The sequence below is a fragment of the Oncorhynchus clarkii genome, chromosome 4, assembly GCF_045791955.1.
Source record: "Oncorhynchus clarkii lewisi isolate Uvic-CL-2024 chromosome 4, UVic_Ocla_1.0, whole genome shotgun sequence".
Lineage (NCBI taxonomy): Eukaryota > Metazoa > Chordata > Actinopteri > Salmoniformes > Salmonidae > Oncorhynchus > Oncorhynchus clarkii.
This window is the reverse complement of record NC_092150.1, coordinates 19,310,623-19,428,674: the sequence shown is the minus strand read 5'-3', so window position 1 is coordinate 19,428,674 and position 118,052 is coordinate 19,310,623. Positions and strand designations below refer to the sequence as shown.

General features: G+C 41.7%; 2 protein-coding genes across 7 annotated transcripts; both read left to right on the top strand.

Annotated features, from left to right (window-relative positions):
- The first annotated feature begins 587 nt into the window (after positions 1-587).
- On the top strand, positions 588-79,483 carry LOC139406548 (guanine nucleotide-binding protein subunit alpha-11-like). 3 transcript variants are annotated; one of them, XM_071149247.1, is made up of 9 exons: positions 602-1,151; positions 1,409-1,506; positions 1,673-1,798; positions 64,798-64,982; positions 66,127-66,281; positions 68,546-68,674; positions 71,782-71,911; positions 73,833-73,986; positions 74,384-79,483. In XM_071149247.1, the coding sequence occupies exons 1-9, from the start codon at positions 1,108-1,110 to the stop codon at positions 74,572-74,574; spliced, it is 1,212 nt and encodes a 403-aa protein (XP_071005348.1). In that variant the 5' UTR covers positions 602-1,107; the 3' UTR covers positions 74,575-79,483. The 3 variants fall into 3 exon arrangements, with proteins under 3 accessions (XP_071005350.1, XP_071005348.1, XP_071005349.1); XM_071149249.1 differs by lacking the exons at positions 1,409-1,506; positions 68,546-68,674 and adding an exon at positions 69,156-69,284 and having other exon boundaries at positions 588-670; XM_071149248.1 differs by lacking the exon at positions 68,546-68,674 and adding an exon at positions 69,156-69,284 and having other exon boundaries at positions 602-1,510.
- A 244-nt stretch (positions 79,484-79,727) lies between these two features.
- On the top strand, positions 79,728-117,672 carry LOC139406547 (TLE family member 5-like). 4 transcript variants are annotated; one of them, XM_071149244.1, is made up of 7 exons: positions 79,728-80,761; positions 104,625-104,713; positions 107,425-107,488; positions 111,220-111,264; positions 112,687-112,749; positions 113,088-113,162; positions 114,226-117,672. In XM_071149244.1, the coding sequence occupies exons 1-7, from the start codon at positions 80,735-80,737 to the stop codon at positions 114,448-114,450; spliced, it is 588 nt and encodes a 195-aa protein (XP_071005345.1). In that variant the 5' UTR covers positions 79,728-80,734; the 3' UTR covers positions 114,451-117,672. The 4 variants fall into 4 exon arrangements, with proteins under 4 accessions (XP_071005345.1, XP_071005344.1, XP_071005346.1 ...); XM_071149243.1 differs by having other exon boundaries at positions 79,754-80,761; positions 114,223-117,672; XM_071149245.1 differs by lacking the exon at positions 111,220-111,264 and having other exon boundaries at positions 79,947-80,761; positions 114,223-117,672.
- The last annotated feature ends 380 nt before the right edge of the window (positions 117,673-118,052 follow it).

Sequence of the window (118,052 nt, the reverse complement as noted above, 5' to 3'; positions counted from 1 at the left end):
TAATATTGACTTGGTATTTGACCAAATAGGCATATCTTCTGTATATCAAATCCCTGAGCTGAGAAGGTCGTTCTGCCCCTGAACAATGCCGCTAACCCACTCTTTCCCGGTAGGCCGTTATTGTAAATAAGAATTTGTTCTCAACTAACTTACCTGGTTAAAAAAAACGCGCCAGTGACTAACGACGTTTGACGGGCGGATGGGCGTTGTCCATCCAGTCATATCAGGAACGGTGGTTGACGTTCCTCGAAAGAATATAGTTATTCACTAGTTGTCATAATGATATCTAAACCACGCCAATTTCTACAAATTACCGTCGTAAACTGTGATTTCAAACCTAACTATAACCACTGCTAACCTTATATAATGACCAAAAAGTAAATGTCTGATTTCATGAATTTGTACGAGCCAATGTCGACGTTGTGGCTGGGGTAACTAGTGACAACCAAAGGAAAGAGTTTGTAGGTTTCTCTAGAAACTTTTAAAACCTGCCCGTAGACAGCGTAAACCCCACCCTTTCACTTATGATTAACCACCTCAATTCTCCGTTTTGATTTGCTTTCGCTCTGTCAGTCACTTTTTCCCGAAGTGTCGCCAGCAACAAAGTAGTGTGTACACCACACCGAGGGATGAAGGAAAACATTTCAAAGGGAGGCGAAAAACAGATAAGGTCACTTTTGCTGTCAGTTAGGTTTTTGATAGCTAGTTTGAGTCTACCTAGCTAGCTACGTTTTTGGAAAATGTTACCACAATGAAGAACGTTAGCTAGCCATATTTGGCGTTTTAGCTAGCTAAATGTAATATAAATGGCTAGCTATCCATTTTAGCCAGCTAGCTAACGTTACCGCTGGCGAGTAAGCCATATTTAGCTAGCTAGCAAAAGCAACACACGAGATTAGCTTGCTATCCTAGCTAAATAAATAAAACGATTTAAGGATTATTTTTCGGCTTTTATTATTTTGTTAAATCCCCGTTGTGGTTTGCCGTTTGACAACTAGTTACTCCTTTAGTTAGCTGATGGACAGTTTCACAGACGTTCTTTGTCACTTCTCGGGCGTTTTAAGGTATTGGTTCTGGGGCGGCTAGGCGAAGCAGGAGACTGTACAGATGTGGCAGCCAAGTTTGTCCCCTTGTCTCCGGGACCTGGGTTGGTAAGCACACGTCAATTTAGATGCGTTGGAGGAGTTGATGCTAGAGCTAACTACAACATTTGGCAAGAAATAGATTGTTCGTTTTTGGAGAGAAACGATAAATATCTAGCTAAGTTAGTTATCCAGATGACTGTCAAGTGTTAGCTAGCAAATTCGGCTGTCGTCGCTGGCTAGTTGCTGTCGAGTTTAGCAGAGCTAACTGGGCCTCATTATCTATATTTATGTCTGCTTCAACTATATTAACCCAAATTTGACAGTTGCACGAGACCTGCAGGCTGTGAAATATTCCGTGTAGCTGCTGATAATGCTACAGTAGCTCGCACACAGGCGTCTTCGAAGGAGGGCAAACTTAATCGTAGGTAACTGACTACATTTGTTGCATCCACAACACTCATTTGTTTTTACCACTGGACTGTCCATTCTGATTTACAAAAGGGATCAGAACAATTATTTGCTACTAAGTGTGAGGCGTGGGCGCCCCATTCAAGTCGGGCTTTTAAATACTGCGGTGATGACTTTAGAATCCATGATGGCTTGTTGCCTGAGCGAGGAGGCGAAGGAGTCCAAACGAATCAACGCCGAGATCGATAAGCAGCTTCGCCGAGACAAGCGGGACGCGAGGAGGGAACTCAAACTGCTTTTATTGGGTACAGTAACAAACCATTCTTCCTCCATACACACCCCTAACCCATAATTGAATTATGCAGAAAGATGCCTGAATTATTACATTGCTGGAATTCGTATGTGATTGCTCTAAATGTCGGAGTCAATAAAGCATCATTGCTGAAGTGATACCATTCATCAGGGCATAAATTATGCTGTTGCTATGTCTAATGATATGACAGTGTATTTGCTGTATAAAGATTTATAGTATGCAAAGCAAGTTTCCCCCAATTACATAACGACTGCTGAAGTAAACCACAGTTTCCATATGTTGATAACGTTATCTGATTTATATAAAGCCGATTTCACTTTATGATTTGAATGGCATTGAGAAAAACACTGTACTCGAAATCCTGCTACTATATAGGCCCAACACCTATGATTCTACACAAATTATGGTAACATTGAAATGGCCCATCTGTCAAAGCTGTACATTTAACAATACCAGTGGTGGAGTGGTGCCTGGATAAGTGTCTATACTGTAATTTTGCCAAAATCATTTCCTATAGTTTCTTTTTTCTGATAGATGTTTCAGGTTTTCACTCTCTCACATGTTTGTTGTATAGAAAAAGCACATGTGATGTAAGTCCTCAACAATGCTTATTATCAGAAGACCATTTTTGAGGTCTGGGAAAAATAGGATTTTTTTGTTTTTTTTGTTGTTGGGTGTAGTTGCAGTTTAATACAATTGCTCACCTATCAAGAGACCCTTTGGCTAGCAGTGTTTTTGTGCTGTATTGTTGTCCCATTTTTATTTTGAAATGTAACCTTTATTTAACTAGGCAAGTCAGTTAAGAACTTATTCTTATTTACAATGAGGGCCTACCGGTGAACAGTGGGTTAACTGCATTTTTCAGGGGCAGAATGACAGATTTTTACCTTGTCAGCTCAGGGATTCAATTCAGAAACCTTTCGGTTACTGGTCTAACCACTAGGCTACCTGCCGCCGTATGTGATGGCAGAGTTTGCAAATCTAATGCCACCCCGATTGATACAAATCATATCATTCTACCAAGTAGGCCTACTTTGCAGTCAACATTTTAATTGGGAAGGTTATTTTGGGGAAGCCTTAAGACATTTTTATTCAAACAGAGGATGATGACTGAATTACGCATGGCAAAGATTCAACCAAGGCTTCGGACCAAACTTATTCAATACCTGGTTAGCATATCCTTAGTTACCATTTACTGGTAGATATCATAAGTTCAAATTACTTTCCTACCAACCCTACCGGCTACCGATGTCGTTCTTCTGCGAGCTGCTCCATGCAATGAGAGCTGTGCACTCTTGCTGCCTAGATGCTAGTCTATTCCACTGAAACGGTGCGCATGTGAATGTATATTTCACGTGGTTTGTGTAGGCTACTTTGTGCATGATTTCTCTCTTGTACTACATTTTTAATACGGCGTATACCTCCACTACACTACTTTGGGATTAAGAAGTGAAGAAGTGCCCACTGGAAGAAAAAGTGGGTATACAGCGTATACTAGATTTCTCCTCTGTTTTTATCAAAGATTAATTATGTTATCATAGATTAATTATGTTATCATAGATGTCTATAGTTTGAATGGCAAACTGAAATCAATGTTGCATGCATTACTAGAGCATAGGCTAGTTTACGCTGTTCAGTAAGTAAGCTACAGTGGGTTAAGTCTCATGGGTTCTGTAGTCAGAGCTAATGTCTCTTCAGATCGTTCTTGTGTTTTTATAGTTGGGGGGAAAGGAGCAGCAATTAAGAAAATAATTAGATCAGAGACATAATCTGGAGCTTGGGTCACAAAATCAGACATCCTCGTGGTGGGCCTTTTGTGCCGCTGTGCCTCCAGGGCTGACATAACTAAGCTCTATCACAGTGACTGACTGTCAGGTTGATGACATGGTTGTAAAATAATACAACATAGTGGCTTCTTGGACAACAGATGCATCACACAACTGACTTCACCTTGTTCATACTTTTCTCTTACACGCAGAGGAGTGTAGTATGGAGCGAAGTTGCATAATTTAACCCATTGGTGATGGTAAGTAGGGCCATAAGTTTTACCTGACCTGATAACTTCTAACTAGAACCCAGAGTTTCTTGGTGGGTTAGGAAAACTAATGGCCCTAGTAATGGCTGGTTTAATCCTGATGGTTGCTGTAATAGTAGCAACTGATTTCTATAAGGAGTGACCAATGTACAGTATGAATACCAGCATGGACATAGTTTACTCTTACACAGCACTAAAGCTTGGATCAGCACAAAAGCTGGTGGAGTGGACATTATTGTTGCGCTTATACCGAAACTGGTACTTTTTCAGTAAATGGTTTGGTAGTAGAATTTGTTACGTTCGGCACTTCAGTCAAATGTGTCTCACGTGAAAGACAGACTTGATCCTCTCAATCTGTGCAGCCCCTTTTATAGTGCAAAGTGTCTACTCTACTTACTAATTCATTGCTAGAGCTGTCTGGGCTGCATTGTTAGCTCCCCACTCATGCTGCACAGAAGTTAACACACTTCAATAAATGCAACACGGCATGTAGAGATGTTGAAACTGTTCATTACTGTTTTCGAAACAATGTCCATACAGGATAGAACACTTTTTAAAAACATTTAATTTTTATACAATTCAAGACGATACCAGTAGCTTCCAACTTTAATTGTAGGCTAACTTTCCATGCTAGTTTAGAGATGAATTCACTACCCTAGTACTTTGTTTGTGATAATATTTCAACTGTAATGCAAAATGTTCTGATTTCTAAGATTGTCACCAAAAAATGATTAATTCTCAACAAACTCATTCATGTCTTTGTCTCAGTCTCCCTCTCCTTCTGTCTGGTTTCCACCAGATTCCATAGCCACATTCGGCCTTGGAAATTACATCATTACTTTCTTAAAGAGACAGCGCACACTTTTATAAAAGAGAGCTTTTTTATGCAAATGTTGTTGATCAGTACAATAAAAAATTTCTATCAGTTGCATATAAAATAAGTCCTAAATGGAAGGGATTGTCATCTCTAGTCCAATGAAATCATCTAATACAAGCTCAATAACTCTGCAGGCACACACTCCTATTGAATAAGCAGCATTCACCTGTATTGCTACATCTTGATTTACCCAGTTTATGAATAGAGATTTACCATTGTTATGTAGTTAGATTTGTAAAAAACAAAGTCAAATTGATTCATTAATGCATACATGGCTGTCTCAAAAAAATGGACATACAATTTTTAAAGTGTAGTGATGTGGAACTCAAGATGCCCAACGATTGAACAGAGCAGTTGCTGTCTGGATCAAGTGCCATTCTATGACTTTGGCTAATAAACTTTTTTTTTTCTTGTGGTATCGCAAAGGTCTTCCGTTAGAGTTCAGATATCAGCATTTTCAAAACGCGGACATCAAATAAACTTTTAAAACTATTTCACCTGCATTTGAAAGTATTTTTTTGGTTCAATATAGGTATCAGTATGCAAATATAGTTTTCTTTTACAGAAAATACATTAGTGCAACACATTAGGCAGAAAATAGCTTAATTGTCATCAGATGATGACAGAAATGCAACCCTGTTTGGCTAGCAGCCACAAATTAATTGATAGTTAAATAGCAAGGTAGTTTGTGCAAAATTGATGCGTGGCCATCATATTTAATGTTTATCATAATATGATAGTATGATATATATTTGTAACAATGCAAATTACAAGAATACTGACTGAACAATTATTTTAACTTAATACATCAATAAAAATCCATTTAGTCTCAAATAAATAATGAAACATGTTCAATTTGGTTTAAATAATCCAAAGTCACTGAAGAAAGTAAAAGTGTGATATGTGCCATGTAAAAAAGCTAACGTTTAAGTTCCTTGCTCAGAACATATGAAAGCTGGTGGTTCCTTTTAACATGAGTCTTCAATATTCCCAGGTAAGAAGTTTTAGTTTGTAGTTATAAGAATGAAAGGACTATTTCTCTATACCATTTGTATTTCATATACCTTTGGCTATTGGATGTTCTTATAGGCACTATAGTATTGCCAGCCTAATCTCGGGAGTTGATAGGCTAGAAGTCATAAACATCTCTGTATTCAAGCATTGCGAAGAGCTGCTGGCAAACGCAGTAAAGTGTTTGAATGAATGCTTACGAGCCTGCTGCTGCCTACTGCTCTATAAAATATCAAATCATAGACTTAATTATAATATAATAAACACACAGAAATAAGAGCCTTAGGTCATTAATAATTTCCGGATTTGACCATATCATTTCGAAAACAAAACGTTTATTCTTTCAGTGAAATATGGAACCGTTACGTATTTTATCGAATGGGTGGCATCCATAAGTCTAAATGTTTCTATTACATTGCACAACCTTCAATGTTATGTCATAACTATGTAGAATTCTGGAAAATTAATTACGGTCTTTGTTAGGAAGAAATGGTCTTTACACAGTTCGCAACGAGCCAGGCTACCTAAACTGCTGCATATACCCTGACTCTGCTTTCGCTGAACACAAGAGAAGTGACACAATTACCCTAGTTAATATTGCCTGCTAACATGAATGTCTTAACTAAATATGCAGGTTTAAAACATATACTTGTGTATTGATTTTAAGGCATTGATGTTTATGGTTAGGTACATTGGTGCAACGACAGTGCTTTTTTTCACGAATGCGCTTGTTAAATCATCACCCGTTTGGCGAAGAAGGCTGTGATTTGATGATAAATTGATTATTTGCAAGGCACAACAAGCTAGTTAAACTAGTAATATCTTTTTTTTTTCTTAAAGTTTTACCCCTTTCCCCCCCCCCCAATTTCGTGGTATCCATTTGTTTTAGTAGCTACTATCTTGTCTCATCGCTACAGGCTCGGGAGAGACGAAGGTTGAAAGTCATGCGTCCTCCGATACACAACCCAACCAAGCTGGCGCTGTACTTAACCAAGCTGGCGCTGCGCCCTTAACCACTGCACCACCCGGGAGGCTAAACTAGTAATATCATCAGCCATGTGTAGTTAACTAGTGATTATGTTAAGATTGTTTTTTTATAAGATAAGTTTAATGCTAGCTAGCAACTTACCTTGGCTCCTTGCTGCACTCGCGTAACAGGTGGTCAGCCTGCCACGCAGTCTCCTCGTGGAGTGCAATGTAATCGGCCATAATGGGCGTCCAAAAATGCGGATTACCGATTGTTATGAAAACTTGAAATCGTCCCTAATTAATCGGTCATGTCTCAAGTCCACAGTGCTCATTTGCATTTGTGAATAAAAAATATTCAATTATTTATAGTAAAATAAATGTTGCAGTAGATGTTTTCTCAGTATTTCTGCCATTTTCTTCATAGCTGGTAAATTAATCACACAGAGTCTAAGAACTGTGAATTCTATATAGCCTATTCCACCTCGCGCTGCAACACTGCCTGGCTGGGGCTGTGTGCACGTGAAGAACTGCCCACTGGTGTAAAAGTTGGTCTAATTTACTTGAAACGGAAGTCTACTTATGTGAAACTTTGTCCTTGTGTTTCTTGCCCATTCACATTTTGTTCATAAGCTAGGTAGTTTTTCTATGTTTGAGTTTCAACTGCTAGGGAAAAGAAGACGGCGCTTGTACTAGTCAAGTTTCAAATCTCGCAGGCACAAACATGACTGAGTCGTGTTACCATAGTAACCTCCCGCCCTTAAAGGGGAAAGTGAACATTCTTGTCTCATCTGTGATATCTTGGTTAAAAGAATCACATCACAAAAAATGAAATTAAACAATATACCACGTTACTTCTTACTACTAATACATTTGTTTTAGAAACATTACAAAGCATGCTCATGTTTTTTTGTGTTTTGTTGGTGTATTTTACCTGCAAGAAAAAATGTACCTAGTAAAAAAGTCTTAGTGGTAGGTTTTTAACCTCTAGCGTCGAGGAATTCCGTATCCGGGAGCGTAATCATAGCCTCAAGCTCATTACCATAACGCAACGTTTCCTATTCATGAAAATCGCAAATGAAATTAAATAAATATATTCAAACACAAGCTTAGCCTTTTGTTAACAACACTGTCATCTCAGATTTTCAAAATATGCTTTTCAACCAAAGCTACACAAGCATTTGTGTAAGAGTATTGATAGCCTAGCATAGCATTAAGCCTAGCATTCAGCAGGCAACATTTTCACAAAAACAAGAAAAGCATTCCAAAAAAATTATTTACCTTTGAAGAACTTCGGATGTTTTCAATGACGAGACTCTTAGTTAGACAGCAAATGTTAATTTTTTCCAAAAAGATTATTTGTGTAGACGAAATAGCTCCGTTTTGTTCATCATGTTTAGCTAAGAAAAAGACCGGAAAATGCAGTCACTTACAACGCCAAACTTTTTTCCAAATTAGCTCCATAATATCGACAGAAACATGGCAAACGTTGTTTAGAATCAATCCTCAATGTGTTTTTCACATATCTATTCGATAATCTATCAGTGGCGGGCGGCAGTTGGCTTCTCATCAGAAGCAAACGGAAAAATACTGCAGCTGGAGATTACGCAATAATTGCAACGGAGGACACCAAGCGACCACCTGGTAGATGTAGTCTCTTATGGTCAATCTTCCAATGATATGCCTACAAATACGTCACAATGCTGTAGACACCTTGGGGAAAACGTGGAAAACGTAAGCTGACTCCTAGCTCCTTCACAGCCATATAAGGAGTCATTGGCATGAGGCGGTTTCAAAAAATGCGGCACTTCCTGATTGGATTTTTATCTGTGTTTTGCCTGTAACATCAGTTCTGTGGCACTCACAGACAATATCTTTGCAGTTTTGGAAACGTCAGTGTTTTCTTTCCAAAGCTGTCAATTATATGCATAGTCAAGGATCTTTTCGTGACAAAATATCTTGTTTAAAACGGGAACGTTTTTCATCCAAAAATTAAAAGAGCGCCCCCTATATCGAAGAGGTTAAATCTACCTGCCGCAGTGGCTGGTAGACCAAAAACTTAATTTTATGCCCTGGTGATGATATCAGGTATCGTGATTAGGGTTGCAAAAGGTCGGAAACATTCCGAAATGTTCCATGAAAGTTAAGCCCGGGTATTTTGCTTAAATTCATCAAAAAAGTTAGCTTACAACAGTGACCGAGAGACTGAAAAACAGCTTCTATCTCAAGGCCGTCAGACTGTTAAACAGCCACCACTAACATTGAGTGGCTGCTGCCAAAATACTGACTCAACTCCAGCCACTTTAATATTTGAAAAATTGATGTAAAAATTTATCACTAGCCACTTTAAACAATGCCACTTAATATAATACCCTACATTACTCCTCTCATATGTATAAACTGTACTCTATACTAGAGGTCGACCGATATATGATTTTTCAACGCCGGTACCGATTATTGGAGGACCAAAAAAGCAGATACCGATTTACTTGGCCGATTTTAAATAAAAAATAATAAATACAAAAATAAAAAATAATAATGATAATAAAATAATAAAAAATAAAGTTATTTTTATTTGTAATAATGACAATTACAACAATAATGTATGAACACTTATTTTAACTTAATATAATACATCAATAAAATCTATTTTGCCTTAAGTAAATAATGAAACATGTTCAATTTGGTTTAAATAATGCAAAAACAAAGTGTTGGAGAAGAAAGTAAAAGTGCAATATGTGCTTTGTAAGAAAGCTAACGTTTCAGTTCCTTGCTCAGAACATGAGAACATATGAAAGCTGGTGGTTCCTTTTAACACGAGTCTTCAATATTCCCAGGTAAGAAGTTTTAGGTTCTAGTTATTATAGGAATTATAGGACTATTTCCCTCTTTCATTTGTATTTCTGTATACTTCTGGCCCCTCCTTGGACACTGTGTTAACTAACCTCCAGACGAGCTTCAATGCCATACAACTCTCCTTCCGTGGCCTCCAACTGCTCTTAAATGCAAGTAAAACTAAATGCATGCTTTTCAATCAATCGCTGCCTGCACCTGCTCGCCCGTCCAGCATCACTACTCTGGACGGCTCTGACTTAGAATACGTGGACAACTACAAATACCTGGGTGTCTGGTTAGACTGTAAACTCTCTTTCCAGACTCACATTAAGCATCTCCAATCCAAAATTAAATCTAGAATCGGCTTCCTATATCGCAACAAAGCATCCTTCACTCATTCTGCCAAACATACCCTTGTAAAACTGACCATCCTACCGATCCTCGACTTCGGTGATGTCATCTATAAAATAGCCTCCAACACTCTACTCAACAAACTGGATGCAGTCTATCACAGTGCCATCGGTTTTGTCACCAAAGCCCCATACACTACCCACCATTGCGACCTGTACGCTCTTGTTGGTTGGCCCTCGCTTCATACTTGTCGCCAAACCCACTGACTACAGGTTATCTACAAGTCTCTGCTAGGTAAAGCCCCGCCTTATCTCAGCTCACTGGTCACCATAGCAGCACGCACTCGTAGCACGCGCTCCAGCAGGTATATCTCACTGGTCACCCCCAAAGCCAATTCCTCCTTTGGTCGTCTTTCCTTCCAATTCTCTGCTGCCCATGACTGGAACGAATTGCAAAAATCTCTGAAGCTGGAGACTCACATTTCCTTCACTAGCTTTAAGCACCAGCTGTCAGAGCAGTTTAGTCAGAGCAGTTTACAGATCACTGCACCTGTACTTAGCCTATCTGTAAACAGCCCATCTATCTACCTACCTCATCCCCATACTGGTATTTATTTATTTTGCTCCTTTGCACCCCAGTATCTCTACCTGCACATTCATCTTCTGCCAATCTACCATTCCAGTGTTTAATTGCTATATTGTAATTACTTCGCCACCAATGGCCTATTTATTTTCTTAACTTACCTCATTTGCACTCAGTGTATATAGACTTTTTGTTTTCTTTTGTTCTACTGTTTGTTTTGTATATTCCATGTGTAACTAACTCTATGTTGTTGTATGTGTCGAATTGCTACGCTTTATCTTGGCCAGGTCGCAGTTGCAAATGAGAACTTGTTCTCAACTAGCCTACCTGGTTAAATAAAGGTGAAATAAAATAAAAACATTTCATTAACCTTTGACTATTGGATGTTCTTATAGGCACTTTAGTATTGTCAGTGTAACAGTATAGCTTCCATCCCTCTCCTCGCTCCTCCCTGGGCTCGAACCAGCAACACAATGACAACAGCCACCATCGAAGCAGCGTTACCCATGCAGAGCAAGGGAAACAACCACCCCAAGGCTCAGAGCGAGTGACGTTTGAAATGCTATTAGCGCGCGATAACTAGCTAGCCATTTCACTTCGGTTACACCAGCCTCATCTCGGGAGTTGATAGGCTTGAAGTCATAAACAGTGCAATGCTTGATGCACAACGAAGAGCTGCTGACAAAACGCACGAAAGTGCTGTTTGAATGAATGTTTACGCACCTGCTTCTGCCTACCACCGCTCAGTCAGATACTTAGATGCTTGTATGCTGAGTCAGATTATATGCAACGCAGGACACGTTAGATAATATCTAGTAATATCAACCATGTGTAGTTAACTAGTGGTTATGATTGGTTGTTTTTATAGGATTAATGCTAGCTAGCAACTTACCTTGGCTTACTGCATTCGCGTAACAGGCAGTCAGTCTCCTTGTGTGCAACGAGAGAGAGGAAAGTCGTTATTGCGTTGCACTAGTTAACTGTAAGGTTAACTAGTTGCCACCAATTGTGCAAATTCATCTACTTTGTGCATGACACAAGTAATTTTAACAACAAGTGTTTACAGACAGATTATTTCACTTAACTCACTGTATCACAATTCCAGTGGATCAGAATTGTGATTTTTCTGGATATTTTTTTTCTGTCATAGTTGAAGTGTACCTGTGATAAATTACAGGCCTCTCATCATTTTAAGTGGGAGGACTTGCACAATTGGTGGCTGACTAAATACTTTTTTGCCCCACTGTACAGTGAGGAGAACAAGTATTTGATACACTGACGATTTTGCAGGTTTTCCTACTTACAAAGCATGTAGAGGTCTGTAGTTATCATAGGTACACTCAACTGTGAGAGATGGAACCTAAAACAAAAATCCAGAAAATCACATTGTTTGATTTTTAAGTAATTAATTTGCATTTTATTGCATGCCGTAAGTATTTGATCACCTACCAACCAGTAAGATTTCCGGCTCTCACAGTCCTGTTAGTTTTTCTTCAAGAAGTCCTCCTGTTCTCCACTCATTACTTGTATTAACTGCACCTGTTTGAACTCGTTCCCTGTATAAAAGACACCTGTCCACACACTCAATCAAACAGACTCCAACGTCTCCACAATGGCCGAGACCAGAGAGCTGTGTAAGGACATCAGGGATAAAATTGTAGACCTGCACAAGGTTGGGATAGGCTACAGGACAATAGGCAAGCAGCTTTGTGAGAAGGCAACAACTGTTGGCGCAATTATTAGAAAATGGAAGAAGTTCAAGATGACGGTCAATCACCCTTGGTCTGGGGCTCCATGCAATATCTCACCTCATGGGGCATCAATGATCGACGTGGAGGAGGCCGTAGGAGGGCAACAACCCAGCAGCAGGACCGCTACCTCCGCATTTGTGCAAGAAGGAGCAGGAGGAGCAGTGCCAGAGCCCTGCAAAATTACCTCCAGCAGGCCACAAATGTGCATGTGTCTGCTCAAACGTTCAGAAACAGACTCCATGAGGGTGGTATGAGGGCCTGACGTCCACAGGTGGGGGTTGTGCTTACAGCCCAACAGCGTGCAGGACGTTTGGCTTTTGCCAGAGAACACCAAGATTGGCATTCGCCACTGGCGCCCTGTGCTCTTCACAGATGAAAGCAGGTTCACACTGAGCACATGTGACAGACGTGACAGTCTGGAGACGCCGTGGAGAACGTTCTGCTGCCTGCAACATCCTCCAGCATGACCGGTTTGGCGGCGGGTCAGTCATGGTGTGGGGTGGCATTTCTTTGGGGGCCGCACAGCCCTCCATGTGCTCGCCAGAGGTAGCCTGACTGCCATTAGGTACTGAGATGAGATCCTCAGACCCCTTGTGAGACCATATGCTGGTGCGGTTGGCCCTGGGTTCCTCCTAATGCAAGACAATGCTAGACCTCATGTGGCTGGAGTGTGTCAGCAGTTCCTGCAAGAGGAAGGCATTGATGCTATGGACTGGCCCGCCCGTTCCCCAGACCTGAATCCAATTGAGCACATCTGGGACATCATGTCTCGCTCCATCCACCAACGCCACGTTGCACCACAGACTGTCCAGGAGTTGGCGGATGTTTTAGTCCAGGTCTGGGAGGAGATCCCTCAGGAGACCATCCGCCACCTCATCAGGAGCATGCCTAGGCATTGTAAGGAGGTCATACAGGAACGTGGAGGCCACACGCACTACTGAGCCTCATTTTGACTTGTTTTAAGGACATTACATCAAAGTTGGATCAGCCTGTAGTGTGGTTTTCCACTTTAATTTTGAGTGTGACTCCAAATCCAGACCTCCATGGGTTGATAAATTTGATTTCCATTAATAATTTGTGTGTTATTTTGTTGTCAGCACATTCAACTATGTAAAGAAAAAAGTATTTAATAATCTTTCATTCATTCAGATCTAGGATGTGTTATTTTAGTGTTCCCTTTATTTATTTTTAGCAGTGTATTTATCTGTAAATGGAATTGTATTTTATTTGTTTTTTTTACAATTTTTTTCCTAATCTTTACAGGTAAATGCAACTGGCACTATCTGATGGGTAGACGTTTCACTGCAGCTAATGTAGAAGGAAAATCTGTGTAACGTTTAGCAAATACTGTGCCAAATCATATGTGAAGAATGCAGCAAAGATGTAGAATCATCTGGCCAAGTGCATAAAGTTCCCTCAGCGCTCACAACAAGCAACCTCTGACAAAAGTCCCTCTACTTCTATTCGAGGTGAAAATGATGAATCAGACACCTTATCGATAGCAACAGCTCATGTTCTTCCTGGAATCAAAAGTTGTTTTTGACTCAATGGAGGAATGTAGTCAGAGAAATGCTGACGAATGTCTTGCTCAAGCTTTGTATGCCACTGGTTCACCCCTGATGCTCACAGGCAATGTGTATTGGAAGAGATTTCTGAATGTTCTTCGCCCAGCATACATTTCCCCCCAACCAGATTTACTGGATACAGAGTTCAAGTGAAGTTCAAGCAAATCATAGAGAAAGGAGAATGTATTGCAATAACTCTGATGGGTGGTCGAATGTTCATGGGCAAGGAATAATTAACTAAATCATCTCCACCCCTATTCTACAAGAGCACCGACACAAGGGACAACCGACACACCAGTCTCTACATTGCAGATGAGCTGAAGGCAGTAGTCAGTGACCTTGGACCGTAGAAGGTATTTGCACTGGTGACAGACAATGCTTCGAACATGAAGGCTGCTTGGTCCAAAGTGGAGGAGTCCTACCCTCACTTCACACCCATTGGCTGTGCTGCTCATGCATTGAATCTGCTCCTCAGGGACATCATGGCACTGAAAACAATGGATACATTCTACAAGAGAGACAAAGAAATGGTTAGGTATGTGAAGGGTCACCAAGTTATTGCAGCAATCTACCTCACCAAGCAAAGTGAGAAGAATAAGAGCACCACATTGAAGCTGTGTTGTCGTCATGTTTGACAGTCTCCTGGAAGAGAAGGAGTCTCTCCAGGAAATGGCCATATCGCAGTCTGCTGATATGGACAGCCCCATCAAGAGGATCCTCCTGGATTATGTATTTTGGGAGAGAGTGGTAAGCAGCCTGAAACTCCTGAAACCTATTGCAGTTGCCATTGCATGGATTGAGGGAGACAATGCCATCCTGTCTGATGTTCAGACTCTGCTTCCCGATGTAAGATAAGAAATCCGTACCGCTCTGCCCAATTCACTGTTGCCCCAGGCAGGGGAAACTGAAGTTCTGAAATACATCAAAGTGTGAAGATTTCTGCCTGAAGCCCAAACACGCTACAGCGTACATGTTGGACCCCAAGTATGCTGGCAAGAGCATCCTGTCTGGTGCAGAGATCGACAAGGCCTATGGTGTCATCACTACCGTGTCTTACCACCGTGGCCTGGATGAGGCCAAATTTTCCACCGTGCCAAATTTGAGGCTTTTTGAGCCTAACGACGAGCCATCCTCAACAAGGTTGGAAAGTGACGGTGAAGATGAGGCCTCACTGATGTTCAAGAGGTGGACATTGAGGAGGTCAAGGGAGAAGACATGGAAGCCTGAGAGGAAGACAACCAAAGCTTTTGTTTCTTGACTATCATTTTACAGATGTATGTTGAAAATGTTTGTGGGAGATCATTCAGTATTCCCTTTTGTTGTTCAGTGAAATCATCCATTTTATTTATTTTTCTAATGGAAGGATTTAATCATTTAAATTATGTCGACTTATGTTACATGGTAAATATATCCAATACAAAAAACATCTCAATTTTAAATGATATTAATATTAATTTGCAAATATTTCCGTTAATTCCCATATTCCTTTTAATTCCCACGGATAGTTTCCACCTGAATTTTCCCACAAAATGTGCAAACCTAATCGTGATACTGAACCTGGTATCGAAGTCAAAATTCTGATATTTCGACACCACTTGTGTACGTAATGTGAATTTGAAAATCAGTCTTTTGTTCTTTACCAGGTCATATTTTTGGTGCTCAAGAATGAAGTATTAGACTTATTGTAGATTACTATTTTATACTGGGAAATGTACAGTATTTTGAAGGTGTTACTGAAATGTTAGACAAATAGGCTATGTTTTGCTACATTATCAGGTAGATTTCCCCTGATCCAAAATGTGTTAAACTTGTTCAGAAACTCTGTCCATGTCTCTACACACACTTGGAACTGCCAGTTTCCCTCTGTTTGCTGCTCATAATTGCATATCTTAATTGGTTCTTCTCAGTGTTAATGAGATTTGTTTGGAAGCCTATTTCTTAGTCTGTTTAAACCATAGGCTTTAATCCGGAAAATCTGGATCATCAAGGTCTTTGTACAAGCTGATTTCTGTCAAGGGGCATTGGTTAAGCATACTAATAGTTTAATATAGCCAACCGTGCTTTCTTTTTTGACCACTGCCTTATTAATTCTGCAACAGTTATTGCCAATTCATAAGCCAACTAAGGCATGACAGCCTTTTATGAAAGGAAATGCGAAGAACAAGGCCTAGCTGCTACACTAGCAGTGTGTGAACGGAGTCCAGGCAACCTGGGCATTCTGGGAGATTCTAGCGACTCAAATATTTTCTGTGTTTTTATGTTTCAGGTTAATTTAGGAGAGAATATAGTGTTTGGCCTATATCTGGATTAAGGGTGGCTTTTGGGAACATGGGTTTCCAGGGATTTGGACAAAGTTGGGCAAATTGTGCATATTTTAATGAATGGCCTTAGGCTGAGTCTACACCTGACATTAAAAATAACTTCTGCAATCCAATTACATTAACGATTCAGATGACAATCCATTCATGGGCTTTGTTCTGCAAATGTATCCCATCTCAAATATACACAGACCTGCCAACATGCACTCATTTTGCGTACCAACTACCCAATTCTCTGTCCATGTACGCATGTATGAGATCTGAGTTAAAAGTACGCAGAAATGAATAGGACCTGATTTTTTTTGTTGTTGCTTCTTTGTACAAATAAATCCACTGAGTAAATCGAACATCCCGATTCTCGAGCTGCAACACACAGACATGTATGGAGTTTGTGTCAACGGAAATGGAGGTTAATACATTATTATTCGACATAACTACCCAGTGTCTCCCCTCCTACTGTTTGTTGTGAAGCTGAGTTTGCCGACTGTCAGCTATACATAAACACATAGACAAATCCTTTTTCCACGCCGTGGAAAGGTAAACCACAATTTGGTGCGTGCTACATCTCCAATTTTCCTCGTGTGTCTGGTACTCTAAAAAATTGGACAGGGTTGGCAGATCTCTATACAAAGACATCTATGTTGTGATCGGCTCACACACCTAAATCTATACAAATACATCTATGTTGTGATCGGCTCACACACCTAAAAATTGCTACAAAGCAGATTTAAAACATCCATGTCCATCAGTGGAGGTGGTTAATCACTATTAGATCCCAAGTAAGTCTGACGATTATAGCATTTTGGGTAACGATTAGGGCTAGGTTTAATTGTCATGAATATGCCCACAGTTACTGTCATAATTATAATTTTTGCTGAAACATGTTTTGAGCTTGTAATATATCATAATGCACCTTTTCAAAATTAGCTATGACATACCTAATGAATACAACATTGTTTTGGTGACACCCCTGTCTCAAAAACAAATCGTTTTTACCGCTTGGAACTTTTGGAAATGTAGCTTCTCCTCCTGACTGTGCCATACTGCTGGTAAAATTATTTTACCAACTTTACACTCTTCATGTAAAAATGGAAAACTGCTATTGGGTAAACTACACTGAATGTACAAAACATTAGGAACACCTTTCTAATATTGAGTTGCACCCCCTTTTAATTTTTTTTATTTTTACCTCCGAACAGCCTCAATCTGTCGGGGCATGGACTACAACGTGTCGAAAGCGCTCCACGGGAATGCTGGTCCATGTTGACTCCAATGCTTCCCACATTTGTGTCAAGTTGGCTGGATGTCCTTTGGGTGGTGGACCGTTCTTGATACACACCGGAAACTGTTGATTGTGAAAATCCCAGCAGCTTTTCCCTGTGGGACTCCCGGTCATGGCTGTTTGTGACACAGCCTGGGATCGAACCCGGGTCTGTCGTGACTCTTCAAGCACTGCGATGTAGTGCCTTAGACCTAGCCAGAAACATCCGATCTCATTGAATTTGGCAACTCTCCAATCATATGGTGCAGTTTCATACAAGGGTAACTTTAAATAAGGCTTTAGACTGGCAAGCAGTGGACTGATTGTCTTGTCAGATAAGGTTTTGAGACACAGGTTGAAATATACTCAACAAAAATATAAAAGCAACATTCTACAATTTAAACTATTTTACTGAGTTAGTTCAAATAAGGAAATCGGTGAATTTACAAATTCATTAGGCCCTAATATATGAATTTCACATGACTGGGAATTCAGATATGCATCTGTTGGTCACAAGATACCTTGTGGATCAGAAAAACAGTCAGTCAGTATCTGGTGTGACCACCATTTGCCTCCATGCAGCAATGACACCTCCTTCGCGTAGAGTTGATCAGGCTGTTGATTGTCGCCTGTGGAATGTTGTCCCACTCTTCAATGGCTGTGCAAAGTTGCTGGATATTTTGGCGGGAACTGGAACAAGCTGTCGCACACGTTGATCCAGAGCATCCCAAACATGCTCAATTGGTGAGTATGCAGGCCACTGGAACATTTTCAGCTTCCAGGAATTGTGTACAGATCCTTGCGACATGGGGTTGTGCATTATCCTGCTGAAACATAATGTGATGGGTCGGATGAATGGCATGACAATGGGCCTCCAGAATCTCAGCACAGTATCTCTGTGCATTAAAATTGCCATCGGTAAAATGCAAGTGTGTTCATTGTCCACACCTGTCATAGTATCTTGGCAAAGGAGAAATGCTCGCTAACGGATGTAAATTTAAATATACACTACCATTCAAAAGTTTGGTCACTTAGAAATGTCCTTGTTTTTGAAAGAAAAGCAAAAAAAAACGTTGTCTGTTAAAATAACATCATTGATCAGAAATACAGTGTAGACATTGACGTCATAAATTATTATTGTAGGTGGAAACGGCAGATTTTTTTTATTTTTTATGGAATATCTACATAGGCGTACAGGGGCCCATTATCAGCAACCACCACTCCTGTGTTCCAATAGAATGTTTATAATTTTAACAGGCTAATTGATCATTTAGAAAACCCTTTTGCAATTATGTTAGCACAGCTGAAAATTGTTGTGCTGATTATAAGCAATAAAACTGGCCTTTAGACTAGTTGAGTATCTGGAGCATCAGCATTTGTGGGCTCGTTTACAGGCTCAAAATGGCCATCTGAAAACCGTCAGTCTATTCCAGTTCTGAGAAATGAAGGCTATTCCATGTGAGAAATTGCCAAGAAACTGAAGATCTCGTACAAAGCTGTGGACTACTCCCTTCACAGAGTAGCGCAAACTGACTAATCAGAATAGAAAGAGTGGGAGGCCCTGGTGCACAACTGCGCAAGAGGACAAGTACATTAGTGTCTAGATTGAGAAACAGACAAGTCCTCAACTGACAGCTTCATTAAATAGTACCCGCAAAACACCAGTCTCAACGTCAACAGTGAAGAGGCAACTCTGGGATGCTGGCCTGCTAGGCAGAGTTCCTCTGTCCAGTGTCTGTGTTCTTTTGCCCATCTTAATCTTTCATTTTTATTGGACAGTCTAAGATATGTCTTTTTATTTGCAACTCTGCTTAGAAGGCCAGCATCCCGGAGTCACCTCTTCACTGTTGAGATTGAGACGGGTGTTTTGCGGGTACTTTTTAATGAAGCTGCCACAAAAAATATGGTTATTTCAAAAACAAGGACATTTTTAAGTGACCCCAAACTTTTGAAAGGTAGTGTGTTTTTATTTAACCTTTATTTACCTAGGCAAGTTAGTTAATACCAAATTCTTATTTACAATGACAACCTGCTGTTCCCCGGTAGGCCAACTGCCTTGTTCAGGGGCAGAATGACAGATTTTTAGCGTGTCAGCTCAGGGATTAGATCTAGCAACCTTTTGGTTACTGACCCAATGCTCTAGCCGCTAGGCTAACTGCCGCCCCATGTAAACAAATTTGTGCACAATATTGAGAGAAATAAGCTTTTTGTGTGTTGAACATTTTGGGAATATTTTATTTCAGCTCATGAAACATGGGACCAACACTTAACATGGTGTGTTTTTTTTGTTCAATGTATATTGTTTCTGAACGTTTACCTTATGGCTTCTTGGAAGAAATGACCTCCCTACCACCATGTCACAGTTCTTCTGTCTGTAGTTCACATAAGTTCTTGTCATGACTAGATTAATCAGTCATGCTAGTTAGCAGCTGGCTTTAAGTGTATGGTCCCAGTCATGAACACTGCTTCATACAATATCTCTCCTCAGAGATAACAAGCCTGGCCTTCCTCACCACAGTTGGCCTTGGTGAGGTCTATGCAGAAAAGGAGGAAATTAATCAGGATTAGACTTCACTGGCCCTTCTATAAGACCATGAAGTCAGGTTTCTAGTCGGTTGAAATGTGATGGGGAATTTCAAAAACCTCATTGGAGTTTTTCCTGATCATGTGACTCGTTTAGGAAAGCTCCAGGCTGCATAGCTGATTCCTGGCCCTTCCCACTGGTTAATACAGATGGAGAAGGAGTAAGGAAGACATAAGGTAGGCCAAGGTAGTCTTGCCAGAAGTGTGAAAGGTTTTAGCAGCTCTGTTAAGAGTAAGGCTTCAACAACTCCCCAGTTCAGTGGCAGTGCTCAAGCAGGCATCTGAATTGGCAAGGATATTGAAAAACATTGACTAAAAATATCAGGAGAAGGGAAAAATATTGCCCTGCTTTTCCTCCTAAATAAATGAGATGGTAAAATGAAAATGTTGAAAGAAACTCTAAATTGCTGTAATCTTTCAGTTAGGGGATGGAGAAGGATGTCAAATGATGTTATTAGTATTCAAAGAATGACAGTGTGAAGCAATATGGCATCAAATGTAGTTTACGGAAGTTCAATCTTTTAAGAATGGTCTGAATGCTCATTTAACTTCATCCAGTAAGCATAACACAATTCACGTTGTTTCTTATTCTACGGGCATAGTGGGAATGAATACAAACAGATCAGCAGAGCTTCTTGTTTTTTTTTCTCTTTCCTGTTATCCATGTGCACATTATTATTTTTGAGATTTTAGCATTTTACTTTTGAATGCTAGAAATGAAAGGTATTTTATATATTGTATAGATCAATAAAAACAAACGCTATTAAAATACGTGTCCCTAAGTTGTATGTCATTCAGGGCTCAACATTCGGCTAGAGGAAATGTCTGAATTCAAAGTAGGCTGTTCCATGATGACTGAGTTGCGCATTGCTAATGTTCCAAGACTTTTACATTTTTAAATACCTGGTTTGCATACCCTTTCTGTCCCTAACATTTACTGGTAGATGTAACTTGCAACAGTTTCCCTACCCCTACCACTGTCTGTCTTTAGTGAGCTGCTCCACTCAACAACCAGTTTTTTGAGCGCTGCGCTCTCTCTGACCTACCGATTATCGAGGTATATGTGTGGCGCACGTGTAATAAACAGTCGACATAATGAACTAACCGCTTCGGAAATCCATATTTTTAAAATTTATATACAGTGCATTGCGAAAGTATTCGGCCCCCTTGAACTTTGCGACCTTTTGCCACATTTCAGGCTTCAAACATAAAGATATAAAACTGTATTTTTTTGTGAAGAATCAACAACAGTGCACCTGCACTGTGATAGTCTCAGAGGTCCGTTAAAAGCGCAGAGAGCATCGTGAAGAACAAGGAACACACCAGGCAGGTCCGAGATACTGTTGTGAAGAAGTTTAAAGCCGGATTTGGATACAAAAAGATTTCCCAAGCTTTAAACATGCCAAGGAGCACTGTGCAAGCGATAATATTGAAATGGAAGGAGTATCAGACCACTGCAAATCTACCAAGACCTGGCCGTCCCTCTAAACTTTCAGCTCATACAAGGAGAAGACTGATCAGAGATGCAGCCAAGAGGCCCATGATCACTCTGGATGAACTGCAGAGATCTACAGCTGAGGTGGGAGACTCTGTCCATAGAACAACAATCAGTCGTATATTGCACAAATCTGGCCTTTATGGAAGAGTGGCAAGAAGAAAGCCATTTCTTAAAGATATCCATAAAAAGTGTTGTTTAAAGTTTGCCACAAGCCACCTGGGAGACACACCAAACATGTGGAAGAAGGTGCTCTGGTCAGATGAAACCAAAATTGAACTTTTTGGCAACAATGCAAGACGTTATGTTTGGCGTAAAAGCAACACAGCTCATCACCCTGAACACACCATCCCCACTGTCAAACATGGTGGTGGCAGCATCATGGTTTGGGCCTGCTTTTCTTCAGCAGGGACAGGGAAGATGGTTAAAATTGATGGGAAGATGGATGGAGCCAAATACAGGACCATTCTGGAAGAAAACCTGATGGAGTCTGCAAAAGACCTGAGACTGGGACGGAGATTTGTCTTCCAACAAGACAATGATCCAAAACATAAAGCAAAATCTACAATGGAATGGTTCAAAAATAAACATATCCAGGTGTTAGAATGGCCAAGTCAAATTCCAGACCTGAATCCAATCGAGAATCTGTGGAAATAACTGAAAACTGCTGTTCACAAATGCTCTCCATCCAACCTCACTGAGCTCGAGCTGTTTTGCAAGGAGGAATGGGAAAAAATTTCAGTCTCTCGATGTGCAAAACTGATAGACATACCCCAAGCAACTTACAGCTGTAATCGCAGCAAAAAGTGGCGCTACAAAGTATTAACTTAAGGGGGCTGAATAATTTTGCACGCCCAATTTTTCAGTTTTTGATTTGTTAAAAAAGTTTGAAATATCCAATAAATGTTGTTCCACTTCATGATTGTGTCCCACTTGTTGTTGATTCTTCACAAAAAATACAGTTTTATATCTTTATGTTTGAAGCCTGAAATGTGGCAAAAGGTCGCAAAGTTCAAGGGGGCCGAATACTTTTACTTTATGCACTGTAGCCTAGATAAAAAATTCCTAATATATATATATATATTTTTACTGACTGGGATAATTGACTGGCCCGAAACATTTCTAAATCTTCCACGGGCCAGCGGGCAGCCCTGAATGTCGATCCCTTTTCATTGGTGTTACTGCCTTCACTAATTGCGAAGATGAAAAAGGACCTTGAGGTTTCCCTCCAGTGGCAGGGGAGGGGTCTATATTACTATATATTTGTTTTTAGCTAATCAGTCACATTTGAGAATTACATTGATAATTTGTCTGAATAGTGTTCACTACACACAGGTTGACAGTCTTTGTTACTCAATTTTAATGAGGGAAATTACATTGTAAGCAAAATGATTAATCATTTAACTTTCATAAATTGTTTTTAAAGGGTTAATGACCTTGGATTTGAGCATCTGTGGCCTCCATTTAAGAACGCTGTTGTAGTGGTGGTTTTTGTCGTGTTTCAGAACTAAATAAATGTGCTGTTCCTTTGTGATTTGTGCTCTTCTCAGGGGTGTGGCTGATTGTGTTAGCTGTTTAGAGGAGCTGGCAGGCCGGCTTAGGAGGTGCACTCCTCGTTGTAGCAAATGAAAGTCACAAGTGAATAAATGTGCACAGAACTGACCTGGAGAACAGCAGCAGCAACAGCCACTTTCATTCATGCCAGACTGTGTGTGTGTGTGTGTCGGAGTGCATGTAATGTTCTTGTACACATGCCTTTTAGTTAGGTAGCTGTAATTATAGGTCAAGACAGATGGTCACCTAGCCACCTAACCCCCCCTGGTCCTAATTTTTTGGTGTTTTGAAAGACCCTGCTCTCTGGAACAGAAGGAAGTGTATTTAGGCTGCTGAGCTCCAGACTCAGATCCCAGGCAGCTCAACTTGTTGATGTCCACCTCTACGCAGACGACACCATTCTATATACTTCCGGCCCGTCCTTGGACACTGTGCTATCTAACCTCCAAACGAGCTTCAATGCCATACAGCACTCCTTCCGTGGCCTCCAACTGCTCTTAAACGCTAGTAAAACCAAATGCATGCTTTTCAACCGTTCGCTGCCTGCACCCGCACGCCTGACCAGCATCACCACCCTGGATGGTTCCGACCTTGAATATGTGGACATCTATAAGTACCTAGGTGTCTGGCTAGACTCTAAACTCTCCTTCCAGACCCATATCAAACATCTCCAATCGAAAATCAAATCAAGAGTCGGCTTTCTATTCCGCAACAAAGCCTCCTTCACTCACGCCGCTAAACTTACCCTAGTAAAACTGACTATCCTACCGATCCTCGACTTCGGCGATGTCATCTACAAAATTGCTTCCGACACTCTACTCAGCAAACTGGATGCAGTTTATCACAGTGCCATCCGTTTTGTCACTAAAGCACCTTATACCACCCACCACTGCGACTTGTATGCTCTAGTCGGCTGGCCCTCGCTACATATTCGTCGCCAGACCCACTGGCTCCAGGTCATCTACAAGTCCATGCTAGGTAAAGCTCCGCCTTATCTCAGTTCACTGGTTACGATGGCAACACCCATCTGTAGCACGCGCTCCAGCAGGTGTATCTCACTGATCATCCCTAAAGCCAACACCTCATTTGGCCGCCTTTCGTTCCAGTTCTCTGCTGCCTGTGACTGGAACGAATTGCAAAAATCGCTGAAGTTGGAGACTTTTATCTCCCTCACCAACTTCAAACATCTGCTATCTGAGCAGCTAACCGATCGCTGCAGCTGTACATAGTCTATTGGTAAATAGCCCACCCATTTTCACCTACCTCATCCCCATACTGTTTTTATTTATTTATTTTTCTGCTCTTTTGCACACCAATATCTCTACCTGTACATAACCATCTGATCATTTATCACTCCAGTGTTAATCTGCATAATTGTAATTATTTGCCTACCTTCTCATGCCTTTTGCACACAATGTATATATAGACTCCCCTTTTTTCTACTGTGTTATTGACTTGTTAATTGTTTACTCCATGTGTAACTCTGTGTTGTCTGTTCACACTGCTATGCCTTATCTTGGCCAGGTCGCAGTTGCAAATGAGAACTTGTTCTCAACTAGCCTACCTGGTTAAATAAAGGTGAAATAAAAAAAAATAAAAAAATGTCCAGGACGAGCTCTCCTCTGGCTAATGAGAGGCTGCTCTGCTGTGAGTGGATTTGTGTCTCCAGCCCCCTCTGCCTCCCACTGGGTGGCCCACCTCTACCTCCCTCCACCGCCACTGTGCCAGGCAGCACATCCACTGACACACTCAGTCCCTGTGCTGAAATCCTCCAAGATGTGTGTGTGTGTGTGTGTTAGAGAGCTGAGTGCCAGGACTCAGAAGTGTGCGTGTTCTCATCTCTCTGCTCTGTGTTCCAGCTGACACATCGACTGCAGAATAGGGATGTAGAGATTTGCCGATATGTATTGGTCCCCGATTTAGAAATTTAAGATGCAGTGCATCAGTCTGCAGACCCCAAACCAATCCAAATGTAGAATGCATCTGTCAGAAAAGCGATTTTCATTGTACCTTCCCAAATACCTAATATTTTGTGACAACTGATGCGTCCTCTCCGTTCTCCTTCAGTGTCAAACTGCGTGTAATTGTGTTGAGTCATTGATCCACAAGTCATTTTGTATGTCGAACAGCCCCAGGCAATATCAGTAGGCTAGTCAAACTGTGCTCAGCTTCAGGAGCTGACCAATGTGAGGTAGGTTGCCTGTTCCTGATCTGCGTGGTACTTTCAGCTAAAATGGCTTATGTGATATTGGGCTATATTAGTTGAGAAATATGTGTAATTTGCTAGGTTATCTACAATGGCATGAAAAAGTATGTGAACCCTTTGGAATTATCTGTATTTCTGCATAAATTGGTCATACAATTTGATCTGATCTTCATCTAAATTACAGCAATAGACAAACACAGTCTGCTTAATCTAATAAAACACAATTATATGTTTTCATGTCTTTATTGAACACACTGTAAGCATTCACAGTCCAGGGTGGGGAAATTATGTGAACCCTTGTATTTAATAATTTATTGACCCTCCTTTGGCAGCAATAAGCTCAACCAAACGTTGTATGTAGTTGCGGGTCAGACCTGCACAACGGTCAGGAGGAATTTTAGACCATTCTTCTTTACAAAACTGTTTCAGTTCAGCAATATTCTTGGAATGTCTGGTGTGAACTGCTCTCTTGAGGTCAGGCCACAGCATCTCAATCGGGATGAGGTCATGGCTCTGATTTGGCCACTCCAGAAGGTGTATTTTCTTCTGTTGAAGCCGTTCTGTTGATTTTACTTCTGTGTTTTGGGTCATTGTCCTGTTGCATCACACAACTTCTGTTGAGCTTCAATTGGCTGACAGATAGCCTTACATTCTCCTGCAAAATTATAAACGCATGAATTAATTTCTATCGATGATTGTAAGTTGCCCAAGGTAGCAAAGCAGCCCTAATCATGATGCTCCCTTCACCATACTTAACAGTTGGGAGGAGGTTTTGATGTTGGTGTGCTGTGCCATTTTTTTTCTCCACACATAGTGTTGTGTGTTCCTTCCATACGACTCAACTTTAGTTTCATCTGTCCACAGAATATTTTGCCAGTAGCGCTGTGGAACATCCAGGTGCTCTTTTGCGAACTTCAGACGTGCCGCAATGTTTTTTTTTGACAGCAGTTGTTTCTTCCATGGTGTCCTCCCATGAACACCATTCTTCATTGGTGTTTTGCGTATCGTAGACTCGTCAACAGAGATGTTAGCATGTTCCAGAGATTTCTGTAAGTCTTTAGCTGACACACTAGGATTCTTCTTAACCTCATTGGCCATTCTGCGCTGTGCTCTTGCAGTAATCTTTGCAGGACGGCCACTCCTAGGGAGAGTAGCAACAGTGCTGAACTTTCTCAATTTATAGACAGTTTGACTCACTGTAGACTGATGAACATCAAGGCTTTTAGAGATCCTTTTGTAACCCTTTCCAGCTTTATGCAAGTCAACAATTCTTAATAGTGATGCAACAACGACATTTTTGCCGATACTGATAGCCGATATTTTCCTTGCCCCCAAAAACACGATACCGATATAGAACATTTGAGGCCTTTTTTAGCATTCTATTACAGTTAAATAGTTAATACACACGGATGCAGCGGTCTAAGGCACTGCATCTCAGTGCAAGAGGCATCACTACAGTCCCTGGTTCGAATCCAGGCTCTATCACAGCCGGCTGTGATTGGGAGTCCAATAAGGAGGCGCAAAATTGTCCCAGCGTCGTCCGGGGTAGGCCGTCATTGTAAACAAGAATTTATTCTTAACTGACTTGCCTAGTTAAATAAAGGTTACGCACCACACTGACCAAAAAGGTATTTTGTTGGCATTTACGCATGTCCCCATTACCAGTAAAACATAATCAAAACTCATTTCTTTCACTTAGTTGCTGTTCTGTTTCTTTGTTCAGTCATTTCATATTCAACCTGGATTTCTATGGAATGTCATTTGGGTCTTTGCATGTAAAAGAAAAACACGTCAAATAGCACTTTGTCATGTCAGATAAGCTTGTTGACCAATCAGGACTTGAAAATGACTGCACGTCACATAATAATTTAACGCGTTCATCATTTTTTACGTAATTGCACATTGATTACACTCGTATTTCATATGCCACAACGATTCATCGATACGTATGCTATGAACCTGGTAAAGTTTTCCCGCGCACCTACAGTGCTGGTCATTTAAAAAAAAAAAGCTAGCTAGTTCATGGATGCAAACAATGTTCTTCCCCAAAAACATAGCAAAATGACATTGTTTCAGTAGCTATATAGTTGGCTAGCTAACTATATAGCTAGGTGTCATGTAAAATAACCTTAATTTATAAGACGTTCTTATTTGATTAATGGCGGTCGGCCACGTCTATGGGAAGCTAGCCACAATAGTGGACAAAAATCTGGATGTATTATACTTTAGAATTAATTGTGTTGGGGACATACTTTGTTCAGTGAAATGTCTTACCTATGGATTGTGGCTCAATGACATGGGGTTTCGGTCTACTCCGTGACACCCAGAGAACATTAGCATTGTAGCAGGACTGTGAATTGACACATTTATTGTCGACCTATGTGTATTGATAACACTATTCCAGAGGAAAAATAATACTGCATGGTTGTTTGAGTCTGACTCTGAGGACGTTAGGAAAAAATATATTGGGTATTGAGTAGACTGATACCGCATTTCATTGTTCCCCAATCCTTAGGCAAAGCTGTACAGTGCAATATGAATGTCAATTGTACCTTCTGCATCACTTTCAAAGAGGTAGTTTTATTTTGAATGCAAACCACAAATTCCACTATTGTGCCTAATCCGTATTATGGCTAGCTTCACAACACATAACCCGGTCAGGTCGAGCCTCACTATCCAGGTGAAGCTAGCTGGCTGCTTATAACGTTAGCTTTGGGCAACATGGTTAGGTATCTGGCTAGCCATTTATTTTCATGAACTGAAGTTAAATTTCAATAGGCGAACAACAAGTGGCTACCTAGCTAATACTTAGTCACAAGGATTCTTAAATCATTGCTAAGAATAGTGAAAATGACTGCAGCTTCTACTGGTCATTGTTTTCAGGCTGGTTGTATTGGTGCTAGCTAGGAAATCAAATCAAATTTATTTATATAGCCCTTTGTACATCAGCTGATATCTCAAAGTGCTGTACAGAAACCCAGCCTAAAACCCCAAACAGCAAGCAATGCAGGTGTAGAAGCACGGTGGCTAGGAAAAACTCCCTAGAAAGGCCAAAACCTAGGAAGAAACCTAGAGAGGAACCAGGCTATGTGGGGTGGCCAGTCCTCTTCTGGCTATGCCGGGTGGAGATTATAACAGAACATGGCCAAGATGTTCATAAATGACCAGCATGGTCGAATAATAATAATAATAAGGCAGAACAGTTGAAACTGGAGCAGCAGCACGGCCAGGTGGACTGGGGACAACAAGGAGTCATCATGGTAGGTAGTCCTGAGGCATGGTCCTAGGGCTCAGGTCCTCCGAAAGAGAGAAAGAGAGAATTAGAGAGAGCACACTTAAATTCACACAGGACACAGAATAGGACAGGAGAAGTACTCCAGATATAACAAACTGACCCTAGCCCCCCGACACAAACTACTGCAGCATAAATACTGGAGGCTGAGACAGGAGGGGTCAGGAGACACTGTGGCCCCATCCGAGGACACCCCCGGACAGGGCCAAACAGGAAGGATATAACCCCACCCACTTTGCCAAAGCACAGCCCCCACACCACTAGAGGGATATCTTCAACCACCAACTTACCATCCTGAGACAAGGCTGAGTATAGCCCACAAAGATCTCCCCCACGGCACAACCCAAGGGGGGTGCCAACCCAGACAGGATGACCACATCAGTGAATCAACCCACTCAGGTGACGCACCCCCTCCAGGGACGGTATGAGAGAGCCCCAGTGAGCCAGTGACTCAGCCCCTGTAATATGGTTAGTCAGAGAATCCCAGTGGAAAGAGGGGAACCGGCCAGGCAGAGACAGCAAGGGCGGTTCGTTGCTCCAGAGCCTTTCCGTTCACCTTCCCACTCCTGGGCCAGACTACACTCAATCATATGACCCACTGAAGAGATGAGTCTTCAGTAAGGACTTAAAGGTTGAGACCGAGTTTGCGTCTCTGACATGGGTAGGTAGACCGTTCCATAAAAATGGAGCTCTATAGGAGAAAGCCCTGCCTCCAGCTGTTTGCTTAGAAATTCTAGGGACAATTAGGAGTCCTGCGTCTTGTGACCGTAGCGTACGTGTAGGTATGTACGGCAGGACCAAATCAGAGAGATAGGTAGGAGCAAGCCCATGTAATGCTTTGTAGGTTAGCAGTAAAACCTTGAAATCAGCCCTTGCTTTGACAGGAAGCCAGTGTAGGGAGGCTAGCACTGGAGTAATATGATCAATTCTTTTTGTTCTAGTCAGGATTCTAGCAGCCGTATTTAGCACTAACTGAAGTTTATTTAGTGCTTTATCCGGGTAGCCGGAAAGTAGAGCATTGCAGTAGTCTAACCTAGAAGTGACAAAAGCATGGATACATTTTTCTGCATCATTTTTGGACAGAAAGTTTCTGATTTTTGCAATGTTACGTAGATGGAAAAAAGCTGTCCTTGAAATGGTCTTGATATGTTCTTCAAAGAGCGATCAAGGTCCAGAGTAACGCCGAGGTCCTTCACAGTTTTATTTGAGACGACTGTACAACCATTAAGATTAATTGTCAGATTCAACAGAAGATCTCTTTGTTTCTTGGGACCTAGAACAAGCATCTCTGTTTTGTCCGAGTTAAAAAGTAGAAAGTTTGCAGCCATCCACTTCCTTATGTCTGAAACACTTGCTTCTAGCGAGGGCAATTTTGGGGCTTCACCATGTTTCATTGAAATGTACAGCTGTGTGTCATCCGCATAGCAGTGAAAGTTAACATTATGTTTTCGAATGACATCCCCAAGAGGTAAAATATATAGTGAAAACAATAGTGGTCCTAAAACAGAACCTTGAGGAACACCGAAATTTACAGTTGATTTGTCAGAGGACAAACCATTCACAGAGACAAACTGATATCTTTCCGACAGATAAGATCTAAACCAGGCCAGAACTTGTCCGTGTAGACCAATTTGGGTTTCCAATCTCTCCAAAAGAATGTGGTGATCGATGGTATCAAAAGCAGCACTAAGGTCTAGGAGCACGAGGACAGATGCAGAGCCTCGGTCTGATGCCATTAAAAGGTAATTTACCACCTTCACAAGTGCAGTCTCAGTGCTATGATGGGGTCTAAAACCAGACTGAATAATTTCGTATACATTGTTTGTCTTCAGGAAGGCAGTGAGTTGCTGCGCAACAGCCTTTTCTAAAATATTTGAGAGGAATGGAAGATTCGATATAGGCCGATAGTTTTTTATATTTTCTGGGTCAAGGTTTGGCTTTTTCAAGAGAGGCTTTACTGCCACTTTTAGTGAGTTTGGTACACATCCGGTGGATAGAGAGCCATTTATTATGTTCAACATAGGAGGGCCAAGCACAGGAAGCAGCTCTTTCAGTAGTTTAGTTGGAATAGGGTCCAGTATGCAGCTTGAAGGTTTAGAGGCCATGATTATTTTCATCATTGTGTCAAGAGATATAGTACTAAAACACTTGAGCGTCTCTCTTGATCCTAGGTCCTGGCAGAGTTGTGCAGACTCAGGACAACTGAGCTTTGAAGGAATATGCAGATTTAAAGAGGAGTCCGTAATTTGCTTTCTAATAATCATGATCGATCATCCTATTTTTCTAACTTCATTGAGGAAAATAAGAACAATCCGAAATTCCTTTTTGATACTGTCGCAAAGTTAACTAAAAAGCAGCATTCCCCAAGAGAGGATGGCTTTCACTTTAGCAGTGATAAATTCATGAGCAGCAGTAAGGGCTCTTCGGTACTGCACGGTACTGTCTTTCCAAGCTAGTTGGAAGACTTCCAGTTTGGTGTGGCGCCATTTCCGTTCCAATTTTCTGGAAGCTTGCTTCAGAGCTCAGGTATTTTCTGTGTACCAGGGAGCTAGTTTCTTATGATAAATGTTTTTAGTTTTTAGGGGTGCAACTGCATCTAGGGTATTGCGCAAGGTTAAATTTAGTTCCTCAGTTAGGTAGGTACCAAGCTAAAGCTAGCTAGCTACCCCAGAAGTTGCGGTCGAACAAACAATGCTTTATTGCCAACGCGGTATTGTAAACCCATCGTTCGTGGCCGGTGTTTGCTTGTTTGCAGACTTTTTTTGATGGTGCTTGGCTTGCACTTGCAAATTCAGAACACACAACATTCTATAATAGAACGGTGTTGTTTGACGTGTCAAATTTTTCAATAGCTTGACGCGTCAAATGATGTTATTTGACATATCTTTTTTGACACGCAAAGACCCAAACGGCGTTCCATAGTATGTTGTGAAGCTAATAGCAGTGACACTATTACTGTCTAACTCTGGTAGGGCAACATCGGAACAATCGCGCACTTGGTAATGTTATTGTGTATCGGTGCTCGACCAGTCGCGAAAGCCAACATCACCCATGACAGAGAACGGTTGATTATCAAGGGCAATGAATTCCGTTATCTTGGCATTTAATGGATTTTGCCTTTGTCTCGCTGTAATTATTTTACAAATTACATCTTGACTTGTTGACTGCTCGATCCACACAGCAGACATTGTGGGTTAGGTTAGGAATGCTGTGTTTCACGTGTAGTGCAACATTTTACGTCATGTACCTATGTTAACCTATGTTATGTAGGTGTGTACGTCAGCTTTGACATAGGGTTTTCACATTGGCGTTAAACTAGACATCGGGCCGATACCGATGTTGGCATTTTTAGCTAATATTGGCCGATTTCCGATATGTTCACCGATATATCATGCATCCCTAATTCTTAGTCTTAGGTCTTCTGAGATTTTGTTCGGGGCATGGTTCACGTCAGGCAATGCTTCATGTGAATAGCAAACTTTTTATATTACAGGGCAGCTCTAACCAACAGGGGGGGTAAATCCAAAGTTGTGCTATAAGTCAAATTAAATGTGATTGGTCATGTACACATTTTGTACCAGGTCAGACCCCCCTTAGCCTCCAGAACAGCCTGAATTCTTCAGGGTATGGAAAAGTTTCACAGGGATGTTGGTCCAGTGGTACACTACCACCACCAGCCTGTACCATTGACACCAGGCAGGATGGGTCCATGGACTCATGATTCTTATGCCAAATCCTGACTCTGCCATCAGCATGACACAACAAGAACCTTGATTTGTCGGACCGGGCAACGTTTTCCACTCCTCAATTGTCCAGTGCTGGTGATTGCGTGCCCACTGGAGCCGCTTGTTGTTTTTAGCTGATACGAGAGGAACCTGGTGTGGTCGTCTGCTGCAATAGCCCTTATGTGACAAGGATCGACGGGTTCCGTTTTGCACACCACTGGTGTACTGCCGTGTTATTTGTCTGTGGCCACTGATAGCTTGCACAATTCTTGCCATTCAATTCAAGGGGCTTTATTGGCATGGGAAACGTGTTAACATTGCTAAAGCAAGTGAGGGAGATAATATACAAAAGTGAAATAAACAAAAATTCACCGTAAACATTACACAGAAGTTTCAAAACAATAAAGACATTACAAATGTCATTTGTATTGTAACAATGTACAAATGGTTAAAGTACACAAGGGAAAATAAATAAGCATAAATATGGGTTGTATTTACAAGGGTGTTTTTTTATTTACCTTTATTTAACCAGGTAGGCAAGTTGAGAACAAGTTCTCATTTACAATTGCGACCTGACCAAGATAAAGCAAAGCAGTTCGACAGATACAACGACACAGAGTTACACATGGAGTAAAACAAACATACAGTCAATAATACAGTATAAACAAGTCTATATACAATGTGAGCAAATGAGGTGAGAAGGGAGGTAAAGTCAAAAAAGGCCATGGTGGCAAGGTAAATACAATATAGCAGGTAAAACACTGGAATGGTAGTTTTGCAATGGAAGAATGTGCAAAGTAGAAATAAAAATAATGGGGTGCAAAGGAGCAAAATAAATAAATTAATTAAATACAGTTGGGAAAGAGGTAGTTGTTTGGGCTAAATTATAGGTGGGCTATGTACAGGTGCAGTAATCTGTGAGCTGCTCTGACAGTTGGTGCTTAAAGCTAGTGAGGGAGATAAATGTTTCCAGTTTCAGAGATTTTTGTAGTTCGTTCCAGTCATTGGCAGCAGAGAACTGGAAAGAGAGGCGGCCAAAGAAAGAATTGGTTTTGGGGGTGACTAGAGAGATATACCTGCTGGAGCGTGTGCTACAGGTGGGAGATGCTATGGTGACCAGCGAGCTGAGATAAGGGGGGACTTTACCTAGCAGGCAGGGTCTTGTAGATGACATGGAGCCAGTGGGTTTGGCGACGAGTATGAAGCGAGGGCCAGCCAACGAGAGCGTACAGGTCGCAATGGTGGGTAGTATATGGGGCTTTGGTGACAAAACGGATTGCACTGTGATAGACTGCATCCAATTTGTTGAGTAGGGTATTGGAGGCTATTTTGTAAATGACATCGCCAAAGTCGAGAATTGGTAGGATGGTCAGTTTTACAAGGGTATGTTTGACAGCATGAGTGAAGGATGCTTTGTTGCGAAATAGGAAGCCAATTCTAGATTTGACTTTGGATTGGAGATGTTTGATATGGGTCTGGAAGGAGAGTTTACAGTCTAACCAGACACCTAAGTATTTGTAGTTGTCCACGTAATTCCAAGTCAGAGCCGTCCAGAGTAGTGATGTTGGACATGCGGGTAGGTGCAGGTAGCGATCGGTTGAAGAGCATGCATTTAGTTTTACTTGTATTTAAGAGCAATTGGAGGCCACGGAAGGAGAGTTGTATGGCATTGAAGCTTGCCTGGAGGGTTGTTAACAGTGTCCAAAGAAGGGCCGGAAGTATACAGAATGGTGTCGTCTGCGTAGAGGTGGATCAGAGACTCACCAGCAGCAAGAGCGACCTCATTGATGTATACAGAGAAGAGAGTCGGTCCAAGAATTGAACCCTGTGGCACCCCCATAGAGACTGCCAGAGGTCCGGACAACAGACCCTCCGATTTGACACACTGAACTCTATCAGAGAAGTAGTTGGTGAACCAGGCGAGGCAATCATTTGAGAAACCAAGGCTGTTGAGTCTGCCGATGAGGATGTGGTGATTGACAGAGTCGAAAGCCTTGGCCAGATCAATGAATACGGCTGCACAGTAATGTTTCTTATCGATGGCGGTTAAGATATCGTTTAGGACCTTGAGCGTGGCTGAGGTGCACCCATGACCAGCTCTGAAACCAGATTGCATAGCAGAGAAGGAATGGTGAGATTCGAAATGGTCGGTAATCTGTTTGTTGACTTGGCTTTCGTTCGAAGACCTTAGAAAGGCATGGTAGGATAGATATAGGTCTGTAGCAGTTTGGGTCAAGAGTGTCCCCCCCTTTGAAGAGGGGGATGACCGCAGCTGCTTTCCAATCTTTGGGAATCTCAGACGACACGAAAGAGAGGTTGAACAGGCTAGTAATAGGGGTGGCAACAATTTCGCCAGATAATTTTAGAAATAAAGGGTCCAGATTGTCTAGCCCGGCTGATTTGTAGGGGTCCAGATTTTGCAGCTCTTTCAGAACATCAGCTGAATGGATTTGGGAGAAGGAGAAATGGGGAAGGCTTGGGCGAGTTGCTGTTGGGGGTGCAGTGCTGTTGACAGGGGTAGGAGTAGCCAGGTGGAAAGCATGGCCAGCAGTAGAAAAATGCTTATTGAAATGTTCAATTATGGTGGATTTATCAGTGGTGACAGTGTTTCCTATCTTCAGTGCAGTGGGCAGCTGGGAGGAGGTGTTCTTATTCTCCATGGACTTTACAGTGTCCCAGAACTTTTTTGAGTTAGTGTTGCAAGAAGCAAATTTCTGCTTGAAAAAGCTAGCCTTGGCTTTTCTAACTGCCTGTGTATAATGGTTTCTAGCTTCCCTGAACAGCTGCATATCACGGGGGCTGTTCGATGCTAATACAGAACGCCATAGGATGTCTTTGTGTTGGTTAAGGGCAGTCAGGTCTGGTGAGAACCAAGGGCTATATCTGTTCCTGGTTCTAAATTTCTTGAATGGGGCATGTTTATTTAAGATGGTTAGGAAGGCATTTTAAAAAAATATCCAGGCATCCTCTACTGACGGGATGAGGTCAATATCCTTCCAGGATACCCTGGCCAGGTCGATTAGAAAGGCCTGCTCGCTGAAGTGTTTCAGGGAGCGTTTTACAGTGATGAGAGGAGGTCGTTTGACCGCTGACCCATTACGGATGCAGGCAATGAGGCAGTGATCGCTGAGATCTTGGTTGAAGACAGCAGAGGTGTATTTAGAGGGGAAGTTGGTTAGGATGATATCTATGAGGGTGCCCGTGTTTAAGGCTTTGGGGAGGTACCTGGTAGGTTCATTGATAATTTGTGTGAGATTGAGGGCATCAAGTTTAGATTGTAGGATGGCTGGGGTGTTAAGCATGTTCCAGTTTAGGTCGCCTAGCAGCACGAGCTCTGAAGATAGATGGGGGGCAATCAGTTCACATATGGTGTCCAGAGCACAGCTGGGGGCAGAGGGTGGTCTATAGCAGGCGGCAACGGTGAGAGACTTGTTTTTAGAGAGGTGGATTTTTAAAAGTAGAAGTTCAAATTGTTTGGGTACAGACCTGGATAGTAGGACAGAACTCTGCAGGCTATCTTTGCAGTAGATTGCAACACCGCCCCCTTTGGCAGTTCTATCTTGTCTGAAAATGTTGTAGTTTGGAATTAAAATGTCAGAATTTTTGGTGGTCTTCCTAAGCCAGGATTCAGACACAGCTAGAACATCCGTGTTGGCAGAGTGTGCTAAAGCAGTGAATAGAACAAACTTACGGAGGAGGCTTCTAATGTTAACATGCATGAAACCAAGGCTATTACGGTTACAGAAGTCGTCAAAAGAGAGCACCTGGGGAATAGGAGTGGAGCTAGGCACTGCAGGGCCTGGATTCACCTCTACATCGCCAGAGGAACATAGGAGGAGTAAAATAAGGGTGCGGCTAAAAGCAATAAGAATTGGTCGTCTAGAACGTCTGGAACAGAGAGTAAAAGGAGGTTTCTGGGGGCGATAAAATAGCATCAAGGTATAATGTACAGACAAAGGTAAGGTAGGATGTGAATACAGTGGAGGTAAACCTAGGTATTGAGTGATGAAGAGAGAGGTATTGTCTCTAGAAACATCATTGAAACCAGGAGATCATTGCATGTGTGGGTGGTGGAACTAATAGGTTGGATAAGGTATAGTGAGCAGGACTAGAGGCTCTACAGTGAAATAAGCCAATAAACACTAACCAGAACAGCAATGGACAAGACATATTGACATTGAGGAGAGGCATGCTTAGTCGAGTGATCAAAAGGGTCCAGTGAGTGGAGAGGTTGGTTGAGGGTCACGGCGATTTAGACAGCTAGCCAGGCCATCGGTAGCAAGCTAGCATAGGATGGAGGTATGTTGTTAGCCACCTCTTGCGTTCGGTCAGTAGATTAGTGGGGTTCCGTGTGGTAGAGGGGATGAATCCAAATCACACAACAACAACAAAAATAAGAACAATAGATATAGTTATAGAGGCCCGAGAAGAAAACATAATAATAATAATAAAAATAAATAAATTGTCAGATTGTCTATTCAGATAGCAGCCGGTAAGACAGCTAACGGTTAGCGGGCCGAAGATGGGCGTTCAGGTGACGTCGCGACGGAGGAGCCAGCCGGATCTCCTTCAGGTAGATAACGTTGGCAGTCCAGTTGTGAAGGCCCGGTGGGGCTCCGCGTAGGCAGTAAAACGGGTCCGGATAGATGACTGCAGCCCTGGAGTGAATGATGGAACTCAGGAGTGATTGACGGAGCTGGCTAGCACCGGAATAATTGATGTTTGCTCCGGAATCGACGAAGGCCAATTGTCACACGGATAGCAGCTAGCTAGCTGTGAGATCTGGGTATGAATGTCCAGAGAGCAGTTGAAATCCAGGGACATGGAGAGAAAAATTGGTCCGGTATGTTCCGTTCCGAGCCGCGCTGCGCCGTACAAAACTGGCGATAGATCTTCGATAGATTTTCGAGCTAAAGGATAGCTGATGACCACAAACCGTGGTTAGCTGAATACTAACGATTTGCCAGTAAAGAAGCTAACTAGCTTCTGATTAGCTTCTGGATTAGCTTCTGGATTAGCTTCTGGGCTAGCTCCTGGCTAGCTTCTGGCTAGTTTCTGGCTAGCTTCTTGGAGGATTACAGATCTGAGGTAAATAATACTTTTTTATAAATATAAATTGGTGAGGCGGGTTGCAGGAGAGTGTTTTGAAGATGAGTTGATGGAAAATAAAAATAAAATGTACGTGAAAAAAGTTGTAAATATATATATATATATATACAGGACACGACAAGACGAGGACAAAAGACGTCTGAACTGCTATGCGATCTTGGAGTTTGTTCTTCACTGGTTGACCTTTTCGTGTGTGTGTGTGTATATGTGTATATATATATATGTGTGTGATATATATATATTTATTATTATTATTATTTTTTTTTTTTACACCTTTTATTTAACTAGGCAAGTCAGTTAAGAACACATTCTTATTTTCAATGACGGCCTAGGAATGGTGGGTTAACTATCTCGTTCATGGGCAGAACGACAGATTTTGTCAGCTCGGGGATTCAATCTTGCAACCTTACAGTTAACTAATCCAACACTCTAACCACCTGCTTTACATTGCACTCCACGAGGAGCCTGCCTGTTACGCGAATGCAGTAAGATGCCAAGGTAAGTTGATTGCTAGCATTAAACTTATCTTATAAAAAACAATCAATCATAAACACTAGTTAACTACACATGGTTGATGATATTACTAGTTTATCTAGCATGTTGCATGTTGCATATAATCGATGCGGTGCGCATTCGCGGAAAAAGGACTGTCTTTACTTTAACTTATACCTAACCATAAACATCAATGGCTTTCTTAAAATCAATACACAGAAGTATATATTTTTAAACCTGCATATTTAGCTAAAAGAAATCCAGGTTAGCAGGCAATATTAACCAGGTGAAATTGTGTCACTTCTCTTGCGTTCATTGTACGCAGTCTATGATTTGATATTTGATAGACCAGTCTGACTGAGCGATGGTAGGCAGCAGCAGGCTCGTAAGCATCAATTCAAACAGCACTTTCATGCGTTTTGCCAGCAGCTCTTCGCTGTGCTTCAAGCATTGCGCTGTTTATGATGTCAAGCCTATCAACTCCCGAGATTAGGCTGGTGTAACCGATGTGAAATGGCTAGCTAGTGCGCGCGGCGTGCGCGCTAATAGCGTTTCAAACGCCACTCGCTCTGAGACTTGGAGTGGTTGTTCCACTTGCTCTGCAAGGGCTGCAGATTTTGTGGAGCGATGGGTAACGCTGTTGTCGATGTGTTCCTGGTTCGAGCCCAAGTAGGAGCGAGGAGAGGGACGTAAAGCTATACTGTTACACTGGCAATACACTAAAGTGCCTATAAGAACATCTAATAGCCAAAGGTATATGGAATACAAATGGTATAGAGAGAAATAGTCCTATAATTCCTATAATAACTACAACCTAAAACCTCTTACCTTGGAATATTGAAGTCTCTTGTTAAAAGGAACCACCAGCTTTCATATGTTCTCATGTTCTGAGCAAGGAACTTAAAGGTTAGCTTTTTTACATGGCACATATTGCACTATTACTTTCTTCTCCAACACTTTGTTTTTGCATTATTTAAACCAAATTGAACAGGTTTCATTATTTATTTGAGGAAGTTAAAATAAGTGTTCATTCAGTATTGTTGTAATTGTCATTATTACAAATAAATAAATAAAATCGGCCAATTTAATCGGTATCGGCTTTTTTTTTTTGGTCCTCCAATAATCGGTTTCGATATCGGCGTTGAAAAATCATAATCGGTCGACATCTAGAATTCCCTTCTTGCCTTGTCTCTCAGATCATTCACAGCTTTGTGGAAGTTACCTCTGGCGCTGATGTTTAGGCCAAGGTATGTATTGTTTTTTGTGTGCTCTAGGGCAATGGTGTCTAGATGGAATTTGTATTTGTGGTCCTGGCGACTGGACCTTTTTTGGAACACCATTATTTTGGTCTTACTGAGATTTACTGTCAGGGCCCAGGTCTGGCACAATCTGTGCAGAATATCTAGGTGCTGCTGTAGACCCTCCTTTGTTGGTGACAGAAGCACCAGATCATCAGCAAACAGTAGACATTTGACTTGAGATTCAAGGAAGGGTAAGGCCGGGTGCTGCAGACTTTTATAGTGCCCGCGCCAATTCGTTGATATATATGTTGAAGAAGTTGGGTCTTAAGCTGCATCCCTGTCTCACCCCATGGCCCCGTGGGAAGAAATGTGTGTTTTTTTTGCCAATTTTAACCACACATTTGTTGTTTGTATACATGGATTTTATAATATCGTATGTTTTACCCCCAACACCACTTTCCATCAATTTGTATAGCAGACCCTCATGGCAAATTGAGTCGAAGGCTTTTTTGAAATCAACAAAGCATGAGAAGACTTTGCCTTTGTTTTGGTTTGTTTGGTTGTCAATTAGGGTGTGCAGGGTGAATACATGGTCTGTTGTACGGTAATTTGGTAAAAAGCCAATTTGACATTTGCTCAGTACATTGTTTTCATTGAGGAAATGTAAGAGTGCTGTTAATGATAATGCAGAGGATTTTCCCAAGGTTGCATATCCCACGGTAGTTATTGGGGTCAAATTTGTCTCCACTTTTGTGGATTGGGGTGATCAGTCCTTGGTTCCAAATATTGGGGAAGATGCCAGAGCTAAGGATGATGTTAAAGAGTTTTAGTATAGCCAATTGGAATTTGTTGTCTGTATATTTGATCATTTCATTAAGGATACCATCAACACCACTTGCTTTTTTGGGTTGGAGGGTTTTTATTTAGTCCTGTAGCTCATTCAAGGTAATTGGAGAATGCAGTGGCTTTTGGTTGTCTTTAATTGTTGATTCTAAGATTTGTATTTGATCCTGTATATGTTTTGCTCTTTATTCTTTGTTTAGAGCCAAAAAGATTGGAGAAGTGGTTTACCCATACATCTCCATTTTGGATAGATAATTCTTTGTTTGTTTAGTATTTTCCCAGAAGTGGTTAGTCTATGGATTCTTCAATTACATTGAGCTGATTTCTGACGTGCTGTTCCTTCTTTTTCCGTAGTGTATTTCTGTATTGTTTTAGTGATTCACCATAGTGAAGGTGTAGACTCATGTTTTCCGGGTCTCTATGTTTTTGGTTGGACAGGTTTCTCAATTTCGTTCTTAGATTTTTTGCATTCTTCATCAAACCATTTGTCATTGTTTATTTTCTTCGGTTTTCTATTTGAGATTTTTTAGATTTGAAGCTGAGAGGTCAAATATACTGTTAAGATATTCTACTGCCAAGTTTACACCTTCACTATTACATTAGAAAGTTTTACCCAGGAAATTGTCTAAAAGGGATTGAATTTGTTGTTGCCTAATTGTTTTTTGGTAGGTTTCCAAACTGCATTCCTTCCATCTATAGCATGTCTTAATGTTACTCAGTTCTTTTGACTTTGATGCCTCATGATTGAGTATTGCTCTGTTCAAGTAGACTGTGATAGGGGTGTCAGTGGGCTGACTGTGAATGCTCTGAGAGACTCTGGGTTGAGGTCAGTGATAAAGTAGTCTACAGTACTACTGCCAAGAGATGAGCTATAGGTGTACCTACCATAGGAGTCCCCTCAAAGCCTACCATTGACTATGTACATACCCAGCGTGCTGCAGGAGTTGTGACCCGTTTTTGTTGGTTATGTTGTCATAGTTGTGCCTAGGGGGACATATGGGGGAGGGAATGCTGTCACCTGCAGGCAGGTGTTTGTCCCCCTGTGTGCTGAGGGTGTCAGGTTCTTGTCCGGTTCTGGCATTTAGGTTGCCACAGACTAGTATATGTCCCTGGACCTGGAATAGATAGCTTATCCATCCTGGAGGGGGAAATCAGTCTTCATTAAAGTATGGGGATTCTAGTGGGAGGATATAGGTAGCACACAGGAGGACATGTTTCTCTCTTAAGATAATAGTGGGCCATTCTCTTTCAACCACTCTCATCAAAGAGCTGTTTTTGCCCACAGGACTACCACTGACGGGATGTTTTTTAATTTGTCGCGTCATTCTCTGTAATCTATATACACTGCTGTGCGTGAGAAGTCCAGCAGGGCGGCCGTTTCTGAGATACGTATCCGGTGCGCCTGGCACCAACAATCATACTCCACACAAAGTTGAAGGTGCAGAGCAGTGTACTGGGTGGAGGCAAGCTAGTGGTGACAATTTTAAGTCTGATGGCCTGGAGATCGAAACTGTTTTTCAGTCTCTCAGTCCCAGCTTTGATGCACTTGTACTGTCTCCGCCTTCTAGATGGTAGTGGGGTGAACAGGCTATGGCTTGGGTATCTGAGGTCCTTTTGCTCTTTGTGGCCTTTCTGTGACACCGGGTGTTGTAGATGTCCTTGAGGGCAGGCCCGGTGATGTGTTGGGCTGACTGGACCACCCTCTGGAGAGCCCTGCGGTTGGTGCAATTGGCGTACCAGGCGGTGATGCAGTACAGCCCGACAGGATGCTCAAGGGTGCATCTGTACAAATTCGTGAGGGTCTTAGGGGCCAAGATGAATTTCTTCAGCCTTTGTTGTGCCTTCACCACACTGTCTGTGTGAATGGAACATGTAGCTTTTCACCCTCTCTGCTGTCTCCTGAAGTCCACAATCTGCTCCTTTGTTTTTATTGACGTTGAGGGGGAGAGATATTCATTGGCTATGACATAGCTAATTGGTAAACAATCAATATTAATATATTAGTATCTAAAACACTTGGGAAAGTAGTGGGGTGAAGGTGATTTCAGAACCGAAGTGTGCTACACCCCCCCCCCCCCCCCCCCAATCTGTTAGTGGGGTGGTAGATGCCTGGTCTCCCTTATGGCTCAACTCATAGTACAGTACATACAACATTTACACACAGTGTCAGCTTAGACTGATTCAACTCAGAGGCAGCTTTTACACAATCAGCCAAATTTTATTTTTATTTTTTTCTCTCCACTAATTGTCCTTTTTGACCAATCAGATCTATTTTAGACAGTTGGAAAACTGAGCTAATTTGGGAATCCCGTCTTGTGTGAGTCATTTTAGGGGAACACTGGTGCAAGTCCCGGGATCCACACCTTTATTGGATGTGGTTGCTGCTGTGTCAGTGATGACCAGTGCATTTATGTGAGTGAGTCAGGTCTACCCTAGACATTTCTAGGGGTGTGTCATTCTGCTCAGGGAAATAATAGACTAACTTCTTTGCTTGTACCCCCTCTCCCCCCCACAAGCTATTCATATTTACTTTGATAGGGCATATGTTAATTCTGTGTTATTTTATGGCTGGTTTTCTGTTTAATTTGCACATACAGCACCTGTTGAGATGCATAGGAGATTGGGTGTTAAGACGAAGTGTTTGTTTTTCGGCGCACCCAAATAATTGTCTTTGATTTGACACCCATTTTGTATTACCAGCAACTGTATTGACTAAGGCACACCACTATTGAGCACCTGGCTGCCACTGAACTACCTAATTTACTCATCCATAGCTGCTAATGTCCCACACACAGGCCCGGTCCTGGCTGTTCTGCTGCCCCCACGTGAGACAAAAAAATAATCCGCCCTCATGACATTGTCATAAATTTGATCTCTAGCCTATAGGCTACAGAAAGCGTTAGTCTTTCTATTGTAGGCTATTAGCTACATGATTTGTAAATTTGGTGAAGAGGTGTGTCTTTCCAACAGAATGCTGTTAGAGAGGGACACTGAGCATGGACAATATTTTGTGCCCCTGCTTTTGATAGTGGGTAGACCTACTGCTTACCCAATCGATAGTTTCATATCGGGAAATGTATTTTTGACAATGTATTGTTTGGACAATATTGCAATATTATTTTTGAACGTAGCTTTAGTTTAAGTTCAAATATACACGTGAACTTTCTTTGAAATCATACTCTGTTTTTGCGCTACTTTGCTGTACTTGCACCAAAATTCCAGTATTTTTACTTCATAGCTTTTTCTCCATCTTCTTTTTAAATAGGGAGACAATTTGTTTTCAGCACTTTTTTCCATGACGTATCAAAACTCGTTTTCTCATGGCTCTCTTCCCATCTGCAGCAGACATATGGTGAGCATTAAATCAAATCACAGTATCAAATCGCATTATGTATAGAATCACAATACATATCGTATCGTGATCATATTGTATCGTGAGTTTACTGGCAACTCCCAGCCCTACTAAATGGTAAGGTAGCCTATATGTGTTGTTGGAGGTGCGTCTTGGTCAGTTTAGCTCGGGAAATACCGCTCCGTCTAATCCTGCCTAATGGGCCCTGCCCACTCATGAGCTTATTTGAAATTTGAATTGGCTTGTACAGCCTGACCTGTCATTCTAGTTTATGGCACACAACGTAGAGAATCCTAGATTTGTATTTAATACATCTGCTTCAGCCAACCACATGCATTTGTTTTGTGTACCAGTAGTCTCACTTGCCATTAATTATGGCCCCATCTCTCTTGAATGCTCTGAATTGTTTATCATGTGTGAGCTGACTGCTGCTGCCATCAAAATTAATCACCTGATTTTATCTATACAGAAGCTATCAATGGGACGTTCAAGACAATCTCCACCCAGCTATTAATGGGATGTAGGAAATCTTAGCAACATGTTAATCCTGACCCTGGGATAGCTCAGCTATGTCTAGAGTACACCTTTGAGCTCACCCAACTGTGGGCAGTCTTCCACAGAGGGATAACTCAATCTGTTGCAGATACAGAGACGTGCCTCTCTTTTGAGATGGGAAGCAGTGGCATTGTTTTTTTCAAAGTCGTGTATTATCGCTGTGTTAATGTTAACTGGTGGTGGCTACAGTGAGATGAGACCAGTGTTTTTTGTACCATTGAAATTCGTTGGTGGCCCGGCTAAGCATTTTTATTCGGGTCGCGTAAGGCCAAAATGTACAAAATGGTTTCAATATTTTTTGCATTTTCGTGATGGAAAATGATTTGTCTACTTAAACTTAAAAGTTCACCAAAATAAAAGCTATACAGTCAAGGAGAATTGGAAAAATCCCAAAGCAATGATTTTAAGAGTATAGATTTTTATGTTTGAGCAAAAAAATACTGCATTAGCCATGGCAAAATGTGTAGAATTGCAGGAAATTACCTTTAAAACTGCACAATTTTCTCTTTTCCATGGCAGAAATATGTAGAATCACAGGAAATGTGCTGTAAAACTGCAATCTTTCTCTCAGCTGCATAGCACAATGAGTCTAATTGCAGGATATTGGCTTAGAAATCAATGTTTCTCCACACCGCCATGATGGGGACTTCTAAAATTCAGCTGTGCTGACCGCACCCCCTGCCACGTCCACCACATTTTTGATCCAGAAAAACCCTGGAGACTAGAGGGTGTTTGCATTGGAGCTTTATTGCCATGCAAACTAGTGGCCACAAGATTTCCATGTATAATAATCATAATAATAATCATATTAATCACTAGCATCCTAGACAGAGCTGAGACTGACTGGCATAGAACAGTTAGTGGTGGAGGCTGTGAGGTCTGCTCTGCTGCTGCTGAGGTAATGACCGTTCCAGTGGCTTGAAATGAGGTGTCAACTACTGGCAAGTTGTGGCAACACCATGTCACCAAGATTGTGGGTTTAATTCCTGCCTGGGCCTCCTACTCAAAATACTGTACAGTATCACTTTTGATAAAATCGTCAGGTAAATGGTAACCATATTATAGGTTCACCCACATAGGTATAGGCCTAAAATATATTCACTCACCTTATGGGCCACTGTGACTGCAGTGCTTCATCAATGGAGTTATTTTCATTTTGTTCTAATGAGATGTAGACTCACTCAGCAATCTAGGAGTGTCACATTAGACATGGCTGTGATTTACACACTAACACTGAGCACCTAGGCCATCCTGAACGGCACAGAAGTGCATACAGTGGGGCAAAAAAGTATTTAGTCAGCCACCAATTGTGCAAGTTCTCCCACTTAAAAAGATGAGAGGCCTGTAATTTTCATCATAGGTACACTTCAACTATGACAGACAAAATTAGAAAAAAGTTTATCTCAATACTTTGTTATATACCCTTTGTTGGCAATGACAGAGGTCAAACGTTTTCTGTAAGTCTTCACAAGGTTCACACACTGTTGCTGGTATTTTGGCCCATTCCTCCATGCAGATCTCCTTTCAACTCCCTCCAAAGATTTTCTATGGGGTTAAGATCTGGAGACTGGCTAGGCCACTCCAGGACCTTGAAATGCTTCTTACGAAGCCTCTCCTTCGTTGCCCGGGCGGTGTGTTTGGGATCATTGTCATGCTGAAAGACGTTTCATCTTCAATGCCCTTGCTGATGGAAGGAGGTTTTCACTCAAAATCTCACGATACATGGCCCCATTCATTCTTTCCTTTACACGGATCAGTCGTCCTGGTCCCTTTGCAAAAAAAACTGCCCCAAAGCATGATGTTTCCACCCCCATGCTTCACAGTAGGTATGGTGTTCTTTGGATGCAACTCGGCATTCTTTGTCCTCCAAACACAGCGAGTTGAGTTTTTACCAAAATGTTCTATTTTGGTTTCATCTGAAAGATGTGCCCTATTCGGACGTGATTAGTTTTACTGTGGGAGGTTGGGTAATGTAATTATGTGGTGTTTTGTGCTTGTGCACATCTGTCATTTTAGTCCCGTCCGTATCTGCTTTGTCAGTTATTTTTACATGGCAGGAGAGTAACAATTCCAGCCAGAATCAACATCCCTGTTTTTCTTTTTGACATTTCAGAGTTTGAAAGGTGTTCCTAGCAGTTTGCTCAAGAAAACAATAACTGATTTGATAAATTGATCTAAGTGCGCCGCATAAGTTTATATATGAATTGCCTACATGTAGCCTATCAACTCTCAGTGATTGCTTTTGTTTGTTTTGTACGTATGAATTGATCAGTAAAAAATATTGAGCCTATTTAATGCAACCCTTGCTGTTAATAGATTGCAAAGAAGCATGCATCTGACCTTTTTTTAAATGCATCTAAAGTGCAATTGCACTGTTTAGCGCATGTCTGAAGCCTGGGGGATTTTAGGACGTACTGCGGATCACTAAAATATCCTAATGATTATGATCACACTTCCTCAATTCAAGTATTATGTTGACACTATAGGAAAGATGGTTTAGAATCTTGGGAATCACCTGGACATTTTGAAATACTGTATATTCACGCCTATAATTAAAAACCTCCAGGGAGTCATTGGAACGCAGCGCTTTCAAAACCTGGGGCACTTCCGGATTTTTCTCAGGCTTTCGCCTGCAACATCAGTTTTGTTATACTCAGACAATATCTTTACAGTTTTGGAAACAGTGTTTTCTATCCAAAGCTGTCAATTATATGCATATTCTAGCATCTTTCCCTGACAAAATATCCCATTTAAAACGGGAACGTTTTTTTCCCAAAAATTAAAATACTGCCCCCTAACACCAGGTTAATCCGCTTCTTGATATCCACCTGTCGGATGGATAGATTATCTTGGCAAAGGAGAAAAGCTCACTAACAGTGATGTAAACAAATGTGTACACAAACTGAGAGAAGTAAGATTTTTTTTTGCGACATGAACATTTCTGGGTTATTTTATTTCAGCTCATGAAACATGGGACTAACCCTTTATATATTGTTAATATTTTAGTTCAGTATAGTTCTAACCTGTGTTTGACTGCTCTGTTGGTTGAGCAAACAGTGATATTGACACACCCGAGTTTCGTCAGTTCTGTGGCAGCTTGTGAAAGCCTTAACCAGATAACCCTCTCCTATGTCACTCCCAGACATGGCATTGCTGCACACTTGTGTGTCCTATTCTGATCCTCCCTATTGGATCTAAGGTGAGTGAGTCTATCCAAATGTTAAATTCATTAGGATTATGAGGGCATTATGAGGACGTTATGATGATGCTATGATACCAAAACACTATTACACGACATGTAAGATATGGGGCTAGGCCACCCCTTGTGGCCTAGAAAGGCCTAAACCTTTAAGACCGTGTCTGATGTGTGTCTGTCTGCGTTGTCAGGTGTCACCAGCGTGGGCTTCGCTTGCTCAGTCCCTGTGTTGCTTTCTCTAAGTTCCAGAAAGAGAAGTTAGACGGTCTGAGCGCATTTAGATTAACCCAAGGAGAGATTGCAAAGCCCACTAGTCCTTTACCCAGTGGGAAATATGTCTATTCCAGTACTGCTAGTTCTGATTAGATGGGAACCAAAATAGGCAAAATATTAGATAGACATCTAAGTCCTTTAGAAGGAGAAGATTGTTGGGAACGCTCTCCGAACTGGAATAGAGCTGCTCTCCACAGAGAGAGATGCTCTCCCTCTCTGTCTCGTTCTGCCCACTCAGTGGATACTCAGATTACTCCTCTGATCAGTCAGCGGAACAAACAGAATCTGCTGAAGACAGACGAATCCACCCGGATGGCGATTTCTCCTCTCCGACCCACTCCCTCCCTCCTACCCTCCTGATGCTTATCATTGTGTGAGAGGCACGGGAGAAATGACTGTCATTTGGTCTTGTGGTAAGGCTGCAGCCTGTAGGATCCATGTCCAGGGCCGGAGGAAGTGCCTTGGCAGCGGGTGGTGAGGCCGAAGCTGCATCTTAAGTCTTAAACAGAGGCTAGGTGAATATGGAGGATGTCTACCAATTTGGTTTAGCCTGTCTAAGTCTTTGACCTTAGTGCATATGAAGGAAAGGAGACAAGAAGAGGACACAACGGAAGACTATTGAGATCTAGGCTACCTAGTGCCTACAAGTCTGCTCCACGCAGGCAGGGACAGGAAGCAGCCTTGACCAAGCTGCTGCTGATACACTAGCACAGACAAAGAGGGGGAGGAGGGACCATCTTGTGACAGGGTCACGGGAAATTAATAAGTAAGAATTGTATATATCAGTACTGCAAAACTTGTTTGGAGCAGCTGTCCAACATTAAGACGGTAATCTTAAATGCAAATCTCCCTGCTGGGTGGGTCCCCAAGTGTTACAGTTTTGAGTTCCTTTAAAACCTGGCCTGCTAACCGCCAAACCCATTGAAGCCTCCCTGTGAACACAGCCTAGGGCCTCGTATCCAGCCAGTGTCCTGATGACATTCTGTTGAACTGGCTGCCTCATCGCTTCGCAGGGGAACATTATGGGAATAATTTACAAAAGGGGGCCTTACTCCCCTACTCTGTCAAATTTACTGCCGTTTTTTTCTCCTCAGTGAGGAAGCCAACCGCAGCCTCAAGTTATTGCCCTCCGTTAGTTTGGAGCAGAAAAGCATCCCTTTGCCTTCGGCTACCACCACAAAATGAAATGGATCTGTTTTGACAGATTTTTTTTATCACTCCGAGCTCATGGTTATCAGAGGTTGAAGCCCGGTTCTGTGGTTAGGCATGATGCGTCTCTGCTTCACTAATCTCTGTTAACCCCAAAGTAAAATCTTGCGTAATTTGGTCAGCTGCGTGATTAACTTCTGTGCTCATAAGTGTTAGAAATTGAGGGAACCGGCAACAGTCTTTACCATCACACAATAATCCTTCCTCCTGATTTGTTTGATTGCTCATGCCTTGTCCAGTTCTTCTAATCGCTGACTCCCACACAGTACCTGGTATGACATCTGGACATTTTTACTAGGTCACTTCCCTCCCTGTCTCCCTGGGCTCCCTCCAGGGTTCCATTGAGTATCTGAGGTTCTTCTTCATTCAGTAGGATTCAGTAAGAGAGAGCGGTTTCAAGGACAGTGCGCATGTGAGACTAATTGTGGCCCTCATTGAAGTCAGACCGTCTGTAGGAAACACTGTCTGAAAACAAGTTAACTGACCAGCAGAGCTCCTCTCTGAGGAAGACAAACTCCAGTTTTGACACATCAATGCAGCTTTATCACAGAGAGGAGAGTAAAGCATACAGCACTACAACGCACGCACGCACACACAAAAGTATATGTGGACACCCCTTCAAATGAGTGCATTTGGCTATTTCAGCCACACCTGTTGCTGACAGGTGTATAAAATCACGCACACGGCCATGCAATCTCCATAAACGAACATTACCAGTAGAATGGCCTTACTGAAGAGCTGTGACTTTCAACGTGGTACCGTCATAGGATGCCACCTTTCCAACAACTCAGTTCGTCAAATGTCTGCCCTGGTCAGTTGTGAAGTAGAAAAGTCCAGGAGCAACAACGGCTCAGCCGTGAAGTGGTAGGCCACACAAGCTCACAGGACAGGACCGCCGAGTGCTCAAGTGCGTAAAAACACTCACTACAGAGTTCCAAACTGCCTCTGGAAGCAATGTCAGAACTGTTCGTCGGGAGCTTAATGAAATGGGTTTCCATGGCCGAACAGCCGCACACAAGCCTAAGATCACCATGCTCAATGCCAAGAGTCAGCTAGAGTGGTGTAAAGCTTGCCACCATTGGACTCTGGAGCAGTGGAAACTCGTTCTCTGGTGTGATGAATCACCCTTCACCATCTGGCAGTCCAACAGGTGAATCTGGGTTTGGCGGATGCCAGGAGAACGCTACCTGCATAGTTTGGTGGAGGGAGATATATAATAGTCTGGGGCAGTTTTTTTCATGGTTGAACTGGCTGCCCTTCACTTAGTGAAGGGAAATCTTTTTTTGGGAAGGTTTGGTGGAGGGAAATATATAATAGTCTGGGGCTGTTTTTTTCATGGTTAGGGCCACTTAGTTCCAGTGAAGGGAAATCTTATTGTTTTTGGGGGAATTTTACCCACTTTTTCTCCCCAATTTCATGGTATCCAATTGTTAGTAGCTACTATCTTGTCTCCTCGCTACAACTCCCGTACGGGCTCGGGAGAGACAAAGGTTGAAAGTCATACGTCCTCCAATACACAACCCAACCAAGCCGCACTGCTTCTTAACACAGCGCGCATCCAACCCGGAAGACAGCCCTTCTGCACCAATGTGTCGGAGGAAACACCGTGCACCTAGCAAGGAGTCGCTGGTGCGCGATGAGACAAGGATATCCCTGCCGGCCAAACCCTCCCTAACCCGGACGACGCTATGCCAATTGTGCGTCGCCTCACGGACCTCCCGGTCACGGCCGGTTACGACAGAGCCTGGGCGCGAACCCAGAGTCTCTGGTGGCATAGCTCGCGCTGCAGTACAGCGCCCTTAACCACTGCGCCACCCGGGAGATGAAGGGAAATCTTAACGCAACAGCATACAATGACATTCTAGATTCTGTGCTTCCAACTTTGTGGCAAAAGTTTGGGGAAGGTCCTTTCCTGTTTCAGCATGACAATGCCCCCATGCACAAAGCGAGATTCGTGCAGAAATGGTTTGTCGAGATCAGTGTGGAAGAACTTGACTTGCCTGCACAGAGCCTTAACCCAATCCAACACCTTTGGGATGAATTGGAACACCGACTGTGAGCCAGGCCTTATCGCCCGACCTCACTAATGCTCTTGTGGCTGAATGGAAGCAAGTCCCTGCAGCAATGTTCCAACATCTAGTGGAAAGCCTTCCCAGAAAAGTGGAGGCTCTTATACCATCAAAGGGTGGACCAACTCTATATTAATGCCCATGATATTGGAATGAGATGTTTGACGATCAGGTGTCTACATACTTTTGGTCTTGTAGTGTACACACACACACACACACATTATATGCCTACTGATCATTCCTTTATTAGAGGCTGTAAAAAATTATTCCAGATTAAAATACAAGAGGCCCTGGTTGGCACATGGTCAAAATGGACAATGTCCTAAAACAAGGCTTATGTCCTCAATCCATCCACCTAACACTAGGCCTATCCTTTGTTAACCTATATGTTTTTTGTATTTTTTTCTCAGTGCATGAAATGGCCTCGTTTCGAATGGTAGCTACTATCTGAAGAACTTAAGACTGACAATTTTTTGGGCCTTCCTCTGACACCGCCTGGTATAGAGGTCCTGGATGGCAGGAAGCTTGGCCCCAGTGATGTCATGGGCCATTCACAATTCCCTCTGTAGGCCGAGCAGTTGCCAAACCAGGCAGTGATGCAACCAATCAGGATGCTCTCGATAGTGTTCTTGGGCACAGGCACTATGGTGGTCTGCTTAAAACATGTTGGTATTACAGACTCGGAGAGGTTGATGTGTCAGTGAAGACACTTGCCAGTTGGTCAGTGCATGAACGCACTACACGTCTTGGTAATCCGTCTGGCCCTGAGGCGTTGTGAATGTTGACCTGTTTAAAGGTCTTACTCACAACGGCTGAGCAGAGCGTGATCACACAGTCTTCTGGAACAACTGGTGCTGTCATGCATATTTATAGTTATTTGCCTCGAGGCGAGCATAGAAGTAGTTTTTCTCATCTGGTAGGCTCGTGTCACTGGGCAGCTCTCGGCTATGCTTCACTTTGTAGTCTGTAATGGTTTGCAAGCCCACTGCTTGCCTTGTCTTGCTGCTCGGGCTTCTGAGGTCTGAAAGGAGCAGCAGCAGCCGCCATGCAGCCAAGTCTACGGAGACAAAGAGAATAGGTGTTAATGGGCTATTTCATGTTGCTCCCCAGCCTGGCATGTGTGCAACGATGGCAGAACAAACAGGGTGAGCGGGTAGCACTCAACTGAAGAGGCAGAAGGACAGTGGGAGAGAGTGAGTGGAGGAAAGGATGGGTATTGAAGAGGAGACTACGTAGAGGGAGAAAGGAGGAGAACAGAGAGCGAGGAGAGCTGCTGAAGCGGTGGAGACAGCCTGGGTACTGGGAGTGGAGAGGATGGCTTGTTGGAGTGGGTGAAGGGCTGACTCTGCCCACTACACGTTTTCATTTGAGGAGGCTTTCCTGACTGGATTCTAAATCTCTGGTGAAATGGGGGTGTCTGGTTTGAAGCATGTCTGTTTAATGAAAATATATTCCCAAATATTTTCTTTTAAGCTGTGTCCACTGAACTGACATGCATGATAGTTACTGACGCTGATGTTCAGATGAAGGGAATTCTTTAATACCCAGTGGCCCTCAACTCAAACAGGGGCGTGAAGAATACTGTAGCTGCTGGCAAAGTAATTAAAAACTTCTAAATTATCACTCCAGGATGCAACTTTTCAGTGTTACTGTTTTTGCCATGTAATGTTGTATAAAACAAAATCGGACAACCGCGTAGTAAAATAGTTTACCTAGTAGGCTTGTTTGTTCTATGTGAGAGATTCTTCTTGCGGTGTATTCAAGTTACAATAGGGAGGGAAACATGCATTCTGATAAGCAGTCCATGCACAACAATTCAATATGCAATTGCGGGATTAAACTTTTGAATGCAGTTTTGGAAAATCTATTAGACTTTTGGACTTTGTTAAAAAATTGGGGTCACAGTTTTTTTCCCCCATTGCTACCATTTTATTTATTTACTCGTGCAAGTGGCAGCGTTTTACAAATTCAGTTACTACCGGAGTTTCAAGCCTGGTTTAGAAGCAGCTGCACAACAATAGTGATGGGTCGTTCATGAACGAAAGGCTTTTTAAGTTTATTTTTGGGGAATGTCGGGAACCGAATAGCATATGTGAAAGAGCTGTTCATTTGGCTCCCTGATTTGCATACTTTTAATATAGCTTTTTTTACTCGACATCAATTATCTGCTGATAAATTGTAAAAACATTCTCTGAAGATGGTAATTCCTAAGTGCAGGAACAATATAGTGAGGTGAGAGCCTCATTCTGTTCCACACTAATTTTTTCAGTGCGTACATTTTTATTTGCAATGCATCTAATTTTGTCAGGTAAAAATGTCTTAACTCACATTTCACCATCTGACATAATGGTAGGCAATGGTTTAGGCTTTAAATGTATTTTTTTTTCATGTTTTTTAAGTTCTAAGACTGAACGGAGAGCTGTTTGAAAGCTAAATGATCCGTCTCACAGAAAAGACTCAGAATGCCATCGCTACCCAACAGAGCTCAAAGGGGACAATGGCGTCTTAAAAGGGCAATGACATACTTTGTAGTAGAAACCAAAAAAATCTAATTTTTCAAGTGAATAACAGCTATATATTTAGAGTAAAATTACTAATAATCACAATCAGATGTGTCCAATGGGGTAAATGTAGATGGACAATCCCCATGCTTCAGCTTACAGTGCATCCGGGAAGTTCAGACCACTTTCTCCACATTTTATGTTTACATCCTTATTCTAAAATTATTCGAAAACAGGTATAAAAAAAAATGCAAATCTATTTAAAATAAAAAACAAACTTTATTTACATAAGGATTCAGACCCCTTGCTGTGAGACTTGAAATTGAGCTCAGGTGCATCCTGTTTCTATTGATCATCCTTGAATTTCCACACATTGGAGTCCACTTGTGGTAAATTCAATTGATTGGACATGATTTAGAAAGGAACACACCTGTCCTATGTAAGGTCCCACAGTTGACAGTGCATGGTCAGAGCAAAAACCAAGCTGTGAAGTCAAAGCAATTATCCGTAGAGCTCCGAGACAGGATTGTCGAGGCACAGATCTGTGGAAGGGTACCAAAATAATATCTGCAGCATTGAAGGTCCCCAAGAACACAGTGGCCTCCATCATTCTTAAATGGAAGAAGTATACAAGCACCAATACTTTTCCTAGGCCAAACTGAGCAATTGTGGGAGAAGGGCCTTGGTCAGGGAGGTGACCAAGAACCCGATGGTCACTCTGACAGAGCTCCAGAGTTCCTCTGTGGAGATGGGAGAACCATCCAGAAGGACAACCATCTCTGCAGCACTCCAGCAATCAGGCCTTTTATGGTAGAGTGGCCATACGAAAGCCACTCCCCAGCAGAAGGCACATGACAGCGCTGTTGGAGTTTGCCAAAAGGCACCAAAAGACTCTCAAACCATGAGAAACAAGATTCTCTGGTCTGATGAAACCAAGATTGAACTCCTTGGCCTAAATGCCAAGCGTCATGTCTGGACGAAACCTGGCACCATCCCTACAGGGATTCATGGTGATTGCAGCATCATGCTGTGTGGATGTTTTTCACTGGCAGGGACTGGGAGACTAGTCAGGATCAAGGGAAAGATGAACAGAGCAAAGTACTTGAGAGATACTTGATGAAAACTTGCTCCAGAGTGCTTAGGACCTCAGCCTGGGGTGACGGTTCACCTTCTAACAACCCTGAACACAGCCAAGACAATGCAGGAGTGACTTCGGGACTACTCTCTGAATGTCCTTGAGTGGCCCAGCCAGAGCCTGGACTTGAACCTGATTGAACATCTCTGGAGAGACCTGGAAATAGCTGTGTAGCAACACTCTCCATCCAACCAGACAGAGCTTGAGAGGATCTGCACAGAACAATGGGAGAAACTCCCAAAATATAGGTATGCCAAGCTTGTAGCATCATACCCAAGAAGAGTCGAGGCTGTAATTTCTGCCAATGGTGCTTCAACAAAGTACTGAGTAAAGGGTCTGAATACTTATGTAAATGTCATAACCTATTTTTGCTTTGTCATTATGGGTTATTGTGTGTAGATTGAGGGGGGAAAAAACAATTTAATCAGTTTTAGAATAAGGCTGTAACGTAACAATGTGTAAAAAGTCCAGGGGTCTGAATTCTTTCCGAAGGCACTGTAACTAGGAATAAAGTGGCCTATTCTGCCCTTGAATTGCGTTCCCATGCAAAACTAGACAGATAGCTAACAACTAAGTCTTCAATAAAACTTCCAAGGCGTGACTTTTCTTGAATGAACATATTGAAAACGTTTGTGAAACGGTAAAATACAGAAAATAATATACTTTATTATACCATTCACATCGACATACTGTTGCTGGACATTATACATTTCAAGTTGAAGTTGCATAAATACAAAGCACGTGCTAAGGCACCATGTATCTGGCACGATGCCAAACCATATAACTAATTGTTACTCAATTGGTAATTGGCTAACTCTTTTAATTACTCATGTGCAACCACCTCCGTACAATAACAAAGCATATTACACTAGAAACAGTAACAAAACTTCAGTATGTTTTACAATTAGTTTACATGACGCACGAGCAAAGAAATACAGCTGATGGCATACATGAAAGGCAAGGCAATTTGTGTGAGTAAATGCAACCAACTAACATTGATAAGTAAGCAATTCTATTAATAACAAGATTATCATCACTAGCAATATGCTTGAATCGAATTTACAAACAGATATTTTCCGAGGCTGAAGCCTGACAAGAAATAACTACACTGAAAGACCTGCACCGTAGTGTTGTTTTTAGCTGCTTCTATGCTTGCAGAACGAATTCTCTACTTCTTGTTTTCGTACAGTCTTTCTAAATACCAGAAAGCTCCACTAGGGGGCGATAAACACTGTGGAACACAATGAAAATCCATCTTAATCTGTTATGGCTGCAATCCTGATATCGGGATCGATAGGACAACTACCAGTGAAAATAGAGGGCGCCAACATTCAAACCACAGAAATCTCATAATTACAATTCCTAAAACATACATGTGTCTTATCATTTTAAATCTATTTTCGTTGTTAATCCCACCAAAGTGTCCGATTTCAAATAGGCTTTTCAGCGAAAGCACTACAAACGATTGTTAGGTCTCCACCAAACCACAATAAGCACAGCCATTTTCCAGCAAAATATAGCATTCAGAAAAACCAGAAATAAAGATAAAATTAATCACTAACCTTGAATTATCTTCATCAGATGACACTCATAGGACTTCATGTTACACAATACATGCATGTTTTGTTTGATAAAGCTCATATTTATATTTAAAAAATCTGGGTTTACATTGGCGCGTTAGATTCACCAGTTCCAAAAACATCAAGTGATTTTGCATAGCCACATCATTCAACAGAAATACTCGGCATAAATGTAGATGATAATATAGTTATACACATGGAATTATAGATATACCTCTCCTTAATGCAACCGCTGTGTCAGATTTTTTTTTTTTAATTTACGGAAAAAGAAATACATGCAATAATCTGAGACGGAGCTCAATTTAAAAACACCACAGCCGCAAAGATGGCGCCAACATAAAGAAGAAATTACATGATAAATATTCACTTACCTTTGATCTACATCAGAAAACACTCCAGGAATCCCAGGTCTACAATAAATGTCTGTTATTTATGTCCAAATACCTTCTATTGTTAGAGCGTTTGGTATACATATCCAAACGCTAATTCTGGTCAACTTCAAAAAGTGATATTACCGGTCGAAGAAACATTTCAAACTAAGTACAGAATCAAACATTAGGATGTTTTTAACATATAGCTTCAATAAAGTTCCAACCGGAGTATTCCTTCTAGTCTTCGTGAGCCATGGAACGCAAGTGGGTACCATGAGGAAAAAGTGCAATCACAAAATGGCTGCTTGATGGACAGCTGATATGTTCTGCTCTCATTCACTCCCACAACAACATAGAAGCCTCATTGTAATTTCTATTGATGGTTGACATCTAGTGGAACCCCTAGGCAGTGCAACATCATTCATATCTCAAGGGGATTTCATTGGGGACTCTGGTGAATACATACAAAGCCCAGATATCTCACTTCCTGTTTTGATTTCTCCTCAGGTTTTTGCTTGTTATATGAGTTCTGTTATACTCAGACATCATTCAAACAGTTTTAGAAACTTTAAAGTTTTCTATCCAACACTAATAATAATATACATATATTAGCAACTGAGACTCAGGAGTAGGCCGTTTACATTGGGAACCTTATTCATCCAAGCTACTCAATACTGCCCCCCCAGCCATAAAAAGTTAACCACTGAAATAAAATAATCTGTTACCTTCTAACAGGTTGGCAGGTTGGCAGCACATGGCTGATTAGTAAACAGTAGCAGCAACATATGTTACAAAAAAAAAATCACTGCAGGTAGTCCGGTTAGCAATTTTGTTAACTATTTAATTAACGATTTAGCAGTCTTATAGCTTGGGGGTAGAAACCGTTCAGGGTCCTTTTGGTTCATGACTAGGTGTGGCGGTAGCAGAGAGAACAGTCTATGGGTGACTGAAGTTGGGTGACTGAAGTCTGAGTGATGTACTGGACTGTCTGCACTACCCTCTGTAGCGCCTTTAGGTCGTGCCAAGCAGGGATGGAGCCAGTCAAGATGCTCTCAATGGTGCAACTGTAGAACTTTTTGAGGATCTGAGAGCCCATGCCAAATTTTTCAGCAAATGTAATCATGGTGTTGGAGTCGTTCGCAGCCACGCAGTCGTAGGTGGAGTACAGGAGTGGACTAAGCACGCACTGCTTAAGGGCACCCTTGTTGAGGGTCAGCGTGGGGAATGTGTTGTTGCCTACCCTGTGTTGTTGCTGCCCTCACCTGCGTCCCTTCAGGAAATCCAGGATCCAGTTGCAGAGGGAGGTGTTTAGTCCCAGAGTCCATATCTTAGCGATGAGCTTTGAGGGTACTCTGGTGTTGAATGCAGATCTGTAGTCAATGAACAGCATTCTCACGTAGGTGTTCCTTTTGTCCAACTGGAAAAGGACAGTGTGGAGTGCAATAGAGATTGCGTCACCTGTGGATCTGTTTGGGCGGTATGCGAATTGGAGTGGGTCCATGGTTTCTGGGATGATGGTGTTGATGTGAGTCATGACCAGCCTTTCAGAGGATTTCATGGTTAGAGATGTGAGTGCTACGGGGCGATAGTCATTTAGACAGGTCTCCTTAGTGTTCTTGGGCTCAGGAAATATGGTTCTCTGCTTTAAACATGAAGGTATTACAGACTGGGTCAGGGAGAGGTTGAAAATGTCCGTGAAGACATGCGCATGTGCCGAGTACGTTTCCTGGTAATCCATCTGTCCTTGTGAATGTTAAGCTCCTTTAAACATCTTAATCACATCAACCAAGGAGAGCATAATCACACTGTCATCTGGGATAGCTGATACTCACCAACGTCTGTAGCACCTTGCGGTCAAGTGCCTTGCAGTTGCCTTACTAAGCGGTGATGCTGTCAATGGTTCAGCTGTAGAACTGTGAGGATCTGATGACCTTCTGCTGGGTACAATAAAAGTTCACTCTAAAATGTGCACACAGTACAATGCCACAGATGCCTCAAGTTGAGGGAGCATGCAATTGGCATGCTGACTGCAGTAATGTTCCACAGAGCTGTTGCCAGAGAATTCAATGTTAATTTCTGTACCATAAACCACCTCCAAAGTCGTTTTAGAGAATTTGGCAGTAAGCCTACCGGCCTCAACAGCAAACCATGTGTAAGACTGATACGCCAGCCTAGGACCTCCAATATCTGGCTTCTTTACCTGTGGGATCATCTGAGGCCAGCAACCTGGACAGCTGATGAAACGGAGTATGCACAACCAAAGAATTCCTGCACAAACTGTCAGAAACCGTCTCAAGGAAGCTCATCTGCATGGTTGTCATCCTCACCAGGTTTTTGACCTGACTGCAGTTTGGCGTCGTAACCGACTTCGGTGGGCAAATGCTCACATTCGATGTCCACTGGCACGCTGGAGAAGTGTGCTCTTCACAGATTAATCTGGGTTTTAACTCTTCGGGGCAGATGGCAGTATGGTGTCATGTGGATGAGTGGTTTGGTGATGTCAACGTTGTGAACAGAGTGCCCCATGGTGGCGGTGGGGTTATGGTATGGGTATGCATAAGCTACGGACAAGGAACACAATTGCATTTTATCGATGGAAATTTGAATGCAGAGATATCGTGGCGAGATCCTGGGACCCATTGTCGTGCAATTCTTCAACCGCCATCACCTCATGTTTTAGCATGAAAATGCATGGCCACATGTCGTAAGGATATGTACACAATTCCTGGAAGCTGAACAATTTTCCAGTTCTGCATACTCAGACATGTCACCCATTGAGCATGTTTGAGATGCTCTGGATCGACGCGTTCCAGTTCCCGCCAATATATAGCAACTTCGCACAGCCATTGAAGAGGAGTGGGACAACATTCCACAGGCCACAATCAACAGCCTGATCAAGTCAATGCAAAGGTAGATGCCAACTGATTTTCTGATTCACCCCCCTACTTTTTTTAAACGTTACCAACAGAAGCAGATCAGTATTGCCTGTCGTGAAAACTGATGCATTTATTTCCATTTACTGATTTCCTTTTATGAACTGTTACTCAGTAAAATTTGAAATGATTGTGTGTTGTGTTTATTTTTGTTCAGTGTAATATTTGTTTCAACTCTATATAGTTGTGTTTTGTGGGTGGCACTGAGTAGGCTGATACCCCATTTCATAGGTAAGAGTGCAATATTAATATCCAATATGGACAATAGACTGACTGGGAAGGTTATTTTCCACAGTCGTCAGTCCTTCAATAAGGGCTAATGTTAATATTTGTGTAAACTTTTGAGAATTGTTTTCTGTGGGTGTCAATGAGTAGGCTGATACCCAGTTTCATCAATGCACAAGCCATAGGTAAGGCTATACAGTGCATATAAACTCAGCAAAAAAAGAAACGTCCTCTCACTGTCAACTGCATTTAATTTCAGAAAACTTTACATGTCTAAATATTTGTATGAACATAAGATTAAACAACTGAGACATAAACTGAACAAGTTCCATAGACATGTGATTAACAGAAATGGAGTAATGTGTCCCTAAACAAAGGGGGGCTCAAAAGTCAGTGTTGCATTAAGTACTGCAGTGCATCTCATCCTCATGGACTGCACCAGATTCGCCAGTTCTTACTGTGAGATGTTACCCCACTCTCCCACCAAGGCGCCTGCAAGTTCCCGGACATTTCTGGGGGGAATGGCCCTAGCCCTCACCCTCCAATCCAACAGGTCCCAGACGTACTCAATGGGATTGAAATCCGGGCTCTTCGTTGGCCATGGCAGAACACTGACATTCCTGTCTTGCAGGAAATCATGCACAGAACGAGCAGTATGGCTGACGATCAGTCATGCCAGATGGTCATGTCAGGTTGAGCCTGCAGGAAGGGTACCACATGAGGGAGGAGGATGTCTTCCCTGTAACGCACAGTGTTGAGATTGCCTGCAATGACAACAAGCTCAGTCCGATGATGCTGTGATGCACCGCCCCAGACCATGACGGACCCGCCACCTCCAAATCAATCCCGCTCCAGAGTACAGGCCTCAGTGTAATGCTCATTCCTTCGACTATAAACGCAAATCTAACCATCACCCCTGGTGAGACAAAACTGCGACTCGTTAGTGAAGAGCATTTTTTTGACAGTCCTGTCTGGTCCAGCGACGGTGGGTTTGTGCCCATAGGCGACGTTGTTGCTGTTAATGTCTGGTGAGGACCTGCCTTACAACAGGCCTACAAGCCCTCAGTCCAGCCTCTCTCAGCCTACTGCGGACAGTCTGAGCACTGATGGAGGGATTGTGCGTTCCTGGTGTATCTCGGGCAGTTGTTGCCCTCCTGTACCTGTTCCGCAGGTGTGATGTACCGATCCTGTGTAGGTGTTGTTACACGTGTTCTGCCACTGCGAGGACGATCAGCTGTCCGTCCTGTCTCTCTGTAGCACTGTCTTAGGCTTCTCACGGTACGGACATTGCAATTTATTGCCCTGGCCACATCTGCAGTCCTCATGCCTCCTTGAAGCATGCCTAAGGCACGTTCACGCAGATGAGCAGGGAGCCTGGGCATCTTTCTTTTGGTGTTTGTCAGTCAGTAGAAAGGCCTCTTTAGTGTCTTACGTTTTCATAACTGTGACCTTAATTGCCTACCGTCTGTAAGCTGTTAGTGTCTTAACGGCCATTCCTTAGGTGCATGTTCATTTAATTGTTTATGGTTCATTGAACAAGCATGGGAAACGGTGTTTAAACCCTTTACGATGAAGATCTGTGAAGTTATTTGGATTTTTACTAATTATCTTGGTAAGACAGCGGGCGGGGTAGTGCTTTAACCTCTCTGAACCACCCATACCGGATCCGGGATAATTGTCATCAGCAACGCTGAATAGCATAGCGCCACAGTCAAATAATATTACTAGAAAATATTCATTATCTTGATATCACAAGTGCAATATTGCAAAACACAGTTTAGGCTTTTGTTAATCCACCTGTCGTCTCAGATTTTGAAATGATGCTTTACAGTGAAAGCAATACAAGCGTTTGTAAGTTTATCGATCGCTCGACCAAACAATAAGTACACTTAGCATCAGGTAACTTGGTCACGAAATTAATCGTTTACCTTTGATCTTCTGATGTTTTCACTCACGAGACTCCCAGTTAGACAACAAATGTTCCTTTTGTTCTATAAAGATATTTTTTTAATCCAAATACCTCCGTTAGTTTGGTGCGTTATGCCCAGGAATCCACCGGTAAGAGCGGTCACGACAACGCAGACAAAAATTCCAAATTATATCCATAATGTCCACAGAAACATGTCAGATGTTTTTTATAATCAATCCTCTGGGTGTTTTTCAAATATCTATTCGATAATATATCAACCGGGACAGTTGGCTTTTCACTAGGACCGGGAGTAACAATGGCCGCCTTTCTCTTTTGCGCACAATTCACTCTGAGCCCCCACCTATCCACTTACGCAATGTGGTCGTTCACGCTCATTCTTCAAAATAAAAGCCTGAAACTATGTCTGAAGACTGACACCTTGAGGGAGCGATAGAAAAAGGAATCTGGTTGATATCCCTTTAAATGGAGCAATGGGAGGCTATGGAACATGGAGTTTTCAAAATAGAAGCCACTTCCTGGTTTGTTTTTTTTCAGGGTTTTGCCTGCAATATCAGTTCTGTTATACTCAGACAATATTTTGACAGTTTTGGAAACTTGAGTGTTTTCTATCCTAATCTGTCAATTATATGCATATTCTAGCATCTGGTCCTGAGAAATAGGCCGTTTACTTTGGGAACGTTATTTTTCCAAACATAAAAATAGTGCCCCCTAGCTTCAAGAGGTTAATACTTAAACATTCTTTACACTTGCTATTTTATATGTAGACTCAACATTCTTAAATTTCCCATTGTTTGACACAACCGTTAGGAATGTCTATATAAAGATGCAAAAGGTTTTGGACCTGCACTGGTTTGGGACCTTTCACAACTTCCTTCACTCTCCATGATGAGCTCTGCTCTTCTATGGTGCCTGATTAATTTAGTCTCAGGTCTGTAGTCGCAATATGTGTGGGCATCGGGAATGTCTGCACACAATATAGGCCACCTGAGGCTCTTTCTCCGCACATCTCTTCAACCACCCCATGCACTTGTAGCATTATGCACCTGTAGCGATTTACACTTGTAGCATTATGTGCTAAGCTTTAGGTCTCTTGGTAGAAAGAAAACTGGGTTGCCAGGGCAGAAGTTTCACCTGTGAATGTGTGTCTGTGTTAGTGTGCCCACTAATCGTCTTTGTAAAGTCTTAATTTTCCCCAGGGGGCCATTAATTTTGCAGCACATAGTAAAAACAATGTACAAATTACAATAAATATACTAAAATACAATATGTCCAGCAATATGTAGACAGGATAGCTAGAAAATATTTTGTCTCATTGTTTTGGCAATTCTCACACAAACGTCAGAATAGGGATGAAGCTTATGACATGCTTTTTATATTCGTATCACAAACCATTTTTGGGAAAATCTTGATGAAAGTGGCCATTTTAAAGTGCCCACTTTTTAGACCTATAAATGCCTCCTGAAAGACCCTATGATCAGTGAACTGTACATAACACAGAAAATATATTGGTGTCCTAATACTCTTATAATGTTTACATATGGAATATGTCTAGATAAAGAAAATATATCAAATAAATGTACTAAACATTAAATATCTCAAATGTACCCTTTTTCTTTAGTTCATTTTAGGACCTACTGTATTGTTTGAAACAATAAACTCTACAGGTACAGTGGGGAGAACAAGTATTTGATACACTGCCGATTTTGCAGGTTGTCCTAATTACAAAGCATGTAGAGGTCTGTCATTTTTATCATAGGTACACTTCAACTGTGAGAGACGGAATCTAAAACAAAAATCCAGAAAATCACATTGTATGATTTTCAAGTAATGAATTTGCATTTTATTGCATGACAAAAGTTTTTGATCACCTACCAACCAGTAAGAATTCCAGCTCTCACAGACCTGTTAGTTTTTCTTTAAGAAGCCCTCCTGTTCTCCACCTGTTCTCCATTACCTGTATTAACTGCACCTGTTTGAACTCGTTACCTGTATAAAAGACACCTGTCCACACACAATCAAACAGACTCCAACCTCTCCACAATGGCCAAGACCAGAGAGCTGTGTAAGGACATCAGGGATACAATTGTAGACCTGCACAAGGCTGGGATGGGCTACAGGACAATAGGCAAGCAGCTTGGTGAGAAGGCAACAACTGTTGGCGCAATTATTAGAAAATGGAAGAAAATCAAGATGACGGTCATTCATCCTCGGTCTGGGGCTCCATGCAAGATCTCACCTCATGGAACATCAATGATCATGAGGAAAGTGAGGGATCAGCCCAGAACTACACGGCAGGACCTGGTCAATGACCTGAAGAGAGCTGGGACCACAGTCTCAAAGAAAACCATTAGTAACACACTACGCCGTCATGGATTAAAATCCTGCAGCGCACGCAAGGTCCCCCTGCTCAAGCCAGCGCATGTCCAGGCCCATCTGAAGTTTGCCAATGACCCTCTGGATGATCCAGAGGAGGAATGGGAGAAGGTCATGTGGTCTGATGAGACAAAAATAGAGCTTTTTGGTCTAAACTCCACTTGCCGTGTTTGGAGAAAGAAGAAGGATGAGTACAACCCCAAGAACACCATCCCAACCGTGAAGCATGGAGGTGGAAACATCATTCTTTGGGGATGCTTTTCTGCAAAGGGGACAGGACAACTGTACCGTATTGAGGGGAGGATAGATGTGGCCATGTATCGTGAGATCTTGGCAAACAACCGCCTTTCCTAAGTAAGAGCATTGAAGATGGGTCATGGCTGGGTCTTCCAGCATGACAACGACCCGAAACACACAGCCAGGGCAACTAAGTAGTGGCTCCATAAGAAGCATCTCAAGGTCCTGTAGTGGCCTAGCCAGTCTCCAGACCTGAACCCAATAGAAAATCTTTGGAGGGAGCTGAAAGTCTGTATTGCCCAGCGACAGCCCCGAAACCTGAAGGATCTGGAGAAGGTCTGTATGGAGGAGTGGGCCAAAATCCCTGCTGCAGTGTGTGTAAACCTGGTCAAGAACTACAGGAAATTAGGATCTCTGTAATTGCAAACAAAGGTTTCTGTACCAAATATTAAGTTCTGCTTTTCTGATGTATCAAATACTTATGTCATGCAATAAAATGCAAATGAATTACTTAAAAATCATACAATGTGATATTCTGGATTTTTGTTTTAGATTCCGTCTCTCACAGTTGAAGTGTACCTATGATAAAAATTACAGACCTCTACATGCTTTGTAAGTAGGAAACACTGCATCCATCATCCATCATTCATGGTAAAAAATAATAATAATCGTACATACCCTGCTGTTCAACTGCATGTGCAATGCTGTCCGAGGGGGAAAAGATAGTGTTATTTCAAGTAACTTCCTCGTTGTAATTTTGCAAATGGACATGGCAGTTTCACGGCTATGGATTCGATCTTAAACATAGGGCGACTGTATCTGCGCTGTGAGGGATACAACATATTTTTCTCTGTGGATAAAAGAGTACCGCAGTGTCTTGGATAGTGGACTGCACTCTCAAACTGAATCTATTTGGGAGCCCCTGGTCTAATATGTTCATTGTCCTCTCTGTCTACTCAGGCACTGGCGAGAGTGGCAAGAGCACATTCATCAAACAGATGCGTATCATCCATGGGACGGGCTACACTGACGAGGACAAAAGAGGCTTCACCAAGCTGGTGTACCAGAACATATTCACCTCCATGCAGTCCATGATCCGGGCCTCCGAGACTCTCAAGATCCAGTACAAGTATGAACAGAACAAGGTGAGTCTGACTTGGGGATAGGGATTGGGGTCCACTCATTGGACAATGACCATATTGGTCAATGTATTTCATTATCTAGAGGCTACACTAGAGATCACTAATGGGAGCAGCAAATGGTTAGCGGCCAGTCTTGGCTGATTTCTTTTGATTTTCCCATGATGTCAAGCAGAGAGGCACTGAGTTTGAAGGTAGGCCTTGAAATACATCCACAGGTACACCTCCAATTGACTCAAATGATGTCAATTAGCCTATCAGAAGCTTCTAAAGCCATAACATCATTTTCTGGGATTTCCCAAGCTGTTTAAAGGCAAAGTCAACTTAGTGTGTATGTAAACTTCTGACCCACTGGAATTGTGATACAGTGATTTTATAAGTGAAATAATCTGTCTGTAAACAATTGTTGGGAATATTACTTGTGTCATGCACAAAGTAGATGTCCTAACCAACTTGCCAAAACTATAGTTTGTTAACAAGAAACTTGTGGAGTGGTTGAAAAACGAGTTTTAATGACTCCAACCTAAGTGTATGTAAACTTCCAACTTCAACTGTATGCATGTAACTTGGCATTGCATGCAGATATCCAGGACTGGTGAACCGGAGGTGCACCCATCAGGACTTCTATAGCCTAGTCATAGTATAGCCTAGGTGGGGAATACTACTACAAAATCCGCTACGGACTAATTCCCTTCTGGCATTGTCTGAATTCTCATCCACTCATAAGACCGCTCACTGGCAACTGTTGGCTGGCAATCTCCGCATCGAATTGTCCAGACACAGCTTTATATGTCCTCATCATCAAATGCAAACCGTATTCAAATAGACCATAAAAGTGACTGTAAACCATGCCATAAAACGTAATGGACTGCTACAGCTACTCCAATCTGCTCTGTCCAGGTAGAGACACTAAGACACTGCCGAGGAGAGGCCTGAATGTATCAATGGCAAGACAGTAGTCTGTCTTTAGGCCTAAATTGATCGATAATAATCTGTACAAATGACCTAGCATGTTCTGATTTAACTGATCAGAATGCAGAAATGTGTAAATAATCCTGGAGCACTGTTACAGTGAATGTGAGTGACACTGTCCAATCTTTTACTCTTTTCCAACTGTTTCCCCTATCTGGTGTCCTTTTCCTCCCCCCAGTCCAATGCGCTGCTCGTGCGAGAAGTGGATGTGGAGAAGGTGTGTTCCTTCGAACAGCCCTACATCAGTGCAATAAAGATGCTTTGGACTGACCCTGGCATCCAGGAGGCCTATGACCGCAGACGCGAATATCAACTCTCGGACTCAACCAAATAGTAAGTCTATTTCTGGGATACACACACAATAGCTACAGTGGTTCGAGATTGAGATTTTTAAATTGAAGAGAATGAGTTAGCGTAATAGTGAATATCATCTCTCCCTGACTCTATTAAATAGTGTTTTGTATGAGAAAGTGAGAGATTTAAGGAGACCAAAAGAAAGAGGAAAAAAACAGAGATGGAAAGAGGAAGAACAGACGGCAACGTTTCTCATCCTGCTCCACCTTAGTTCTATTTGAACTAACCTAACGAGACCTGAATTTCATGTTTGTTATGTAGAATTATAGGTCTGAATTTGTTCAACCCTAAAATGCAGAGTAAGCACTTTGTCACCATGGCTAATGCTTATAGCTTTCCAGGGACAAAACACTTTGTTGTAATATGACTCAGAATCAATGTAGTGATTAGGCTACTCTGTTTTTATGACTGATAAGGTTATCAGGACTGTAAAAATGAACCCAAATGTCCACATGGACCATTTTAGGATGTTAAGTTACTTGGCCCTAAAGACTTGAGCTATTGTGATTCAGCCCCCCTAACAGGGTTAGTGATAATTGTTACAAACGGATACTGCCTACCGTTAGTTTGTGAGTAGTAACAGGATACAGCTGTAATATATTAATGTACAGTGCCTTCAGAAAGTATTCATACCCCTTGACTTATTCCACATTTTATAAGTCTGAATTCCAAATGGATTCCCCCAAAAAAATTCAACACACAATACCCCATGATGACAAAGTGAAAACATGCTTTTAGAAATGTTAGTAAATGTATTGAACATTTAAGTATGGAAATATCTAATTTACATAAGTATTCACACCCCTGAGTCAATACCTAGAATCACCTTTGGCGGCGATGACAGCAATGAGTCTTTCTGGGTAAGCCTCTTAACACCTGAATTGTACAATATTTGCACATAATTTTTGTAATTCTTCTGTCAAGTTGGTTGTTGATCATGGCTAGACAGCCATTTTCAAGTCTTGCCACAGATGTTCATGCCTATTTTAAGTCAGAACTGTAACTAGGCCACTCAATAACATGCAATGTCTTCTTGGTAAGCAACTCCAGTGTAGATTTGGCCTTATGTTTTAGGTTTTTGTCCTGCTGAAATGTAAATTCATCTTCCAGTGTCTGGTGGAAAGCAGACTGAAAGCAGACTGAACCAGGTTTTCTTGTATGTGATTTTGCCTGTGTTTCGCTCCATTCAGTTTGTTTTATCCTGTACCTCCCAAATGACGAGCATACCCATAACATGATGCAGCCACCACTATGCTTGAAAATATGAAGAGTGGTACTCAGTAATGTGTTGTATTGGATTTTCCCCAAACATAACACTTTGTATTCAGGACAAAAAGTTTATATCTTTGCCACATTTTTTGCAATATTACTTTAGTGCCTTGTTGCAGACAGGATGCATATTTTGGAATATTTGTATTCTGTACAGGCTTCCTTCTTTTCACTCTGTCAATTAGGTCAGTATTGTAGAGTAACCACAATGTTGATCAATCCTCAGTTTTCTCCTATCACAGCCATTAAACTCTGTCTGTTTGAAAGTCACTATTGGCCTCGTGGTGAAATCTCTGAACAACTGATCTCTGAACAACTCTCCCGGCAACTGAGTTAGTAAGGACGTCTGTATCCTTGTAGTGACGGGGTCTATTGATACACCATCCAAAGTGTAATTAAAAACTTCACCATGCTCAAAGCGATATTCAATGTCTGTTTAGTTTTTCTTTTACCAATAGGTGCCCTTTGTGAGGCATTCAAAAACCTCCCTGGTCTTTGTGGTTGAATCTATGTTTGAAAGTACTGCTCAACTGAGGGACCTTACAATTATCTGTATGTGTGGGGTACAGAGATGAGGTAGTCATTAAAAAAATAATGTTAAACGCTATTATTGCACACAGAGTGAGTTGCTGCAACTTATTATTTTACTTGTTAAGCAACTTTCTACTGCTGAACATATTTAGGCTTTTGTAAATTTGTAAAAATTGAACAACATAATTCCACTTTGACATTATGGGGTTGTGTGTGTGTATGTAGGCCAGTGACTGCACATCTTAATTAAATCAATTTCCAAATTCAGGCTGTAACACAACAAAATGTGGAAAACGTCAAGGGGTGAAATGTATGTGATTATCTGTATGTATTTCTGTTTCCATGAGAAAGAGAGAGGGTGTGTGTGTACCTGGTTTTTGTCTGTGTGCAGGTGATTGTGCAGCATCAGGCACACGTGTCATGTGTCCCCCTTCATTCCACAGTTACCTTAGAGATTTAGAGCGAATAGCGACCAAGGGGTACGTGCCCACTCAGCAGGATGTTCTGCGGGTTCGAGTGCCCACTACTGGCATCATTGAGTACCCCTTTGAACTGGATAATGTAATCTTCAGGTACTGGTGTGAAGTGCTGCCTATACCTCCGCCACTATTCTGCCCCACCCCCCCCACTGCTGCTGGCCGCACAGCCCTGGGTCCTGGTAGCGTGCTCTCTGAGACTCCTTCCTATCAGCAGCTCTGAGTTTGTCTGAGGCCAAATCACTTCTCCTAACTATAACCAAAAAAGGAAAAAGGGTATTTAGTCTAGATCTTATTGAACTTGCGGACTGCCTCAATTTGAACTCAATATAATGCAAGGTTTAACAGAGTCTCTGAGAGCTGCTATCAGGTACTGTACTCACTTTCTGGGAGATGATTGGGGGGTTTAGTAGGTGGTAGAGGTGGCAGGGGAAGGGTCACCCCCCAGAGCTCTCAGGAATGGGTTCTCCTGTTTGGGACTGACTGGTCCACTTGCTTTGGAGGGGGGTTATCTGCTGTCATGCTTCACTCTCTCTCTCTCTTTGTCGTTCCTGTCTCTCTTTCTCCCGGTCTCTAGCTATCTAAGCGATTTGGATCGTATTGCTGAACCCAACTTTCTACCAACCCAACAAGATGTGCTTAGGGTTCGCATCCCCACCACAGGGATCATTGAATACCCTTTCGACTTGCAAAGCATCATTTTCAGGTAGAAAGACATTCACACTTTTACTCCCTTCCTTGTGTTTTGTATTTCCTCTGAAATACATAATTGTTTCAATATTCATGTTGACTGTATGTTGTGTGATATCAGAGAACATTGATCATTTTCTCCCTCACAAGATCAACATGAACACTGATTCACCTGCTGCTTAATTTTATTCCTCATTGTTGTTTGATCTCCAGTTTTTACCCACCCATCGTAATTGTCTCAGGCCCATCAAGTCTTAATTGTCACTATTTAATCCTCGAGATGAACACTGAACAACACTTCAGCCCCTTGCTTTGCATGGTACAATACTGGATGGAGTAGAATGATGAGCTAAATATCAGTTAGTCATCTGAAGATTTAGTCATCATAACAGGGATGTTGAGAAGCCGTGTACTCCAGGACTGTAACCAGTCTGGTGTCATTATGATGTAACCAGGCATGCTGCCTGTTAGTGTCGTCTGGGCCAAGCCAGTCGAGCTGAGGGAGGGGGAGGCCTCCTGGAAGTGGCCAGGCGGAAGAGACTGATCACTGGGCACCAAGGTGTAGAACATCCCCCCCCCCCCCTCCTCCAAGAGGATAATCATGAGGAGACGAAACCAGCGAAAAAGAGTGATTACAAAAGAGTGCAAATCGATAGGAAGCCAGCATGTCAGCCCCTCCTACGCGCAGCAGCGCTAGAAATAACTCCCAGGCTCACAATGAGGTTGGACTCGAGGATCCCTCCATCGCTTCACTCTACTGCTCTGGATGGATAGGCTGTGAATCACTACAGCAGTGTTTAAGGACATGTAGCCTATATAATAATATATTACAGAGATATTCCTCAGGATTTCCAGACGATCCGCATTTAAATCTCAATATGAATATTTGGCTAGTCAGATGGGGAGAGACTTGTGATGCAAGGAGCCCCCCTCTTCACCCCAACCCAATGTGTGTTAGAGTGATGGGATCTGGTGCAGCCCAGCCCGGGTTGTACTCACAGCAGCTGCACAAGGCAGGCTTTCATGAGGACAAAGTAAACATGTATGTCTGCTGCGTTCGGCCGTGGTGCTTCCCTCTCTTAATAGCCTTTTTGAAGTGGTTGAGAATGTCATGATTTCTCTGGGCTCATCCTCCATAGGAGAGCCTATCCTTCTAAGTAGGTCACCCATCACTGCTACAGGAAAGGAGGCCGGCTGACGAGAAGGAGCTTTTATTTTAGGCAGGAGTCCTAGAGGACCCCATTTATCAACGCCCCCCCCCCCCCCCCCCCCTCTCACTTTGCGGACGAGCCAGCCAGGGACGGACAGCGGTAGCTGCTGCTCACTAGGCTACGAAAGAAACCCTGATCCTCCTTTGATAAGATGGATATCGACTAATAGATATCTCCCATCAACTAAACCACTGTTGGAAAATAGGAGGATTTCTGAGTTGCATGATGGCTAATCTGATCCATCATCTATCTATAAATGCAAAATTCTATGAAATCCATGAAAATTATGTTTGGAAAACAACTGTAGCGGTATTCCCAAATCCTTGCCTCCACTCGGTACCCCTGCTTGATCTGTGATGGAGGTGCCCTCTGCTCTCCCATTCTTCCCCTCTCCCTGTATTCTTTCTTTCCCCCTCTGTATCCTCCCCTTCTCCCCTCTAACCCCCCTTTCCTCTCTCCTTTTTGCACTGGCCTACCTCCCCACACTGCTGCTGGGCTTGTGCTCTGAATCTGAAGTCACTGGCTGACTTAGATGCTGCTTCCAAGCGGGATAATGCCGTCCCGATCTGACCTCTCTGGCACACCTGCATCCACTTAGCTGGGAATGGGCTGGGATGTGGCTCTGCACAGTGCACACACCTTTTCTCTTTTCTTTTTGGTTCAACTTGGGTCGTTTAACCTGTCCTTGCACTTTCTTTGATTTACTGTACTGTATATTGCATTAGTGCATAATAAGTTATCCAACTTAATTGTTATCAATTTAAGTTATTGATAGCATAATGCATGTCGCATGTACAGTATGTTTACTGTACATGCGTTTAATTAGTTTAATTCTCATATGTTAACATATAACTGCCTAACTGACAATCCTGACCATAAAGGAACATAATGTCCACATAATCATGTTTTCCAAATAGTTTTATATGATGGTAAACACAATCAAGTGGGTTTGAGTGCTTCTTTGCACTGATGTATTTTAAAAGCAGATCAAAAGGGTATACATCTTATTGCATTATACGTGCTGTTCCCAATGTAACAATCATTTTAATTCCTTGATATCCATTATATTTTTGCTTTGTTTGACAGTTAACCGTATTCATTGCTAGATTTTGGGCATTATGAATCCTAAAAGGTGATAATGGGACTAGCCTCAAATGTTTAAGTTTCACGAAATGATTTAGTTGGATACCCTAGTTACCACAATAAAAAAACATTTTAACTTGCCATCAATGTCTGAATTTAGCCTAATTTTGAAAACTTCTCTCCTATATTCATCTCTCCATCTGGGTCCTGTCCAATCAGGATGGTGGATGTAGGGGGTCAGAGGTCAGAGAGGAGGAAGTGGATCCACTGCTTTGAGAACGTCACGTCCATCATGTTCCTGGTTGCCCTCAGCGAGTACGACCAGGTTCTGGTGGAGTCTGATAACGAGGTGAGATTGAACACACACACACCAGGCACACTGTCATTAGTCTCTTATTTACAGTCATACGGTAGATAGTAGCTTCTTATATCCTGCTTGTTTGTGTATGAGTCTGTATTTTGTTTTGTTTTCCATTTTGCTGGTGTCCCTTTGACTGCAGCTCCAGATGAAATGAGGATAATATGATCAGGCTGTTTAGTCATCGGAGAGAGCTGGTTTAGAACAACAAACTGTCTGATGGGTCATATGACAGAGAGTGTTTCATACAGCACTGCACCACGTTGCCAGGCGGAGCAGAGCGGAGTATTTTGGAGGGTAGAGACATCCACATCCTCCTGCACTGCTCTCGCTACTGGATCTACCTGATCTGACAGTAAACATCATGTCACAGGAGCAGCAGAGCAGGCCCTCCTTACACACAGACAGGATGGGTGCCTCTGCATGGATAATGGGATTATATAATGCCAAAGATCTGCTCTTACATAGACTTAACGCAGACCACAGCAAGCTCACAAGAGCAAAGTTAATCCTAACATGCGCATTACTCCACCCATTATATTTTTGAACTACATATTTATTGATTCCTCCCCCCAAAATTTGGTGAACTTATTTGGAGGATGGGAGTAATACATCTCATCACTACCCCACCTTTATTTCCTATAAATGCCATGGGAGTCTTTGTAAATTGGTCTCTAGGGTACAATGATATTTTGAAAGCCGTATGATTGTTTCAATAGACAATTTCATTGTTTTTATCAAGTGCAGTCAGGAATTTAAAATGACACTGAATTGAGTTGTATGCAGTGGCAATTGGCCATGTGTTTTCTAACCAGATTATTCTTGTTTTTTTTGTTAGGCTAGATTCACTATTTTGTTAGAACTGTTATTAAATTAAGCAGTATCTTGGATTAATATGAGCTCATGAATGACCAAAGTTTTTATTATTTAACTAGGCAAGTCAGTTAAGAACAAATTCTTATTTACAATGACGGCCTACCGGAGAACAGATTTTTACCTTGTCAGCTCGGGGATTCAATCTAGCAACCTTTCGGTTACTGGCTCAACGCTCTAACCACTGGGCTGCCTGCCACCAAATATATGGGTTTGCTCTAGTAGAGAAGGGGTTGTTTCTTCATAGGATAAGTAACATTTACTGTCAAGTTTTTTGGCCCAATAGATGAAATGAAAGCAATAAATTGGTTGTTTTTTAGATTATTGAACAGAACAAAATGTTAACACTAATTAGCATATGTTGAAATGTTTTTGCATGATATAGAATAATGAAAACCTGTTTGTTTTTCATTAACCTAATAATCACGTTAAAACATCACCACTGTTGGCTAATTTCAAAGCAAGAAAACCAATTGCATATTTGAATAATAGCTACATGTAATAAAAGTTTAGGTTTGTTTTACATTACCTTATTTTGTGCCTGCCATTTGGCTGTAGGCTACTCTGCCAGCTAAAAAACTGCTTCTCACATCTCCCCCATGTGAAATAATCAGATTTATAATGAAATAATATACCCTGGCAAATATTCTTATACTTGCCAGTGCAACCTACAACATTTTTCCAGTTTTGATATACTGTTGAATGTATTTGCTCCCATATCAGCAAAAATAGAACATTTATCATGTTTGCTCACGGAGAAAAAGCACATTGCTAGCAGCTGTTTTTACCGTTTCAAAATAGCCTGGAATCACGTAGATATTACTTCTAAACAAAATACCTTTTGGGTGGACTCGAAGGCCTCAAAGTTCTTTGGTTTATTGTTTGAACAGTCGCTGTGATTTATATTTTGTTATCTATGCAAAATAGACTACTTTGTGCATAGCCTATATAGATCAAATAAAGGAACAAAGCGAGTTCTGACCATCCTTTCCTTTCTCCTTTCTGTCCCTATCGCTCTACCTCCCTCTTTCTCTGTCAGAATCGGATGGAGGAGAGCAAGGCTCTGTTCCGGACCATCATCACATATCCCTGGTTCCAGAACTCCTCCGTCATCCTGTTCCTCAACAAGAAGGACCTCTTGGAGGAGAAGATCACTTACTCCCACCTGGTCGACTACTTCCCAGAGTTTGATGGTAAACGACTCTTTACCTTTATCCTAGAACCTCTCAGCACTGGCTAATGTGGCCATGTCCAGTACCATGGCAGCTACTGAGGCAAATGATAAAATATAATGCATATGATTTATTTATTTATTATTGGAACATTATTAATTTCAAACTCTACAGGTGGCATGAACAGACCTGAATGTATTTTTGTTAGTATTTAGTGACACCGTGTGGCTAGACAATGAACTGAAATGTAATACAAATTCACACCATTCAGGATTTAAATCGCTTTTACCTTTTGAGATCATGTAACGTGTCGTCCTTTCAATTTAAAGTGTTGTGTGTTCGTTGGTAGCACAGGTACACAGTGATGTGTCCTGTTGCCTGTAGCTTTGGGATAATGTGTGTGTGTGTGTACCCCTAGGGCCCCAGAGAGACGCTCAGGCAGGCCGGGAGTTTATCCTGAAGATGTTTGTGGACCTGAACCCTGACAGCGACAAGATCATCTACTCCCACTTCACCTGCGCCACGGACACAGAGAACATCCGCTTTGTGTTCGCTGCTGTCAAAGACACCATCCTGCAGCTCAACCTGAAGGAGTACAACCTGGTGTGAGAGAGAGAAATTGAGAGAAACCTCACACACAGCACAGAGTACACATCTACACACACACCTGCACTAACACACGCAGACACATTCACCAACATGCATTTACACACACACACACACACACACACACACTTGATCACACATGCGTAATATATTCCAGGTTCTATTCACCCCTGGTCCCAACATCCTCCTGCTCCTTGTCTATGGTTTAATTGGATGTGTTTTTCCAGCTCCAGTCATTCCCCCCACTCCTCTCTTCCCTGCCCACTGCAGCCTGCATCCCTCCACTGACTTGACTTGGTGGTTGACAGCTCTCATTTGTCACCTGGTGTGGCTTGCGTCTCTGGGTCACCCCTGTTAAAGGAGGGGGGCTTGGGGGTGGGTAGGTAGGTTGGTAACCCACCAGTCTGCAGAGGGTTGTGGGTAACTGCATAGAATCGTTGGAGCAGGTGCGGGTGGTGCTGAGGTGTGGGGGGGAAGCTCAACTCTATACATGGTCTTTGAGGTGTGTGTTTTTTCCAAACCTCACGCTAGGCTAGAAGTCACCTTGCACTGTTGAATATAAAAAGTGTGTGTTACAATCAAGTGGATGCTCACACATAGACAGAGCAATGGTGGGAGAGATAAAGTAAATTGATCTGTGTATATTAAGAATTATTTTAGGTGAGTTTATTGACTATTACTATTGCTACTACCGCTTTCCCAATTATGTTAATTAAAGATGAACAAGACCGCAGCGTTTCTCATTTCCAAGAGGAAAGTCACAATTATCCAATAGAGGATGTAACCTACATGAGTGGAAACTGTTAAAGTTTCCTCCTTAATCCACTGCTCCCCTGTCCGTCAGACAAAACATAATTTACATTTTTCACAGAACCCCTTGTTGAATTGGCAGCATCTTGTAACATTTTAAAACGACATTATGAATAAACTGCAGCACTATTTAGATTTAATTTGTCATGATTTTTACTCCTTAAAATGCTGTACCATTTGCCAAATGTTTTGTTTGCTGTAGATACAATCAAGTTGCCAGTATCAGTTACATCCCCCAAAACTTTTCAGATACGATGAACAAAATCAACTTGTTGGGGAATGGGGTGATGGAGATGACTGAAACTAAATGTGTATATTTACATGTGTCTTCTCTCATAGTTGCATTGAAAAGTTTGGTACATTAATTTAGGCAAAACTCATTTATATTTGCCGTACTATACCGTTTCTTTTGGACAATTGCCTAATTAATTACAATTGTTTGATAGTGTGTTTCTGTGACTTTTTTTAACATTTTGGTTATCTTCCAATGAAGGTAAACAACTTGCTGTACTTGTACAGATGACATAAAGGAGTAGTAAGGAGCAATACTTTGTTGTAATAAAGAAATCTTTAGTGCTGCCAGCTAACTTAAGTCACAAGTTGGTCCTCTACACGGTGTCAGTACAGCTTCTCTTTGCTAAAGGTATTAGATATTTTTTCCCCTATTTGGCCAATATTTTGAGAAATGGTAGTGATAAATAAGATAAGTATTTTTTTTATTTGTCTAATTTATGGACCAGAGCTCTAGATGTTGTTCATCTGACTCTTCCTCCCTGCTTCCATCTAGAAGTGTCTCCATCAGATGGGAGACTGGGAGAGACGGGGTCCATACTGCTGTTAAAAAAATATGATTTTATCGGCATGTGATCTACCTTTCTTTAGAGACATCATACTTTGTAGTTGCAGTTATGTTCTGCTTCAATTTTGAAATGCTTGAGAATGGGAAGATTCTTTTCCATTTTGGGTTGTTGCATTATGCAAATAGAAAAAAAGAGACTCATCAGTGGTTGAATTTAACTGGTCTGTGCTTGCATTTTTGTCATTTAAGATTTTAGTTTGGTATTGGTTTTTAATCCCATATCTTGTCTTTTGCTTGATAGTTAAGATTCCATAGCTAACAATATGTCGATAGATTGCTATTTTGTCTTTAACGTAATTCAGGTGAGTTTTCATAACTTTTCATTATAAGGGCTACTACTAGCAAAGTTGACAGAGAATTAAAGGACTCTATGGATGATATAGAGCAATAGGTGCAATTAAAGTGAGTGTTATGAATCAGGGAGCCAGTGTTAGGGTGTGTTGATGCCAAGGGGAAGGCCATTGCCACAGGTTGAGTGCAAACTGTCCAGGGATGCCAGTTGGTGATCATTGGAGGATGAATTCTGCTGGCTATTTGCCTGTAAACTTTGACCAGCCAGTTTGGGCCTGAGCAGAGCCTAGTAAAACCACGAGGGGATCGCATAGCTACCTGCCTCAGCCAATCTTTAGTGTGCTCTTCCGTTCCCACCTGCCATTCATGTCTTCAGCTTGGCTTTAGTCCATTGTTGTGGATGGTTTGTGTTTTATGTGCCCTACTAGTCATGTTTCTATGCTTGACATTTATATACTAAGAAAGACCATGACTGGAAGACATATGATTGCCACAGTGCTATTTGCACTCCAGAGAGCGTTGGGTGAAAGCGGTTAGGTGAAACTTAACACTTTAGAGAGTTATCATGAATGCAGACTTGTTTTTCATATCTTGTATTTTTGGTGCCAAAAATAATGGGCAAAGTGAAGTTTGTGCTCTGTTTAAGATCTTGCTGTGTGTTTACAATTACATTGAATTGCAACCTAAGAATGTTTTGCCCATAATGTTGGCTTGGGTATACTTTTCAGTCCCCCTTAACTAATGTCCACTGTATACTAGCCTGGCTGAAAGGTCCAACTTTTACCTTTCCTCTACATTCTCTACCCCAGTTGTTAAATGGTTTGTGCAATTCATGGAAATATCTATAAATGTTGCTTTCACTGAAGGTGGAAAAGTATGACCTTTTTTTGGACTTAAGTGCCACAGTGTTTTAAAAATGTTGAAACATGTTGGACATTTTGTAATACCTTGTCATTTGGCCAACCCACGGTGGATGCGGCCTTGTCGTGAAGGCAGCTTCTGAGTTGTCAGGGATGTTTGGTGTTGCACAACTTGTATTTGAAGGCCTTTCTTTGTTAATTAATGGTCCCACACCTAATACTTTATATACCACATTATTTGTGAACTGTACATAAAAAGCAGAAATATGAATGCTTCCTGTACAACTGCAGATGAGGCTTTCAACTAAATTTGAACAGACTTTTTGTCGTGATTGCATATGTCTGAACGGATGTTTTTGGTTTAACTTGTTGAGCTTGTAGGCAAGTTTTAATTTCTCTCTCAGGAGTACGAAAGTCTCTTGCCAGGGCAGGCTGGACTGAGATGTTGCCAGTGGTACTTCAGATCACCACCAACAAGGCAGCTTGTTTTTGAATTGTTTTAGTGGTTACTGCTTCTCTGCTGCTCTGTTACCTCAAGAAGCACACTCCATCCCCTTTGACCTGTGGTTTACTTTCTTAGGTAGAGTAGGGTTTAGTTCTACACATGACACTCATGCTGGGCTCTCTTCATGCTTGTAACCCCCCAGTGGATTTGCATTAATTTAGTTAAATTGTACACATTTTGCTCTCTACTGTAGGTATCTGCATCAGCTTGTGATCCAGTGGTTTTGAGGTGTATGATGTGCTGTGTGGTTGCTTCACTCTAAAAAACACTGTACAAATGTCTGGCACAGGCCTCCCTCCCTGCTGTTGGCAGATATGAGAATGCTACCATGGGTTTTCTGAGCATACAGTCAGTGTCAGTTTAAACCAAGTACATTGGTTTTCTCCACATGTGGACTATGGACAGTGTGTATGTAGCTATGTGTCATGTGCACCCTCTACAGCACACTAATTGAACATTACAATAGCTAGTAAGAGAACACGGAATAAGTACTGTCGTCACTAAAACCAGCACAGTGGGGATTGAGGAAGGGATACACTACTAGAGGCAAGTCCATGCCATAGACTGACTAGCACTACAGTATATACAAACAGTTGCCACCATTTTTCCATACAGTTCATTTTGAAATAAGCCTGTTAAACTTTATTTATTTTAATGCTTTGCCAAGTGAAGGTACCGAAAGAGTAAAATACTGTAGCAGTTGGATTCATCGGTGAATTAATGAATATGGTGTTTTTTAGAATATCAGCTGTTGTCTCCTCTTACTTGATCTTTAATCCTTTCTTTCTCACGGGTCAATGCACTGAACCTGCGCTGCAGCAATGGGACTTCCTGCATTCATGCAACTTACATGTTCATTCAAGCACGTTTTGTTGGTACTATGAGATGTGTATACACTTTTGATGGTGAATGCTTTTTCTTGAGATCCATACTGATGTGATGGATGCACAGAAATGCTAAAAGCTCTTATTGCATCTTTTTGTTTCTTTTGTAAGGCTGATGCATTACCTGAACTCTTGTATTTAGGAGCACTTACTATGATAGATTTTTAAATAAGAGGTTAAATAAACTTTGTGTAGTGGTGTATAAATTGAAAGTAATGTATTTTTTTCTTAAGTATACCAAATGTAAATTATGTACAATAATGAATGTGCCAATCCCCTTTCTTTGTAGAGCCAGACTCTTAACAAGTGCCAATGTTATGAAAAATCATAAGGACTTATGTATTTCATGGTCCACTTTTTAAAACAAATAAACACTAAGTATGTGATTAAGATGAATAAATAAATAAAAAAGGTGAATTTTATTCTGTATTTAATGATAAACTGCTGTTTTGAAAGAAATCACATTTTAATTGCATGTGTTGGTTTGGGTGGGGGGAGGGGGATAAACTGTATTAATGCGAAGCCCTCCAGAAAAGGGACCTAATGGGTATTGATTTACAGTATTTTAGCCATATTTCTCTTTTGTATGTTTCATTTCAACCACTGTTGCCTGAACCTCATTCAAACATGAAAATGATTTTCATAGCCTTCTCCTTTAAAGAAAAAGTATCTGTTTTAAATTGGAATAAAATGTGTTCCTATACTCTGCTGGTGTTCTGTCTGTATATTATGAACTCATTTCTGAACAATTAGCTTTTGAAATACAGCACCTTTTAATGAGGCTTTATGATTGAAACAAAAAATCATCCAGAAGACAAACTTGATACATTTTATGTGGTTGACATTTGTTGTTGATACCACAGTGGGAAACGATAGAAAACAGAAATTAAATGCAGCTAGTGTACTCATTCAAGGTGGAATTTGTGTTCCCTTCCACGAGGGGCGCTAGTTCTTCAGCCATTACATTTCTGGGATGACGTTTTGGGCATGTTGAGAAGTGCAACGTAGAACGTTTCAGATAGAAATACATTTTCTTTTAACACCCACTGCGTTCTATTCCAATTGGCATAAGAATATGATTTGTTCTGTACGGTGGATATCTTTGTGGGGCGTTTTGTAACGTCGCAACTTGCCTCAGGAATGGAATGTGGACTCCAACCTCCGCCACAAATTCGGATTTAGGCTAGGGACATATTTGACAGACGCTGAGCAAGTGTATACTTTAAAGTTTACTGTAAGATTTGTTAATGATTTAAGCTTTAGTTTTTATGCGCCAACTGTTTGTTTACCAGCACTAGTTGTTAATAAACGGGAGGAATTCAATTTAAGCGAATACAGAGGTCCATTTTGTTATTTTTGCGAATTCGAGCAGTTTTCCCTCTGAAGCGTTGTGTGTTAGCGGACATATAGCTTTAGCTGGCTTTGTTGCGTTGGCGAGAACACACGGCGAAAGAAGACCGAACAAAAGAAACCAGGAAAAGACCTAGCGTTATCCATAACATTTGTAGTTATATGCATATTATATTTAGCTAGCTAGTGTACTAGTTACGTTACCTATAAACTGAAAACTAACGTTAGCAACAGCGATTAATCATTTTGAGCGACAGCCTTTGAAAAATTAAGAAAGGACCATTCAAATGGTTGAGGTTTGTATTTCATCACCAACGAAAACGAGATTCCAGCTGGTAGCTACTGGGCTACTTTTGTCGAGTGATATACACCTGGACAAACAAGAGATATTGATTAGCTAGCTGACGCCAGCTGCATCACCAATTTTGGGGACAATAACTAGCGTTCGCTAGTGAGCTGGTCAACTCGTGTGATTATTGGCTAGATTCGAGTTTGCAAATACGGACAAAGAGGGGAACAACAAGCCAATATTTTTGGGGGGCTACATTTTGAACACTCATCATTCATCGTATTTGGGAAGGAAAACAATAAACAAGGAATTGACATGATGTTTCCACAATCCAGACATTCAGTAAGTGGATTTAATGTCATATTCGGAGAATCACTAGATAATTTTCTGTATTTAACTTGTTTGTCTGCGTGTGCCAGTTAGATTGTATCTAGTTATACAATGAGCAGACATCGTTACTTTGTATTGCATCAGGTTTTTATGTTTTCAGCATGTCACTTCCATCAAAAAAAATTATCGTCACATTTAGTTTCAAATCTGAATTAAGCAGACCCCCTGGGGCAATTTGATTACTAAACCAGACATAAATTAGGGCCTATTTATGCCTAACCACCGGTATTATGCTTAGCTACTTGTTGTGCCCATACATTTTTATGCCGTTTGTTGACTGCGATTTCACTGGTTATTAATTAAAGTGGAAAAGAATCATGCTCATTTCCAAGTATTTGCATCAAACTGTCGGTGACACAATTACAATATTTGTTCTGTTCAATACAGAATCGCATGATTTGGATTGCAAGGCAGGTGGGAAATGTAGAACGGATGGCTATTTTACTGTAGCTACAAGTATACAAGCCCGTCAACGTAATGCATACAGTGTAGTGATTACTCTTACAGGGAGCCCCATATGATGACATTGAAGAAGTTGAGGGACTTTGCAGACATGATACAGGAACTGGGGGTAGATTTGGTTCATGTCCAATGTTGAAACATTTAAGATAATTAACTTTCGAAATCAGAACTGCCTGTCTATGATTTGTTGTCAATGGAATTTATAGTTTATTTGACAACGATAAGTACGGCTGTCTACATGATCCTATTGACAATAAAATACTTAAGTTAAGTATTTACCTGAGTATCCAGAATATACTGAGGGGTAGAGCTGGTACTGGCTTGCGATTCAAGGCCTGCAACCCATGTAGTAGGTCTGTGTTGTGCCTTAATAACCACGTTTCCATCCAGTTGTTATGCAAGTATAGTAATGGCGTATTAATAAATAACATAACACGACAGGTGTTATGGAAACATGAAGTGTCGGTACAATTTCGTTTGACATTGTTTCTTTTTGTGTCTGTAAAATTAATTGCATGAAAATTGGTGGCGTAAACCATCACTTGGAGTCACGGGATGATATGCCAAATTGTACAACCACAACGTGGGAAAGCATTAAGGGCCTGATTCAGACTTAGGAAATGTACGCTTTTTATACGCACGCCTTTCCTACGCACTTCTCAGTAGTTATTTTTCAGGCATAAGCATCGAACACACCGACAGTGTCATTGCATTTTAGTACACTAGAATTACGTTAATGTCCAATGAAACGCTGCGTTTGCCTTGCAGCGTGGCAGACGCAGTTGCAGTGCGTTTACTCTTGTCTATACGTTGGATTTATCGAACCTATGCGTCAAACTGTATGCATAGATGGCTTGACCGAAATGGTAGCAGAAGTTGAACCTTTGTTGCATACATGTGCAGATGATGCTGCATTCTATTTTGAGCAATGATGCTGACCGGTGTGATCGACAGCTTCATTGCATTTTGGTACACCAGAAGTAATTAATTTCCAGTGGAGCGCTGCGTTTGCCTTGTAGCATTGCTGTTGCAGTGTGTTCTGTGTGGTGCATACTTTGGATTTATCGAATGTATGCTCAAACTGTATGTGTAGACGACTTGACAGAAATGGTAGCAGAAGGTGAATGTTGAACTTTTGTTGCATACACATCCAGGTGATCCTGTATACTATTTTGTGCAAAAACACTATCGGTGTGATCAAGGCATTCATTACCTTATGCCGGTGCGTAATGTTGTTCCCTTGCACGCACTTGAATAAATGTAATTCACCTGGTGAAAACCCTCCCACTTGCTGTGTTTTTCCTCATGGAGTTGTCATTCAATAGGGGTTTCAGTACATTTATATAAAGACATCTTAAAAAATATATATATAACTTACTAGAGTATATGGAGAGAACGTTCATAACATTAGGGATCAATGAGAGAAGGCCATGTCAATACACACATTCGTCTCCTTTTCAGCACCAATTGGTGCATTCAAAAATACTCTATTATTTGGGGCTCGGAAAGTATTTATGAATAATTAAAAAACAGGTTTGGAACGCCTTTACACAAAATATATTGGTTTATCAAAAATACACTGGTTTGATTCATCCTGAAAATTACCATATTCAACTGTTCCAGCCATGACATATTGGAAGGTGAGAAAAGTGTAGAATATGGTTTGAACAGTAGTCTATAAATCTACCTTAATATTCCTCACTTATCGTGGAACTGTGACAACAGTCCAGTCATCATGAACCGTGCTCCAGGTTTAAACTGATACATATGGTCTGCGTTCCATAATGATTCAAATATGCTACAAGTCCCAAATAACTTCACAACTTGTAATACGTTAGCCTACTATGAACCACTATTGCTAGCGATCCTCAGGAACAGCCACACGAACGTGACAGAGGAAACGTAAACAAACAATATATAATGGTGCAAAGTGTAAGGAAAGTAACACGGTTATAAATGCATGCGGGTATAACTGACGGTGGCTACCGATAGTGGCTAATACAATTTTTTTTTTATATATATATATATATATATATATATATATATATATATATATATATATATATATATATATATATATATATATATATATATACAGTGAAAAACTCCAGGCATATAAATTAAACATTCTAGAAATCAAATGGGGTGTATCTGTAGACGCACATTCATTTCTTTGATCTCCACCTAAAACAAATAGCGGGTGAATAGCATGCTATTGTCATGCTTAAGATCAAGGTCAGACTACGCGTAGAGAGAAGTACTTAACTAGGGTCGGACCACCCGACCCACACCAAAAGAGTTTGATGATGAGCTTGATGCCAATTTCCTATAAATATTGATGGTATTATTTGAATGCTGGTGAGATGATGATCGATGCTTGGCTGCAAGTTATCAAATAAAAATGATATTGTTCTTATCCATATCTTATAACCTACCCTGTCAACTTTACCAGAGAAATGTCTAGAGAGCATGCGGCAAAAACAGATTGGGCAAGTTTACAATTTATCGCAAAAGTTTTGGCAGCCATCGGTAGATGGAAACACATTGAATTTCTTGGTGTTTGCAAAAGTACTTTTTATGTGCACTACGTCATCACACACAGCATTTTGTCCTCAATAAGTCAGTTTCATGGAAACACCTCTCGTGGGGAAAATGTGAATATTCTTTATGCATATTTTAGAATATTCACCAAAAAAATCGGTCTCCATTTGTATTCAAACCTAGCTATTGTGTGTAATGGAATGCATATTTCCCAGCATGAAAACAACTAACCCTGGTGGGTACCTTTTTATGACTGCAATAGGCCAAAATCTTTTTCCCAAATCCCAATTTCCCATGGTAATAGAAATTGGTATATGGAGAAGAAAAAAACATATTCTCAACCCATGGTCACATAACTCACATTTGTGTACATATTCGGGTAAAAAAGGAACACTTCAGTAAAAGTCTATTTGAAATGTTCACATTACTGTCATGTGCTAAACAAGCAATTGCATTTGCACGGTGTTGGTGCTGTGTAGACCCTGTCGTTCCCAGCTCAAATAAAACCTGAAATGAAAGTTTTGGAATACAATGTCGGCAAAAACTATTGCAAGACTATTATGTTACCACGGTGTGCTTGCTCCATAGCAACAATTTGTCATTGCCAGTGCCAACGTAGAAGGGGGAGGAATTGTTTGCTCAGGCTAGAGCCTGGATGTCTCATGATATGAATGGTGTGCCCTTGTGCATGCAGCCGCGGGATGCGTCTCTGTTCTAAGACTGGCAGTGTGTCTGAGAAGACTGCAAAGGTTCCAACCACTTCATCAGTGTGCAGAGGAGAAGGAAAGAGTTCCTAATTGTGTGAGACACCGAACTGGATCCCCATCCCATTCTACAGAACACTTCAACTGACTGAGACACTTTCTGTATTTTGAAAGTTATATCTTGAAAACTTGCTGACATGCAAAAAATTGTGGGACTCAACAGTGCACTAATGAAACAAATTAAGAGGTCGACTGATTATGATTTTTCAACGCTGATACCGATTTTATTTATTTGTAATAATGACAATTACAACAATACTGAATGAACACTTATTTTAACTTAATATAATACATCAATAAAAATCCATTTAGCCTCAAGTAAATAATGAAACATGTTCAATTTAGTTTAAATAATGCAAAAACAAAGTGTTGGAGAAGAAAGTAAAAGTGCAATATGTGCTAACGTTTAAGTTCCTTGCTCAGAACATGAGAACATATGAAAGCTGGTGGTTCCTTTTAACATGAGTCTTCAATATTCCCAGGTAAGAAGTTGTAGCTATTACAGGAATTATAGGACTATTTCCCTCTACCATTTGTATTTCATTAACCTTTGACTATTGGATGTTCTTATAGGCACTTTAGTATTGCCAGTGTAACAGTATAGCTTCCCTCCCTCTGCTCGCTCCTCCCTGGGCTCGAACCAGCAACACAACGACAACAGCCACCATCGAAGCAGCGTTACCCATGCAGAGCAAGGGGAACAACTACTAGAAGGCTCAGAGCGAGTGACGTTTGAAACGCTATTAGCGCGCGCTAACTAGCTAGCCATTTCACTTCGGTTACACCAGCCTCATCTCGGGAGTTGATAGGCTTGAAGTCATAAACAGTGCAATGCTTGACGCACAACGAAGAGCTGCTGGCAAAACGCAAAAAGTGCTGTTTGAATGAATGTTTACGCGCCTGCTTCTGCTTACCACCGCTCAGTCAGATACTTAGGTACTTGTATGCTTGTATGCTCAATCAGATTATATGCAACGCAGGACATGCTAGATAATATCTAGTAATATCATCAACCATGTGTAAACTAGTGTTTATGATTGATTGTTTTTTATAAGATAAGTTTAATGCTGGCTAGCAACTTACCTTGGCTTACTGCATTCGCGTAACAGACAGTCTCCTTGTGGAGTGCAACGAGAGAGAGGCAGGTCGTTATTGCATTGGACTAGTTAACTGTAAGGTTGTAAGATTGGATCCCCGAGCTGATAAGGTGAAACTCTGTCGTTCTGCCCCTGAACGAGGCAGTTAACCCACCGTTCCTAGGCCGTCATTGAAAATAAGAATGTGTTCTTAACTGACTTGCCTAGTTAAATAAAGGTATAAAAAAAATACCGATTTCCGATTGTTATGAAAACTTGAAATCAGCCCTAATTAATCGGCCATTCCGATTAATCGGTCAACCTCTAAAGCAAATACCAAAATATAGTTTTGGAGTTTCCTTTTAAGATCAACGGCATCATGAACTTTGCAAGTACCAGGACATTTTAGCCAAAAACCTGGTTGCCTCTGCCAAGAGGTTGAAACTTGGCTTCAAGTGAATCTTCCAGAAAGATGTCAACATTGAACCACGCCCCATGGTGGCGGTGGGGTTATGGTATGGGCAGGCATAAGCCACAAACCAGACTTTGTTGAATTTTGAAAAGAATAATGGGAAATGTTGGTGTGAATACTTACAGTTGATGTCAGGAAGTTCACATACACCTTAGCCAAATACATTTAAACTCAGTTTTTCACCATTTCTGACATTTAATCTTAGTAAAAAATCCCTGTTTTAGGTCAGTTAGGATCACCACTTTATTTTAAGAATGTGAAATGTCAGAATAATAGTAGAGTTATTTATTTCAGATTTTATTTCTTTCATCACATTCCCAGTGGGTCAGAAGTTTACATACACTCAATTAGTATTTGGTAGCATTGCCTTTAAATTGTTTAACTTGGGTCAAATGTTTCAGGTAGCCTTCCACAAGCTTCCCACAACAAGTTGGGTGAATTTTGTCCCATTCCTCCCGACAGAGCTGGTGTAAGTGAGTCAGGTTTGTAGGCCTCCTTGCCCGCACACGCTTTTTTAGTTCAGCCCACAAATCTTCTATAGGATTAAGGTCAGGGCTTTGTGATGGCCACTCCAATACCTTGACTTTGTTGTCCTTAAGCCATTTTGCCACAACTTTGGAACTATGCTTGGGGTCATTGTTAATTTGGAAGACCTATTTGCGACCAAGCTTGAACTTCCTGACTGATGTCTTGAGATGTTGCTTCAATAAATCCACTTAGTTTTTCTTTCTCATGATGCCATCTATTTTGTGAAGTGCACCAGTCCCTCCTGCAGCAAAGCACCCCCACAACATGATGCTGCCGCCCCCGTGCTTCACGGTTGGGATGGTGCTCTTCGGCTTGCAAGCCTCCCCCTTTTTCCTCCAAACATAACAATTAGAGGCATGGCCAATTAATTAGGTCTGATTTCAAGTTTTCATAACAATCGGTAATCGGCATTTTTGGACACCGATCATGGCTGATTTACATTGCACTCCACAAGGAGACTGCGTGGCAGGCTGACTACCTGTTATCCGAGTGCAGCAAGGAGCCAAGGTAAGGTGCTAGCTAGCATTAAACGTATCTTATAAAAAACAATCAATCTTAACATAATCAGTAGTTAACTACACATGGTTGATGATATTACTAGTTTATCTAGCTTGTCCTTCGTTGCATATAATTGATGTGGTGCCTGTTAATTTATCATAGAATCACAGCCTACTTCGCCAAACGGGTGATTTAACAAGCTCATTCGCGAAAAAAGCACTGTCGTTGCCCCAATGTGTACCTAACCATAAACATCAATGCCTATCTTAAAATCAGTACACAAGTATATATTTTTAAACCTGCATATTTAGTTAGTATTGCATGCTAACATGCATTTATTTTAACTAGTGTGCAGCAATTTGGGCCGCCTGGCTCGTTGCGAACTGTGTGAAGACCCTTTCTTCCTAACAAAGACAGCCAACTTCGCCAAGCGGGGGATTATTTAACAAAAGCGCATTTGCGAAAAAAGCACAATCGTTGCACGAATGTACCTAACCATAAACATCAATGCCTTTCTTAAAATCAATACACAGAAGTATATATTTTTTAAACCTGCATATTTAGTTAAAAGATATTCATGTTAGCAGGCAATATTAAACTAGGGAAATTGTCACTTCTCTTGCGTTCATTGAACGCAGAGTCAGAGTATATGCAACAGTTTGGGCCGCCTGGCTCGTTGCGAACTAATTTGCCAGAATTTTACGTAATTATGACATTACATTGCACAACCTTCAATGTTACAGCAATATTTAGACTTATGGATGCCACCCATTAAATAAAATACGGAACGGTTCTGTATTTCACTGAAAGAATAAAAGTTTCCAGATTTGACCATATTAATGAACTAAGGCTCGTATTTCTGTGTGTTATTATAATTAAGTCTGATTTGATAGAGCAGTCTGACTGAGCGGTGGTAGGCAGCAGCAGGCTCGTAAGCATTCATTCAAACAGCACTTTACTGCATTTGCCAGCAGCTCTTCGCAATACTTCAAGCACTGCGCTGTTTATGATTTCAAGCCTATCAACTCCCGAGATTATCCTGGCAATACTAAAGTACCTATTAGAACATCCAATAGTCAAAGGTATATGAAATACAAATGGTGTAGAGAGAAATAGTCCTATAACTAGAACCTAAAACTTCTTACCTGGGAATATCGAAGACTCATGTTAAAAAGAACCACCAGCTTACATATGTTCTCATGTGGCGGAGGCAGGGTAGCCTAGTGGTTAGAGCGTTGGACTAGTAACTGGAAGGTTGCAAGTTCAAACCCCCGAGCTGACAAGGTACAAATCTGTCGTTCTGCCCCTGAACAGGCAGTTAACCCACTATTCCTAGGCCGTCATTGAAAATAAGAATTTGTTCTTAACTGACTTGCCTGGTTAAATAAAGGTAAAATAAAATAAAAAAATGTTCTGAACAAGGAACTTAAACATTAGCTTTTTTACATGGCACAAATTGCACTTTTACTTTCTTCTCCAACACTTTGTTTTTGCATTATTTAAACCAAATTGAACATGTTTCATTATTTATTTGAGACTAAATTGATTTTATTGATGTATTATATTAACTTAAAATAAGTGTTCATTCAGTATTGTTGTAATTGTCATTATTACAAATATATTAAAATCGGCCGATTTTAATCGGTATCTACTTTTTTTGGTCCTTCAATAATCTGTATTGGCGTTGAAAAATCATAATCGGTCGACCTCTAATATAAACTTCTGACTTAAACTGTAAATAAGAGATTTCTGTTTTAATTTTCAAAACATTTAAAAAAATGTCTAAACATGTTTTCACTTTGTCATGGGGTATTGTGTGTAGATTTTTTTACATCCATTTTGATTTCAGGCTTTAACACAGCAAAGTGGATTAAGTCAAGGGGTATGAATACTTTTTGAAGGCACTGTAGATACAATACTGTTCAAAGGTTTGGGGGCACTTAGAAATGTCCTTGTTTTCCATGAAAACATACATGAAATTAGTTGCAAAATGAATAGGAAATATAGTCAAGAGGTTAGGTTATAAATAATGATTTGTAATTGAAATAATAGTGTCCTTCAAACTTAGCTTTCGTCAAAGAATCCTCCATTTGTAGCAGTTACAACCTTGCAGACCTTTGTCATTCTAGTTGTCAATTTTGTTGAGGTAATCTGAAGAGATTTCACCCCATGCTTCCTGAAGCACCTCCCACAAATTGGATTGGCTTGATGGGCTACTCCCACAACCGCTCAATAGGGTTGCGATCCAGTGACTATGCTGGCCACTCCATTATAGACACAATACCAGCTGACTGCTTCTTCCCTAAATAGTTATTGCTTGGTTTGGAGCTGTGTTTGGGGTCATTGTCCTGTTGTAGGAGGAACTTGGCTCCAATTAAGCGCCGTCCACAGGGTATGGCGTTGCAAAATGGAGTGATAGCCTTCCTTCTTCAAGATCCCTTTTACCCTGTACAAATCTCCCACTTGAGCCCCACCAAAACACCCCCAGACCATCATGTTGCCTCCGCCATGCTTGACAGATGACATCAAGCACTCCACCAGCATCTTTTAATTTTTTCTGCATCTCACGAATGTTCTTCTTTATGATCCAAACACCTCAAACTTAGATTTGTCTGACCATAACACTTTTTTCCAATCTTCCTCTGTCCCAGTGTCTGTGTTCTTTTGCCCATCTTAATCTTTTCTCTTTTTATTGGCCAGTCTGAGATATGGCTTTTTCTTTGCAAGTCTGCTTAGAAGGCCAGCATCCCAGAGGCACCTCTTCACTGTTGATGTTGAGACTGGTGTTTTACGGGTACTATTTAATGAAGCTGCCAGTTGAGGACTTGAGGCGTCTCTTTCTCAAACTAGACACACTAATGTACTTGTCCTCTTCCTCAGTTGTGCACTGGTGCCTCCCACTCTTTCTATTCTGGTTAGTGCCAGTTTGCGCTGTTCTGTGAAGGGAGTAGTACCCAGCAATGTACAAGATCTTCAGTTTCTTGTCAATTTTTCACATGGAATAGCCTTCATTTCTCAGAACAAGAATAGACTGATGAGTTTCAAAAGAAAGTACTTTGTTTCTGGCCATTTTGAGCCTGTAAAAGAAACCCACAAATGCTGATGCTCCAGATACTCAACATGTCTAAAGTAACAAAAAAAAAATATATATATATATATTTTTTTTAAAGGCCAGTTTTATTTCTTCTTTAATAAGAACAGTTTTCAGCTGTGCTAACATAATTGCAAAATGGTTTTCTAATGATCAATTTGACTTTTAAAATTATAAACTTGGCTTAGCTAACACATGCTATTGGAACACAGGAGTGATGGTTGCTGATAATGGTCCTCTGTACGCCTATGTAGATATTCCATTAAAAAAGCTGCTGTTTCCAGCTACAATAGTAATTTGCAACATTACCATTGTCTACACTGTATTGCTGATCGATTTTATGTTATTTTAATGGCCTTTTTAAAAATAAAACAAGGACTTTTCTAAGTGACCCCAAACTTTTGAACGGTAGTGTATGTGTCAGATTGGAAGATTTAAACTGGAGATTATGATGTGAGATGCTCTCTCAAACTGAAATGCTTAAAGTAGAATATTTCTCCTTCATATATTTCTTTAATAAACTAAGTATATTCCAAGTTATGGTGACAATTGTAAGTTTACGCTATTTTACCTTGATTCCTATGCAATTAAGGTGTTATAATTTGAATGGTTTTAAAGCCCTATTCACACAGGACTAGTATTACTAGAGAATGTTGGTTATGTAAGTATTACCCCTTCATTCTGGGCGTGAAGATATTTCAACATGTCCAGGCAATAACAGGTTACACTGAGCTTGGCTTCCCAAGTTTCTAAATCGCACCAAACCGTCTTTGGTGTAGCGTCGCCATAATATTTGAATGAAGGAAGTGTGATCATAATCATTAGAATATTTTAGCCATCCGCAGTGGAAGACGTCCTAAAATTCCCCCAGCCTTCAGATGTGTGCTAAACAGCGCACTTTCACTTGAGATGCATGTGTTATGGATGATAGTGAACTTGTCATTTCAAAAAGTTTACCTTAGTTGAATTGCTGCTTTGCGATCTATTAACAGCAAGGGTTGCATTAAATATACACTTTTTTTACTTGTGCATTTGGCGATGTTCAATTCATTGTCGCAACCTATAAACAAAAGCATTCACTGTGAAAGTTTATACATGTAGGCCCTTCATATATAGGCTTTGCACAGCACATTTGTTTTAAGCATTCATTTATTGAATCAGTTGTTTTTTTTGCTCAAACTTCGAGCAACACCTGTCAACCCTGGATATGTCTCAAAACACAGGGATGTCGAGTCGCACAAGACTAGTAGTATCAGAGGACCTTGGCGTTAGTAGGTTTTCGGCTGGAATTTTCGGCTGATTTGGATGGAACTTAAATTACTGATGTGGTAATTTGGGCTCGTGCATGTAATTATCTCCCCCAATAAACTACTCCTGTGGGTTTAATAAAGTGAATGTGCTTACAGTCCATGCGGTACTGTAGCACTTACAGCATGATCTCTCATCTTTCAAGCCCCTGTTACCAGCACCAGGTGTTTAAACCCAGGTGTATTTGCATACATTTGGTTGTGAGTGACTAACACAGATAAGCAAATGGCAGATGATGGATAAAACTATTGCTGCTGTAAGTAGAACCCACGGAACAGCTTGTCGCCACTGCTGCTAAATTTGGCAATATGGGAGTAAAATCTCAAACCTATAGACAATACAAGAAGTTTGGCCTTGATTCACAGGTGCACGATCTCACACACACACACCCAGCTTGTTTCGCTTTATCAATGCATTTCCTCCCAGATCTGATGCCGTGGTGGGAGTGTCGGGGCAGAGGATGCACAGGTATTATTAAGGCCACTTGAATTAATAGTACAGACCCCAGCCTTTTTCTCTAAAGCCTACAACTGGGGGTGCGGGCCTTAATCCCTGGTCCCCTGTATCGCCCATTAATCAAACTCCCACCCACCCCTACTCAATCGCTCTCTCTCTCTCTCTCTCTCTCTCTCTCTCTCTCTCACACACACACACACACACATACACACACAAGGGTGCCATCTTCACTTTTCTCTAGCCAAAGCTGACATCCACTCGTCAATGCACTAAAGATTGCACACCCGTTTTAAAATAAAGATTTCCCATGTCTTTCGCTCTCCTACTCACCCATACACAAGTCTTAAAACACACACAGATATCTTTAGTGGCTTCAATGGTCTCATCTGCTTTGTTTTTTTGATCAAATTAAATGTGGAGCTTGACACACACACAGCCAGCAGATGTCAGGGCTGCTCATTAGCATGCCGGAGGGCCCAGTGCCCCACCAACCCCGCGGGGGGGGGGCACAGCTATTGAGGGTCTGAGTGCAGGCCACGGGTCACAGGTGATATGGATTTTTGTGGGGGGCCACACCGGCTGGTTTTCAAGTGAATATGGGGTTGGGGAATTGGGACAGTCTCTAATTCCCCATCATGAACACACACATTCTATGCAGGGTATGCACACCATACACCTCTCCCCATCCTGGGTTCATACGTCCCAGTTATGGAGGACTAACACACGAGACTGGTTCTGCCCCCAAAAAACATTTATTTCACTAAAAGCAATTTCAGTGAGTGCCAACTAGATGAAATGCTAAGGCCAAATAATGTTGAACATTTGACTTTGCCATTGCTGCAAGTGAGTATGTAAAAAAATATATTTTTTGAGCTCCTGGTTAGAATTCATTACTTCTCAAATCCTCAGAGAAGTGAAAGAACTACAGCATTTATATTGTGCTACCTAAAAGAGCTGTTCCTCTTATTATTCAGAGACCTGAAGATTGCAAGAAGAGACACCTGTTACCGCCCATCTGGCTGTTCTCTCTGAGTGATGTGTATGTGTGGGGGTAGATTTCTGTTTTATTTGTTCATAAATGATTGCATGCTTTGTTTGTGGGGGTTGGCCTTTTGTTGTCTGCATACCTTATTCCTGAACGTGTGTGTGTGTGTGTGTGTGTGTGTGTGTGTGTGTGTGTGTGTGTGTGTGTGTGTGTGTGTGTGTGTGTGTGTGTGTGTGTGTGTGTGTGTGTGTGTGTGTGTGTGTGTGTGTGTGTGTGTGTGTGTGGAGAAAGAAAAGGACAAAGTGGAGGATGATGAAAGAGAGAAAGCAGAGCATGATGAGGATGTTTGTATGTGTGTGTGTCAGTGAGGGTACAAGCAGTATGTGTGGGAGTGTGTGAGGAGGGGGGTTAGAAGTGGAGCAGTGCCTCCATCAGTATTCAGCAGTGGCTGTGTGGGTGGGGGGTGTAACCGCACCCCTGAGCAGAGCACTGGACTGGAACAAAGCGGCTAGGCAAGGGGGCTTTTGATTGGCCAACCCCGGCACAGGCCCCAGACCTGCCAGAACACAGGCACTGCAGAGACCAGACAAGAGAATTAGCTGTACTCTCTCCCTTCATACACACAAGGCAGGAGAAAGACTTGAGCAACAAAACATCTCATCTTGGAGCTCATTGAAAACCTCAGAGATCTATGGCAGGAAGCCCTCCCAGACTGGACTGGTAGTGCCCAGGGTTAGGCTGTGGCCCAGCTGGGTCTAACTAGCCAGAAAGCTACCTTCGTTGTTTAGCAGATAGGAGTCAGGGTCCAGAGGGAGCATGTCAGGCCTTCTGCTTTCATTGTCCATTTTTTTTATTTGTTTCTGAAGCTGGGAGTAATCATTGTACTGCCCTTTTGGACCCTTGTAAGTAATAACCTTGCTTTTTAGAAAGAGACATCAATCACAGGGACAACCACACACACTCTAATCTCACAGCCTCCTTCACCAGGATATTTTTAATCTTGCCCATGGTCTCCAAACCTACAGCCCTGTTGCCCTCACTGCTTTCCTCGCTCGTGACAAATGTCCCCTTGCGTGGCTGTCTCCTTCGGGTTGTTACAGCCCCTGTGCTCTTGCCCTGGCTTGTGTGTGTGTGTACTGGTATGCCCTCCTCCAGATTGCATTGTGCGTTTGGACTGCCATGCTTGGCCGGCTTTGCGGTGGGGTGGGGGCAGCCTATGTTTGCGAGTGCACTTCACTAGAAGTGATAAAAGTAGAATAATCACATTTTAAAGCATCTTAACATAGGCTGCGTCTCTGGAATGGGGGTAAGCCCCAGCCTGGTCCATGGCGATAATAATCACATTCCTGGCCCAAACCGGATTAGACTCCCTGTTGCTGTGTCTAAGGCCCAGTCCGGCGCTTAAAACACAATCCAATTCCTCAGCCGCTAACATGCAGGGGTTAGCCCTGAGCCAGCCAGCTCACTCTACTGGGTACACTGGCTTTACAACCTCTAAGCTGGGCCTTTAGATGGAATTGTTTGTGGGAGCTCTTCTTGGATGGAAGATCTTATCATACGTTGTAGTATAGTCCTTGCTATGTAGGTCTGTGTGCAACGCTGTAACTTTGCTGGATATGAGTTCCGGTGTCAACACCCCTCTATGGTGGTCCAACACCAATGTTTCTATATTACTTTAAACTGTGTTCTTACTCTTAAGTTCAGAAAGTCACCACCCCACCCCTTTAGCGACATTTAAATGTCAACCAATTATTATATTTGTGTACTCTTTACTACGCTTGTCTAGTATATGGTCTTGCATAACTAATTTCTTATACCTAGTTAATTTAAATGGAGTCGAGGCAGTCTGAGTCCAGAAACTTCTTACTTGGTTACATAATTTAATTGCTGTATTAATTCATAAAATAATTCAGTGACCGTCAAAACCTAATGCTTCATTATGGATCAAGCAGTAGACTTCAACATGCTCAAGCAATATATTAAAAAAATACATAGCAACTCATCATTCACCATAAAGTAAAACACATACACATGCAAAACAGTTAATAACCTTATACAAAGGTGGGCATATAGTGGTACAGAGTGGGGTCAGCTCTACAGCCTCAATTCACTTAAATGCACCAAATACCTGTTTATGCGGGTCACTGCCAGAAATGAAGTTTGGGTATATTGTTTTCCTATCTATGGTATCCAGCTTCTCCTGGTGGATATGACAGACGGCAACAGTTCAATCTGCTTTGTGTCATTGTTAAGCGCAGCCACGTCTTCAATCTCCATGACAACCAAATGAAATCAAAATGCAGGCAACAACATTTGTTATAGCACTTGGGCTACAGTCAGTGAAGATGAGTTGAACTGATAGTGATTTTATAACTAAAATTCTCACCTGATCACCTGTTCATCCACTCCCTGCCTCAACGTGAGAGGTGCTCTCTCTTTCTCTCCTCTCTCCTATCTTTGAACCCTGCCATAATCACATGACCAAATATCATTATAATATGAAAAAAATGGATGGCCTTAACAATGATTGGGTTAGCTTATTAACCAGATTTATTTTTTATTAGCTAAATTATTTATTTACTATGTGGCAATATGTATAGCTAGTGTCATGACGTTGCCAGGTTAGGGGTGGTTTATGACACCCCCTCCCCCATAAATACCTTTCGCCCTTTTTCTCGCCACTCTACAGAATGGACTCTTGGAAAGCCCTTTGTTAACATAGAGAGAGTATTGTAACATCAAAAGGTTGGGGAAAATAACAATCTTTAGGTAATCCAACCAGTTGAAAGTATCCGTTGGTACTTAAAGAGTATGATGTCCGATCAGTTGTCGTCTGAGACATTATTACTGATGATAGGATGACACAAGCTGTATCTTGGAAAGTCTACACATTCTAGTTATCAGATTCACATAGAATCAACTTAAATTTTTAAATATGAAACTATTTGTGAAAAGATTAAATGTAGTTTTAGTTTATAAAACGAGAGAATTGTTTTCATAAGAAAAAAATGCTCAATCAGTGGCCACGCCCATGTGAATAGGCATTGGTTGGAAATGATGAACCAACCCCTTTTCTCCATTTCTATAAGAGCCCCCGTGACCCAATTGACGGTGAACTAAGCCAACCTCAGCGTGAGCTATGGTTGCGAATGGTTGAACGAAATGAACATTGTGTTCCCGAAAGACGTGAGGACTGATGTCCATGTGTAGGGTGAATTAGAAGGGTGAATTTCAACGTGGAGGTGACAATTGAAACGCTGGAAGGATGAATTTCGACGATACCAGCCAGAATATAGCATGAGCTTATAGTATGGCAACTTGGTATGAACTTTGAACTCTTATTCAGTAAAGAAGTGATACATCCTAGACGTCGAGTTATAAGCAGCCGCTGTAAACGTGCGTGACCTAGGAAAGGATGAACAATCTCTTCGGAAAGACCGGGTACTACAACGTATCCGTTCTACCACACGACGGTACTACAACGTAGCCATTTTACCACAAGACGACAGACTACAACGTATCCTCCCAGAAATATTCAGGACAAGGGAGATCTCTGCTGGGCAACCCAGCCTTCCATCTTCGACCAATCTATAGAAGCGCAGCTCAGAGTAAATGTATTTCTTGCATTTTCCTTTTCCGAATGGGCAGTCATTTAGAATGCATAAGATTCTGTATTTACGATGGCATAGCTTCATAAGGTCCGATAGAGACCCAATCCTTTTGTTTCTGTTTTCACGAGCGAAGAGAAAGGCCAGTTACTATTGTGCACTGACCACACCCATCACCCACCTTGCAATCTGAGAGGAGGCAGTCAGCATTTTTAAACTATTTAACCATAAAATGTAATTGTTTTAAAACCTGGAGATTTTGTCATTTTCTGAGGCACGTCTTAGCGGCCTACCTTTCGAAGTAGCCTTGCCAAAGTCAGACCATAGAAATGTTGAGGGATTTTTTTATAAACACTTCCTTATGCCATTGTAACCAGCATTTCTTTCATGTTCTATTACTTTTCAAATCAACATTCTTTCATTATTCAACAGCCACTGCTGTGTGCGCATTGGTGTGCTTATAATGTGAAGAAATACATTTTTCAACATTTTAAGCTAAACATTCTGATCTGTGGCATCAACCTCATTTGCATTTTTAACATGTTTTGATGAAAGCCTATAGTGGTTGTATGGATTTTGGATCTATGGTGCCAGAACCATCCCAGACATATTTTCTACAGCACGCCCTTAATTATGATCCCTGTAGCTACCTCTCCTCAGCAAACACCACAAAGAGAGAGAGCAAGTGCGTGCCCCTGAACTGTTACTGCAGATCAAAGCAATATGTCAGTCGGCTGCCTCTGGGGCCCGGGCACAACCGAAAGCATATTTGGTGGTTGGGGATCCAATCATATACTGAACAAAAATATAAACGCAACATGTAAAGTGTTGGTTTCATGAGCTGAAATAAAAGATCCCAGAATTTTTCCATATGCACAAAAATGTATTTATCTAAAATGTTGTGCACAAATGTGTTTACATCCCTGTTAGTGAACATCTCCCCCCCGCCAAGATAATTACTCCACCTGACCGGTGTGGTATATCAAGAAGCTGATTAAACAGCACGGTCATTACACAGGTGCACCTTGTGCTGGGGTCTACAAAAGGCCACTCTAAAATGTGCAGTTTTGTCACACAACACAATGCCACAGATATCAGAATTTTTGAGGGAGCGTGCAATTTGCATGCTGACTGCAGGAATGTCCACCAGAGCTGTTGTCATTTTTGTTCAGTATACTTTAGTTTTGTAGAAAATGAGGAACTGAGTCAGTTTTAAAGCCACATAAAACCAGCAGCTGCCTGGTGCTTTACAGTCTGAAAAGGTTTTCAAATCCATCAAACTGATCATGGTATAATATTGGGGATGGGGTCAAATGTACGTGTTTCTAGTATTGGGGGGGGGGGGGGCGTCATGTCCCTGTCCCCCAAGTTACATGTTTGTTTACTATCGCTATAGGAGTCCATCTAAGGCAGTAAACAATTTGTGTTTCAGGTAGGTTTGTGTTGAGGTTAAAGTGTTGTTCATATGTCCATATGCGTTAGTAAACAGATTTGTGTTGCGCATCATATTTCCCTTATCCCCCTCTAATTATCCGTCTGTGAGAGATTCCCTTCTGGTTCTGTTCCACCCTGAATGTGGTGATGCAGAAGTTGGTCATGTCAATATCCTGTCATTGGTGAATGATTAGAACCCCCCCCCACCACCTTCCTTTCCTCCTCTCGCTCTCTCCTCAATCTTCCCGTGGAGATGTAAACAGGGAGCCGGAGCTCCAGGAAATGCAATCCCCACACTGCTTTTCCCCTCAGGCAGGATTTACAATTGAGGAGGATGTTTTCTGATGATACTCTGTGTTATTGTCGGCGTGTGTGTGCATGCATGAAGCATAGCCTGTGGTCTGATCTGCCGAGCAGAAACAGGATTGGGTTTGTAATCCTTGTTTAAGATAGACATTATGGTGCGGAGTAGATTTCACTTGGATTATATGATTTTCTTTTTTTCAATAGCTGGGCTGGGTGGGGGAGGAGGAGGAAAGGGATGGGTGGGGGCTGCAAATTTCCTGAAATGATGAATCCCATGTAGTCAGTGAAGACTATTGCCCCACCATAGCACAAAGCTTTGTAATGCTTTAATTGCATCTCAAAGGAGTGGGGAAGAATCAAATTAGGGATTGTCCTACATTTTGGAGCTGTGTGTGAACAATACTTGTGTGCGTTTGTGAGAGAGGCAGTGTAAAAGTAGGCTGGATTTATTTATGTATGCGTGTGCATGATTCATTCCAAGGACTAGGTGTTGGCTTCAATGGCAGCAGCAGAGCATCTTTATGGAGGCTTATCTCTCTCTGCATTGAGACGTGCTGACTTCACAAACTAAAACACACATTTGCGCACTTACACACTCATACTTAAAATACACATTCTCACATGTACGTACACACGCGCGCACACATTTGACACTCTCACAGCGAGCAGGCACCTTTTTCGTCACACCAGATGGCATGTGTCACAATATTACGGCAGTATTTCATTAACATTATGTGCATCCGTCTGTTGTGTGCTCTAAGGCCCCATAGAGCCTCTTGTTTCGGTCACTTTACAGCACTGCACCATCAATAGTAGACTCAGTACTACTGCATGTTTTATATAGCCTAGAGTACCTCAAATCGAATCAGTTTATTGGTTGCGTACACAGATTTGCCGACGTTATCGCCGGTGCAGCGAAATGCTTATGTTTCTAGTTCCAACAGTTCAGTAATACCTATTAATACAATAACAATACACACATAATCCAAAAAGTGAAAAATAAAAGTTTGACATTTCGTGACAAGCAACATCAGAATGAGCAATGTCAAGGTATATAAATTCTGGGGGAAAATCAGACATCACATGTGGGTGAGGTTAAGGGTAAGGGGCCTACATGGTTGGGGGTGCTCAAGCCACTAGTTGCACCTATCCACAGATCTAGGATCAGATTACCCTACCTCAAACCCCAGCCTTTACCATTTAGATTGGGGGACAAAAAAATATGACCCTGTATCAGTGGTTAGGGGTACTCCCGGTTGGAGCTTTGTTCATAGCAAGGCTGACAAACTACTGTGGGAGGAACACTGCCCCCCCCCCCCCCCAGTCCTAGCTCTGTCTGGGGGCTACCTGCAGGGTCAGGCTGACTATAGCCACGGTTTGCTTTGTCTTTGCAACGGTTGGCTGGATATATGTTAAAGGTTAGATCAATTGGAACTTGGAGCCTGTAGGCTATGTTTGTGTAGAGATTTTGCTTGGTGATAACGATGATTGTAATGGATGAGGCCTACTTGTATGTAGCGGTTTTCACTTGGCCTCCTAAGTGTTTTGATTGTAGGGAATGTGGCTTAGCATTTAGCCTTCCTTTGTTTTTAGGATAGTTAACATACTGGCTATCAAAAGTCTGTAAATCTTTTCAAAGTTAAAACGCGTTTGGCAAAATCTCAAGTCAGTCAATCTGTCGGATCTGGAACCAGCTGTGTTGTTCTTAGGAAAAGGTGTCTACTATTAGGCGTACCTCCTGACGTCACAGTATCTACAGCAAGACGGAGGATGCACATTTCCAAACTGGTTGCATTGTTGAAATTATAAGGAAAATCATTGTATTTCAACATGTTCTAAGTGTTGTCCAAACTCCCAATGTAGTGAGACTCCTTTTAGTGAAGAAGCCCATTTATGATTCATCACAAACAACAATTCTGCAATGTGTTGAATGGGATTCTGAATGTGACAGGTCATTTTTTTGTATAGCTGTTATTATTGCTGCAATTGCAGATTTGCAAAATAATATATGCGGTTATGGCTTGCTTTGAAACTCTTTAGAGTGGGAACATTTTAGAGATTTCCCACTTGACCCATTATGCCGTCTGCAAAATAAATGATAAAACGTTCCTTTTTGGGTTTAAAGCTGCAATGAGTCTGGCACAAAGACACAACTAAACTGAACAAAAAAAGAAACACAACATGCAACAATTTCAAAGATTTTACAGTTCACATAAGGAAATTAGTCAATTGAAATTCATTTATTAGGCCCTAATCTATGATTTAAAATACCTGGGAATACAAATATGCATCTGTTAGTCACAGATGCCTTCAATAAAACGTAGGAGAAAACCAGTCAGTATCTGGTGTGACTGCACGAGCTGCACGAGACATCTCCTTCGCATAGTTGATCAGGCTGTTGATTGTGGCCTGTGAATGTTGCCCCATTCCTCTTCAATGGCTGTGTAAAGTTTCTGGATATTGGCTAGAACTTAAATGCTGTTGTACGTGTCGATCCAGAGCATCCCAAACATGCTCATTAGGTGACATGTCTGAGTATGCAGGCCATTTTCAGCTTCCAGGAATTTTGTACAGACCCTTGCAACATTGGGCCGTGCATTATCATGCTGACATGAGGTGATGGTGGCGTTGTCTGTTGCTTATGCCTTCCCATACTATAACCAATGTTCCCTCTTAAGCCGCACACCTCCTCCAGGACTTCCACGCTGAAGAAATGCCAGGCCGCGCAGAGAAAGACTTCTTCATTGAGTTCGCCCCATTAATTTGTACTATATAGATGTTTTTTTCTGTGAGCGAATCAATATCATAGCAGCCCCTTTTTCAATACAAAAAAAAAATCTAGCTGCAAAATTCAGTCTGACTTTGTTCTAGGCAGAGCCAAAGCGCAACAGTGTAGAATTCTATTGGCAGGTAGCCCACGAGTGGGCTTTCAATCACCCGTGAGTTACTGCATGTTTCAGAGCAGAGTGTGTGCACATTTATTGATATTCTTTGCTAGTTAGCGAGTAATTAGCCCAATTATGAATAAGTATAGGTCAGCAATGGGGAGTTGCTGCTTCCTACAAGAGCACAAAATGTGTAAGCTACATTTCAAGCTGTCTTTGAAAAGCCAGTCAGGTATAAAGCTTATGTCTTAATTAAAGGGGCAGTGTAGTATTTTCAGAGTGTTAAATATGCAAATCAGCAGAGGGGTAGCCTACATTATCTAATTCTCTATGGTAATAATAATTAATTTTATTTTGAAGTGGTTTCTTGCATCATACAATGTACAGTCACCTATTTGGCCCATGGTGTTACAGACCAAGTAAAAAAACATTCAAGCCCTTCATAATGTAAACGTTTTACATTTTTAAAGTCTCATGCAATGTATGCCAGCATTGAACACCACATGTAGGCTATATATGTGAAAATGTTATGGGATTTGCTCCATTGGTTTTGTTGGTATGCATACATTATGCTTGATAGCCACAATAGTCTATTGGCTACTGTCTAAAACTGTAGGGGTACAGCCTCAGTGGTCTCTGTAAACGCGCACTGGAAGTTCTTGCAACGGTCATGGTGCACTCTGTTCACAATGTTGATATCAGCAAATTGCTCGCCCACATGATGCCAAACACGCTATCTGCCCAGTACAGTTGAAACCAGGATTAATCCGTGAAGAGCACACTTCTTCAGTGTGCCAGTGGCCACCAACAGTGAGAATCGTCCCACTGAATGCCGAACTGCAGTCAGGTCAAGACCCTGGTGAGGACAACAGGCACGCAGATGTACTTTCCCGGAATTATTTCTGACAGTTTGTGGAGAAATTCTTTGCTTGTCCAAACCCAGTTTCATCAGCTGTCCAGGTGGCTGGTCTCAGACGATCCCGCAGGTGAAAAAGCTGGATGTGGTGGTCCTGGGCTGGAGTGGTTGTGAAGCCAGTTGGACGTACAGCCAAATTCTCTAAAATGACATTGGAGGCAGCTTATGGTAGAGAAATGAACATTAAATTATGTGGCAACGGCTCTGGTGAACAGTCCTACAGTCAGCATGCCAGTTGTGTGACACAACTGCACATTTTAGAGTGGCCTTTTATTGTCCCCAGCACAAGGTGCACCTGTGTAATGATCATGCTGTTTTAATCAGCTTCCTGATATCACATACCTGTCAGGTGGATGGATTATCTTGGCAAAGGAGAAATGCTCACCAACAGGGATGTAAACAAATTTCTGCACATTTTAGAGATGCTTTTTGTGCGACTGGAACATTTCTGGGATATTTTATTTCAGCTCATGAAACATAGGACCAGCACTTAACATGTTGCATTTATATTTTACATCCACTACCACCACTGCTTGTAAAGTGTAATGGCCATACAATACCCACTCGTACTGTTGAGTCATTTCAGCAAACCATGACCCATCATCGCAGATTTTTCTGAAATTGTTTCTGTAGTTAGAAACAAGTAAGATTGACATTCCTGAAACATTATTTTGTATACTTCTTTGAAAATCTGAAAATGTAAGCTAATTGATTGCATCCATATTGGCCATTTTAACTTTATAGGATTCAAATAAGTTCAATAAATATAGTACCCTACATCCGATTTGGACAAAACTTCTTCCTACCAATGAATAAGATGAGGGATCACATATTTTGCGCTGGTCTCTTGTTTTTTATCAACTAGTTCACAACATTTCCTTTGCAACTTTGAGTAGGAAACTAAGATTTGGCTCATGATGAAAGTAAATTGTGGTCATCCTCACAATTTGAACCAGTCCTCCATAAAAGCAAATGTCACCATGAGGCCAACGGTGACTTTCTAAAACAGTTAGTTTAATGGCTGTGTTTGGGGGCGGCAATTAGCCTCGTGGTTAGAGCATTGGGCCAGTAACCGAAAGGTTGCTAGATCGAATCCCTGAGCTGACAAGGTAAAAATCTGTCGGTCTGCAGTTAACCCACTGTTCCTAGGCTGTCATTGTAAATAAGAATTTGTTCTTAACTGACTTGCCTAGTAAAATAAAGGTTAAATAAATAAATGGGATAACTGAGGATGGATCAACATTGTAGTTACTCCACAATATTAACAAAAATTACAGAATGAAAAGCATGAAGCCTGTGCATCCTGTTTGCAATCAAATGTGGCAAAGAAATTCACTTTTAGTCCTGAATACAAAGCTTTATGTTTGGGGCACATCCAACACAACAACACATCACTGAGAATCACTCTTCATATTTTCAAGCCTGGTGGTGGCTGCATCATGTTAAGGGGATGCTTGTCATCGGCAAGCACTAGGACATTTATTAGGATTAAAAGAAACAATAGAACCAGATATTCCCTCTAGGATTTTGTGCTTGGCTATCTGCTTTCCAACAGACACTGGGAGATAAATTCACCTTTCAGCAGTGCGATTACCTAAAACACAAGGCCAAATATACACTGGAGTTGCTTACCAAGACATTGAATGTTCCTGAGTGGCCTAGTTACAGTTTTGACCTAAATTGGCTTGAAAATCAATGGTCAACAACCAACTTGACACAGCTTGAATCTTTTGAAATAATGAACATGCAAATATTGTACAATCCATGTGTGCAAAGCTCTTAGACTTACCCAGAAAGACTCACAGCTCTAATCATTGCCAAAGGTTGTTCCAACATGTATTGAATCATGGGTTTGACTACTTATCTATTCAAGATATATTTATTTTATTTTCCATCAATTAAAAAAATAAAAACTTTGGCATTCAAGTATAATGTGTAGGGTCATTGACAATTAAATCCATTTTAATCCCATTTTGTAACACAATTTTTTGGGGAAATGGTTGAGGGTGTGAATACTTTCTGAAGGCACTGTATTATTGCACACTGAGTCCATGCAACATTTTACTTATGCTTGCCATAACAAATGTGTTGAATACTTATTGACTCAAGACATATCAGCTTTTCATTTTTTATTAATTGGTAAAAATGTCTACATAAATCCACTTTGACATTGTGACACAATCTCAATTTAATCCATTTTAAAGTCTGGCTGTAACACAGAATATGGAAAAAGTCAAGGCGTGTGAATGCTTTCTGAAGGCACTATCTGAATCCTATAATTTAAAATGGTAAATATGGGTGCACTCACTTGGCTTAATTTCTCTGAAATGTTTCAACAGTAACTACAGAAACGATCATATAAGATGGTTTCTGTCAATCCCCATGTGGTTTTTGAGGTGGAATGACCCTAGTGTGAGCCAGGCCAGACTGGTTTTTATTTCACTGACGTGTTTTGATGGTGTTTGTCTGTCTGTCCATCTTGCAGGCTTCATCGCAGCAGCTGAAATTCACAACCTCCGATTCGTGTGACCGAATCAAGGACGAGTTCCAGTTCCTCCAAGCACAATACCACAGGTATCCATTTAGCACTGTTTCTCACACAAACCCTTCAACCAAGGCTTATCTGAGGGAACCAGGGTTTAAGATACTAAACCTGTCTGCTATTTGTGAATACTCTGAGCATAACCATATCTCTGTAGGTGAGTGTACATATTAGAACACTTGAATTCTATTCTGCTATGAGTTATGTTGCGTAAGTATACAGTGTGCAGTACTAGAGTACACTGCTGCACATGGTTCTGTGCAAAAGCCCACTGGAATAACCTACATGATTAGAATATCAAATAAATCACAGCAAGACTAATACATTTTATTTCGCCCCACCGTTAAACCCCCTTCAGAAGCAGATGGAAGCAGGTGAAAGAATACGTATTCTAGGAGTGTGCTGTTGCTCCAGAGGAGAAGACATGAAAATAGGACATATGTTTTAAGAGCAGACCAATGGATGTGTGTGTCAGTTCTATTTAGAACCCTAGTCTAGAACTTTGTTCTCTTTCATGTAATAGAAAGCACTGTTATTGATGTCCTGCTATAATCACAACCTAACAAGATTGGCAATTGCTAGATGGCACAAGGTCATTTATTTGACCTGGATTGAGATGTACCAGAGAGTACAGTGTATTGCTCTGTTTGATTCATGACTAAATGTGTGGAGTTCGTGGATCTCATGGTACCCAAGGAAAGTTTCCGCTTTATGGATTTCTAGCCTTTGAAGCAGCAGGGCTACAACTGCCTCTGATTCCCTCCTTCTATTTACCTGTGGTATAGGAACTAGGAAGTGTATTGGCTGAGGTTTTCTTTCCTCCCTGTTCTATTGAGCTTCATCAGAGGAGAAGCAGATAAAAGCCTGCATGTTTGTTCATTGTGTGAAATTTCTGTCTCTGATCATCAGTCCATTCCTAGTGTAGTAGGAACACCTCAGAGCCTGGGCTTTGGTGTGTAATTCCCTAGACAACCCACCGTTTAACCCCCTTCAGAAGCAGTTGAAAGAATACCTTTTCTCTACACCGTATTCAGAGCTTGCATACACGCTGCCTAATGACTTGAGCCGAGGAGCCATAGACGAGGCTTTGTAGAAGGCTGCATTCAGCCCTTTTAGGGAAATGTTCTGCAGGTGGTCTCCTGAGCATAGTAGTGAGCATTGTAACTGTCACCCCCCCCCCCTCACATGCATAAATAGATCAGGGAATACATAAATCAAAATAAAGATGACAGCAGGAGCGATTTAGAGGCGGAAGGAGCGGCAATAAAACTCCATCAAAGTGTCGTTTGAGAGCGTCTCTCCGAGCCCCCGGGCCACCTCCACCAATCACAGGCGCACAAAGACAATCACAATCCGCTCTCAGGTAGGGTGGCAGCAGGGGAGACTGGTTGTCATGACAACCAACCCCTGTGTTTGCGCACGCGCTGCTGCAGATATTATTATTATTTTTAGGAGGAAAAAGCGATTTGGCTAAGTGAAGGCTGCAGGCGATAGAGGAGTAGAGACGGATGGATGGAGGGAGGGAGAGAGAGCTGTCTGAATGAAATGCGCCCCCCTGAGCACTTGTTTGGTCAGAGAATCTGAGGACTGCTGTTGAATTGTAATGAGGTTTATTCTTTAAAGGAAAATATTTGTTTGTAAAAAAGAACTCAGTTTTAGATGTAAATGGCATAGGACCGAGAAGGGTCCAGACACCTGTTTGTTTTGGTGATTTCACTTGTTTGTGATAGACTTACCACAAACAACGAATCACTTCCTCATTCTCGAGTTGTGCGGTATGAGGGCCCTGAAATAACATGAACAAAAACAAATGCCTCCTTTTCGAAAACTGCAAAGCTCTCAGTGTATTGTCATTCTGAATCTCATCTCTAATCATCTAGTCCCCTATGCAGAAGTCCAGACCGGGTTTGTCCTTATAGTATAAACTTATGTTTATCAAAAACAAGTGAAATCACAAAGGAGTCCGGACCCATCTATAATATGGCATATACATCAAAAATAGAAATTTGGTTGTAAAAAAAATAATAATAAAGAATCATTTAACCTTTTCACTTTGGGCTGAGTTAACAGCGCCGCTGATATGATCCCATTTGCATCAACTATTTTTCCATGTCAGTGACGGAGTCAGCGGTGGCTATGAGCAGCATTTTCCCAGTTGGGGACAATGATGAGGATTCGCCACAGCTAACGCTCTGCCTAATTTGAGTCTTCATTCACAGTGACGCTGACGGCACAGATCTAGATCCCAAAAACAATCTTAACGTAAACACACCATTATAAACCCTGGTCTGATATTCAGAACTGCTTCCTCCTGGTTAATGTGGATCCACTGGAACGCTCTACAGAGGGGGATGTCAACACTGACGCCATTCCAATATGAAAGCTTGTGATAAGTGGTGTGACAGTAGAGGCTTGGCCTCCTTTGTCCTGTCACGTCCTGTAACTCTTGCAGCGAGCGCTGTGACATGATTACAGCTAATGGCTGTCTGCGACACAGAGCAGAGCTGCACATCCACGTCATCCACCAACCGTCCGCTTTTTATAGGCAGGACATTTAAATCACTCTGGGAATACGTATGGGTATTTTATTAGGGTTTATTTGGGAGGCTTTTTTTCTCTTGGTGGATTGACACCTTGTAAGATCCGATGAGGGAAGGATGAAGTCATTTCCTGTCTTCCTGAAGAGGTATGAGTGATGCTTCCTGGAGTCTAAATATTTTCTATTTTGATCTCTTCTCTGCAGTTTGAAGCTGGAGTGTGACAAGCTGGCCAGTGAGAAGTCTGAGATGCAACGTCATTATATCATGGTGAGGTTTTTTTTGTGTTTGTGTCTCGCTGTGTGTGTGTTTGCCTGTGTCAGCCTGTGTGTGTGCTACTGGGAGTGACCCTGCTCTGTCAATGTCACTTTTTAAAAGGACATTCTACTCAAATGCATTAAAATGTAATGATGACACCATCTGAAATATAACTGATGTGTCTGTGCGCTCATGTGTGCGACTGCTAGTTCTGTTTGGTACAGATATACACTGAGTACAAAATATTAGGAACTGTTCTTTCCATGACGTAGACTGACGAGGTGAATCCAGGTGAAAGCTATGACCCCTTGTTGATGTCAAATCACTTCAATCAGTGTAGATGAAGGGGAGGAGACGGGTTAAAGAAGGATTGTTAAGCCTTGAGACAATTGAGACAGGTGTGTGTATGGGTGCCATTCAGATGGTAAATGGGTATGACAAAAGGTTTAATTAAGTGCCTTTGAATGGGGTATAGTAGTAGGTGCCTGGCGCACTGGATTGAGTGTGTGAAGAACTGCAACGCTGCTGGGTTTTTCACGTTCCACAGTTTCCTGTGTGTATCAAGAATGGTCCACTCTCCAAAGGACATCCAGCCAGTGGTCGAAAACAGGTCATTGATGAAAGAGGACAACGGAGGCTGACACACATTGTGCAGAGCAACGGATGGGCTACAGTTAGTCAACTGACAGTCCAGTACAACATTGGTGCCCAAAGACCCATAAAACAATGCACAACTCGTCGTACCTTGACAGAAATGGGGTATGGCAGCGTTCAACTATTTTCAGCAAAAAAACAAGAAACTGCGGTTCCAGTGGGCTAAGGAACGAAAACACTGGAGAATTGGAAAACATTGCCTGGTCTGATGAGTCCCGGGTTCCTGCTCTTTCAAGCTGATGGGAGGATTAGGGTATGGACAAAACCACATGAATACTGTACATGCATCCATTATGCCATGTTTTGACATTGCAGGCTGCTGTTTTCATGGCACTCATTGGGAGCCTTGAGCAATGTTTGAATGCCACGGGTAGGGCTGGGCCATATGACGATACATATCGTGTGACGATAGAAAAACGTCTATCGTTTCATATTATGCTCTATCGTTTATTTCGTGGTGTTGCAAATCACACTCTTTACAGCAATATTTTTTGTCAATTGGATTTCGCTTTGCGTTTTTCACACACGGCACGCCATGTGGAAGGAAATTTGCAACACAAACAAACATGGAGGAGAGTGAACGTGACACAGAGCACAGAGACACGGAGCTCTTACCTAAAAGTGGGGCTACTTCGGTCGCATGGGCGTGGTTTGGGTATGAAAAGTCTGACACGGACCAGAAAACCAAAATATCCCGCAGGCCGGTCGCGACAACAGGCTCAAACACCACTAACCTCTTTTACCACCTACGCAAGAATCATGTGAAACAGTACGGAGAGAGTACGGATGAGACCCAAAAAAGTACAGTTGAGTGCTCAAAACAAACCCCCTACTTGCAAGAGGCTTTTGCCCGCGTCACACCATTTGGCAAAGAATCACGAAGATAGAAGGAGATAACAGCCTCCGTTACAACTTACATCTGCAAAGACATGGCCCCAATTTACACGGTCGAGAAACGGACGTTTCGTGAGTTGATGCTAATACTCGACCCAAGGTACCAAATGCAAATACCTTGTATTTGTTGAGTATAATTCAAAATGTAATAAGAAATAGGCCTTTACATGTGGTCGTTTTATATTAAATATATATATATATAAATTATTTAGTCATTGAATTTACCGAAAATCTGTATATCGTGTTATGTATCGTTATCGGGATATGAAATTACCGATATCGGGATATGAGATTTTGGCCATATCGCCCAGCCCTAGCCACAGGATATCTGAACATCATTGCCAATCAGGTGCATCCCTCTGCAAATTGTTTTGTTTTTTTTCGTCTCAGGGAAGCTCATCTGCGTGCTTGTCGTCCTCACCAGAGTCTTGACCTGACTGCAGACTGCTGGAAAAGTGTGCTCTTCATGGATGAATCCCGGTTTCAACTGTACTGGGCTGATGGCAGACGGTGTGTATGTCATCATGTGGACAAGCGGTTTGCTGATGTCAACGTTGTGAACAGAGTGCCCCGTGGTGGTGGGTTTATGTTATGGGAAGGCATAAGCTAAGGACAATGAACACACTTGCATTTTATTGATGGCAATTTGAATGCACAGTTACCGTGACGAGTAACTGAGGACAATAGTCGTGCCATTCATCCGCTGCCATCACCTCATGTTTTAGCACGATAATGCACGGCCCTCTGTTGCAAGGATCTGTACACAATTCCTGGAAGCTGAAAATGTCCCAGTTCTTCCATGACCTGCATACTCACCAGATATGTCACCCGTTGAGCATGTTTGGGATGCTCTGGATCGACACGTACGACAGTGTTTCCGCCAATATCCAGCAACTTCACACAGCCATTGAAGAGGAGTGGGACAACATTTCACAGGCCACAATCAACAGTCTGATCAACTCTATGTGAAGGAGATGTGTCATTCTGCATGAGCCAAATACAGATGCATATCTATATTCCTAGTCATGTGAAATGATTAGGGCCTATTTCATTTAAATTGACTGATTTCTTTATATGAACTGTTTTAAATTTTTGTTCGGTGTATATTTGGGGCTCCGCTGCTAAATGAATATAGGGGAAAGTGCATTCATACCACCTACCACCACCTCTACAGGCAGCAGGATGTTTAACACTGCAACAATGTGTCAACAAAACATATTTTCACCTTTTATTCTAAGACATTTTTTTACAACAGGTCATTGAATTTGGCACCATTTTAGTCTAGCAACTACAACATACAGCAATATTGAAAATACCATCTCGCTCTTTTACCTTTGTCTCCTATCTACTCTCCCACCCCTTTCCTCTCTAGCCCTGTGCCCATCTCTCTTTTTTCCATGTCATTGTTCTCAGTCTTTCTGTCTCTCTCCTTCTTCTTATGATTTTTCCTCTAGTCTCATCTGTGGTCCTTTTGTCTCTGGTGTTGTCATCCTCTCTCTCTTCTCTTCCCCCCAACACATACTCTCCACCTCTAGCTAATCTCATTGTCTCAGGCAAGGCCCGTGTAGCTGTCTGATTCTGTCTCTAATTGATCCGTTGACTGGCTTAATCTCATCTAATCTGTGCAGCGCTGCACTCGTATCCATCAGCGGATCAGTGTGTGTGTAGCCCCAGCCTGGTCCACCCTCCCTTAATTGCCTATCGGGTTCCCCTGCTTCGCCGGCTGCTATCGCCAGCACCTCAATTTCCCCAGCACCATAATTGCTTTAGGGACGTGCCGTTTCGGCTGGACAGCCTGTACTCCCCGTCGCGCGCGTGCGTGTTTTTGAACGCTGGAGCCTGTGCCCTCACAGACAGAGCTGGTGATTTAACAGGGCTAATGCTGAGCCACTGGCCTGCTCATTAACACCGAACACTCACACACACACCATCCCTTTCCGTCTCACAGCGACACAGGAGGACAACGGGGTGGGTGGGTGGGTGGGTGTGTGTGTGTGTGCGAAGGGTTTTACCTGGTGTAACAGTAATGACATGATGCATGAGAACCAGGTGATGGCTCCTGTAGATGGCTCTGTGGGACAGAAGGAAATGCATATAGCTAAACAATCTGTCTACACTTTACAGGACATAATGGAGTTTCCCTCTTTCTATTATTATACTGTATAACAACTCCTCATCTTCCTTCTGCTTTACAGTACTATGAGATGTCCTATGGGCTGAACATCGAAATGCACAAGCAGGTAAGTCTCTGTCTATGTTAATAGGAAACCCTTCTTCAGCAGTGCTGTCGGAGATGGGAATTGGTTCTTATCATCATGCCCCCTGTAGACAGACAGTGAAACATCTCTCTCTGGCATCGCTGAGAAAACATCCCTATTCAGAGGGATTGTTCTAAAGGAAGGAGCAGTACAGTACTGCGCAGGGTAAAGCTCTAGTCTCTGTATATTACTACATGGACAGTGAAGAGTATCATACTGCTGTCTAAGGGGCTAATCCGGTGCCTCTAGATCGGGAGGGTTTTGTTGGGAGGTGGGGGTGGTAATTTATGGGCCGGCTACTGGGGGAGAGCGATGGGCCTCTGTGGACCCGGCCTTATCTGTGACCTTGTCTGGCGCGCTAAAAGATTGACGGCTCCTCCCTGACAGCAACACCGGCAGCAAAGAACACGCAGTGAAAAATCTAGTCACGCACACACGCTCGAGAACATACAAGCTCATACACACACAGCCCCCCTGCTCTGCCTCATGAGTACAATTCATCACCCCTACTCCTTTATCTGGCGGGGATGAAATATTTAGAAAATCGGGGGGGGGGGGGGGATCCCCAATTATGTTAGCGCGTGTGTGTGCATGCTTTGTGTGCATGTGTGTGTGCCTGGGTGCAGATGAACTGCGGCAGCATTAGAGGGTTGAAATTGAAGGGGATGTGTAGAACTGAATGTCGAGGAGAATTCACGCCTGCTCTTTCTCTCTCACTGTCTTCTCAATTTTTATATTTCTTCATTTCTATCTTTGTCTTTTTAATTTTTCTCTTTCTTTCTCATTTTCTTTCTTTCGTTCTCTCTTTCTCCTCCCCAAGCTTTCTCCTCCCCAAGCTTTCTCCTCCCCAAGCTTTCTCTTCTCTCCAGCTGAGGAGCTCCAGACAGTTTAGTCAGCTTGTACTGGGGATATATTGAAAAGGGGTTATTGTTTCTTCTTTGTCTCCCTCCACTTAAAAACAATTCCCACCCCTGCCAGTTGCAAGACCCCCTCTCCGGTTAGCTTGAATTAATTGTTCTCCCACCTGACAGAACATTCGGCATTTCCTCTTACTTTCGTGTGTGTGCATCATATTCTTCCTCACATATAGAAAGAGGCACAAAATGCATTTTAAGAGGAGAGCGAGATGTCAGTGTGCATGATGATGGAGTGATAAGTGTGGTGTTTTGTCTGGAATGGCGGTGCGTAGTAAATGAGTGTCTTCTCAGATATCACACTGAATTAGAAAGTAACACAATTAACACTGCTTTGCATATTGGAGTTTGTTATGACAATTACTGCTGGAACGTAAAGTAATGTATATGTGTGCTTGTGAAGTGCTCTTTGGGAGGGTGGGGTGTATGTTGATGTGAGACTGAGGCGGTGTTAAATGAAGCTAAGGGCTTATGTGTTTTATCTCCTCAGGCTGAGATTGTGAAGAGATTGAACGGGATCTGTGCCCAAGTCCTCCCCTATCTGTCCCAGGAGGTAAGAACACCCTCTAACCCCTGACCCCTAACCCCACGTGGTGCCCTGCAGCCTGGAATGAGATCATTCTTATTTGACTCCTCTCCCCCATATATATCTCCATTCATCATTGCGAGCCCTGTAATGAAAGGGGCCATTGCGCTCTGCTGTGATCCAGATAAGATATGCTAATTTGTGTCCATGACGAGATGACCCATTACAACATGGGAGTGGATCATTGATTCTCTATCAAAGCCCAGCCTTGTGTTAGTGACTTAATAATTGAATGGGTGAGGAGCACAGGGTCAGTGTTGGTAGTATTGAGCCATCTAACCCCCCTGCATGTGTGTGTGTTCCAGCACCAGCAGCAGGTCCTGGGAGCCATTGAGAGGGCCAAGCAGGTCACCCCTCCAGAGATGAACTCCATCATCCGGGTAGGCTGCTCCCTCCAGGATGTCCTCTATGGGTCTGACACTCATCACTATCTAGCTATCAATCCATCATTATGATGATGCATCTGATGCTCTGGGTTTTAATGGAGCTTTATGTTTGGTGCTTTACTTGATGATGATGATGATGATGATGATAAAAAGGTATTTGTCTGGAATTTGTCAAGGCCCAGTCATACATTTTGTGGAATGGATGTGCAGTTTTTTTTTGTTCTTTTTTTTGTAAACTTAAATTTAACGTTTTAATTCAGCAAATAAAGACTAATGGCATTGACAAAATGATTGGCACCAATGACCAAATGAAGCATTCAAAGACAAGAACACTCTCCCTACAATCAAACATGGGGGAGCTTTGATACTACTGTGGGGTTGCTTTGCTGCCCCTGGTCCTAAATGTGTGCAGGACCTCGTGAAATCAGTCAATTATCAATGTTATATGGAGTCCAATGTTGTTGTTTTTAAGTGTTTATAAACTGTGACGTTAAAGGTTGTTGGTCATCCAGCAACGACCCCAAACACACATCAAAAGCACCCTGGAATGGTTCAAGAAGAAGCGCTGGACTGTTCTGGAGTGGCCAGTGAAGAGTCCAGATCTGAACCACATCCATAACCTATGGCAAGAGCTAGAAACAGCAGTTGGAGAAGTTTTCTGTAGAAAAGTGGGCTAAATTGCCAATAAAAGTTGCAGCAAGCTCATTGGTGGCTACAATAAGCATTTGTTGGGAGTTATCTTGGCCAAAGGCTATGCAGTGAAATACTAGCTCCAGGGTGCCAATATGTTTATCCATGTCATTTGTCTTAATTTTTTATATTTCAAATTGTCAACTTAAGTTTACAATATAATGTATGGTTCTGCGATGTTGAAAATCCAATAACGTTTGGAGACCAAAAGTTGTTTTCAAATTTAACTTATTTTCAAAGAAATAGGTAGTTATTTTAAGAAAAGTGCAGGGCTACCAATATATGTGTGTGTGCACGTGTGAGAGCCATATGTACCCATCTCTGTGTCTCCTCTGTGTTTGAGCTGTGTGTGTGTTGTCCACAGCAGCAGCTCCAGGCTCACCAGCTGTCCCAGCTCCAGGGTCTGGCCCTGCCCATGACCCCTATGCCTCTGGGCCTGAGTCAGTCAACCCTGCCGGCCGTCACCTCCTCTTCAGGCCTCTTCTCCCTCTCCTCCATCTTGGCCTCGCAGGCCCAGCTGGCAAAGGAGGAGAAGGCTTCTCGCGAGGGAGCTGACAGCCACCGTGAGGAGGACGGGGACAAGTCCGACTAGAGCTCCCTCCCGCCCTCTACCGCATATTAACTACCGCTGCGTCAGAGGGCTGTGGTCCTGTATATCTGCTATCCATGCCAGTCCCTCTCCTCTACCCCATCTCCCCCTTTAGTCCTCCGACTTCTACGGCCTATTTGATGCATTTGCCGTCATTCCAACTGCTTCAATTTGTGTACAGTATAGATTTTTTTACTATCATTTCTTTCATGTATATATCTTTTTATTTTGTATTTTATTTTTGTGATTTGAGCTTGACTTGTCTTTTTGCTCATTTGTTTTTCCCTCATTCTGCTCCCTTTATGGCCCAGTGGTAAATGGATCTGTGTTTTTACACCACCCTGGCTGAGCGTCTCCTTCCTCTCTTATTTACCAAGGCCCATCTGGGAGCCTGAATGTCACATAGTATAAGTGGAATAACAAACCAGAAGAGATCCAACAGACAGGCTCGCGTCACCCAGATCTCTAGCCTCTGTTGTGTCAACTTGATTCAGTTGGTTGATGTGGGGTAACTCTCACAATACTGTTTTCATAAACCGACTTTTAGACAAGCAACAGCAAAAACTGTCTGTTAATGTCTGAATCTTAGCGTCAAAATCCTGCATTGATATCAGTGAGAAAATGTTCTGAACATTTGTTGGCCTCGCTTTGATTTTCAGGTTAGGATTCCTCCCCAGGTTAAGGAGAGTCGTTGAAAGATGTCAGTCTTCTTGGTGAAGCGTGTATCTTGGTGACTCCAGTCCCCAGAGAGCCCTGTCTAACCCACTGAGCTACTTTAGATTGCTTCCATGAAAGGCATGCTATCAATACTATCATAACAGTCTGAATGTACAGATCGCAGCGATGATTAACATTGTGCGAGATAGAAAACACCTTCAGATATTTTCTCTCCCTGGTGGTGATGCAGTAGGAGAGTGCACGTTGCCTCTTCAACACTAGAAAGCAGTAAGTCTTTTAGAAAGCAGCTCTGACATCCACTGAGTCACCTCTTTTGAACAGGGATCTCTGGTCTATTCTAGGAAACAGGTTGACATCTCAGTCTCTCATGTTCGGCAGCGGCATAGAACAAAATGTCCACTGCGCCCACTATCTTGTCACTCAAAAGATGAGTCTCTGTAAGAAGAAATGATGCATGATTTAGCTCTTGTATAGAATACAAATACAGCACTCACAAATGTGGATGCATTGTCCATGGCCAATGAATAGTTTTAAATGAACGTTTTTGATCAGTCATTTGAGTAGATGAAGCACAAATCGCCATTATTTTGGTGTGCATTTACATTTAAAAAAAAATATATATATATTTTCTACAAACCCCAACATGTTTCTCTCAGCCTGTTGGAGAAAGTGTGTGATTATTAGCTCGACCTGTGAGTGCCGCTGTAGGCTAGAACTAAAGGTTGAGTGGTATAGAAGATGTGAAGCTGACTGCTGGTTTTACTGTACGATTGGGAAGGGATTGGCGTTATTGTCTGACCATTGCTTTGATCCCAGCCTGTTATACAGCGTGTGATGTATTGTATGTTTTTTTTATTCCCCTTATATTAATAGACATCCTCTCTGGTTGATGGTGGGTTACACTGTGAGGGTGTAGAGATCTGTGTAAATGTCTTAGATAAAGTGTCACAGGAAAACTGATTTCAGAGCCAGCCGTGAATGCATTCATTAACCTCTGTGATATAGATTTGAACTTTGGTCAGTCAGTGGTGAGCCTGGGATTGACATGTGGCTTTGTAAGTCTAATACTGCTTGTGAACAGCACAACTTACTCTTATCGACGTAAACAGTAGTGATATGCAATGCGTGTGGGTAGATGCACACAAACGCATGTCTCTTGGAACTGTATTTCTTTCTATTAGCCACGAAATGTTTTAAAGTTTGGTCCACATTTTCTGTGATCAATACACTTGTTTGAATATTATCGCTATGAAATAGAATGAGAGTAAAAAGCTTTTAAAGATTCCGCTAAATTAACGATGTATTTGTTTAGTAGTGGAGGGCCAGTTTATGTATACAGTTATACTTCTAAAGCTTTATGTGTGGGTGAAAACGCGCTATGGTGATAATTTCACTTATGTTATAAAATACATTTTGCCAAGACAAATAAGGTTCTTCATTTTGTGAATCGATCAGTTGGGTCTCTCTAACATATCATTCCCATTATATCCCAAAAGTCGGGTTTCATAAACGAATACATCCGATAATAAGCACTGAGTTCTGTTGACAGATAGCGGTGCAGGTTTCGCATAACAACTTTTGAGGATTTGACATTTTGTGGTCGTCTTCAAAGTTTCCACTGGTCGCATGAAGCTAAATTGGCATGAGCTGAATTAAATGTAAAAGGCTTTGAAAATACGCTCATTGCTCTGTTTTGGAGATACACTTGTTTTTGTGAGGAATCTTCAAAAAGGAATAGAAATTTTGAATTAATATGAAAACCATATACTAAAATAAGAAAGTACTACGTCATGTCTCAAATCGATATCCATATTACCTCTAATTTATGTCCTGCGGCTTCGAGAAGGAAGATGAGTTCAATGGGAAAGTGAGCCTGTCAGGTAACCAGTAGCCTTAATTCTTGCACAGAATCCAGCCTAGCTGACACAATGCAATATTCCAGATTTTTGACCCAGTTTTTTTTCTCTGGCTTCCATTGATTGTCACCCTAATTCTGGCCATCCTACAAGGGTACACACTCCAATACCTTTTGAATGGATTATGATAGAGATATGAGGTTTGGACCATTGGTTTTCTTAGATGAGTAACATTGTTTTACCAATTGGTCAAAATATGCGTTTTTGATTGGACACCACAGGTATATGGCTGCATCTTCTGTGTCTGTCCTGGATGATTCCTGTGCTCTGTCCTACAGTACTGATGTGACACTAGAGGAAGTGCAGTACTTTGACCTATACCTGTCCCTCTTTAACCCCTGACCCACTGTTTGCCCTTTACCCCCTGCCCCGTAGCGTGAAGCATTGTAAGCATTTTGAGCTTTGTATAGGTCATTTTTTGAATACATATTTTGTGTATAATGAAAAAAATCTGAAGTTCATACTTTAGCCCCCCCCCCCCCCAAAAAAAAAAAATTGTGTCATGTAATTATAGCTTCATTTAAAGAAATGGTGAAATATAAAAATAACAAACATTTACTATAAATAAATGAAATGTTCTGCAGTAAGGAAGTACTTTTGGTGCCTTTACAAATAAAGTCAATCAAATCAATTGTTGTCTGTCCTGTTTTGTTCTTGTGCATCTTGTCCCAGAGGCAATGCAGTGGAGCTAAAGCGTCAATGGTGTAATGTTACTATACATTTCTCAGTGTTACTACTAAATGAAGGATGACCTTTTGATGACTAATACTAGCCTAGTAGTCTGTGAATGCCTGTGGAGCATTGAGGTCCCTGTAGTTCATTGTCACTCCACACGGCGGAAGTGTTGATTTAAAAACATCCTGTGTCATTTCTACACTCTGAGGTGTCCCTCCATGTGCGTCTGTCGCAGATGCATGGAGTAGTAGAGGTATGTCTGTTCCGTGGCGTTCCTGATTTGAGGTTTAGCTTCTCACCACCAGATGTTCTGTTTTATTATTGTAACATTGAAGA

Coding starts and splice junctions, on each gene's coding strand:
- LOC139406548 (XM_071149247.1), top strand. CDS start 1,108: ATGTGGCAGCCAAGTTTGTCCCCTTGTCTCCGGGACCTGGGTTG. Junction 1,507..1,672: donor GAAGGAGGGCAAACTTAATC/GTAGGTAACTGA, acceptor TGATGACTTTAG/AATCCATGATGGCTTGTTGC. Junction 1,799..64,797: donor ACTCAAACTGCTTTTATTGG/GTACAGTAACAA, acceptor CTGTCTACTCAG/GCACTGGCGAGAGTGGCAAG.
- LOC139406547 (XM_071149243.1), top strand. CDS start 80,735: ATGATGTTTCCACAATCCAGACATTCA. Junction 112,750..113,087: donor TCCCCTATCTGTCCCAGGAG/GTAAGAACACCC, acceptor TGTGTGTTCCAG/CACCAGCAGCAGGTCCTGGG. Junction 113,163..114,222: donor AGATGAACTCCATCATCCGG/GTAGGCTGCTCC, acceptor TGTTGTCCACAG/CAGCAGCTCCAGGCTCACCA.